This window comes from Onychostruthus taczanowskii, unplaced genomic scaffold (genome assembly GCF_017590055.1).
Source record: "Onychostruthus taczanowskii isolate IOZ18803 unplaced genomic scaffold, ASM1759005v1 scaffold38, whole genome shotgun sequence".
Taxonomy (NCBI): Eukaryota; Metazoa; Chordata; class Aves; order Passeriformes; family Passeridae; genus Onychostruthus; species Onychostruthus taczanowskii.
This window is the reverse complement of record NW_024501237.1, coordinates 11,888,350-12,025,370: the sequence shown is the minus strand read 5'-3', so window position 1 is coordinate 12,025,370 and position 137,021 is coordinate 11,888,350. Positions and strand designations below refer to the sequence as shown.

The following is a 137,021-nucleotide window of genomic DNA, read 5'->3' as shown; positions in this document are numbered from 1 at the left end:
CATCTGTATCTGTTTGGAATTTCCTTCTGTAACTGCCCATCTTTCTGTCTTCCCTTGCTCAATTCTTATCCCTCTTTGTTTCCATTTTGTATAATGCTTTCCCTGATTTGTTCACCACCTTCTGCCTATGGACTATATAGTCTCCAAGTCTATAGTTGCCTGTTTTACCTCATGAAATTCAGAAACCTGCAGCTTTGGGGCCCCCAAAGAACAGACAGTCTTTGAACTGTGTAACAATTGGGATTTTAGTGCCATCAAATATATCTGCTGTTGACCTGGAAGTCATTAATTTCATAATGGCTGTTGAAAGAGGACACTGGCAAGCAATGAGGAATTCAACCAGCTAAAAATTGAAGGTAGAGCCCTCAAAGAGCTCCAGAACAACATCTGATAGTGGTACCATGTAGAAGAGTCCAGAGAGTTGCTATTCTGGAGTTTGCTCCAGGATCCCAGTTCCACATAGAAGGCTTCTGCAAGGACAGGCCATGAAATACCTCCTTCCATGTTTCCAGACAGTCCTGGAGTCAGTGACCCTTAGTGCCAGGGCCCTGGCTCCCAGCCCCACAAAGTGAGCTGCTTTATGTTGCTCTGGGAACAACAGGAAGCCAGTGCCTGACCTTTCTGAGAGGCTCAGAGCCATGAAAAAGCTGTGCACTGCTGGTCTGATACCTTTTAAAACATCTCCTTCAGGGCTATCAGCTGTGGAAAAATTCCTGCATGGAACAGCTGTCTAAGAAATTCCTTCTCCAGTCCTTACTCTGAGTGAGTACCTAGCTCAGCCCCAGTGTTGGGGAGCTGTATTTAATGCATGCTGCAAAAGCACAGCCCTCCAAGGTTTCTGTGCTGAGATGCAGTCCCTTTCTCGCACTCACTGCCTGCTCACAGGGCAGTAACTTTGTGGAGCTTGTCCCTGACCCACAAACACAAGATTAAGTACCACTTTTCTGGCATACAAAGCAGTTATTGCCTGAGGTGCTGGTGGATGGCAGTAACCCTTCCCTCCTCTGCATGTCTCAGCATCAGGAGTTGCTGTGTCACCCATCCTGAAGGAGAGCCACAAGGACGTGACCATCTGTAGTTGTGACAGTCCTGCAGAAATGCTGTGCAGGACAGAGTCATCCCCCTTGTTTCAGGAGGCTGGGAGCTGTGTTGGTTCCCAGTTTCATCCAAGAGCTCACAGACAGGATAAATTATAAGTCTCTTGGGGTAGGAAAGAGAGAAACGTGTGCTGTCAGGCCATTACTCCAAACGAGGTTTTGGGTTCATGCAGGAGCATAGCATTACCAATTTGGGATGCAGATGTGTGCATGAGAAGGACTGCCAGAGTGGGCAGCCCATATCTTTCGCTGGATCTCTCTAGTCTGCAGGGATTGAGCAGATTCCCAGCAAAGAGGCTGCTGCTGTGCTGAGATCACTTATCAATTATTATTGGGAAGTAGGGACATCACTTATCAAATATTCTTGGGAAATGTTTTCTACCTCCTTCCTCTACAGCACAGGCTACACCAAGTTTGTGTGTGAGTGTTTGTGCGTAGAGGGGCTGATGTTAAGGAGCACAGAAGTTCATGTCTCAATAAAAGGGGTAAACAGAAGGGATTTTTTGCTGGGAGGGTATTATCCTTCCCACCCAAGATGGCTGCTGCATGATTCCCTGTTGCTGATTTTCCCTCTGCTGTGCTAAGGCTGCTGCTTTAACAGCTCTTGTCAAGCTTTCCTTCACCTCTCCTTTCGTGTAGCTTGATGATAAAAGGGTATATGGTTTTATGACTGCTGTGGGTTGACTTCAGCCAGCAGCTGAGCAACCACAGAGCAGCTCACTTGCTTCCTCCCTCAGTAGGATGAGGGAGAGATTAGGAAGACCAATAGCAAACAAAAAAAAAAAAATGGAACAAGCTAAAGACAGTCTCATAAGTTAACTCCATCCCAGACAGGCCCAGCACAAGAGTCCAGTGTCACAGGGGGTCTGTAGCATATCCTGTGGTACCCATGGGCACCCAAATGCTGCAAATGATCCTCTCTTCCTTGTGTCTCACTGCATTCATAAGTGAGGTTAATGTGTGCTGAAGTACTTGTAAGAAGAGAGAAGACAGGGTTCTTGGAGAGAGCCTTATTTAAGGTTGAGAAGCCCTGAAGGATGGCTGCCCTTCAGAAAGTTTTGAGCAGTTTCGTGAAGATGCTTTGGCCTAAGGTCAGGCTGTGATCCAATGTGACTCTCCTCGACCAAGGAGATGTAAGGTATTTCAGCATCAACCCCACAAAGCTGCTGAACAGCTCATTTTAGGCTGAGAAATTATGAGAAATAACTTAAAAGCCAAGGCTTTGGCCATTTTTTGTTGTTGTTGTTGGTGTTTTTTTTTTGTTGTTTGTTTATTTTGCAAAGAGCATCACCCAGTTTCTGTATCTAATGGATCTGTTATGACTTGTGAAAATTACTCCAGTTTTAATTTAAAATCTCCATCCTGCATCATGATTGTTCTGTTAATGAAGCAGCTGCACAGATGTTGGGATCCCATTTATGGTGACAGACTTTACTGAGGGGTGGGGGCCTCTCAGTTTCCATTCTCAGGTTTGATGTGGCAAGTGCTGCTGTAGTGTGTGAATTCCCTGATTCAGTGCTGGCCATCAGATGTGCTTCTCAAGCTTGTAATCTTGTCAATGTTTTTAAGGTAACAGGATTTGAGCAGAGTCACTATTTGCATGGAAAATGCCCTTGGAAAAACCAAAAGTGCTGAAGGGAGGTGATCTGAATTGCTAGACAGTGGTTTCTCCTTGCCACTCAGTGCTGCATCCGTGGTGGAGCTGGGAGGAGGTTTCCAAGCTCGTATCTTTTAAATGTCAGACTTTTTTAAACTAGATGTGGTAATGTGATACCATGGTGACATTTACCATCAGCAAGGAGTGTCACTCTGGCCATCCTAGCCTTCTCCAGCAGGCAGGAGGTGAACTTTGAAAGCTTGCCTCTTCAGGAGGTGCAAGTGACAACGTGCTGACACTCCCCTTGCAGCACTGATCCGTGCTAGGATAACATGAGCAAGCTTTTATAGCTATCGTTTGTTCTGTAGTCACATAAGCAAATTTAAACCCCAAATCCAGAGCTGACAAAATATTTAAAGTTAGAAATAATGCCAGTAAATCCAACTGTCTTTCCATGTGGCACTGTAGCTTCTTAGACAGCTCTGTGGGAGTGTGTCTGTCTCTCCCTGCTGCGTTTGGAGGTGTGTGTGGGACAGAGGGAGGATGTTTGCAGCTAGAAAAAAAAAAAGGGTAAGGCTGGCTATGTTGTCAGCCTTCAGAAATAAAACTGTGGGCATGGCAGAGGATCCAGACCTGTGCAGAGAAATCTAGGTGGAACTAGTAACTCTCCAAAACCTGAAGGAAGGAAGTACATCTCCATGGGCTGAAACTGAGCTGTCTTGAGAAATGCATAAGAGGAACTTAACCTGATTTAAAGAGAACTGACTTCCAAGAAAACCAAATTAATTTGAGTCCTATGCAAGTACCCAGAATTCCTGGATATAATGCAATAGCAAGACTGTTCCATATTTCTCCTCTGTCTAAATATCAAGGATCAGTTATTAACAAATGACCTCTGCATCTGTGATTTTTGCACACACTTGCTGAACCTTGAAAAGCAAGATTTTGCACACCTAATATGCTTTTTCTTCAACATTTTGCTCCAGGAAGCACAGCAGAAGTGGACCAGCTCCATACCAAATAATACAACCTATAACCTACATACCAAAGCTTCACATGGCTCTTTGGCCAATATGTAAACATCCATAGGAATTGATGCCTCTTAATATACCCAGTTATTGATTGATATTGTTGGGTATGAAAGTAAATTGGTATCAGATTCATAGATATTGATACTTATCAGTTGGTATTCATGACTGCCATAACAGTAAGTATCTCTACCAAAAAGTATCATATTGGTAGGTAGCAATTCTTATCTAAATCACTGTATCAATATCAGTAGGTATAAAAAATTATAAATATTACCTACTCTTGCTTCTGAAAGGTGTCAATATCAATAGGTATAGATGCCTACTGATATCAAAATCAGCATCAAAATCATTACATATAGATGACTATTGAAATAAGTAGCTCTTGAAATTGATAGATTTTCATGCCTAGCAATGTCTATTGATGCCTATTGGTTTCAAAATTACTACAGAAATTGCTAGGTATTAATCCCTATCTTTTGATACCTATTGATATCAGTAAATATCAATGCCTAAAGATAAAAAAATTAACATTGAATTGATAGCTATGGGTGCCTACCAATATTGAGATTAGTTTTGACAGGCATTGATATTAAAGGTATTGATTCCTTTAAATAGGTACCTTAATCTTTGAACGCCTATTGGTATCAAAATTCATAGTGAAATAGGTGTTGATGCATTCTAATACTGAAATTTGGTTTCAAAATTAGGAGGTACTGATAACTTTACCTATCAATGCATCAAGACAGATACTGAAATTGGCATTAAAAAATAAAAGTATTGGTGCCTATTGATATAAAAAAGGTAATGATGTGTACAAATATCAATGTCTGTCAATATCACAATTTTGAAATTAATAGGCATCAATGGGTAGCAATGCCAATGGATATTGACATCAAAAAATAGCAATGCCTATTGGTATCAAAATAGGTATCAAAATTTATAGTATTAATATCTTTACTATGGCTAGGTCCGTGGGCAGGAGTTCAGTTTAGAGACAAGATGGCAGTGCTCAGTATGTCAGAATTCCTGTTTAATTGCACTGATTCCTTGTATCCTTTAAGTTTAGGAAGAGAAATGTTGAATGGTCAGACTTACTGGGGGATGTAATGTAGTTAGATGTAACAATGAAAGGATTACAACTTGGAGAACTCCTTGATGCTTTAGTGATGGTGCACTCCTGAAATGGAAAGCAGAATCTGTTTCTCATTCTTCTTGAGACAATCTAGACCCGTATACAGATATGAAGTTCCCTTAGTGCTCAGCATCTGTATTTATTTCTGTATTTGAAAATATGTGTGCTACTGCTACAGACAACTTCTTTTCTTTCAAAGAAAACAATGTCTGAGAAATGTAACATTTTATTCCAACTTTACTTTTTCTACCTCTGTTCCATTTAAATTTCCTTAAAGTGCTTTAATACTGAATGGACATTTTGGCTTTTTTTTTTCTCTTCCTAAATGGTTACTCCACAGTTAGCAGGCTTTGTAATATTCCTGAAAAGCTACTAGGTTATTAAATCAAGGAGAGCTTTTAGGGATAGAACTCTCATGGAAAACATGCTGTTTCTCTATTCTTCCCTAGTACTCTTCTATAGTTTTCTTAAATGGTTTCTCCCTCAAGTATTTCTGGTGATCATCACCGGGTGCATATGTGTTAATGTGCTAATTCTGAGAGGGGATGCCCTGTGACAGGAGTCTTTTTTATCCACCTTCCCTGTCTTTTGTTGGTTTGTGTTCTCAAACTGTCTTGGAGAGCACAAACTGAGCTCCTCTTAGATTAAACTAAAACAAAAGGCAGGCTACAGGACCATATATTTATAGTGCTTTAACTGCTAATGGTCATTCAGGGCAGGGCAGAGCCAGCATAAGGCATTTCTCCTTCCCTCCAGTAACACCTGTGAACATGAGGTTTTAATTTACAGCTACACCTGTTTTGCTATTCTGACTTGCTCTGAGTATGCTGCACAACTTGCTAATGAAACTACAGCCTCAATTATGCTGTATTCCCATCCGCCTAAAAGAAAAATATTAGAAGTGTGGTGTGAGTCCTAAAAATAGGCTTAAATATCTGCATTTTGGTGCTGTTTTCAACAGAATAACACTTCCTACTGAAAAATGCAGGTCATCAGTACAGTAGTTTGGTGTTTTAGTCTTTAAAGCATCTGTTTAATTCTGGTGTTTTCAGATGTATGAGACAGAATTTAAGTAGGAAATTCTGTTGATAGTTACCAACGTGAAATAGAATTCAGTTCTTTCACAGATATTCTTTGGTGAATTAGAAAAGCAGTAGATCTTATTTTCCCCACTAAAATAACCTCAAGGGGCTCTTATCTGTATAGAAGGAACACATTTGTGAAGTGCAGGAGGACTATCTCTTAATGCTGATGACTTTAAGGGAACTGTACTTGCAGACCTGAATTTCACTCACTGGCACCATAGAACTCCAGAGAGTTTTTCCAGAGAAAATCCTTCCTGTTTATTTGGGCTGTTTGTTTATACATAGTGTTTTGGGTTTTTTTTTCTTTGAAACAGCAAGAATGTGGACAGCATGACACTGCCACAGCTCAGACCATGGCATGGATGCTTTCAAAAATGTACTATTATGGTTTTCCTCTGAATGTTTTGTTACTAACCAAAAAACCCAAAATGGATTCTTGCTGCTTTCTGTTTCTGCAGATGGCTTTTACAAGGAGGTAGTCCCAAGGTATAAATAAGCATCAGTATTTACAGATAAATTAGCAAACTTGATTTACTTTGTGAATTCTCTTTAATTCTCACCAAGTGTACAATAACTGAGAAAACGCACTCTGAGAAATGCCAGCTTTGGGATGCAAAGGATAAATTTGCTTCAGTGTTACTTCTACGAAGAGTTCCACAAGTCTAATGTGATTTACGGCAGAAGTAGTGGTCAAACCAAAACCCTAACCATTCTGCCAGGTAAACAGCTAATGGCTCAGCTGGTGGGTGAAGGAACTAAAAGTCTTTGATAAGTAATACCATGAGAAGAAATCTAGATTTTCAGGTCTTTTGCCAGTTGCATTTGGGATGGTGAAAACGAGCACACTGAGAAGTGAGGAAAAGATAATGCTTGGTGTGCCTCCTGTGTCAGCAAGCCCTGTGTGGAATAGGGATAATTGTGTACTCAGAGGACTTTAATCTTAGTCCTTCAGACTCTTTAGAGAATCCGGTTGGTGCACACATGAATGTATTTAGAATTTAAGAGACTTTTAAAAGCTAAATCTGCAAACTGCATGTGGTTGCTAAAATGGAGATTTACAAGTGATATGTTGCACACAGAGTTAAGAATCAGTTTGCTTCAGTAACCATGTGCTCCCTGAAAAAAATGAGCTGCAAATTGGAGTGTCCTGAGGCTCAGATGTAGAAGACAGCCTATTTTGGGGAAAGTTAGTTGGTTTGGAACAGCGATTGGGCTATGGTAAATTGCATGAAAGAGTGACTGATAGGGAACTAGTGAGTGCTCTGGACATGTATCAAAGATGCCAGAGAGAGAGAGGATTCTTAAGCCTGTTCCATCTAAGCAAGCCCAGACTGCCTAGATTATGATGCTTTTGAGTGGCCAACAGAGTCTAAGTGCCAGGGCAGTTGCTGGGAGGAGCAACTGCAAGGAATGGAAAAAAAAAAAAAAAGATATCCAAGAACAGGAGAAGAGGAAATAAGTATTAAAATGGAAGAAAAGGCTCAAGACAGGTTCTCCTCAATTCATAGAATTTTGAAGGGGAAACTTTGTATTGACTGCAGCAGAGTCATCTTTAAGGGAATATAAAGGCTGTTCTGGCAGACAGAACTGGCCTGTGATTTCTGGGGAAAAGATAGTTTGAAAAGTGCTATCTGCTTTGACCATGTAGATAATAAATATTTTGGTGAAATTCTGTTTCTGATTTAATTACCTATTCCTGGGAAGGGATGGCTCATCAGATATCGGGTTTAAAGAAAAATTTTATAGCCATCTCCTGCTTTGAAGTAAGAAAACAAATTGCAGATTGTTTTCTTCTATGGTTGGAGCTATATCTTACAAGCAATTTTCTCCTGAAAATGTTATTGCTATGGTCTCTATCAATGGAATTATTTAGTTTACTGCCTTTGCTGTTTATCAGAGGACTTTCTGTTCATTCAACAAAGGTTTACCGTAATTATGGCATAGACTTGGACCTTGAAGTAAAACCAGTATAAGGGTCTGGAGGATATGGAGTGAAAGAGTTCTTTTAGTTGTGTAGGATTTGTTTGATTTATTTGACCTTTAATTCAAAGTACAAATGCTGGTATCAATAACTGGAGAAGAGCTTTGACCTTGTGTCACGGGGCACATTTAAGATTTCACAGAGTATTCCAAGAAGATTCTAAAAATTATGTCTCAAAATTGGCATAAAAAAAGATGGGTAGAGACATTTTATTTCTGCTTTCTTTCAGAACTGCTGCTGTAATACTAGAACAGAAGAATTAGTCATTCCTAAGTCTGGTACTTAAAACATCAAAGAATAAGTTTGCTTCTCCCTATCAAATGTGGCAGTCAGCAGTTCTTCCACAGATAAAAAAAGGAAAAAATATCAGGGAATGAGGACATTCCAAACTCTGGATCATACATTCTGCACACCCACTAAGGGACACATTGTGGTTTATCATTTACCACCAAACAGCTGTGGAATTGCCCTTGTGTATGTTTCCTTCTGATTTGGGTATGTTTTAGGTTGGTTTGTTGAGGTTTTTTTTCCCCGGTATATGAAGATAGAAGGCATGGCCTGTGCTCCTCAATTGTCCTGTGCTCTTGCAGCACAGGAAAAGAGAATGCCAACAATGTTTTTTTAAAAATCGAAATAGAGCTCCAGAAGTATCACAAATTATTTTTGGAAGATGATTTTGAATCACCGTGCAAATTCAGTATCTTTTAAAATTAACGAAAATGTGTGTACATTTAAAATAAATGACTGTGGTGATATTTCACTCATTGCTTCTGTTGTCTGTGTGACACAAAATATGCAAACTGGTTCAAGGAGTGAACATGTGTACGTACATTCCTGCACATGTTTACAAACTTCTTCTCTTGGAGTTATTTCACTAATAATAGAAATCTCTCTTGATTTCTGTTGTACTAGTAAGAGTCCTGCTTTCATCCTTTTGTGATTGTCTTTGACACTGAAAGAAAATTGTGTATGAATGTAAAAGCAGCAAATTGCTGGTGACACAGCCACCGGTTGCCCTGGGAGTACTTGCTGCATCCTTCAGTTTAATTTGCTTAATATATGTAATTAATTAGGCAACTGCAAAATGATAGAAATGTATTTGTGGATTCAGCCTCTGTAAATTAGTGGTAAACAATTTGATACTGCAGGACGTTAGGGCTTTCTCTGTGGGACTAATGATGTCTAATGCCTCAGCAATCATTTGTGGAGCTCATCATGTTTACCTATTAAAATGAAGTCATTACATTTTTGCTGTAGAAATCTTAGAATGCTTTTGGTACTACCTGCTGAGAATTTGGCTGTGAATTTCGGATCATGAATAGCACCTGAATCCAGGTGGGCAGGCATCTGTCCACTAAAATAAGTATTTTCCACAAAGGCAAAAAGAGGTCTCCTGAAGGGTGGAGATCATTTAAAATGCTTGGACTGAATAGCTGGAATGTGTCTACTTGTCTGCAGAGAGCTTTAGTGCAGCAGGTGCTGTGCCCACATTTTGCAGCTGGGCAGCTACACTTGCAGCTCCTGAGCCTGCCTGCACAAATGATAAATCTTTCATACGTGAAAAGCCATAGGAAAAAAAATGTGGAGGCTCACCTGAAAGAATTTTCAAAATTAAGCTCAAAACCAAGCCTTCCTAATTTTCTGTACAGAATTCTTGTTGTTTTGCTTCCCTCAAACTATTTAGGGGAAAGAGATAATTTAGCTGGGGTCCAGGCACATGGTTATGAATGTCATCTGTACCCAAGAGATAAGTGACGTAACCTTAGTGCAAAGAAAAACAAAAAATGCAACTTCACTTGCTTGCAAAAGTGTTTGGTTTTTTTTACCTTGATGAAATTCTTGTGGTTTTTTTTAGAACTGTCAAGCAGCTTAAGAAACTTTAGAAACTTAACCATAGAATCAGAAGGGTTGGAAAAGACCTTTAAGATTATCGAGTCCAGTCAGGATGGCAAATAGATGGGGATCTGCTGGGATGAGCCTTTTGGAGCTTAGAGCCTTGAGTGTCTCTGTCCCTTGTTTCAACTTGCTCCACCTGCCAAATCTGTTAGAAAACGTATTATTTGTTTATTTTTGTGAGTAGAGGCCTAAATATACAGGAGATTTCCCTGTATATGAAACAAAATGCTTTCTCAATAGGAACTGTAAGATGAATGTAGTGGAATTATTAATAGAGTACAAAAAAAGTTAAGATATTTAGCTGGTGTCCTAGGTATGTGGTATGTGAACAAAAGTGTTACTTTTCACAGGGTTGAAAGTGTCTATTTTTCTGCTGTGGAGTGTGAACAGGGTTAGGATCAGCAAACACCTTGTTAGGCAGGATTTCATTTGGTGCTTGTGTTGGAAATGAGATGCAGCTTTTAAACCCTTTGTCAACTAATTCCTCACTGGATTTTGAGGTTGAGATGGTGGTTTTCAAACAGGGCACAAAGTGTTGTGTGTGATACATCAGTTTATTGAGAAGCATCCTACAGTTTGAATGGCAATGGCTATATAGAATTCTCTGTAATTATAAAACATGGGCCTGGGGAAAAGCCTAACTCCACAAATGTTAGTGGCATAAACACCCATTCACAAAGAAAAGAGACTTTCAACTCATGCTTTTGGTTTCAACGGTTGCTTACAAACTCTAAGTGCATGGAAATAATTTTTAAAGTAAGAAAAGTATCAGTGTCTTCTTTCCTTAGCTGGGCTTGGAGACCTGCAGGCTTTGAGATACTTGTGAAAACTAAGCATGTGTGTACGGAGTAGCAAAGGATTTTGTGTGGATGTTGTAGCTTGACTCTCTGGACTGATATTTTTTTTCATGGGAAAAAATAGAGAATTCAGGATATTAGAGGATCTTTGGCAATTTTAAGGGGGTTTAAAACATTTAACCAGGTGATGTTAATTGCATTCTGAAGGACAAGCAGCTTAGTTGGTCAATGAGGCTCCCTCATTTTCAGTATTTTCAGTACTTATTCATTTGCTTCACCTGAATTGCCAGGGCTCACACAATCAGTGATCTTGGGTTCTCTTTACTTTGTCCAAGGTGGGGGACCTTTTTGCTATCCCTGATTTCCTTCACTGAAGTCAAACTCCTGCCAACAAGTGATCTAGGATCTCTAAACCTTGTGTCAGGCGCTACTGAGTGCACCATACTCACAACATTTTATTAAGGAAGGTGTTAAGGATGCTTAATTTCTTTAAAATAGAGAGACTCCCAAGAACCCAGAGGAGCAGCTCTCACAGAAGATAAACATGCAAAGAAAAGTAAAGACAAATTGAGGCTCTAGGCTCCATTGTCAACATGCTGGGAGAGCAAAAATCCCTTTGCTGTCTCTGTCCTGTCCAGCCTGTCAGTCAACATGTGCTTTGTTACACGTTATTGATCCAAAGCACCACACCAGAATGCCAGTACACTTTGTACCCTGCAGTGGCACCGAGGCTGGCACTCTTTCAGGCTTTCCTGAACTTATCTTCTGTAAACTCTTGTGTGCTGTGGCCTGAGGCTCTACCTTAAGTAGCCCTTTCCCAGAAGAGATCTGAGGCACTGTGGGCTCACCTTTAGCAGAGATGCTCCTGTGGATGAGCCCTTGAGGAGCTGAGCAGGCTGAAATGGGGTTTTGGCCGCTACATAAGGATTTGTGTGCCCACTATAGGATGTCCCTTTAGGAACACCAGATTACAGGCAGTCGGCACATTTACATTGTCCCAGTTCTTACTCTTCCGTGTGAAGAAAGTAACCTGCCTCAGATTGTGAGAGACACAAATGTGCAACGGTTTAAAAGCGTGTCCTGGATGAGAGACAGAGAGAGAATCTTTTCTGACTTGTGCAATTTGAGGAGCAAACACGGGTGTTTACCCTGTGCCAAAATCTGCCCACATAAGCAGATCAGACATTTTTTTTTTTTTTTAGTGTTGTTCTGGAAGGTCAGAGACTATTTTCTGCTTTTTTTTTTTTTTGCTTAGCAAAGCAAAGTTCACAGAAACCGGAGTAATGATCTGATTTCCAATTTTTCTTCCCAGTGTACTTAGTTAAAAATAACTGTGGCAGTCTCACCTTTGAGCAAAGATGCTATAACTTCTAAATAAGCAATAAAGTCCTTTGTCCATTAATAAAAAAAGTAATCTCAGAATTACTGGTACAAATGGTACAAAATGACCCAAGGGCTGTTTACATCCTGAGCCCTGAAAATTTACCGTGCAACTGTTTGGGGTTCTTCCTCTGGACATCCCTCATGCTCAAAAACTTGCCACCTCCTGTACCCTCACAGCTCTCATGGAGTCTGGAGCAGAAATTTAGGATTAGACACACTCAGTGTGCAGATGCAGTGTTAAGGGTAGCTTCCCCCTCGTGCTGTGTGTGTTTCAAACAGCACTGAAGGATTAGTCTGCTGTAACATGTCAGGGCTGAATCATGAATTCGAGTCTCTGCTTTGCCAGGGGCAGTTTTTATTTGGTTCTCTTTACAATTATGTCTCAGTATCTTATTTGCAAAAGAGATAATCATTGTCTCCCTGATAAGGGTACTGTGGCTTTTCTTATGTTGGGGGATTTTTTATTGGGTGTGTTATTTCTGATAAGCTCTTAGCAAAGTGGAAGTGTAACAGTGAGAACTGGGCGCTTAATGACATGGTCAGCTCAGGCCAGTTTCTGCAAGGTTATGGGGTCTGCAGGGTTGTTTCTGCCCATGGATATATGGCATAAACTGCCCTCTTTATCCCAATAGCTCCCCACCTCTTTGGGGGGGGTGTGAGAGATGGAGGAGGGTTAGATAAGGGCTCAGCTTTCCCTTATTCTGTAAACATTCTTTTGTGCTGAATATTCCAAACCTCTTGTTCTGAGGCTTGTTGGATACTGTCGAACCTCTGAGCATAAACAGTAGTGAAATGTAAGTCCATGAGGTAGCTCTGATAACATTGATGTTGATTAAAACATCCCAAACTGGTTTTTGTGCTTATTTACACAGTAGAAAAACTCAGCAATCAGTATTACCACAAGAAAAAGATGTTTGGTTTGGTTTTCTCAATGTTTTTTTTTTTCCTATTTGTTAAACACTGAATAAATTAATTTCTAAAACATCTAATTGGTAAAGTAAAATAGCTGAAATAAACTAAAGTTGTCTATTTGACTAGATTTCCTTTATCTAGTAGTGATCACTCCTATACACCCTTTTACTTTGTGTACTACTGAGCTAAATTACTAACAGTTGAAGTAGGTTTCAGCACAACTGCATCTGAAATAAGTGGACCTCTGACTATTTAAGGAGAAAATTTGCCATTTGTTGAAATCATGATTGCCACACCCCATAAAGAGGGATTTCAAGCATGGAAACTGAGGAGAGGGGCTTATTTATATCTACTGAGGACAAACAGAATACTTTCTATGCTGTAACTTATGGCTAATTGTGCTAGGTTTGCTTTTTGCCATGGAGTTTGTAGGATTTCTTGGCCCCTGTGGCAGACCTCAGTTTCATGGCCTGCAAACAGCTTTAAATTCAATGAACTGTGAGTCATTGTATTTGGAAGAAGTTGTCCCAGGAGACACCACAAATAGAAGCTGCTCTGTGGTGATTCCATCAAGTACCCAAGGCAACCCAAAAGGGAAGTTACTTCCTGGATTTCTGCCCTTTGTAGACATGTTATCACAAACTGCTCATAGCAATTGGAACACCTGATCTTTCTTTTTTGAGTTAATATTTCTCTGATTCCTAAAGATCCAGAGTTGCACTTTTTTTTTTTTCAAAGTAATTTTGGCACTAAGTTGTTACTGAAAAAAAATGATATTTTTTCTGTACTTCCATGATGAATTGGTACCACTGCTCCACTTCTAGCAACCAGTTATCAGGTTGTACTCTGCAATCAGAAAATCTGTAATCAGATTCTTTTGAACTCTTCCACAAGTCTTGTCACAGCACCTTTCTTTCACTACGTGATTTCTGCCTGCACAAACACAATTTAATGTTGAAGTTCATTTAGATTAACTGTTGTAATGTTGCCTGATGAGCTGCCAGATAGGCACGTGTAGATACTTCAGCTGAGATTTGATCTGTTGCTGCTAAATTCTGATTTGCCTGAGGTTTTCATAATCCTCAGGGCATTACCTCGGCTGCTAATTACTTCTCTCATCATGTACAAAATTGTGTTATTTCCCTTAAAGGTGATGCATCATCTTCATCCAGCTTAATTTGCAGACCTGCAAGTCTGTTTCCAGTGTTCCATTGAACTTCTTGTTCTACTGGTTTCCTGTCAGCTTCCACTTTTCAATTACAACAATCTGGAAACACGTGATTTCAGTACCTATACTTTTAGATTTTTGATGTAGTTAATTTTACCTATTGGGCATACTTGTCCCTGCTTCCTTTTCAGATGAATGCACAGTGTCAGCAGTTGCCTATCCATGCAATGATTGTGTCTGGCAGAAACATTTTGAGATATCTATGTGCAAAATGCCATGGAGGTATACTTTGTACTGTGCTCTGTGCTGGACCAGGCCAAAGGGGAGGATATGGTTTAATCATTAGAAACCTTTGACTGAGAGGCATTACTTTAGGTTTCTATTCTTGATTTAAGTGCTGACTTTGCATGTGACTTGTGTGAGTGATATAATCTTTGCAGGCCCCTGTCTACCCACGGATAAAATTAGTGTTATAATCGCTACTTCTCAAGTTCTGTCATTAAAAAGAGTACACAGGTCTGCCTGTGCAATCCCACTAAATAAAAAGTTCAGCTCTGAGGATTCATTTTCATCCCTTTCCATCCTCATCCTTCACTGGCACAGCTTCCCCTTCCTGGGATACTGTCCCATACACCCAGGTAGAGATCTCTCATAACTCCATCTCATTAAACCAAAGGAGCTATAAACCAGAAGAATGAGGGTTGTGAGCACAGGAGAAATCACATCTTTGGTCTATGGCCTATGAATAAACAAATCACTCTCACAAGCAATCCTGGTAGCTGTAAACCTCAACTTCAGAGTCAAAGGCAATAATTTACTACCTGAGCTCAGCCTTTTTGACTGCCTAATCCAGACATAGAAAATTTTGGTAGTTGTAGATAATGAGAAGGATGAAAAAGCCAGAGCACCAATTAGTGGGGGCTCTGTACATCATTTTGTGAAGCAGTCAGGTGCCACCTTGCCATAAATGATGTATTTGGGTTGGACAAAACTGTGACAACTGTATTCCTCTATGGCCCATACAGGAGCTGTGTTGAGCAAGTTTTATTTCTGCAGGAGTTAAAAATATTGCACTTATGCAACTTGTAAGTGGTATAGATTTACATATGCATGAGTCAAAATCTTTTTTTTCCCCCTTGCTTGTGCGATTAGACCAGCTAGAGACAAAATGGACCTCGAAAGGAATTGGCCCAACTGTGCATTTGTCTTATGGCTCTGCTCTATGAAATACCTCTCACAGGAGAGGATATGAAAGCTCTCTGGAAAATCCCACTCTTTAAGTACAATTTAATGTTGACAATGCTGATTTGGATCCGTACTGTTCTTCTCCTCAAGTTTCTAATCTTCAAAATAAAAAACAGAAAATGGAAGTTCCTGAAAGCTGGAGCCAAAAGAGCAAAAGAACTGTTTTGAATTTTAAGTGATACTCTTGGACTAAATTTAACAGTGAGGAGAAACTCAGCTGTGTTAACTCCACCTTCATGTGTGAGGACTGTATTAATTAGTGGAAAATATTTCAATTGTAAAAGTAGTATAATCAAAATAGAAAATAAAAAAGGGAAGAAGAAAGAGGGAGGGAAGGAGGGAAGGAAGGAAGGAAGGAAGGAAGGAAGGAAGGAAGGAAGGAAGGAAGGAAGGAAATTAATTTTATTAGCCACTGCTACAGCAACAGATTTCCATAAAAGGGTGCTGAAAAGCCACATAGTCTTTCCTTGGATTTGTGCATCTGCTAAAAACTTACCAATCCAAAGGGGAAACATTAAGAAACTATTCAAACAATAAAAAATTAAAATAAAGTTTAATATACAAGTGAGTGTATCTGATAAAACAACTTGGAGAAGGAACCAGAAGTTCTGTGTGCTAGCACAAAGCCTAACTCTAAGCTGGATACATATTCTCAGAGTGTTCCTGGAATAAATGATAGCACTGATAGATAAGTGAGAGAGGCACAGAGCCTTATGACATTATTTATTATAACAAAGTGCCTGCCTTGCTGAGAGGGTAAATACCTATTAGAGACAAAGGCTGATGTCAGAACTTCTACTGACTCTACTTACAGCAGAATTTTCCTCATCACCTTGGTGTTCAGTCAGTGCAGGTAGCAGAAGACTACTCTCTCTTGTTTGACCATAGCTATACTGGTATACAACTTCATACCTGTAGTGCTGAAGCAGTAGCCTTTCCTTTTTGTTTTCCATTCACTTCCAAAATTATTCTTCCATCTTCTAGCCCTTTGATTTTTTTTTTTTTTTAGTATTTCCTTTTAAAACACAGAAGTGTATTATTCCAGAGGAGTTTCTGTGGATTCACTGTACTCAGAGACAAAATAGCATCTTTGTTCCAGTTGTGTAACCTTCTTGTAAAGACTGGGCTAGCTGCTTGTGGAGCATGGAGGACTCACATTTGGGGAGATTTCTACAGTAATGGAGATAGTTGGTACTTTTTAAAAACACAGCCCATCATTCATGGTACCATGAAAACATTCATGTTATCTTAAATGTGAAAACAATCATGTTATCTTAAATGTATGTAGCCTCATGTGACTTCCAAGAGAAATGCTTCCTAAAATACAATGTGTAATATAAACTTGGCTATATATGCAAAGGAAAACTAATTACAGGGAAACAAATATACTGCCTCATATCCAAAGAGCTTGAGACGGGAAAGTTTCTGTCATTCCTCTTGAGAAATTAGAGCCCATTCACATTTAAGCTCTTCTCAGAAACTTGTTCTGAACTTCTTGGAAAGAATTCAGGAAAGTGGAACAAATAGCATTTATTGTGGTTCTTTGGTCTTTTACAATGGACAATATTATTTAAAATTATTTAGAAGAAACATCATCATATTAGCTCAGTGGAAGTGCATGCCTTTGTATAATAAATGCCAATTGACAGTAGCTTTGCTAACTGTGATTACTTTTTTATCAACTTAGGGAAGTAGTCCCTGAGCTCCTGAGGGGCCTGCAGATCACTCAGCGGAAAAACTCTGACCTATTCTGTTCTGGGGTTTATACCACGGCACACCAACAGGTTTAGGAAATATAGAGCAACTAAGTTTCCAGTCAGTATCGAAAATTAACAGCCCTAGAAGTTCAGGGGTAAGGTGACAGGGGTGTGTCAGTAAGTTTATTATAATTATCAGGTACTATGATGGGGTGTGTTGCATGGATCATCATGGATGTTCCTAATTAAGCTGCTGATGTACAGAAAGCTATGCCAACAGGTATCTTTACAGATCTGGATGCCAAGGCAAGTGCAGGAAAAAAATATGGAACGCATGCCTTTTTGTATTTTCATGTAGTAGAAAACAAGGGAATCAAAGTCTTAGACTCTAAAATCTGAAGATGCTTCAGGGTGTTCTGTGAATAAAACCACGACTGTCTGATTTTCACAGCAAAAGAATATCTCCAGGGGGTAGGATGTTTTTGTAGTAAAGTACAACTTTTTAGGATGTGCAGATTCAATATAAGTGCTGTTCCATTATTGGGTGGGTGGGTGGGTGACACAGCAGAATAAATGACTCGGTTTTCATGGATGAGTAACGACCCAATTCCTCTGCTGAACTAAGGTGTGATTCCTTGGCAGACTGATGTTGCTGTGGAGGCTGCATTAATTTGTATTTGCATACTATGGGGATTACTTTACACAGATTGCCTTAATTCTGTGTCTGAGCTTATGCTGAATCTTCTCTGTGGTGTTTATTACCTCAGACTGTATCTGCTTAGGAGTTCTGCTCAAAAGGGGGAGTTTTTCACTCAGGGAGCACAGGTGTATGGCGTGAGGTAAAGCGATTTATGTGGAAAAAATAAGGAAATCTGCATTCAAACACGCTTTTTAGGTAATGGGAAGTTTAGTATGTCATTCAGTGCCAATTTAAGATAATTTCCTCTCCTGCTAGAAAGATGTGAACTGAACCGCAGATTGTGTTGGCTCTTTCTAGTCTTTGAGAAGTATCAAAGTTAACGAGCCGGAGGGATAACGCTGGGAGCTGAGAATAGGGAGCGTGCAGTTTTATTCTTGCCCCGGCAATTATGCGCTACGCATGTGGCCACAGCGTTTAACTCATGGTACCCTCAGTTTCTCTGCTTGACAAATAGTGACTCACGCGTTCTGCGCGGGGAGCCAGTGCAGCGCTAGAATTCCTGCTTGCGAAATCGCCTTAAATCTTTTGGAGAGAAGCGTTAATGGTTGCAGGGTAAGGCCAGCAGTGCCGCGGGCGGGATGCGGGTGCGGACACGTATCATTACCCAGCTGCCCGGCCGCACGGCGTTGCCTCCCATCTGCATTTTCCAGCCCGCTGGACCACGAGCGGGAGGCGGCGGGAGCCGGGCGGCCGCGCTCCCCCGGGGCTCCGGCGGCGAGGGGCGGCGGGAGCCCCGCGCGGTGCGGCCGGGCCCGCCAAGAGTTAACGGCGGCTCCCCCGGGGCCGCGCCGCCGCCTCCCCACCCCGGCGCTGCATTATTATTATTATTTCTCCCCCCTTCCCTCGCCTTCCAGTTTTGGCAGGGGATTAAAGCAGCTCCCCCCTGTGGCAGCAGTGACCCAGAAACGAGTTTGATTCACGGAGTCCTTCCTCCATAACAAGTACAAACGTCAGTCAGAGGGAATCTGTGTGTGAGAGAGAGTGTGTGTGCGTGTGTGTGTGGCGCAGCGAGCCGCTCTCCGTGCCCGCTGCCCGGCGCCGCGCCGAACTCATGCGGCGGCCCCGAGCCCTCCGCGCAGGGGGAGCCCGGCCGCGCCGCCCGCCCTCGCCGCCGCCGCGCCGCCGCCAGCAGGTAACCGTGCCCGCCGCAGCGCCAGCCGCGGAGCCGCCAGCACAGCCATATTTGATGGGGTTTTTTTGTCGCTCCGGAGGCGGCGGGAGAGCAGTTTCGTGCCGAAGGTCGCTGCCTAGTGGAAATAAGATAGTACGTCATTAACATGGCGCCAAGAGCCGCGCCGCTCGGTACGGGGCGAGGGGAGGCGGCCGAGTTGCGGCTCCGCTATCCCACAAGCAACTTGTGCGGGGCTGTGGCGGGCGGAGGCGGGAGGGGAGGCAGCGCTGCCGCCCGGCGCGACCGGCCGGTGCCGGCTCCCTTTTTGTTCCGCTGCGGGCGAGCGGGCACCGCGCAGCTGCCCAGGTGCGGCGGCCAAGTGAGCCCCGGTGTGCCGTGCCGTTCTGCGCCGTGCCTCGCCGTGCCGCCGGCCCTGCGCCCCAGGCGTCGCTGCAGGCTGCGCCGCGGGGGCAGCGCCGGGTGTCGCCCGCCGCGGAAAGTAGGAAGCGTTGGAGCAACTTGGTAGCCAGATGGCAATGGCAGAGCGCAAGTCTTGCTCGGATACTGATGTGTAGGAAGGGGGTGGGGGAGAGTCATGGCCACTGTGTGTCACCGTGTTACCCAGATGCCCACGAGACCCGTCGCCTCTCGCCGCGGGCGGGGAGCGGTGTGCGTGGGAGAGGAGATGTTCGGTGCGGGGGAGCAGCTTTGTTTCCCCCCTTTGCCCCCCCCAGTCGCACTTGGATTTGGCTTGTGGGGGGGAAAAATGTTTGGAAAGCATAAAAACTGCTCATCGGTGAAATTAAACAGAAGTTGCCTTTCGGAGCAGGAGAGCCGTAGCCGGTCTGCCTCCCGCTTGATGGGCGCCGGTGGGCGCTCCGCTGGAGGCGCGGAGCGCCGGGCTGTCAGAGCTGGCCCTGTCCCCCCAGACGGGTGCGCGGTGTCTCCTGCTGGAGAGAACTTGCCCGAGCCCCGAAGTGCACGTGTTCGAGAGTGGGAAAAGGCGGGGAAATGCGTGCGGCGCTGCCGGCCCCAGCGGGGCGCGGGGCGGCATCGGGGCAGCGGCCGGCAGGTGCACGGAGACCCCGCCGCGCCCGGCCCCCGCCCCGGCTGCGGGAGGTGGAGCGGGAGCGGCCCGGGGGGCGCGCAGAGAACTTGGGCAGGACGCGGGGGAACCCGGCCCCCTCCCGCCGCTGGCTCCCGGCGCAGGCCGAGGGGCGAATCCGCGTGGCCGGGCCGGAGTTTGTGGGCGAGGGAGCGGAAAGGCGGCCGGCGGTGTTGGGGCGCGAACGCAACATCGCGGGGGGAGCGCGGGGAGCGGCGGCGAACGCCCCAACTTGCTCGGGCGGCGGTCAGGGCAGCACCGCGGTTTGGCTCTTGCCCCGGTGCCTGGCGAGCGGGACGGAGCGGGGCTGCGGCATTTCTGTGTAACGGGCCGCTCTCCCTGGGGAGGTGAGTGCGGCTCCAGCCATCATTCCACTTGTTCCTCTTAGACAAAGCCACCCTGCCCGGCCCTGGGCTCGCGTAGTCGCCAGCTCCCAGGAGAATTTTGGTGGTGTTCGGTTTTTTTTTTTTGTTTTTTTTTGGGGGGGGGGGGTGTGGGCGCGGGGAAGGCGGGGGGATGTTTTGTTGTTTTGGTTTTATTTGTGGAAATTTTTTTATTATTTGCTTTTCCCTTCCCGTTCGCGCCCGCCCGTTGGTTCCCGATAGGATGATTTTGGGAAGGGTGGAGGCAAAGGGTGTTTGTTTGTTTGCACCGCCTGCTGGTTGGTTTCCTGTGACAAGAGGTGATAACACAGTTTCCAGAACTGTCTGGGAGTGGGAGGAGAGACGGACAGAGAAAATGAGCTCGTCTCCGAGCTGCCGCTCGATCCGCCGTCCCGTCCACCCCCTCCGTGGCAGCGTGGCCACGGGGGCGGGCGGGGAAGGTGCCCTGGCCGTTTTCGGCAGTGACAGCGCTTTGAGCGAGAGGCGGCGGAGCCGGGGGCACCAAGTTTGATTTGCAGCCGTGGCCGAGCGGATTGGTGCGGCCGGCGGCGGGGAGGAGCGGGAGCCGGCAGGGAGGAGAAGGAGGGGGCGAGCCGGGCTGCTTCTCATGGAAGCCGGCGGCCGTGCAGCTGGCCGGGAAGGTGCCACCCCCGCGGGGGAGGTGTAGCCCGGCGGCGCCCGGCCAGGAGGCTGCTCCGTGACCTCAGCCGGCCGTGCCCCGGCGGCTCCGGGGTCGGCGCCGCTGCCGCCAGCTTCCATCTCGGAGCCGAGAATGGGATCGCTGCAGGAGGAGGATGGGGACGAGGAGAGCCGCCCTGAGCGGCACCCGGCCGGGCTGGAGCCGGCGGTCGGCGTGAGTGCCGCTTTGGAAGCGACTCCCGAAGCCTCGGCTCCTCTCAGGCTGCGGGAGGCGGCTCCGAGCCCGCAGCCGTGGGCGCGGCGCGGCGGCCGGGGCTCAGCGCACCTGCGAGCAGCGCCTGCCGCCGGCCAACTTCTCCTGCCGGCTGCTCAGCTGATCGCCTTATTCTGAGAAAGTTTATTAGGGTCACCGGCAGGTGAGAGCCGGGGCATCCTGAGATCTGTCAGCCTCCACCCCTTCCCAGTGAAACAGGCCGTGGAAGTATTAAAAATTCCAGCAGGATTTAGCGACACATCTTAGTTGACGTTTTAATGTCAAAGGCTGAAGATGCTTTTATGCCAGCCCCATTTTTTAGAGAAAGATTTAGCTGTTATTTGGAATAATTTCCTTTTTAAGCAGGTGCTGTCTTTTAAGTAAGTCAGAAGCTGCCCACACTTGCAAACCTAAAACCCTCATTAAAGTTATGCCAAAATATGCTTGTTATGATTCTATTTCTAGAGGTTTCTCACACTCAGTGGGATATTGTTGAAACAGCAAGGATTGTATGTTTTAGTGGCAAGATTTTCCCTCTGGCTTCAGATACCACTTGCTCCCTGGTTTTGAGCTGTGTTTAATACATATGTTTAAAATAAAATAATAATAATAAACTCCCCTTTCCTCTCACAGCTGCATATTTCCCTTCCAGCTTCTCTGGTTTCGTTCCCAATTCACAGAACCTAGTAAAAAAAAAAAAAAAAAAAAAAAAAAAAAAAAAAAAAAAAAACAAAAAACCAAAACAAGCTTCCAGTGTTTTCTCAAATGATTTCTCCATGTGTTTAGTTCTGCTGCTTCATGCTCCTTTTTTCAGCTGGAGATGACCAAGCTGATATCATTTCCTAGGTTGAAGAGATGAGCTGCAGTGGGTGCAGATTGGGTTGCATTAATTCTTGGCACCCAGTTTGTGCATTGCTTGAGATTTTGGATGGTCAGTTTCACTCACTCCCAGAGTTTGGGAATAATTTGCTGCCACTGCTCAGGTAGTAAGTTAATACTATGAGCTGGCTTGCACAGGTGCATAAATGAACATGTGGATTCCTGAGAAGTGTTGGGTTGATATGGCCAAATTGTGCTTTTCTCATGTATTGGTAAATTTTGAATAGGTGTGCTGAATTCGGTAGAAATATTCCCTGTGGAGAACACTGTTGGCCTTGTTTGCCAAGTATTTCTTTGTTTCATGAGACTTGGAGGATGTTTTTCCTCTTGATTTAAGGTCTGTGACTCTTTGCACTGTGGACAGTGCTCCATAATTGAATTTAAAAGTTTTAGCTGGATTTTAATAATACAGCTTATTTCTGATGTGCTTCCTTTTTATTTTTTTAATTTTTTTAAATTTTTTTTTGTTTTTTATTTTTTGTTTATTTTAGGTCGGGAGTAGAAGTGAAAAAGCTTCTTGTGATGTCAGGTGTCAGTGCAGAAGGGGTGGTGTTATAAATAAGCTATTTAAAAAGAGCCAAATAATAGAAGCCAAATGTCTCCATTTTCTATCCGTTTTATTAAGCTGTGTCACATTTCACTTCCATTTGTACAACAGGTGTTCTGAAGCAATTTCTTGTGTACTAGAGATAATTAGGTCTTCGTTTCATTGCATTAGTGGGTTACTTTCAGGAAAAGCCAGTTTTTCAGTTTGTCTTCAGGGTGTACATCTGTCATAACTCTGCTTTCTTCCCATTCTGTCTCTGCAGCTGTTCAGTGCAGTTTGTTACAGTGACACCCGTTAACATGGTTACAGTTAATTGTCTGCCAGAGTTTGAATTATACACTCTTTTACCCAGGGGTTTATGCAGCCCTTGAAAATACTTCAGTAAGAATTGTGCTGTGGAAAACCTTTGACCTGAGGATGTAGATTTTCCCATGTATAATTTTTTTTCACAATCTGGTTCTGTTTAGCTATTTGCATAACAAGGACTGACACACTTTACATATTTCTCTTTGATTGCTTCTTTACTTGAGGTCAAACTGAGTGAAGAACTCTGTGGGGTTCTTAACTGTGCACGTGGTATGTGGCACATGGGTGTATGTGTGTGCATGCTGTTGTCCCAGTTTCTTGGGGTAGTGTCTGGATTTCTGCTCTTTGCGGTTTTTACACTCTTATCAGTGCAACTCCTGGGATTCTGGTGTGGGAGAAAAAAGGAGAGGTCTTGACATCACTGTCCAGTGGGGTCTTTGGGTTTTGTTAGTAATTTATCTCTTGGAGAGGTAAGGATGGAGTAGCACGGTAACAAATACTGCTAAAAATAGTGAATTTGCTGTGCTGTGTCAGGTTGCTGAGTCTAACCCATTGCACTGCATCTGTCATTAAATACTGGGTAGTGGACAGCAATGTCTGTATGCCTACCTGCATCTAGTTATTTGTATAGACTGAGATGTTTGTTGCTCAGCTCCACAAGGATATGTAAATTCAAATGCCATTGTGTGGCCTGACATTGATTATATTGGATTATTGTGTAGTCATTTCATTTGCACAGCATTTACAAGTATTTTGAAAACGGCTTCCCATGCTCTCCAAAGTGCAGAAGTCAGTTTCAGGTGGTGTAATTTTGCCTTCAAAAACAATTTGAGCAAAGGCACCATGGAAGTCCAGAGTTGCATTCTTATCTTTAAAGTTTGTATCTAATCATTGAGCAAAACCCAGAGCTTAACTTCCAGAGCAAGCACGATTAAAAAGGCTGGAAAAGCGCCTGGTGATGTGTTTCTGTAAAACAGAGCAGCACCTTCAACCTCTGGAGCAGCACAACAGGGCGTGTTGTAAGCTGGGCTTGGCCTCACCGGTGTGGCCAGCTCCTGTGAGGGTGACTGGGCACCAAAAACGCATGGTCTGTGTCCTGTTGGTGCCGTTCATCGTGGTGGTGTGATTGCACGGAGTGCTCTTGGATGCTTTGCTGCCCGTGGAATTGGAGTAACATTGCCAGCAGAATGGTGGCTGTTTCCAAAAGCTTTGTTTGGCTGAAGGCTGGCATTAGCCTGAGCCCAGTTTGGTTCCTCCCCAATACATTAGTGAATGTTATACTGGAGCACTCAGGAGAAAACATGATCAGCATGCTGTGTGTAGGTCTGACTGATTTCTGAAAGGGTTGTTTTAACAAAAAGAAACAAATCGTCTTTCGAGGAAATGAAACTGAAAGTTTACATACAAAAGTTGCTGAGTTATTAAGAATTCCCAGGAGTCGCTGGAAACTGACAGAGTGTGGCTTGGTGAGGCAGCCTTTGTCAGCTTAGGGTTGTTGGACTGCAGCAGCTTTTGATGTGCTGGGCTTTCCCTTTAGGTGAACAGTGTTTTGGACAATGCCCTTTTGGGGTAGTGCAAGAATTTGGGAAAAACAGGTGTAGAAACGTTTGATGGAAGATGCAGGGTTCACCCACAAGCACTGCTTGGCTGTCCTCTCTTCAGAGCGTCATTCGTTGTGCAAGGGGGTTTGGGAGCTCATTCTGTGGCCTGGATGGGTGCAGTGGATTTTTGTGGGTACTTCAGGGCTGGACAGCAATTATGGGATTGCAGGCACTTAGGAACTGAGCTCAGTCATCTGGGTGTCTCTTCCTGCCCTGCAAGTGTTGCAGGCTGGGGTGCATAGCTTTTACTCCTGGTATTAAAGCTGGCCTCAAATGTTTTGCTGGTTTTGTGCTTACATGGGAATTCTCTTTGCTTACAGGCATAGTGATTGTAGTGTCTGCCTGCTGGAACAGGGCAAAAACTTGCAGTATCAGTCTGCATCTAACCCTCACCATCCCTAACCCTGTTTTTAATGTGCCCTTTGTAGCACGTTTCTTGTGTGACTTTGAGTCACCCACCACCTGACAGAAAGCAGTAGCATTTCAGTCTGCATGGTTGTAAGTCTCACTAGCTGTTCCAGTGTTATCTCTAGAACATGTGTTCTGATCTATGGATATGAACATCTGGTGGCAGCAGTTTAAAATTATTTTAGAGGTTGAAAAAAGCTGTTCTTCTCATGACTAAAGTTACAGGGGGTTAATCTTATGAGGTTTGGGTCTTTCTCTAAGAATCCAAATGCTGTTTTTTTCATCTGTGATTTAGCTCCCTGTTAACTCAGGCTAGGTTCAAAGATGGGAAAATGAGATCTCTGAGTTTTAACTTTTTTTTTCCCTCCACATGGACCTATAAAACAATCTCCCAGGAGCTTCATCAAATGGGATATTTCTTTTAATGTTACAATTGAGAACACAGGCTTTTCAGTGTGGCCAACTTCAGATGCCTGACTAGAGTGGACAAGGAAATTAGCTGCCTTATCTAATACTCTGTGCTCAGGAAAGTGGCTTCTGCTGTGGCTTATTTCCTGAAAAACTCTGGAGAGTGCTTAAACTGGGAGGTGTGATTACCACTCTTTCCTTTAAACAGCAACCAAAAAGAGATGTTGGGTTCATTTTTTAAAGACACATGGTAGGAGCAAGAAGGTTCCATCTCTTTCCTTATTTTTTTTTGAATTTGTAAAAGTGTGTTAGGAGAAGATCAAAATGCACGTCCAGAAAGATGTGAAGGAGCAGAATTACAAATTTTCTTGTTTGTTGCAAGTTCACAGGTGTGTCTTAGTGTACCATACACTCTGTTGTTTTGCTTAACAGTGTATTATGGTTTTCAGACCGTGTGGGAAGTAAAACAAGAAGTGAACCAGAAATATATAAATTACACTTCTGAGATAGGACAATTTTCCTGTATTTTCTTCCAAGTTTTCTTTATTGTGTTTATGGGAGATTTTTGCTAAGTGAATATCTTCCTTTACATTGCTGTTATTAATATGTGATCTAATAGAAAAAGTACCTTACAGATAGATATTCATCCCCCTAGTTTTGGCCTTGTAAGAACTAATTGATTTTTCAGTTCTGTCTTAGCCTGTTTTGGATCTGAATATTGGCTTTCTGTCTTTCTAAGTGACTGTGTAGGAACTTGGCTCTGGAACTCTTAAATTTATACCAAATCTGTATTCAGTGGGTTTTGATGGTCCTGCCTGGTCTGGGTATTTATCCACTGGCAGCATTGCCATCTCTCATAGACACAAAGTTCTGGCCTGCTTCAAAGCAACTTTTGGAGAGAATTCTTCTAGCCCTGTAAGAGGCTGCCATTGATGATTCTTTATTCTCTGGCATCAGACGCTGTATGTGAACTTTTACTCTATGAAGTGGTGACAGAAGGTCTTGGTGATGTGAACCATTCAGCTTCTCTTTAGTGAGCAAAGTTTGCAGTTCAAAACTATTACATGTTTCAATGACAGGTGTATTAAATCCCACTCTGAAAAGTCAGTCTGTGGGAGGGAGGCTTCCCCCCAACTCTGTTTGCAGGTGTAATATGAAAAAGGAGACAGTCCTGCAATGCTCATGCGCTTAGAACTGTATTAAGTTCTCTGAAAGCAGAGATTTTTGTGCTCTAATGTAAATAGTGTCAGGCTTTGTTAGGTTTTTTGGGTTTTCTTATTTTGGGAATCAGGGTTATAAAAGTTGAAGGCATTACTGAAGTTCTTAAAATGAGCTGTGTTCTCAGTGAACGAAGTTTGAAGCAGTTAATTCTTACACTGAAGGACCAATGCAAAGAGGGTTAGTTGAGAGGGTTTGAGGAACTCTGAACTCAGATGGAAATAAGGTTAGATTTTCTGCACTTAGCTAGAAGCAAAGGAATATTTTGGCATCTGATCTCCAAATCTGTGTGCAGAGGTAGGTATGAGGGATTTGCTGCCATCAGAGTGCCCAGACCTTGTTGATACCACGATTGATATGTGGTAAGCAAAGACTCAGGGGTTTTGATGTGCATCTAGAGTCCTTGTCAGTTTAATTTATGATGGATATGCCTTTCTGGACTTGCCTTGTCATGTTTTTGCTTGCTCTTCAACTTGCACTTTTTAATAGCTTTTTACATGTAAATACTGACTAGCTATTTACAGCTTCCTTGTTTTTACTGAATCTGGCTTCATTCCACAGGGAATACACATGAAGATGTCAGAGCCCTGAGACAGCACTTTAAAAGATTTGGAACTTTTGGCCTTTTTATCTCAGCCCCACGTGCCCATGAATTTGTATTGGTAGAAATCTGGCAGTTTGGAGGAACCTCTGAATAATCATCTGAATAATCTTACTCCCAAAGAACAGTTAGTGTTAGGCATGGCTCTAGAAATGTGCCTGCAGGAGGAAGTAACTCTCTCATCTTAGAGGGTGGTGCTTTCCAGGGCATAGATGATGCATGTTTAGTTAATCTGGGAAAACTGGGCTTGCTACTGCTGATGTTTTGCTTTTTATGTGTAAGTGGATGACTTTAATCTGCGATTTCGTAAATCTGGCGCTTTAAACAGGAACAAAATTGCTCCAAAATATATTAGCCAAAGTAAATATTTACACAAGCAGTAAAAACGTTATTGTATTGCGAATCTAGTGGCAGAATAGGCAGGGGAAGTTAAGCACATTGGCTGCGGATATTTAGTGATTTTAACAGGACAAAACACAGCTTTTTGGTGGGGGGAAAGCATTGGTGGGACTGTCATCACCACTCTCCAGTGCTGTTCACCTGCTCATAGGATAACAGCCTAATTAAGCACCCTTGAGAGGTTCACTGTTCATCTTTCAGCTGCTGTTGGAGTTGTTTGTTTTCCTTTGTGTGCTGTAAATGCTCGCATGCCATCAGAAGCACAAGCTGCCGAGTGTGTGTGTCATTACCTGGGGTTAAGTGCTGTCTCATTGCTTCCCAGGCTGCCTGCTGTTTCCCGGGGAGATCATGAAACGACATCGGCTTCCTAGCAGCAGTGAGGACTCTGACGACAATGGCAGTAAGTGCTCCTTTGGTGTAGAGTGCAGGAGGTTATGAGTTGGAAAACGTGTTCTAATGCAGTGCTTCACGTGCCAGAGGCATTCTGCATGTTGGTTCAACTGGTAGCAATGTGTGTTGTGAGGATCTGGTTTTGAGCTCAGTCATTCTGAGCACAGGTGGACGCTAGGTCCAGGATCCCCCCATGGAACTGACATGTGGTTTTATGGAACTGACATGTGGTTTTAGAGAATGAGATAAAACAAGAGCTAAACTCAAACATGTCGTTTTGGAGAATAAGATAAAACAAGATATTTTAATTTTACCAATTAAAATATGAAGCAGTTAATCTTTGAATTGAAGCTCTGAAATAGATACAATTGATTGATTGACCTGTTGCCGATTACAGCACTTGTTTGTAATGTCATTTGCTATAGAAATACATACTATATAAACCTTCTATCAAACTTTAAAAATTCTCTACAAATTCATGTCCCACAAAAAGTCAGTGGTCATCTTTGAAATCTGGGCAAGCAGCATAATTTAATCATGATAAAGACAGAGTGAGCATGGAGACATCTGCTGATATTGCCCACAGAAGTTTGCATAAGGATTTTAAATTTGCTTCAGTCTTCTCACACCCTCTTACACAGTGGGGAAATATAATGCTTAAGCTTAAGTAGAAAAGAATAACAGAGCATCAAAGTTGTTCCTCACTGCATTTGAAGATTTTCTTTGAGGAATTGCTTACAAGAATTTGAATTCAGCAAATCACTAGTTTGGATACATAACTTATTTATGGTTTTTAACTGTCCCTGTACTGCTGTAACTAGCACACACTGTGGTATATCTCTTTGTCTTGTGTTTGGATTCCAGTGACTGATAATCTTTCATTTAAGCAGAATCCTAATCTTTCATTTAAGCAGAAAAAACAAGGGGTGGCGGGGAGAGACAAAATACCAGCTTGGGGAATGTGCCAAGGTGTCTCATTTCCCAAATGAGCAAGTAGATTGCACTTGACAATACTGCAGCTTAGCCAGTTGTCAGGGAGGTTTTTGTGGTTTTGGTTTGATCTATCTGGATGCACATCTTCAAACCTGGGGTTTTTCTGTAAAATTTCAGTCTGAAAATGATTGGGGTGGTTTCCTAGGTGCTTTTGAAAGCTTCACTCTGAGAACTTATCCCTGTGGTAAGCTGTGGTCCCACTTGGGTGACTGCTTCACCTGCATGCATTTCTTAGGCCTGTCTGTGCTGCCTGGGACCTGCTCAGGTATGGCCAAAGCTGCCATACCTGAGCTGTTTTCTGTTTAAAGATTGGGTGACTGCTTCACCTGCATGCATTTCTTAGGCCTGTCTGTGCTGCCTGGGACCTGCTCAGGTATGGCCAAAGCTGCCTCTTTAAACAACCCTAGACAAACTGTTGCTGAAATGAAGTAGTAAAGGTGAAAGGATTAGAGATGGTAAGAACTAGCAGGCTGATTAGGAGTTAATCCAAATAAGGATTGTGCAAAATCTGTTAGAGGTGAGGAATTTGGCTTGGTTTTGGAGAGCTACCTGTAGTTGGGGGATTTTGGAAGAAGAAACCCCAAACAAATCAGACATGTTTTTCTTACTTAGGAGTTTAGTTGAGATTATTAAAATTGAAGTGTGTGTACTTCCTTAAAGGTGATGTGTACTTCCCGAAACAAAGCTGTGTTTTTATTTGTAAGATAAACAAGTAGAGGCAAGCATGTCTTCCATTAGAATTTAGCTTCAGCCTTTTTTCATTCCCTAGCAACTTTATAAAATAGTGTTTTGTATTATTAATCTTTATTTTCACTATCTTAGCTCTTTTTTTAAGCCTTTGATCTCTTCATGTGCCTTGTGTAACAGCTTGTACCAAATAAAATATAAAGCAGTTAATCTTGGAATTGAAGTTCTGAAATAGATACAATTGACTGACCTGTTGCTGATTACAGTGCTTGTTTGTAATGTCTTTTGATGTATGGCTATTTGGAGTAGAGTTATCAATTTAGTGGATTATATTTTCCACAGTATCTGTTATATAGATCATGATATAAGAAAATGAGTTTGGAAAAGAAAAGGAAACCTCTTGCCCTTTTATGATCTGTCTATTTTAAAGCCTGGTTGTTGCGAATAACTTTGCTGAATAAATTGCATAGCAAAGGTAGTGAGATTTTAAAAGTGTTTTCAAGTATTATTTGAAATGCATCCCATTTCCTTTGCATTACACTTTTTTTTTAATTTTTTTTTTTTTTTTTTGCCTCTTGTTACTGGATGAATTCAGATATAGGTTCCTGCATATCATTCTATTACTATATACATGTTCAGAAAGATCAAGGGTTATTAATCAGAAGCCCAGATAATGTTTAATGTGGGGTCAGTACTTCCAAGGCTTTTTGTCATTCAGACTTCCCTGAAAAGAATGACTGACTTAGCTTAGGTCCTTTCCTCTTTTCCTGTTACAGGAGATACCAGTGGTTCCTTGCAACTATGTTTGAATGTCAAGGGTGTCCCCTTACAGGTTTCACCTTCACAGGATCTCTCTTGCCTTCGGTAGAATTACTGATTACTCTTCACTATGTTTGTTTCTGTATTCTTACTTTGCCAGTAGTATCCCTGATCCACTGTACTTACAATAGTCTTAGAAGGGTAAGCAAGCTTCCCCCCCAACAAAATATAAAAATTTTTGTGGTCTGTATTGAAGGCTTCAAGCTTTTCACTAGCTGTTTTTCTTTCTCACAGTTTCCAGAGGCTGACAACAATTACATTTGACTGTTCTGAGTGTTTCAAACAGACATCATCTAATTGAAAAATTGCAATTTTAATCAATTCCTGGTTGGAATCCTATTGGCAAACACCTGCTTCCCTTTCACTCAGTGGTGCCTCTTGAACCTCCAGTGGGCTTGTTGCTTCATTATGAGCTCTGTGGTCTTCGAGCTTAGGGCTCAGCCTTGCTCTCCCTCATCCTAAGTGAGGACTGTGCCTCCAGCTGCTGCAGTTCTGCAGCTGATTTTGCATACCATGCTTCACTAGGCTGTGATCAGGCATCTCAGGTTCGCCATGAGGGTCACTGAGGAAATGTGTTTGGGCTAAGCTGAATGATGGTGGTTTATTGGGCTAGGCTCCAGCATGTAGGCTTGTGCAACCTGGAAAATATTTTGGCATGAAAAAAATTTACATTTTATTCTCTTGAGGTCAGGATCCTGAATAATCCTTTACGTTATTGGAATGTAATAGTAATGATGTCACTAATAATGGAATTTATTAAAAAAAAAAAAAGCTGTTTTTCATTGGATCACTGAACTGAATCAGTTTCCTTGGTAGTCACAAGGAAACAAAGCTCATACCCAAATGCTAAAAATACATTATTCTGGAGATACAGTAGTTCTTCAGAGGGAGAAAAACGGTGCTCTCATTTTGTGAGATGAAAGAAGGGAGAATGGCTTTCATTTAGGGGTGAAATATAGCAGAGAAGAAAGCTTAACAACATGGCTGCAGTCCTGGAGTATATCCAGGTATTTACTGACTCATGTAAGATATTTTAGTGTGGGTGTTTGTGTTTTTTGCAGAATTTTAAAGACTTGCAGCTTAAAGTCAGCACCCTTGCTTTCCTCATCGCTTCCTCTTTGCCCTCAGACTTTATTCTTTTCATAAAGCTGAGCTCCCAAAAGTATTTATTTCATGTACTTCAAGCTAACTACTAGAACTTTAAGCTGTGTCCCCTTAGAATCAAAATTCTAAATCCTCATTTCAACACAAAGCCAAAATAGCATATCTGAAGCACTGGGCAGGAGGTGTCAGTGCCAGTTTTGCCTGGCAGTTCTGAAGTGAGTCCCTGGATATCTGAGTGTGTTCTCAGGGATTTCATTTTCTGAAATTAGAGGTCACTTTTGAACATCTTACCCGTGAAATATAATTGAATGAAAAATGACTGCAGGCATTGCTCTGGATTTTGAACTTTTGTCTAAATACAGAGCAATGGTGGTGAGAGAGGAGGCTTGGGGAAGTGCCTTAGAGTTTTTGCTCCTGAAAGCTTTTCTTCTTTGGTCACCTGGCAGAGCTTGTTTGTTTCTGTGGCCTTCCAGATAGTGTAGCAGAGCAACTATAATGGGCAGTCATATTAGCCAGGCCCATCGTAAAAGCCTTGTGATGTACATGCTGCATTCTTCAAAGCCTGCAGAAAAGGAAATCGGTAATGTTCACCTCAAATCCATTACGCTCCTGTTTTCTGGTGGCTGGCTTTGATAGTTTTTAAGCAAATTTTGTTACACTGTATCCCAGCTTGCTCCTCTGTTGCTAAACCTTCTCTTTATGGTTTGGGGTCTCACTCTAATTAAATGTAAGATAGTGAAGCTGTTTTAGCTTTTCTGCTCAGTGTTTGACACCTGGCTTTTTAGCCTTGTTGGTCTGTAAATCTGCAAAGGTGGTTTGTGCTGAATATTCCATATGCTGTTTCCTGGTGAGATCAGGTTGTGCAGTGGAGGAGTTCCCATTTATAGCTTCAAGGCATTCCTTTTTGCATGAATTGGTTTGACATGTGGACAGCTTGTTTTTGAGAAAGGTCTGAAACTCATGGACATTTGTATAAGGGATATTGTGTGAAATCCAGGCACTCCTTGGTGTCCAAGAGAGTTTGTGTGCTGTTTTCCATGAGCAAGGAATTCAAAGCATGATTTTATTCAGACTTTGCTTGCTTTTTCATTTATTCTTGGAGGGGTTATCAATTTATCATACTCCTACGTGCAGAGTGTCCGAGAGAAGAACTGAAGACGCTTGCAGATGAAAAATACTTCCAAGATTTACAGAGTTTCACGTGAGTTCTGAGAAATGAAAGATTTAATACCTATGGATTATGGAATAGAGTTCTGTAATTTAGGCAGACCCTTATTCTATCATTGCTAAACAAATGTTATTTTAAAGTTAAACGAATTTTGCCAATATCCATTGCACTGACTGAATGACGAGGATCTTAGATTTAGAAAGGGCTTTGAATCCCAGTGGATTCCTGTAGTGTTTGAGATGGATCCCAGGGTGCCTTCACAAAGGTTACTGACTACATAACCTTGGGGGTGTGTGTCATTTACTGTAGAATTGCAGCCGCTGCTGGCCTGAAATGTGGTGATTGCATGTGCAGAGCTTTGTGAAAAGGAAACGAGGAAGGTTTTTGTGTTTTTCGTTTGAACCTACCAGGAGGTAAAGGATGGTGACTGAACAACAGAATGTAATGTAGTTACAGTGCTCAGAATTTGGGCAAAGCAGCAAGAGTAGTGGTCACTATGTGCCTTTGAAAAAGGGTTGGTGAGTGATGGCAGATAGTAAGAACAAGCATCTTACCTGAGGGTTAATCTGAGAGTGGGGCAGAGTGGCTTGTGGTGAAGTTGCTGGAGCAGTCTGGAAGAGTGATTTGAAAGGCTTATCTTGCCTGATTGGGTATCACATCTGAGGAAGGGACTTCCCGTAATGATCACCATCATTTGACAGCAAAAAAGAATTGACAGGAGGAAAAGTACCAGGAAAACCACAGCTCTGGACACGAGGAGAGCAGGTCACAAAGCTGCTCAAGGAATTAAAGTCTCCTGGGAAAATGTTTTTGCAGGTGCTGGGGTCCATCAGTGCTTGTCAATTTTTAAACACTGCCTCCTGAGGGCATGGGAGCAGGCAATTCTGAAATGTTGCCAGTCAAGCAGGAAAGGCAGAAGGCTGGCTGGACTGAGCAGGGATGTCCTCTTGGATGTAAGCCAAAAAAGGAAGGTGCATTCCCAGTACAACAAGGTCAGGTGACATGGGAAGAACACAGAGGTGCTGCTTGCCACTATGGGGAGAAATTCATGTGGCCAAAGCTCACGTGGAGTTGAAGGTGGCCAGAAATGTTGGAAGACAGTAAGGAGTTTTGTTAAATACATTAATGACAAAAGGCACTATTGAAATAGCATCAGCCTGTTACAGGATGAGGATGGTCACCTCACAAACAGGGACATGGACATGGACAAGGCAGAGGTGTTTAATGCATTCTTTGCCCCTGTCTTCAATGCTGATGATGGACCAAGGGGCTCTCAGTGCCCTGAGCTGGAGGATCATGATGGTGAGAATCGTCAACTCCCAGTCGACCCGGAACTTGTGCAGGATCTGTTGCTGCAGCTGGATCCCTACAAATCCATAGGGCCTGATGGGATTCATCACAGAATCTTCAAGGAGCTGGCTGATGTCACTGAAAAACATTTATTGATGACTTTTGAACGGTTTCAGGATTCCTGAGACATCCCAGCTGACTGGAAGCTGGTAAATGTCGTCACAACTTTCAAGAAGTGCGTTTGTTTTGTGCTGGAATTTGGTCCAAGCATGGAGATACTTCTAAGTGGCACGGAGATCCTGCTGTAAGGAGTTGTGAGAGAAGGAAGATCCCAGAAACTACAGTTCTGTCAGTGTCACTTCAGTGCCTAATCATGGAAAAGATTAATTTAATCATGGTAAAATCATGGAAAAGATTATTTGGGGAGGTATTGAAAAACAGCTGTAGGATAACACAACCAGCATTGGTCACAGCCAGCACAGCTTTGTGAGGGGAAAATCCTGCTCGCTGAATCCTTCTGCAACAGGGTGACCTACTTGGTTGATCTAGGAAAGCCAGTAAATACAATCTTTTTGGACCTGAGTAATGCTTTGGATACTGTCTCTCATAAGATCCTTCTGGACAAGATGTCCAACACCCAGAGGGTGGCTGGGCACTGGAACAGGCTCACCTGGGAAGTGGTCACAGCACCAAGCTGACAGAGTTCATGAAGCATTTGAACAATGCTCTCAGGCTCATGGTGTGACTCCTGGGACTGGTCCTGTGCAGGGCCAGGAGTTGGACTCCATGATCCTGATGAGTCCCTTCCAGCTCAGCACATTCTGTGATACCATGATTCATTTTTGGAGAGGCACATTAATTTTTCTCTGCAAGACTGCTAGACTGGGTACACCTAAGTACACTGGACTTTCAAGGCCTTGACAACATCATGTTATCAGCCTATGAATGGGAGGTGCTCAAATTGACTTTGATAACTGGTAATAAACTTGAGTTAAAAGTGTTGTGGTAAAACATGGCTACCATGGGAATTGGTCTGGGGCTCGAGTGGCACTTGGGTCTTGTGCTGAAAAACAAAATGATGTCTAGGAATTCCTGACTGTTATGAGAATGACATGTGCCTGTGCGTGGTTATGTGTGTGTTCTGTGAGATGATAAAACTCAAATGCTACTGAGGAAAGGGATGACAGGTGGCAACTTGTGTTAAAGTGCTGTGGCAGGGAGCTGCAGGGGTGGTTCATTATGTGTGTCAGAGACTGAGCACTTGTGCTGTGGTGTTGTAAAGCACTGCAGAGATCGTATGGATCCATGCATTGTTCAGCAGCTGCAACTGGGGAGTTGTCAACTGATAGTAAATTTCAAGGAGCATTGCTGTTGACAAGAGATAAAAGGCTATTGCTTCTTGTGTTTTGATCTTGGATGAGATTATTGTATTATACTATGCTGTAAAGATAAGGAAGATAGATGGGTAAGCCCTCCAGCAACAGGAAAGTGAGAAAGGAAATTTGGCTTTGTGAAATGGTGTCTTAGGTGGTGTTTGCTTGCATGCTGCTTTCTCTGTGAAAAGGCCTGAAGACTTCTGCCCAGCCAGCTCTTTCTGTACCTGACGTAGTGGAAGCTGGCCACAGAATAGTTAGCTTCTGTTTGTTTTGTGCTGGAATTTGGTCCAAGCATGGAGATACTTCTAAGTGGCACGGAGATCCTGCTGTAAGGAGTTGTGAGCCAGGCACTAAATGGAGAGATTGAGCACCTCTGGTTTCTCCTCGGGCTGTAGATCTTTGTGACAGCGTTGGCAGCGGCACCTCGTTGGTCTCAGAGTGAGCTGCGGAGCAGCGCAGGCATCTGGAAAAGCTGGTGCTAAGCAGAAGTGACAGGCAGACATGGATCTGTGTCAGGGCTGCTTTGCTGTGTTGTGCTGCCTGCTGCAGCAGGGTAGCAGCAGTGTATTTACTGTGGGAGAAGTGCTCGCAGCGATTCGAGGCTTTGAAGTGTTCAGAGGCTGGAGCAGCAGGTAGTTCTCCAGGGACACAGCTGGGTGCCTTACAGGTGGCTTTACAGCAGCCTTGTGCATGATACCTAATAGCTGAGACTTCTTTGCTCATGCTGAGCAGTGTATTAGTTGTGGGGTAGAATTCCCTGAGGGTTTGAATTGTTTTATTGGTTCCAAGCAATTTTCTGTTTTGATTGGATTTTTTTTTCTTGGGTTGAAAACATATTCTTGACAGATCATTTAATAAAATGATGCAGTTAAAATTGATTAAGTTTTTCCTTTTGGGAAGTCTGTGTTCTTCACAAATGGGGAAAAAGAATGCACACTCCTTGATTGCTTTCTTTTATTATCAGGAGGCGTGTGTGTTACATACACCCTGTGGCAGTATTATAAGAACACTGTATTTACAGTGTGAAGTGTTCATAGCAGCCTTGGGGAACAGAAAAAAAATCCTATTTGAGTCTGAGAAGTCCTTTGCAACACCAGTGGTGTATTAGAGCTCTGCCTCCCTTGCTGAGGATTACACCTTTTTCGTGGTTTGGGATTCCTTTTTGCTTTTTGTCTTTAAGTAGATAAATGCAAAAGGAAGACTAAGACTACTCCTAATAGGAGTAGGATCTCTCTCTTGTTGTCCTCAGTGATGAAATCCTTTTAAAACACACAAACACCTTGGTCATCTGAAAGATCTGAATTGTAAAAGAATCCAAGTGATCTTGGTCTCTCTCCCAGAGTGATGATGCTTGGTGGGCTACTGTGTTCATCCTAGACTTGCTGTGATCATGTAACTCTGAATAAGATACCTTTATCTCTGATGTCTTAACAATGATGGAAATGCATGTTTTGGATGTCTGTATTTGGCTTCATGCCTTGGAGTTGTGTTTTTTCTTATTTACTGTTTCTCACATGGCTTGTGGTAGCATGGGCTCTCTTAACATCTCACTGTTTTTCCATCTGCTGTGAAACTCATTCTTCCCATGAGGTATATAATGGTATGTTACAGAACTTTTATATCTTCCAAATCCCAGTGATTCAGACTTGCCTTATGATTTTTGAGAAAAAAAAAATTAATTCTATTTTACTGTAATAAGAGTTTAACTCTTGTCTTGATCTTTAGTTGTTTTTCTAGTCTTGGTGATCCTAATCTAGTTTGGGACTAGGGCTAGTAGTCATAAAACTTGATGAACACAGTGATTTTGGATACTTAATGAAAGAGAAAGGTTCCAGACACTACACCAAAATCATTCGGAAATAACTGAACTAAGTTAATGTGCTTATTATAGTACAGAAGAGCTGCTTTGGATCCTGTGTTTCGTTTTGACCAGAGTAGATTCTGCCTTCTATGTAATCCTGGGATGGTTCTTCACACACTCAGATGTACAAATCAGATCATTAACCACCGAAGTAGGTGTAATGGGCTGTGAATTTCTGCTTTCATTGAGGTCCCTTTTCTGGATTAAGTGTGAAAATATGGAAAGGATGCTTAATAGACAAATAACATCCTTAATTTTCCTCCTGCACTTCTCTTGGTGTAGGCAGAGTGGGTGGGTGGCTTATTAATGAGGGCTTTGGGAAATTCACTGGCTTGGACTTGGCACTGGTGAAGACAGTGACATTTTCCCGTTGGCTTTGATGGAAGCAGAATGAAAACTCTGGAATTTCAAAAGTAAGTAAATTCAATACTGTTATGGGCTGGATATTTTGCTGTCATTTGGCTGGCTCTTTCAATTTCTTCCTTTCTTGTCTAAGCAGTGGTGCTGGTTTGAATCTGAATTCAAGGCTTAGAGTCTGGCTTTGTTTATTCAGTGAGTAAATGTTTTCCCTATTGACGTGAAGCCCTTGCCAAAGGTCATCTGCTAGCTGCAGCGTGTAGTAAAACCTCAGTCCCATGAGGAATTCTTCCACTGTTTTCTCCTAGTATTATGTAGTTTACGCTGCTCAGAAAAATCCAGCAGCTCCTTCATTAACAGTGTTTCCACTGTGAGTTCACCAGTGTTGTGTGCAAGGAAGAGGCTGTTACAAAACTACCTGAGAAACTTTCTTTCCTTATTCAGTGGAAAAAAAACCCCCAAACCTCATTGTAACTCATTGTAATAGATCCCGAGGTAGGCTGGCTGCGTTTGACTTGTCTCTTATGCATGGAATTTTTACGTAGTGTGCTTTCATACAGCACTTAAAAATCATTTACAGTGAAGCTCCTGTGGTTTTGATGATAAGAGTTAATTGCCCTTTTGTGAAACGTGGAACAGTTAATTAATCCAGTGACCAAACCCTTGTGTACATGGACATAGAAGTGTGCATTTAAGACACTTGTTCTAATGTGTAAGATGACACAGTGAGGAAATGGAGATGGGTGATATGGCAAGGATTGTCTTACTCCTCACCTTTGTAGCTTCCTTGTGGCATGAGAGGCACCTGGAAAAAGCTGCCCATACTTTTTTTTAAATTCAATTTATGATAAGTTGTCATCAGAGCTGAAGGACACTGGTAAAGACCCAGAGGTACATCACATTGCCACTACACTAACTTTGCCAGATGCTTTCCTTACGTGGGAAAAGCTGTGTTAAAGCCTCCAGACTCACGAGCTCATCTCTCACAGAAGCTTGAATCACACACACCTCGCTGATACAGCTCGTTGTTCCTAATTCTTTCTCTTGCGAGCAGGCTCTCTCTCCCAGGTCCAACAGTGTACAAAACCACTCAGATCTACAAAAGAATTGGAAATTTCCAGGTACTGACTTGCTGACTTGGTGCAGTGTTTTACCTCACTGAACACCTCAGTGGCAGCTAGTTGGTCAGATATTAATGTCTTGCCAATGGAAAATATCAGAACCCATGAGAACTGAATAGCAATCTGTGTGGGTGTGTATGTGGTCTGTGTCTTCTAGGGAGGCTGTTGATTAAAGAAATCACATCTGTCTGAGTGTTAAAATGTTAATATTTGCATTGCTGTATTACAGGAAATAAATCTGGATTTTTGTCATGCATTTTAGCTGTACATCTCACAGTTTTTGTAAGGGATTTTACTTATTCCCTTCTGACCTTAAATAAGGCTTGAGGATGGTCTGGTAGGATCCTCACAAGAAGTTTGTACTCCTGCTTGTGTTTCTTCTTCAGTTTTCAAGGGAACAATTAAATGGAATGGTAGTTAAATGATCTTGGAAGTCTGGCTTTTCTTACAGATTAATAAATGACAGTCAGTTACTATTTTTCTCTCTTTTCTTTTATTTCCCTTCATCAAAAGAAGGAAGAGTGCCAATAACTTCACCATCTCTTATATTAAAACACTGATATTTGCTTAAAAGGACCCTCTCTGTATTCTTACCTCAGGAGATAAGATTTTTAGCTATTTCCTGGGAACATTGCTTCAATTTTGACCATTATGCATCTTCTGTGTAATGTCTGTTACTCATTGCTGTGTTCCAGAGATGTTTTATTGGGGCAGATTTCTTAATGTATCACTAACTGAAAAGAGAAGACAAACAGATAACTAAAACATAATGTATTCAGTCATATCTTTCCAATGAAAATGTTGAACAGCTACTTCACTTCTAAAATGATTTTTTAATATTTTTAATAGAGAACTTACACCATGCTGTGCTTTTGGACAGGGCTCTCTGATCCTCGAGAGGTGTCTGTGGGCTGGTGTGAGGTGGTGCTGCTCTTACAGACTGTAGCTTTACCCTTTTTACTCCTACCATGTTTGTGCACAGACAGTGAAGGAATGAGCAGTATGGGAAGGCTTTTGCATCAGTTTGCTTCAATTTGTCTACAATTAACGTCCAGATTTGCAAATTCTGACTTAGTGACATAGGTCTTAGCTTCCCTATCAGGTAGACCCAGTACAAGTCCTTCATCTCTGCAACCCATAAAGATTTATTGGCTTTTTTTTTCCATTGCTGCTGTGTAGTTTGCAGTGGAAAATACCTGCTGTACCTGTAAATCTCACTGTGTTGAAATTAGTTGATTTGCACAGGTATAATACATTCTGGTGTCAAAGCACTATCTTGTCAAAGGAGTGCAGATTCTTTCTCTTTTTCCTTTCCTCCTGTTACAATATTTCTGAAAGCTGACAGAGACTCTGTCAAACAGTTTCAAGACAAAAAGGTATAATTTGTTTGGAATGTAGTGAATAATTATGCAGGCAAAAATCATACAGCCACACTGGGAGATTTGCTTGGGAGAAGAAACAACAGCTTGTTCTGTGGGCTCTGCTCTGTGTGTGTGGCAGTGTGCTTCTTTTTGCAGAGGCTTGTGCCAGCAGAAATCAGGTAACCAGTGTAGGTATCTAGGACATTAGCTTCAAAGAGTACATCCCAGGCTGCTGGCAGAGCTCCTGGTCAGTTATTAATCTGCAGGAAGTCATTTATTGATGCTCAGGGGAAAGGATGGTATGAAGTGGTTTTTTTGGAATGCTGGGTGGAAGGCAGGTAAGTGCAGTGCAGCCAGTACAGGCACACCTCAGCTGGGAAATGAGAAACAAAACACAGCCAGGAGAGTGGTCACAGAAATTTAGGATTGAGTGGCTTTTGTTTTCTGGTTCATTTTGAAAGAGTTTCCTGGGGGTTGGTCACAGAAGCCTGCAAATTGTCATTTCTGTATCCTAGGTCTGTCTACCTGGTCCCAGCATTCCAGATCTCAACGTGGCAGGACTTCGTGTTCCAGAGATGAAGACCGGAAGCCGTCCGAGGTATTTCTGGAATTTGACTTGCATTTTGTTACATCTCTCAAAGTACCTGCACACACAAAATATCCATGCGTGTTTTCTGCTAATGGATCCGTTTTTTCTGATTTACTTGCAAAGTACCTGCACACACAAAATATCCATGCGTGTTCTGCTAATGGATCCATTTTTTCTGATTTACTTTTTTTTTTTAATTTTTTTTTTTTTTTTTTTTTATTTCCCCTACATTTTGGCTGGCACATACCTCCCCTCCCTCATCCCTTCTTCCCCTCTCCCCCCTCCCCTGAAGATTAGAGAGTTCAGCTGTTGGCACAGCTACTGCCAGCACCAGTTTCTATCTGTGAATTTTGTTGTAGTCTGACACGCATTCAGCATAGCTTCAGAGTCTTTCTTGTGCTATTTTAGGCATCGGGGTTTATTTGCAGCTTGATTTGTGAACAGTGGAAATTTACATTAGGTGCATTTATTTCGTAGTTTGTATTGGGGCTCGGTGTGCGTGATCTTCGCTAAAGTGCTTGTCAAACTAGAAATCTGCTTCCTGACAGTTCTGTCTTGTCTAGTGCTTTAAAGAAATGCTATCATGGGAGATAAAAATCTTTGAACTTTCCAGGTTGGATCAGCTGTTAGTAACACACAAAATGTGATCCATTTCTTTGGAAATGTTCTTGCTGAATCTTCCTGTCTTCAGGCAAAATACTATACCGCAGACTTTGTAGAAGCTGCAAAGAAAGGATTAGCTCTGGGAGATGGAATTTCTCATTTATTGTACTTGCCCAGGACATGTATTCCTTACACATTAGTGAGTGGTGTGGAGGAAAAACTGCTGTATTAATCTCCCTAATGACAATGTACCTAAGTCTCGGAGAAGAGTTTTCACAAGGAGAATCCCATTCGTTGTTCAGTGTGAACTATGCCTAACACTGGTGGTTTCCAACCTCCTTTGATTGTTGGCTGTTAAAGACCTTTTTTTTTTGCCAGTGTGGAGATCCCTGGTAAATTTATTCTTGTTAGCAATAGGCTTTTGTGCATCCCTTAGAAGTAGCCCCTAAACCTGCTTTTGAGAACCACCTCGTGAAAGGCTATCAAGAAATCATCTGAGATAATTAGGAGTCTTGCTGTTGGTTTCTCGTGTGCTTCTGTTTTCTTCTCTCCTTTACCTTGCTTTTGCTGTCAGAATCTTTGCAGTTTTTTGCTGTTCTCTCCTGTTTTCTCAGTCTGGATGAGCTTCTCTTGTGCCTCCCTTTAGCTCTGCTCCCCAGCCTTTCCCCCCTGTGTTGTCCCTGCTTGCTGCTGGCAGGAGAGTGACACTCAGGAACTCCCCTGGGTGAAATCCTGGGCTCATTGAGCTTGGTGGCAAAATTCCCACTGACTTCAGCGTGGCCAGGGTTTCACCCTTTAGCTTTGAAGTGTTCAGTGGTTCTGAGAGCCAGCACTTCTGTAAGCTCTGCTTTCCTCCAGGCACTCTGATTGCATCAGCAGCTAGAGCAGAAAGAATGGTGTCATGGGGCCACTGGCCTGGGAAGGAGTTTCTTGGCTCTCAGGTGCTGCATTAGCTTTGCTTCTGAGGGAGTTTTGTGACAAATTTATCCAAGAGCCTGAGTTATTTTGGCTCTGAGATTGAGCAAGGTTAGCGTCCCATTTTATATTTTTAGTCTTCTTTTAATTTGACTTTTGATTGCTCTAAGACAAATCACTTAAAAGTGCAGAATCCCCTGGCCAGCTGTGCTTGTTTGTTTTGTGAGCCCATTTACTTTGTGGCTTACTTTTCATTTCTTGACTGAAGCCTCACAGGACTTGTAATTTAATTGTTTTAAACATTTCATTATATTTCATTACCAGCATTCACCCCATTCTTCATATGGCAATCTTTTTCTTTACTTTTTAATATTGGCAGTTTTTTCTGAACATGTCAAGACAAGTGTTAAGAAAACTGTCATGATTTTATGCTATTTTAATGACAAAACCAGAGTAGAAACAGAAACATACGTAGACAGAAGCAGGACAGTATGTGTGTGTTGGGAGGGAGGAGAGGTTTCAAGATGCACAGTGTGGCAAGGGAAATCACACTTGAAAATATTGTCAGAAGTGTAATTAGCCATCAGATACACTAAAATACTTCCCAAAAATCCTGGGGTTTTCAGGTGTGTGTATAGTTTATGATGGAAGTGGCTGCCTGGGGAGCTTCTGTGCACATCTGGTTCTGCCTCAGCTACACTCAGCAGTGGGCTGGGGCTGAGGTGACAGCATGGCCATTGCTTTGGGACTGGGAGGATGGGTCACTTTGCCCCCTTAGCAGCCTCATAAGGGAATCTAGGAGAACTGCCCTGAAAATCCAGAGTTTTTTCTGCTGCAGCTGCAATGTGGGGCTCTGTGGATGTTGGTTCTGACCATCACTGACTGAGAAGTCTGCAGAGAGCTCTACCTGTCATCTTCTTGTCCTGGTGGTGCTAATCTTCTGTCACCTGGTTGCTTTTTAACCCTTTCCTTTGAATGAGGCATGGAGTAGTTAGTGTTGTGGAGGTGAGGAGGGCCTTGCCTTTTGCAGGGAGCAGGGGGTGGGAAGGGCTGGAACTCTGCCAGCAAGTGCAGCCTTGTAGTTGGGATGCCTGTGATAGCAGCACTTGTCTTACTGCAATGCCAACAGGCTGAAGCTGCCACAGCAGGCCTGCCACAGTAGTGAATCCCTTTTTTATTTCATTCTGTGACTTGTTGAAGACAGCATGGCTGCTTGTTTGTGGCTGCTAGCCCACAGGTTGCCAGACATCCTGCTGGCTTTAGAGCTGGATGCCTTTGCAAAGGCAAAGGAAAATTACAACTGTGACACAGAGGTGTCTGTAGCTGATTGAATAAATACCTGTGCTGAATGGGGAGCTGCCACCAGAATTCCAGTTTGGGCCTTATTTTTTCTTTTTCGGGTTATTTTTATAAGTACTTGCACAAAGAGTCACCTTCTTAGAATTTCCTCTTGTGGCTGGTCATGGTGGAGTCACGCCTTGATTTCTACCACAGGGAATTTCTAGAATGTCTTGGTATGAGTCAGAACTCCAATAATTAAAAAAAAAATTCCAAAAAGCCTGGGAGCAAAAATGAATCTTCCTTGTGCTGCTGTTTTACAACTCTAAGTTCCTGCAGCCTTTATTGCATCCAGTATGGAGGTGAAAATGGGTAACATCTTCTAGAGCAAGTTTCCAGTGCAGGAGGAGCTCCAGGAGCTGTAGTGCAGTTAGGTGGAAGTCATCCTGTCAGTATTTGTGCCTTCAGCCACCCCTTTCCCTGCCATGGAGCCAATCCCTGTTCTGCAGTGGGCTGGGCTGGTGCACTGGTGGTACAGTGACCTTGTTCCCCAGCGTGCTCCGTGCTTACCCTGAAGCTGTGAATGGTGGAGTGTGGATATCAAATGTCAGTGTCTCTGTTTTTCTCTCTTGGTCACTCTCTTTGCAGGTGTTCAGAACGGACCTGATCACTGCCATGAAGTTACATGACTCCTTCCAGCTGAACCCTGAGGAATACTATGTGCTGGCAGATCCCTGGAGGCAGGAGTGGGAAAAGGGAGTTCAGGTGCCAGTTAGCCCAGGGACCATCCCAGAGCCAGTAGCCAGGTATCATTTGGAGGAGTGGGAACAAATACACACATGTTTGTGCTGGCAGCTTATGTCTACATTGCCTTGGCTTCCTGAGTTTGTTGCACAGTGCCCAGCTGGGAAGGTGTGCTGTTCTCAGGATGAAGAGCAGCCTGGAATCACCTTTTGGAATGGTCAGAGAGGTCAAGAGTTAGGCCTGTTCTGCCCATGTGGAACACAAATGTCAGAGAACTGTTTTTGGCAATGGGCTGTGATGACAGAACCTTAAAAATAGCTTCTGTTTTTAAGCCAGACTTGAGCTCACTTATCATTGCTGGAAGAGCCCTTGTCTGGTGCTTCCTCTGCTTATCTCCAAGCCATAGGTTGTTTTCAAGGAACAGTTGGACAAACCAGGCTTAAGGGCTAGAGAAAACACAGCACTTATTTTATTTTCATGGGGCTTTTTTGGTGCTTTCTTTTATTAACCTAAGAAATTGATTGTACCACATTTCAACTGTTTTAAGAACCCTCCAGATGTTCATGTAACTAAATAATGTGAGATTTTCTAGCTCTTATCCAAAAGCCCCCTATTTTCCTTGCCATGTTTGTTACACATAGATACTATTTCCTGTTTCAAATTAAACATTGCAATTCTAAGGGCAGGAGTGTGCTGCAGCCCATTTTATGCTTAGTAGGGGTTGGAGAAAATAAGAGCAAGGATTTTTGCCATTTAATCATTCTGGATCTCTTTTAAGTCAGTCTAGGCTGGCCCATATGGCATTACCAAATGACCCACCAGTGCTAGTGGGACCACAGCAGCTCAATCCTTGATACACAGCCAAAAATTTGTGATGGTGGAACACTGACTGCTTCTTATAAGGCCTTTATCTGCAGCTTTAGCCTTGGATTGAGGGGGCCTCAGGAAAGTTTGTTAGTGTTGTTTTTGTTCTGTGCAGTCACCTGCAGAGTGCCCCACTAGGAGGGGCTAACCTGCACATCAGGGAAACCCTGTCCATCCTTCTTCTGAAGGATTGGACCTGGAGCTCCAAGGACAAGCTGGCATTTTGCCCTCTGCTCTGCAGTGTTGGAGATGGGAACACCCCCTTTCCCTGTTCCACACTGACCTCTCCCAGTCCCTGCAGAGGCACACACACACACGCAGAGTACCTGTGCACTCACACTGCCTGCTCCTCTCTGATTCCTCTGTTCAGCATCTCCCAAGGCTGTGGTGGGGCCACACACCTGGGGACTTGGGCAGAAAAAAAACCTCCCAGTGGATCACTGCCCTGTGTCTGTCAGGGATGGGCTTTGGTGGCTATAGCAGGTCCAGGTACTGACTCAGGAGAGAGCTGTTCTCTGCCAAAGGCCAACAGAGATGTTGCTCCAAATTTAAGATGGTAAGAGACGGGGAAAGAAGGCATCACAGTTGTAGGTATTTGCACAGCAGGCACCACTCCTTTTCTGCTGAGCTATCTTGTGTAGTCCTAGTGCTGAGCACCTGCTGGTCAGAGGGGCCCACTGGTGCCTGCTAATTGTCCTCTTTGCTTCCTCACAAAACACTCAGAGAGCCCTACCCTGGTGCTGCTGGAGTGCAGGAACTGCTCTGAGCCTGACTTTAGGAGGGAGGGGGTAGTTCTGTACATGGAATAAGCAATAGACAGATCCTAGCTGGTGTAGGATGGGAGCCAAGGCTGTTCAGGGAGCTGGTGCTGGTGAGGAACATAGCAGTGAATAAAAGGTAATGACTGGTGAGGGCAGAGGAGCAGGAGCCAGGAGCCAGGCTGTGTGGAGATTCACTGTAAAGGTACTGTAAAGGTGTGCTCAGAATGACAATTCAGTGTGTAGTAAGGGTTGGTGTTGTTTTGTTTTTTTTTTTTTTTTTTTTAACTTCTTCCTAGCCTAGAAATAAAGCCAGGAAAGGGAGTGGTTTTGAGGTCAGAGTCACTGTGCTTGTTCCTTCTGTGCCACTACTGTGGCAGGGTGCTGCCCAGAGGTTATGGTTTCCACAGAGAGGTACTCTGGAAGGAATTTATGATAAAGACGATTTGGAGAGAAGTGCCCAGTTTAAATTACATTCTCTGTGAAGACATAGTAGTCTGTAACATTTGAACACTGTGCAATATGACCAGAAACAGTTAAGGCAGTGCAGCTAGGCTGGCAAGGTCATTCACATTTGTATTTTTGACAGCACCTCAGAAGCTCCAAATTCAGCATTTGGCTCTTGCTCACCATTTTTCGTTGTCTGAAATAAGCTAGATGGAGGGGAAGCTTGAGGGATGTGCAAGACTGAAAGAGGTAGAGGATTTACAGAGATCTGTTTGTACAAATACAGCAGCAGCAGATCAGGGTTTCTGCTAGGAGTTAACATGTTGGACCTCAGGTGAGGGCAGAATAGAGTGGGGTGTGGAGGCTGTCCTGCTCCTTGTGGGGCTTAGGCTGTTCCCAGCAGAGAGCTGTGGCAACACAGGGTGGTGCAGTCTCCTCCCTGGTGGCACCAGCACCCCAAAAAATCATCTCCAGTGGTAGTGCAGGAGGCAGGCATTTGGCAGTGTGGCTTGTTCCTCCTGGGGGGACCGGGGCTATGTTGTGAAGCCGGTTTCATTCAAGCTCAATTTCAGTGTGTGCTGTTGACTAAGAGAAAGGGCAATGTCCTCTACTGAGATAGCCAGGAATGCTTCTTTTTTCCATGAATGTTCTTGTGGTCAGTATTTTAGTTAAACAGATTGATTTAAAAAAAAAGTAAACCAGAGTTTAACGTGTGTATATATGGCAGCCACTGTGTAAAAATACAGCGTCCCTGCTTTGGCTTTAAACAAGTGTAAATTTCAGGTAAGAGAAAGCAAAGCTCTGTCCTCCAATATTTAATTTTATTTAGAATTCTGGCAAGGAATTGGATTTCTAGACAACTCCAGTTAAATTCTGAACTCCAGTTAAGTTCTTACAATACCCCCAGTCAGTTCTGGAAGTGCATGGAACTGTTTTCCCACCTCAGCGGCGCCAGGTGATTGCTGGGACGGTTAGGTGGCTGCTGCTGCTGCTTGTTAGTCACTTAGAGCAAAGCATTTTGAATTCTCCAGAGCTGAGCCTCTCAGCACTCCTCATGCCTGCCTGCGTTGTCTGTTTCAGAGTGGTGTCTGAGACGAAAGCCGTCACCTTCACGCGGCCCAGGAAATTCATCGTGTCGTCGGGCGCGGAGCCGCCGGAGCTGGGCTACGTGGACATCCGAACCCTGGCAGACAGCGTGTGCCGCTACGACCTCAACGACGTGGACGTGGCGTGGCTGCAACTGGCCAATGAAGAATTCAAAGAAATGGGTGAGCAGTGAGGGATTTGGTGCCTTTTTGTTTCTTTTTAAAGCTGGCAGTCTTAAGAATAATTTCAGGAAGGGCAGCAGTGGGAAGAAACAGTAGAGTATGAGGAGATAGTAATCATGTGAGCAGAGCTGATGTGATTAAGCCCTGAGATAGATGCCTTCATAACTCCTGTGTTGTATCTGCTTAGACCTGGTCAGAATCTGGCCACATGTTTTGTTTTTTTCTCTGCTGCTTTCCATCTCACAAAGTTCCCAGTTTGCCATCTTGGATGTCAAAGGGAATGTCAGAGAGACCACTCCGGTAGTTTTTCCAGGTAGTCCTATTTCATCATTTTAGTTGGTGGTGTTCAGTGCAGAGAAGGTAGGACAAGTTGTTTGGCAGGTTTAGATAATCTGTGCCAGCTGAGTGGCACAGGGAATGGGACAGGAAGGAATTCCTGCACTGATTTATTGGGAGGGAGCTCCCAAGCCTCACTGTGACTGTGTGCTGTAGCTCCAAAGCAGGAGGAAGAGCTGTTACAAGGGGAGCTTTTCTGCAGAATGAGTTGTGTGAGGGAAAGGACAGGGGAGAGGGGCAAACTGGAATGTTACCTTGGTAAGGTGAGTGCTTCAGGAGAGCGTTTCAGTGGAACTGAACAGGATGTAAGTCAGCACAGAACTTCTGCCGCATTGTTTGGCCGAGGGAAAATGCTGTGCCAGATGGAAGAGGTTTGGACATGTTGGTGAACACCTTAGGTTTTGTTTTGGCACTGTGGCAGTTCCCTGCTTTGGGCTGCAGTTTAGTCAAACATGTTTTACCTGGCTGTAGCCCATAGGTGGCATGGCTGAAGAACTGGTAAACCACAAAATTACCATTTATAACTGTTTCTCCTTTTTAAACCAATACATGAAAGAAACAGATGATGTCTTGGCCTGGTCTCTTATCCAGGCCTTTTTTCCAGATCTCACATCAGCCCTGCTCAGGTTTAGTGTTGGGCTTAGAGGATTTCAGTTTATGGTTCCAGAGTTTAGGTTACCTTTCCAGTTACCTTCAGGAGAACAGCAGCAGCAAGTTCCCTTGGCTTTCCTCCGGGGAAAAATGTACTTTTTATTGTTTGTTTGGTATCCTTCTATCCAGTCTGTCTGTTTTTTGCCAAAACCAGACAAGGGCTCCTATAGTGGGGTGTGAGCAGCACAAGAGGGGCAGATTTGTGCCTCTGCAGGGAGCCCCATTCTGCTACACCAGCATAACCTTTAAAAGTACATGCTGCACATAGCACAGTGAGCAGCTAGAATTTGTTGGATCTTATGTTTTGGTGTAGCTTCTTGGAGTTTGTTTGCTTTAAATTGTTATTCACTCAGTTTTGCTGTATGCAGAGGGAAGGAAATGCTCCTGTCAGTTCCAGACAGCGTTGGGGGTCTTGAAACATGTACATGCATGCTTGGTCAGACACTGCACACTGCAGGTACTACAAATGGGCATTTGAGAAGTGAGCTACTTCCTGATCTGCACCTGGAGCACTTCCTTATAGTGTCCCTGGGGCCATGGATTCCCTGTGTTTTCTTTGATCCCTGTAGGAGTGCTTCAGGTACTGAGAACATGCAGTGGTTCTGTAAAAGAATGACTGTGAACACCTCAACAGGAGCTGCAGCCCCTGCTGCCTTTTCTGTGACCCTTGCAAATGCACAGGCAGTCAGTCACATCTCCAAGGGTCACTTACCAAGTGAGAGCAGACAGAATTCAGTTGCAGGCTGGTGTAAAACCTGCCATCATCTGCTTTGCTGGTGCAGCAGTTCGGGGTTGCAGGGCAAAATCCTTTCATCAGTAGGATTTTGGATGTTCCCTCTTGCTACTTTTCAGCTGCTCAGTTTGGGTAACATGGGATGAATTGATCCCTGCTGCAAGGATTTACCTGTCAGCAAGGGAAGCTGGAAGTACTTTTGTGGAGTGTTTGTCTTCTGATCTGGAGGAGCTAGAGAAGTTTTTTATTCTTTGTTTTGTGGAATTCTTGGCTCAATTGTTCACAGGGAGAGCTCAGAGTTTTCTTGTTAAAACACCCATCCTGAGGTTGCCATCTCCTCTCTGCCTGTCCTGGTTTCAGCTAGGAGAGAGTAATTTCTTCTTAGTAGCAGTTACAAGTGCTGTGGTTTGGATTTTTAATGAGAATGGTGTTGATAACACACTGATATATTGGGGTCTGTTGTTATCCTAAGTCAGGGGCTTTTTTTTTCCTTATTCTTTCCTTTTTTCTTTCATGCTCTGTCAGGGAGGAGGTGAGCAAAAGAAACTGGGAGGGAGCATAGCCAGGACAGGTTACTCAGACTGACCAAAGGGATATTCTGTATGACAGAAGGTCATGCCCACGATATAAACTGCAATAGTTACCTGTAAAGGGAGGCCTTTAAATTTCTAAACAAATATTAATTACAAAATACCACAACATAATGGGTCTGTAGCTGTGTGTCATGAATAATGTTCTGATGGATGCTGTTGGAAAAGAGCGAATTTCAGATTAGATATGGCATTTATTGTCCCAGATTTGATGTTGCATTTATTACAGTTTTTCACTTTTTAAAACAATTTATTGTTGTAAGGTCTGATAAAGACCTCAGATGGGATTGCATCCTGTTGGGCTGGAACTTGTGATAAACCAGCAAATGTTGTTAGAAACTGCAGATTCCCTCCAAGTATCATAGCAGATTTTGTCATTGATTTTTCTCTCCTTGCTCCATCACTTTTGGTTCAAAATACTTCCCAATCTTTCATCAAAGAGTCAACATCTGCATGGCAAAATTGGAGCAAAAGCCATAGATGGTGCTGTCCCAGAAGAAAAAATGAGAACAAGACCAGGAAGCCAGATTCAGTCTTGGAAAGTTTTGCTTAGAATTTGAAATATTTGGACACTCCATTTTGGTTAGTTTAATACAGTTATAAGACAACTTTGCCATTTTTTTACAGTTTTCCTGGTTTATGCTGGAACAGGCATGTTTGTCTAGGAATGAAATGTGTCTACATGGGGATTGGCTGTGTCTACTCAGCTGTTCAGAAAGAAGGTGGAGGTGGTTGTGGTGATGGTTCTCACTCTTTTCTTGAACTATGTGAACAACTGCTGTTTTGCAGGGATGCTGGAGCTGGATGAGTACACCATGGAAAGGGTGATGGAGGAGTTTGAGCAGCGCTGCTACGATAACATGAACCACGCCATCGAGACGGAGGAGGGGCTGGGCATTGAATACGACGAGGATGTCGTCTGTGACGTCTGTCAGTCTCCAGATGGGGAGGATGGCAATGAAATGGTGTTCTGTGACAAATGCAATATTTGTGTGCACCAGGTATGGCAGCAGCACGGTGTCAGGTGGTAACAAACTTTTCTAAAAGGGCAATCAGTAGGGACACAGGTGGGGTTTATTCCAGAGAGCTGTGCTAAGGAAGCACTGCTGTGTGTCACCTTTCTGTGGTAGTTCAGAAGCTTTCTTAATGTAAAAGAAGAGATACAGTTTTAGCCTATCTGTTTCCATGGATGCTTCTTACTCTGGCAGGTGCCTTCCCATCAGCCTGTCCTTCCTTCCCAGCTTTAACAAGTTTCTATTGTCATTCACTATTTGGAAAAACTTGTTTGGTGAGCAGGAAACACATTTTCTGGCATGTGTTACTTACCTGCTTTTGTACTAATGATAAAGGACTAGGCCTGTGACAGCTCTAAGTACAAGTGACTATCCCACAACACACACAGAGCAAATTGGTATTTCCAAATTGGTATTTTCAGACCTGTAGGGTTTCTCTAACCACATCAAACCTGCAACTGAAATGTGTTAAAGCCAATGGTAATTGGGACAGAGGGCTCCGTAAGGATGCAATTTTCTGAAAAACGTGCTCTTAATTATTTGCCATCCTCCACTTTTCCCTCTGAGTAAAAATAACCGCGAGATTTGCGCGAGGCCGTGCGTAACCAACGAAACACCGTGCCGTTTGCTCTGCTCTCTTTGCCCCGCTGCCTGTGGGGACAGGCGTGCTACGGGATCCTGAAGGTGCCCGAGGGCAGCTGGCTGTGCCGGACCTGCGCGCTCGGCGTCCGGCCCAAGTGCCTGCTGTGCCCCAAGAAGGGCGGTGCCATGAAGCCCACCCGCAGCGGCACCAAGTGGGTGCACGTCAGCTGTGCTCTCTGGATTCCAGAGGTGGGTGCTGCTTTGCTTGTTGGAAGCCTGGCTGCTGGGAATCGTAGGCTTTCTGTGCTGGCAGGCGCTGACCCCCAGGAGAACGCTGCGTTTGACCTGAGGCCGTGGAGAAGGCTTGCAAAATTGAATTGTAAAAATTGTAGGACTGGGATTATGGGGGTGTAGTTTGACTAGAAGTGTGTAATATCACAGGGTGGAAAACTTAGAGTTTGAGGTTTTAGATTATAGTAATATATGTAAAGCAAGATTGAAGTCTCAGGGTGGAGGCTGGTCCTTCTTCTTCACCTTCTTCATGGGTTTGGGTGGTTTTGTGTAATTGGATAGAAAAATCCGCATTGCAGGACACAAGTGATTAGTTATTGGGTTAAAAGTAATTAGTTATTGGGTTAAAAATAATTTAGATGTCATTTCTTAATTGGACAGTTTATCCTTAAAGGCCTTGTAGAGAGAGAGATAGGGCTTAATTTTTAGTTTGTTAGAATGAAGTGCTGTAAGACGTACAGTTTGTGAAACAGCAATATAGATAAAAACTAATAAATATATGTAAAATAATAAACAAATATAGGTAAAATATCTATATTTTAGATAGATAAATATATATTTATATAAAATATAGATAAAATAATACAGATAAAAACTAATATGAGTCCGAACAAGAAATACCTTCTTGCACATTTAATCCTGACCCTGGCAAAAAAAGAAGCAAAGGTGCTTCACAGGTGCTGGTCCTGGGATTCTGGGAGAGAAAAAGCCTCCTTAAAGCATTGTTCAGCTTCAAAATGAAGTATAAAAGCTTCTTGGTTAGGTAAAAAACTCTGGCAGGGGATGACTCTTCACCTGTAAAGAAACTAATTAAATCCCCTTTGCCAATCATAATTAGGCCTTGGAAAATGAGGCCTTTGCTGCTGGCAAAACTCATTTAACAAGGACACCAGATACCATTTCACTTTGTAAACAGGACATTAAAGGTGAATCAGGAAAGTTTGACAGAATTCCTGTGGATTCTCATAGTCAAAGTATTCATCCCGTATGATAATCTTAAATTGGTGAGCTTCACCTTAAAACTGGTTGGTTTGTTCACAAAGTGAGAAACTGATTTTTTTTTTTTAAAAAGAATTTTAGATCCTGATAAACTGAGGAATTTTGGACAAACTAAGTTGTGTATACACACAAGGAATTTGACGTCTGTAATAAGATTGTTTCTCTTTTCAGTTAACAGTGTCATAGTCACTCCAATTTTTTTGACCATTTTTCTCTTAGGTGAGCATTGGCAGCCCTGAAAAAATGGAACCCATCACAAAAGTTTCCCACATTCCCAGCAGTAGGTGGGCACTGGTGTGCAGCCTTTGTAATGAGAAAGTTGGAGCTTCTATACAGGTAATTTAACCACACAAATATCTACATGTGTTTTGTTTTGTCACTTTTTAGTAGATAGGAAAATGTGTTGCTGGTTGTTACTATGGATTTAACTGACCTGATCTTCACCAGGGCATTTTACAGTGGGCAGTGTTGTTTCATGTGCGTATTTATTTTGGGTTGTTAGCTGTAAGGCACCTGTAGATCCTTTACAGTGGAAAACCACTCAGAAATGTTAAATAATCCTTTAAAGAAAAATTTAAAAATCTACAAAGACTGCGAAAACATATTACCAAACCTCAGATTTTTGAAGGAGGAGACAGTGGGACAGCACATAAGATGTTGATGTCCTTTACTTGAGAATAAATGATGAGGGAGTATTGTATTTACAGGGTTCCCAGACGAAGAAAGGAATGATGAATCTGACTCCATGTTCTTAGAAGGCTAATTTATTATTTTATGATACTATATTATATTAATACTAAATTAAAGAATTAAAAAAGAATACTAAATTAAAGAATACTATTATGTTAAAGAATACTATACTAAAGAATACTAAACTATACTGTACTAAAGAATACAGAAAGGATACAGACAGAAGGCTGGAAAGATACTAATGAAAACTCATTACTCTTGCCAGAGCCTCGACACATTTTGACCCTGATTGGCCATTGAGTCAAAACAATTCACATGAAACCAATGAAACAATCACCTGTTGGATAAACAATCTCCAACCACATTCCAAAGCAGCAAAACACAGGAGAAGCAAATGAGATAATATTGTTTTCCTTTTTCTCTGAGGCTTCTCAGCTTCCCAGGAGAGAAATCCTGGGCAAAGGGATTTTTCCAGAAAATATGACTGCAACAAGGGAGTGTAAGGACCCATTTGGGGCAGTGTTGTGCTTGTGTAGAAAAAGACAGTAAGACATAGCTTAGCATTGTGGTGATGCTCCTCATCCTCAGAGCACTTCCAGCAGCAAAACAATCCTCAGGCAGCTCCCTGAGACAGAGAGGGATGGCACTACAGTCTCATAAGGAGGCTGAGGTAGAGCTCTTTCTTCTGGGGCTAGCCTGGCATTACAGGATCCACAGTGGTCAAGCCAGCATTAGGACACAAACATAGCTCAAGTCCTACACTGCTTTGAAATGAGTTTATATCCATTTCCCTTTTCTCCTCTGCCCCAAATTGTTTGATTGAGGCTGCCAGGAAGAGCTGTAAATCAGCAACACAGCAGTAGTTCCAGTGAAATCTATCACAGGCCACTTCCATGTGAGGAATGTATGAAATAGTAAGTGTTAACTAGAGAAAATAAATCTGTCCACAGCATATAGATTTGCAACAAAAATCCCTCCTTGCAGAGCCATCCCCTTCCTCTTGGCTGCTGTTACGTAGCTGAAGCTGTTTTCGTGTGTTCTCCAGGCTACCTTCTGCTATGTGCACAACAATTAGGAAAAGTGGCAGCTGGAAGTGTGTGCCAGGCTGGTCAGGGAGCAGCTGCAATAAGCTAGGAAAAGCAAGATTGCTTATTCCCCCAGGTTCAGCAGATTTCCTCCTGATGAGACAGGCTTTCCCCTGTTCTCCCAATAAAACATGAGCTGCAGTAAGAGCTAATTATGGCTAAAGCACTTCTCTGTACTGCCCAGTGTTCCAGTTGGGATGCTCCTGGCTTGTTTGTCAGTAGGAGAGGAAAGGGCAAAAGATGCTTTGGTATTTTTTAATTCCTTTTATAGGTTGCTTTTATTAAATACTGCTCATTTGAAACCTTTGCAGTTTAAACCCTGCCATACCTTTATAAGCCATCTGGCTGCTGAGTCAACCTGAGCAGGAAAACCCAGAGGAGAGAGAGATTTGGCTTCTTTACAAAGCACTGTATAAACATCCCAGTGCACTTTGTTGCTCTGTCAGGGTCAGTGGCTTGGGTTAAACATAGTTTTGTTTCCTACTTAGGAACACCAATGCTCATTTCCACTTTAAATCCTGTTCACCAGAGGTGTGAGTGGGTCCAGACACATATGTATGTGTGTTTGTGTATCTATACATATTTATATGTATTTAAACCTTTCAGCTGGTGGCTGGTGGTATGTATGATAGCATTTTGCAAAAGGAAATTAGATGTAATGGAAATGAAGTGCTAAATCAGCTGAACTAGTGCCCATCACTCTGTGATGGCTGAGTTCACTGAGTAGGAAGAAGAATAACAACATTTGAATTTCCTGTTCTCCTCCTCTCCAAGGTGAAGTGAAGGCTGTGAAATGAAGTAATGGTTGACAGTGATTTAATATTTGACATAATAAAATTGGGATAACAGGGAAAAAAATTCCCTTTGGTTGAGGCCTTTTGGATAGCATGGGTCCAGGTGCTGGGAAAGACTTTTAATTAAAAGTCTCAGACTGGCCTGGAGCCACCACAATGTTTTTCCTTCCCCCTGGTGCTGGCACATTCCAATGGGGAACACTTCACTTCGGTAACGGTGCTGTACACAAGCGGCCCTGGTGTCAGTGGGAGTGTTCCTCTTGTGGCTTTTTCTGCATGGAATGGTGTGGTGGGGCTGGAGGGGGGTTAAACACTCCTGTAAATCTGGGTCACTTGATCCTGGCCTGGCCTGAAAGCACTAAGTCATAACCCTAATTAAAGGGAGCAAGGAAGTGCACGCAGCTTGGAAGCAGAGCGCGGTGACAGAGTTCTTCTTCCAAAGCAGCCCTGACTTCTCCAACAGTTTTAGGCAGTGTGGATTCTTAACTTTTATATTTATTTGGTTAATTGTAATTTATTTTCTCTAGTGTTCAGTGAAGAACTGCAGAACAGCCTTTCACGTCACCTGTGCATTTGACCGCGGCTTGGAGATGAAGACTATCTTGGCTGAGAACGACGAGGTGAAGTTCAAATCCTACTGTCCCAAGCACAGCTCTACCAAGAAAGCGGATGCTGAGACTTTGAGTGAAAGCCCAGCTCAGGAGAACAGGAATGGGATTCAGGACACCTCCCTTCCTGCCCACATGGACCCTTTCCACAGCATGGATCAAAACCAGGAGGAGGCCCACAGGGTCAGCCTCCGCAAGCAGAAGCTCCAGCAGCTGGAGGACGAGTTCTACACCTTTGTTGAGTCTTTGGAAGTGGCCAAAGTGCTGCGGCTGCCTGAGGAGCCAGTGGAATTCCTTTACCAGTATTGGAAACTCAAGAGAAAATCCAATTTCAATAAGCCTTTGATTACCCCAAAGAAGGACGAGGAGGACAATCTGGCTAAACGGGAGCAGGATGTTCTGTTCAGGAGGCTGCAGCTCTTCACGCACCTCCGGCAGGACCTGGAGCGGGTAAGTCCCGGCACTGCCTGTGCTGGCCACAGTTAGCTGAGCTCCCAAAATGTGCTCACCCCGAGCTGCAGCTCAGCTCACAGCTGTGCTGTCAGGCAAGGCCATTAACACTAAATTTCTCCAGAGCACAGCAATTGCCCTTTGCACACAGAGGTCAGTCACGGGGCCAGCAGGTCTTGGCGTGTAGCATTCAATCACCTGCAACTGGACTGTCATGTTTTTGCTCGTGCCTTTTTACTGATTAACTCTGATGGCTGTGGACTGTACTGCAGCCCCCAGCTGAAGCCTTTTCAGCTTTTAAGGGCTTTCCATGCTTTCACCCAGTGAAAAGGGTGATGAAACTTACCTTGATTTGCAGCAGATCTGTTTTTCATTGGCATACCAGAGTAGGATGATCAGGGTAGGTTTGGGAGGTAAATGATGTTTGATTTATTTAGGTTTTGAATGTTTGAAGAACAGTTCAATAAGATCAGTTTGGTGTTTCAATAAGTACATCTGATCCTGAATTCCTTTCTTTTTGGGTTAATTTAAGAGCTCTTAGAACCCAAAAGAACACTGAAATTAGTTTTTCACGTCCCTACAGCACGTGGTTCATGTAGGCCATGGATAAAAGCCGGCTCAGGAGGTCCTACCTCAGTAACCTGTAGGTGAACCAGAGCCTCTCTTTCATAATACTGTCTAATCCTTAAATCAGGACAGCAGGTGCTCATGGATGTACTGCATCCTTTGTAAAGGATCCTGATGCCTAATTACTCTTACAATGAATTGCTGTAGTTTTTCTTTTGAATTTTCTCCTGGTTTCAACTCCAGCCCATGGCCCTTCTGTAGCTGTTCAGAAGCTACAGATCCTAGCTGTTACCTGGGATCTTTTGTTCCTGCTCCATGTGCTCAAGCTTTCTTGTCATCTTCTCTTTGATCAGCTAAATAATTAGAGTTTGTAACTATGTTCTTTGGATCTTAAATTATGCTGTGTGTATCCTTTCCACTTCTAAATGTGGTATCAAAACAGGATATGTGATTTCAGCAATATTTTAATGTTTTACTACTCTGTTCCCACTGATTGTACATTCATGATAATTTGGATTTTAAAAAAGGGACCTTTGCAAAAACATACACACTTGTTACATTTCTCCAGATCAGGCCAGAAGGTTGTAATTCACAGGGCACCACCTTGCACCACTGAGAGAGGAGCCTTAGAATCATCCACCTGTACTCTTCAGTCATTCCCTCATCTGGGAAGTATTAAATACTGAGTACATTCAAGATTTCCAACAGTTCCCTAGATTTCGTGTGTCTGTGACTCAGGTGTTTGTAGAAGTTACTTCTGTGCTGTGCTTCTCCAAATCTGATGGAATAATCTGTCAATTGAATTGCCTGTCAATTCAACAGATAATTTGTCAGTTAAACAGACTGTTCTCTAAGAATTGTGTTGAAGGTGGTTAAATTTAAATTGTTTAAATTTAAATGCTTTAAATTTTAATTGTACACCATTTGTTTAAAAGGTGTGCAGTACTCCAGTTTGAATGAGTTCAAAGCACAGGTAGGGCAATATCCTGGGAATACAATTCCTGTAAAACCCACGCCCTTGCTGTCTTCCAGGTGCGTAACCTCACTTACATGGTGACACGGAGAGAAAAAATCAAGAGATCTGTTTGCAAAGTTCAGGAACAGATATTCAACAGCTACACAAAGCAGTTGGAACAAGAAAGAGTTTCAGGTATGCCTCAGTGTTCCCTTGCTCATGTTAGAGCACAGGGACAAGGTTTGCTTACAGGCTGTGAAGGACAAACAGGGCCTCATTTGTTCTCATTTCATTCCTCAGAAAGATGAATACCTTCAAAATTACTGCAGTGGCCAGATTATCCTTGAACTATTGAGTAACTAATAAACCATATTTTAGATGGCATCAGGGAGATCCACTTGCTGTTGCTTTTTGCCTGTGTCTCTGAGGAGTGGAGTGTTAGGACTTGTGTTTGCTACAAGTATAATTAAGTGCAGGTACAGGAATATCAAACCACACCAGCAGGATGCTGTGAAACCCTGACACAGCCACAGAGCTGTGACCTAAAAGTGCAGGATAGGCAGCCAGATAGCCATTTGTTATGGGAACACGTCAGGCATGAGGAGCAGAGTTAAAACAGGTACATTGCAAACTGGTATTTATCTACAGAGCTATGGGATTGCTTGACTTGAACTCTTTTGCTTCCATGCAGGTGTGCCTTCCTCATTCTCCGTGGAAAACACGGTGCTGTTCAACAGCCCGTCGCTGGGCCCCAACGCCCCCAAGATCGAGGACCTGAAGTGGCATTCTGCGTTCTTCAGGAAGCAGATGGGCACATCTCTGGCCCACTCCTTGAAGAAACCACACAAGAGAGACAGGGTAAGAGACAGGTCTGGGAATGACAGCAAATCCCTGCTGAGGCAGCCCAGCCCGAGGGAAGGAGGCGCAGCTCCAGGCAGCTTTTTAAATTTGGACAAGCCCTTTGCCGAGACACAGATTGTGGCGACGCAGCAGAAGAACGGCGTCGTTCTACCAGAGCACAGGAAGAGAAGGGACAATCGCCCTCAGTGCGAGGTGACGAAGGCAGAGCTGAAGGAAAAGACTTCCAAACACAACCACAAACCGCTGAGACCCACAGAACTCTCTCAGAGGCAACTGGAAAACAAAAGGGCTGTGAACCACTCCGGTGGGAGGTCAGCAGCACCTGGCACTCGGAGGGATATAGTGCCTAAATGTAACGGGGGTCTGGTCAAAGTAAACTCTAATCAGACAGTAGTTAAAGTGCCTACCACGCCCACGAGCCCGGGGAAAAACTGGGGCGGATTCCGAATTCCAAAGAAGGGGGAGAGGCAGCAGCAGGGGGAGAGCCTGGAGGAGGCCTGCCGCCAGAACTCCAGCTACCCCTACCTGGGCGTGGGCAGAGTTACAGCGAAGGAGAGGACAAAAAGCAAGTTAAAGCCTGACAGTGAGAACGATGGCTACGTCCCCGACGCCGAAATGAGCGACTCGGAGCCCGAAGTGGCTGAGAAGAAGTGCAGGCAGCAGAGGCTCAGCCCCAGCAGCAGCATCGGCAGGAGGACGGACATTATTCGCAGGAGCATCCTGGCCACCTGACTGGACACAGGGACGGGGTCACTAGAGTCACACTGCCTACAAGCCAACTCCACCTTACCCATCGGTGTGGGAGAGGAGCATTCTTAGAGCTACAGACTGACAAAATGAAAGCCCATTTTTTCTGAGTTGTATAAGTATGTTTACATGCACTTAAAGCTGTTTTAAGCTCTTTGGTTTTGTTTTTTTTTTTCTTTTCCTCTGCCCCATCCACACCCTCTTACCCTCCCCATTTCTGTGAGAAGTTTGAATCTCCCTTATTTGCAACTTTCGTGAATAAGCAGAAAAGTGACATCGCTACTAAAACAGGAGTTGGGATGCACACAACTCGCAAAAATTGTTTAAAAGGGGCTGGGAGGGTAGGAGGAATCAGGCTGTGTTCATCCCTTCCAGCTAAAAGGCACTGAAAATTTTACTCCCTTCCCCTGGCTTCTGGAAAAGCACAAGCTCTTAATTTAACTCGTGTGTATTGAATGGAAGATGGTTGTTAGACCATACTGCACTGCACTGGTAAGTCCCATTACAAATGCTCCCCGTCCCTGGGCAGGGGCTGCTCTTTCTCCTCTCTTTGCAGAATGCATTCTGTTGTGTTCAGTTTGAGCACAGGTGGCAGCTCAAACCCCTCCCTATGCTCCAGAGTTTACATGTAAATGATGGCCAGGCACAGCCACGATGTTGCACTGGAGGAGGAGGAAGGGACAGGGCAGGGCTTGAAAGATTGGGACTGACATAAAGGATGTTCCCAAATGGCTCAATTCTGAGCAAGGGGCAGGTTTGGAGGTTCCAGCACTCCAGGAATAACCTGTCACCCATGGTCAGGCACCTGCCTTTGGGAGTGTGATGACAATTCCAGACAGAAAGTTTTCTATGGCACTAGGCAGGAGGATTTCCCAAAGGCCACCACAGATGCACTAATGATATGTACTGGGAGAGTCAGGCTTATGACACTAAAAGGTTGCTTTAAATGGACACAAATATATATTTTTAAATAGGATAAAACACAAAGGCAATACATTGTGATTAGCTCTTTACAGTCAAGCAAAGAAAAAACTATTTGGTTCTATTATGGATTAGATTTGATGGAAAAGGGAACTTGTATTCTGACTGTACTTTTTTAATAATTGCAAGTGGCAATAATGAGTAAGCTGTGAGCAATAATATGAACGGGTTGTGAGGATACTGTTTTGTACTGAGTGCACACACTGCAGTGGAGCATTAGGAGCCTGTCCATTTTGGAATTTTTCATAGATGTAGGAGAGGTATGTACTGGTGAAAAGCAGCAGCAGCAATGTGTTAACAGAGAGACGGGCAAGAAGAATCTTCTTCTCCTCTCCTTTCCCTCTCCCAGCCTGCTGTTGTGGCATCCACTCACCTTGGAATGCCTGATCCTTGCCTCTGGAGGAGGCAACACTTGACAACACAGAATTCCTCTGCCATAGGACTGAGGATTCAATCAGAAAAATAAAAAAGACTTAACACCCTATCTTGCTATGCAAGTTAACATTATCAATTAAATATTTTACCAGAATGCATCCCTGTTTTAAAACTTGGAAGTCTTAATCTTTTGAGGAAGGGGAATTTTGTGTAAGATAATATACTTTCACAATTCTGTTGCTGGTCCCAAGAATAAATAAATGATTTACAGAGGTGAAAGTAAAGCAGGGCACTGGTGACTGAGGTTACACAGCCACTCTTGGGATGTCTTCAAAGTATAAACAGCAAACAGAGAAAAGGTAAAAGCCAGTAAGTTCTACTCAAAATCCAGCAACATTCTCCAGACAGGCACTGGTATTTTGTGTAAGAAAGAAGCTCAGAAAGACCACACAGGAATTGTCAAGCCATAGATGGAATACCCTAAATTTGGATTCTGAGTAAACCTTTAACCTCACACCCCTTGGACAGAGGTACCTTGTTAATTTGCACTATATTATGAAGACTTATGTTGTGCAGAGTGAATGCCTTAGCTGCTCTGTCCCCTGGCACTGAGGGCAGAAAGCTTTGTGAGGTTTCCAGTGGAGCTGACCCCAAACCAAAAAGGCTGTGGTACGACCAGCTCTGTAGGTTAGTTTTGTCCCTGTGCTTAGCCTCAGCAGGAGGTGCTGCAGGTACTGCAGTGACAAACCCACCCCTGTGTTTCACTGGGATTTGCTGGAGTTCTGTTTCCAAGCGTGACCTTTCCTTTTGCTGACTGACCAAGAGATCTTTGATATGATCCGTGTGTTCTGTCCAACTGTAGGCTAGTTGAACGTCTGTAGGGTTGCCTGGAATGTCATTTGTTAGGTTATAAACTCACACAGATCTAAATGAAGGGTTCATGTTGTGTACAAATCTTGATTTCAGAAGTTTGAGACAATTGTGATGACATTTGTAAAACTTGTACAGATTTTTCACTATGTGCCTAGCTTTGGTGTCCATTCAGCTGAAATTAATTAAAAAAAGGTGCATGAAGAGAAACAGAAATAAAAAAAGTATATGTAGAGATGACTATTTTATATTACATGGCCCAATCCTGTATTTATTTTCTCCCTTTTTTGAAGTATTTCTAAAGACCTAGTTGAAACAGCTGTATTTTTTGTTAAAATATTCCGTAGAATTGTGCCTTTTGTCTGTATGTGAATAAATGCTGTACATTTTTGCAGTATCCTTGCCAGCAGTGGTTTAGACCTCCTCCTATTTGTATTTGGGTTCTTACAAATACACTTCACTGCAATGATCTGGACAGCTTTCAGGGATTAGTGCAGGTATCACCATGCACACTGCAGCTGCAAGATTTTGTAAAATTTAAGTTTTTTTTTTTTTAGGACTGCTTGTTACTGACAGCTGTGCCCATCCCAGCAACAGCACACTGTGGTTTTCCCCTTGGCATCCTCACAGAGATGTTGCTTACCTCAAAACATTTACATTTGTAGACAGAGGATATCCTTGTTAAGTCCACGATCTCGGTACATGTTCCACTGGAAAAGGAACCTGAGGTTTGAACCCTTGGATCTTTGGGATAATCAGGCTGAACGTTCATTGACACACTGAACTGGCTGGGGTCATGCATTACTGAGGGAACATTTTCCTGTATAGCAGGATTTCCAGGAGATGAGGATTCCTCTAAACTCCAGCTGCAGAAATATGGAATGGACATGGTGCTGAGAAGGAAAAGGCAAGGCAAGGCTGTGAAAGGACACACTGAGCAATCCATCTTGAAAAAAACACATCTCCCAGTGTGGGAGCAACATGGGAGCAGCCTCCTCTAGCCACCTCAGGGAAATGAAAGGAGGTGGTGGGTGTATGATGAGTTCCATGTCACCACATTCCTCCTTGTGATGAGGACAGAAACCTTTTCCTTTTCTGTGTCATCTGCTGGAATTGCTCTCCTGCCCCTTCCTTTGTGTCATCCCTGCAGTTCCTGTTCTGGCAAACAGCCACCAGGTAGGAGCTGCACCCCAAGGTGAAATGAATATAGCCATAATTAACAGGGAAGCATGCAGGTGCCCTTCTGTGCCTCCAGAAACAAATATCCAAATCCTGAGAAGTGCCTGCCCCTTCCAGCCAGGTTTCACTTCACAGCCAGAGCCTGCCTTTGAGGAGTGAAGGGGATTAATGGCTCACACAAAATCTTCCAGGTGGCTTGTCATCATCTCAGCTGTGCATTATGCAAATGGAAACAAGGTGCCTGGTACTTGCCTGCCTCTGTATCACTCTGCTGATTGATGAAAATCTCACCCAAACAGACACTTGGAGCTTCTGAAAAATGTATCCATGTTGTTTTGGAGAACCTTTGACATCTTTTAACTACAAGTGAGATTTAGAGATTGCAGTGGATCCAGGCATCTATCAAGAAGAAAAAGCATCTACTGTAGGAACTAGTGGCTTTCCCTGCAGCAAGTAGGAATTGTTTCTGAGGGTGTATCCATCTTGCAGGCTCTACCTGAACAGCCAAGATTTCAGGAGGCAGCACAAAGTCTTGTTTCCACAGGGAGATCAGCCCAGCTCTGTCCTCTAAAATGCAAATATGGTGAAGATCCACTGCCATGGACACACAGGTTTATTAACCCAAATGAGACATTTCCATCAAGCACTGGGCAACACTACCCAGCAGCTGCATGAGAGGTTAGAAACCAGAATTGCACTCTTCACATTTAAGTGGAAGGACAAGCAATTATGTCAGTTAAGGCCAAGATGTGAGCACTTCAAAATCACTCAAACACCTATCAAATGCTTGTAATATATGCTAAAAGAGAAAATGGAGTTTGGCTGTAATTGTACAGTGATAGCTATGACTTGTCTCAACTATCAAAAAACTCCATGTACATGAGGATTCCCACATCTTGGCATCTGTACAACTGAAACCCACTATTTCAGAAGGCATGATGGCTGGATGACTTCAGCTGTGTGCAAACTGAAGTAACAGAATGGAAGCTCCCAGATACGTCCAAACCAAGGCAGCAGACCAAGAGGAAAGTATGGAATTGCAAAATAATTATGAAATTGATAGTATAAAGCACAACTGCAGGAAGATTAGAGAGCTTAGAAACGAGCTGAGTAGTCATAGCAGCATTTTCATTATTAGCTGCTCTTTAGGGTCATCAAACCAAACCAAACTGAATTCTTCACACTGGAAGGCAATGGCAGCATCCTGCAGCTCAAACACTGACCACCAAAAGAGCAAATTGGCACTCATGCTGTACTAAGTCTAATTATAATTCACAAAGGATCTTCAAATTATTCCCAAGTTACCTGCACTATAAGGAAAAATTAAACATACTGACTGCACATGAGCAAAGCCAAGATGAATTTCAACAGAAGTATTATCTACTGCCTGTACACAATCTCATCACAGCTGGAGCTAGTGGATTTTAGACCAAAAAACCCTGAATGTGCCACAGCACTGTGTCAGATTTTTTCATTTGCTACATTGAAGGATTTGAATGACAACTTTTTGCAGTCTTCCTCCAATCTTTATTGTGCATACAGAGACAGGATCTTCATCCACTCCCTTTCTTACCAGACTCTGTCTTACAAGCCTTGCTGTGCTTTTGGCTGTAGTGCTCCAACATGAAGTTTCTCCAGCAACCTTCCTAACTCCCAACACGCTGAATGATAAAAACGCGTGCTTAAATATTTTCCAGATCCTTCAGGGAAGCAGCTTTTTTATTCTGTGTAGTTATCAGGCTGAGCTGTAATGAAACACAAGCAGATGATAGCTTCTTAATAATTGCTGTAGGATCAAAGTAACAGTAACAGTAGAACTTCCACACTGTGTCATGAAGGAGGGGGAACAAGCACAGGCAGTGTGAACAGCAGAATTTACAATATACTTTGTAGATGACTACTGCTTTTGTCTTAATTCAGATCCCAGAGAATACAAAATGATAGGTAGCAGGAATACACTTCAAAAAACATCTACAGGATAGATGTTTCAAATTTGTGCAAACATTATCTTGTATTTTTTATGTTTCTTACTGAATCATAATTTTTTCAGAATAAGCTAAGATTTACAGTCATTGAACTGACCACAATAGAAGTGTAATTTCTAGGCTCCCTACTAGTCCAGCTCTAGTCTATATTTGATACAATTTTACAGTGAAGGTGGATAAAGTAGTGAGAACACACAAGTCAGAAAGCAGCCCTCAGCCTACAGGTTAGGAATAGAGAAAATCAGCACTCTGAATCTGATGGAATTCACATGTGAACATTCGGCCTTCTGGGGCCTAGGAGAGAATAAATACCCAGATTCAGAAGAGGGGACATTCTTGCCGCAGTACTGGAGACTTTTAGCAGGGATAGTGCCAGTATGTATTTTTTTGGGGTGGAGAGAAAAAGGAAGGGGCTTGGCACAGCAGTTCTGAAATCAGTAGAGAGCAGCCAGGCCTCTGCAGTAACCTCTGCCATGAGGGCAAGGCAGTTCTGAAGTCTGGTAACAGCATTTGGGCTGCATAACATCAAATCTCTTTGTTATCTTTCGGAGAAAGCCTGGTGAGGAACAGCTAATTACCAATGTTTTCAGGAACAGCAAGACCTCTTCCTCTATGGGCACCAAGGCCATGAGTTTATTCCCTTGAAATGTGACATAAAGATGTTTGGGTTTTTATGGGAAGACAGCATCTTAGAAGCATTAGAGCTAAACAGATCCACATAACAAACACGAGGTTAAAAAAAAATAATAATTCCTCTTTCAGAGCAAATCTTCAGCAGCTGAATAGACCTTGTCATGACAGAGAGCATTTAGAGCCAGGAACCACAGCTTTTGTTATGACAGCTTGGCAGCTATGCCCATTTATTCACTGCTGTTGGGAAAAAAATTGCCATTTGTCCTAACTGAGCAACTTAGGTCAGCCAAACATCTCTCCTCTCTGCAGCTCACATGGGGTCACCCACATTAACAAGCTGTAATTTGCAAATGGTTTTCCTAAATCACTGTAAAAAAAAAAAAAAAAAAAAGGAAAAAAAAAAAAAAGGAAAAAAAAAAAAAAGGCAAAAAAAAAAAAAAGGCACGAGACAGAAAGACCATCTTTACTTAATAGGAGGCCAACTTGAGTAATGAAGTTCCTTGGCAAAAAAATGAACTCAGTGTATAAACCCCCAATGGGATTTGCTTCAAGTTGTACAGCTGAAACACTATGGAAAAACTGAATACCAGGAGGGATACACTCTCTCTCCTTTACCTCTCCAATGGCCTGGAAAGAAACAAGCATTTCCTACTCTTCACAATTTTTACCACTGCAGGAGCTGCTGCAGCTGTTACACAGAGCCAATGGTAACTGCAGTGGGTGCACTCCAGCAGACCAGCAAACAGGAGCTACAATTATTTAAGGGATTTTTGTCTTTGCTAATTTGCCTTTTCTAAAGCTGGAAAGGCCTGTACGCCTTCATTCACACATTTTGAACTGTGCAGGTTTCATTCATATGAAACTGTTTCCACAAACAAACCTAAGCTGTCAAATAAACATCCTGTCAGAAGGTGACATGTCCAAAATCCAAGCTTGTTAAAATCGTGTTGGTAATAATGCTCACCAATGATCACCTCTGCCTCAGGAATGATGTAAAGTGAGCACTTTTGCATATTCCATGTGCTTGGATAACACTTTTTGTGAGCTGGGTACCTGTTGGGATGCTGTGGCTGCTCTCTGTTCTGCCTGGCTCAGCCTCTTCTGAAGCCTGTCGATGTATTCCTGATATTCCATCATCAACGTCTCATCCTGTGGAAAGAGAATCTCTCATCACAATGCCAAGTTCTTTTTCACTGAACCAACTCATTCAGTGGATAAAGTAGCAAAAAAAAAGCTTAGCACAAGAGGAATGTCAGAAGTGGAACTGTTTTCCCCTTACAATAAAAAGCCTGAGGACAAACTGCTGGCACATCATAGAGAATTTCCAGCTCAAATGTGACATGATCTGACTTTTCCAATCAATCAATCTGCAGGGGAAGTTTTACTCATTTCACCACCTTGAAGCAAGATGGATTAAGGCTAACATTTTAATTCAGGTTATTTAACCCATGCAACCTTACAACATAAATGGTTTAGCTATTTAGCTCAGAAGAAAGAGGAATACAGTAGGTAATACAAATGGGAATATATAAAAATGTAAATCTGCTACAGATCTCCTCTGTTCCCTTCAAAGGGTCTGTAAAAAGCCTTTCTTAAACAGCCTTTACTCACTTCTCATATAATTTTTGTCCTCTAAATAACACAGCACTACAAAAAAAAAAAAAAAGACAGAAGGACTTATCCTGGATAGAACTAGATGTTATTCCAGATTTATAAGGCTGACAGGAAAGCCCTTTCCTAAAGTGGCCATTAATTATTGAACAATGCACATTCCAAAACAACCCTGCCCTTCATCTTTAATGGATAATGCTTTTAGCTATACTCATATATGGACACAGAATGTAAATTCTGCATACACACAGCACGTGGAGAACTTGGTGTCTGTATGTGCCACATTATGCATAATCCCAGTGTGCCTGCTCCTGCTTAGGGGCTTGCAGGGTTTCACAGGCAGAAGTAAGTTCAGAAACAATTCCTGAAACTTGTCCAGAATTGCTAGATTAGTCACTTAGAAAGACAGAAAGATGATTTCCCCTTTCACTTTTGCAATTTGAGAGTAAAGTTCATTTGTCTTCCTGCCATTGAAACACGTCAGTCAGCAAGAAACAGTGAGGCTTCCCAACAGTTACTGACTATCCCTGTCAAAAAATCCTTAATTTTCTCTAAGCCAGCAACATAACTCACCTAAATAGGTTTCTGCTAAGATCTTAAGTGTATGCACATCAGGTTGTAACTGAAAGTAGCTGTCACATCAGTCATTATCTTACCTCAGTTACCTTCTCATTTGCTATTTCCAGCTGGGAAATGAGCTCCTGGCCACGGAGTTTTTGTTGACGCAGCTCACTTCTGGGAATCAGAAGAAAAGATGCCGATTGGCAAACAGCAGTAGTACTTCAGTTATTGGAATGTAATTTCATAGATAGTTCCCTGAATTGTGGAGGCTTTTGGTGGGTTTTAATTACAGGGTTACTCTTAAAACACCCATTTCAAAAGCACCACACAGCACTTCTTCATGCTGTGCATTCAAAACTGTAATGGCAGAGGAACAAGATGTATTTGTTGGAATCAGCAAGACTTTGTCAAGAGCACTTGATGTTTCACAGGGTTTTTTTCCCTGTTTATTGAATCTTTTTTTGGAGACATGCTATCTAGTATGCAATAAATATAAGCTGCATTTTGCACAGTAAATTCAGTATTGAGATTAACATTCTAATTAGTGTTCCATAACCAGACCTCAATGTAGTCATTTTTAAAGGTGCTTTGAAGTACCTAAAAATAAATCATTCTATACTTGTGAGACAGACAACAATGTGACACTTTGTGAGGAATAGGAAAACACCACCTACTTCAAAGCAGTCTTTTTACTTTTATACTGAATGAGTTTTACTGATCCTCAATTTACACAGTATTGAAGACAAAAAACATCTGGGTTATGACAGACAATTTCTGAGCTAGAGCCTAAAGGAAACAGTTCTTGCCTTCTGTCAGCACAAGAAGAGGGATGACTAAAGACACAACTCCAGTAATTTTGGCCAGGGAAAGATGCAAACCTTAGTGAGCTGCTCTAACCTCTCACCAGTCTCTACCACCTCACCTTAAATGCTCTACCTGTTGCTGAAACTGCATGGGAAGCTAAAGCCTTTATTCTTTTTGAGGGAATGGAGGTAAGGTAGCAGATACTTTAACCTCAGATTTTCACCTATTTTAATGATGACAATTAGTTCTCAACAATCATCTGCTTTTGTAAACTTTTAAACTTAGTACTTGGTAAAAGTCTGAAAACTGATACATGGCACTTGAAATACAAGGTTGCAATGCATGTGTAACATCAGGCCGCCACTACATCTGGTGAGGAGTTTCCACTCACCTGTTCTCAACCCACCTTCTCAACCTCTTTCACCAGTCCCAGTAGATATCACAAAAACTTCAACAGCTTTAAACTTTTATAGAAATTAAAGTACATGGGCAGATATTTAAATGTTGTTAAACAGTTAAAATCACATTTAGGTTATACTTGTTATCACACGTGAACAATTCTATATAAAGTAAGAATTAAGATTGCAGGATCAAGACAGTATGTTAGTATGTAATACTATTTTTGTAATTTGTTCTCTGTAATTAGTACTAAGCATCAAATGAAGCATTTTCAATATAGGAGACCAATTTTTAGGTGCCCTAAAAATTCTGAGTTACTGAAAGGAGCCTGTCTCCTGTGCTTTTGCTGAGGTGTGGAATTAGCATGCTTAGCAGCACAGACCATAAACAGAGTTTACAGGCTCATACACAGCTGTGATCAAGAAATTATTTTTATAATGAGATCACACCGCACACATATTTAGAAAGAAACAGTTTAACCTTGTAAGCATCAGGAAATGTGATGGCTATTGAGCTAGACAGTTGATTCATTCTGAGTGTTAACCCTCCCCCAAACACAACTTATGAGATCTCAGAACTGAGCAATAACCCCAACTGCTGGATAATTACACCAGCCCCCACTGCACATTGTCTTTGCTAAGTGAGTAGGAAACAAAAGGTGAGCTTCCAGCATTTCAGCAGACGGGTGATAAATCCACCAGCTGCAGCAAGTACTTTCTGCAAAGCTCTCATGACAAATATAGCATGTGCCAGCTGTTTTTTTTTGTTGAATTATACTATATTATGCTTCAGTTACTCTTAGTAATTATGAATTTTGTATACTGCCAGTACCTGCAGCTGTCTCTCATCCTGGTAATTTTTTTTTCTTTAATGAACATCTTAAAATAAGCAGCTATGGCTGCCAAACATTGCACAAGTGCAGCCAAGAATAATGTTTCAGAAAAAGAGGCAATTTCTTCATCTCAAGATGCCACGCAATTCACTCTATGTACTCTACAGGATACAGAGAAAAGCATTCACGGCCAACACTTCATATATTGCCACCAAAAAAGGTCATTCCTCAGAGGCAGACTCTTTTCAACCACAGGAAAGATAAAAACAGAGAACTCCAAACCCCACACATGCCTACTAATGAGTCAGGGACTCTAACTATGACAAAGAAATGTGTCAGAGGCAAAAACTGGAACAAAGACACCCAAAATAGCTGCAGTCAGATGGCTTAAGCTAAGCAAAGTCTTTAAATATAAAAACAATATAGCAAGGATTCCCTTTTGTTAAGTACTGACAATTATAATGCAAGTGACTATTAAGGAAATGAAGCCATTCTGCATAGTTAATCAAATAAATGGGTTTATGCTATAAGTGTCTTTTATTTTTTTCCCCACAAAAGGTTATATCTTGCTACTAGACCATAATGGCAGATGAATAGGATTATTACCTTAGTTTGTTCACACTGTGTATATTTACTGCATTTTATTACTTCTGTAATTAAAGAGTTCACACTTTAAAGCTCCTCAAATGCAATGTTTCATAGAAACAAACATACCCCCCCTTTATTGTTTAAGCCAATGTTTATAAATTGTTTCATGCACTGTTTTGTAGAACAGACCTGTGTACACCTATTTCTATCCCTATTCAAGCTAAACTCTACCTAAACTGAGCAATCATCCAGGGGTCTGACAGGCCAAAGCAATATCCATGGCAAAGTCGAGAGAACTGTCAATTTCCTGTCAGGTTTTCAAGTTAGAGGATTGACCTTTTTCCCTGTCTGCAGCTGTCCAGATCTAGTCCACTGAAGGGCATTCTGATTCAGTCATTTGATTCAATATAAAACTTTGTTTATCCATGTGAATCTTAGAATTGCTCCAACCAGAATCATGTTCAACAAAAATAAGCTCTCTGTGTTGGCCACTGGTGAAGAGTCTGGCAATGGTTTATCTGCTTACCTGCAAAATTCTCTATTTACCCCAACTTTTCATTCTCAGGGTGAGAACATAAAAAGCTACAAAAAATACAGATACTACAAAAAATACTGATACTACAAAAAATATATGCCAATGAGATGGCATATATGTTTAACCATCTTTTGTATTTGTGCATTTATCTACAGACCTGTAAAGGTGGGCTTTACAGAACAAATCAATCATCTGCCCTTTATTTTTAAAACTTGCATACAGTCTGTCACTTCATTTTATTTGAGCAGAGGCTGGCAGACTGAATTACCCTGGTTTTGCCTGAATTCTGCTGTCAGAACTGTCTCTTTCAACCCTTCCCACTCTACCCTCTGTTCTGTTTTTACTGAAGTTTATTTCCTTCCAATTTACAAATTTCTAAACATCCCTTTGGTATTGCTGATTCCACTTCCTATGTGCTGTCATTTATTCTCCTCAGCTGAAGTCTGAAGAGCTACAGAGCTGTGCAGTGATGCTGTAAGGTAACAAGAGCAGTCTCAGCCAATCTCTTTCCCCAAATGTGGCCAGAGTAACCATTCTTCTGGATTATAGTGCTTCAGTCAAAGCAAGAGCCTTTAAAAACTTGTGTATGATTTCCTCACTTCTTTCAAAAGTAAATTCGTTCAAATGAAGACAAGAAAAGTAAAAATCACTTAACTGATGTTTTTTAACCATGGCAGATCACCTTAAATTTTTGGGACATTCAAACTGAGAGCCTAAAGCTTTACAATTGGAAGCTCTACACCCTGTAAATCAGCAACAACAGCCACAGGGATTGCTTCTAGTTCTTATCAATTCAACACCCCTTTGTGGAGAAGAGACACTGGAGATCAAAAAAGCTTTTCAACATTAAGTCTGATTTGGTTATTTAGATTACTTGGACAACATTCCACATATACGGGAGAAGAAGGAAAGAATAAATTATTAACTCAAGAATCAGTTAAACTAATGAACATAAAATATGTCAATTATTCACCAAGACTTAGAAGCTCTTTTCATGTTATGAAAGAAGTTTGACAGTTTTATAACATTTCTATACTTGTTTTCCAATTAAACCCCTATAAAGAATATGAAAGATGACTTTTTTTACAACTTTTTACAGTGATCACTCACTTTATACTATTTTACTACTATTTTATAATTGTAAACATTTGCTGTCTAAGTTGACTTCAGTACATATCATGAGAACTCAAAGTACATTTAACATGGATGCAATGAGAGGCCAGAGCAGTTTGGTTTCTGACTCTGTGTAGTAGACACTGTGGGAATAAAGGGAATAAACTTGGCAGTGAGTAGTTGGCCATGCTGCCAAGAGCAAAGTTTGTATTTGGAATGATGACCTGTGTCACCAGGAGCAGTGACCTCCCTAGTTACCTTCAGGGTTGACTGGCACAAGGAGTGAAGCAAAACTGGCTCCTTGCCCTTCTGCAAGGTGAGGACGAGGTCTGTTACCAATAAATTCTCCTTAAGAGGCATGCAGCATCTTAAGAGGCTCAGAGGGAAGAAATCTTTTCTCATAAATGAAGACTAAAACATTTGTATGAAGAAAATGTAAATGTAATTTAGTCTACAAGTATTCAGTGCACTGCCTCCTGCTTCAGCACTGGTTCTGAATTCCAAGTTCAGTTTTATCAGCAACAGTTACATGTTTAACTTGAATGAGATCTAAAGGTCCAGAAAAGCACAGAATAATTTTCAGTGAAGCCTGGAAGTATCAGTTTTCTTATCAACACTTCTATCTACAGTTTTTTCATTGATCTACTAGATTCTTATGGTTTTTTACATTACATGCTCTACCATTACTGTTTGCAAAATTTACTTTTACTTCTTCAATTTTTTTCAGATCAAAAACCCCCTAACATTCACTGCTGCTTCATTTCTTAGAATTATTTAATGCTTCCTTCACCAACAAAACCCTGCAGACTTAGAACATGACAAATGAGCAGCACAGAAAGTGGAAAAGTTAGCAGCTGCTGCTGGTAAGTTTAATAAAGAAGCCAAAATGCTTCAGACACCTTCACAAGGAAAATGAAAGCAATGAGGACAGAACTGGAAAACCACCATGATTTTCAGGCAAAGGAAAGGGAAACACCTACACTAACAAATGGGACACTGAGTCAGTGTTTATGGGAGCTGCACTAACAGCAGCCTCCTGGTGGAATGCAATCTAAAATGCTTCCCCCACACACATGGATAGGACTTAGTTAGGAAGTTTCTAACTTCCTAAAAAACCACTCAGCTATAAAACACATTAGCATGCTGCAAGAGTAATGAGTCTTGTTAAAAACTGTATTTTTGTTAAAAAAATTAATTCTGCTGCATGTCACCAACACATCCTCTGCATTTGCTCAGGTATTTACATTTACACCACCACAAGGCTTGGTGAGAACATTTCCTGCATTACCCTCAAGAGACCTTTCAAGCACAGCATTTAATTAACAATAGATTAATTAATCCATTACCAGTATCAGTCGTATTTTGTGTTCTTAATGAAATTTACCTGATAAATGCATTTGCTGCAAAATTATTCTGCTTTTTAAATAATCAGCAACTCGATTTTAGTTCCCAACACAGTAAGAAGCTATTTGCTGCTCTATACTTGCACTCAAAATATTATTGTGATAGATGAAAATAAATATGATAATTATACACTTATAGTATAAGCAAGGACTTTTGTGCTGAATAACTACTACAATGTAAATTCTGGAGCCAATTTTCATACCAACATTCTGCACTACATTGCTGAGTGTCTGGCAATGCATACAAGGTGAAAACTAAACTGGCTTTAAAATTTCCAGATAATACTGATAAGGTTCAGTTAGACTACTTGTCACCATGATATCAGAGCATCACTGCACAGATTTAACACCGGATTCCTGATGCCAGTCTAAATGACAACCTTCCTGTTTCTATTGCCAGCTTCCTTGCCAGGTAGAGCAAATGCCTGATAAAGACTTCTATTTCTAGCTTATACAGTTTGAAAAGGCATAACACACAAAACCATATCATAAAGTAACTGATTAGCTTTTAGACTTGCACCAAAATATCTACTGAAGTCACATAAATGGGAACATTTTCAAGATTTATTACCCACTTTTCATCCAGGTTCACAAAGCAGACTTCCTTGTATTTTCTATGTCAGCATTTTGCTGCAGATAAATAAGGTCTAAATCTTTTGGTCTGCTGTAACAACATTTTAGCACAGAACAGTAAAGGTTTTAGAGGGAAAACAGCTATGTCACAGGTAACTTTAATTATTTTGGAAGTCTGCAATTTTCACCTTTTAACTGGAACTCGCTGAACCACATCCAGGATCTAGTGATGAACACAGATGCTCAGCTGTGAAGTTTTGTATTTTGATTTACAGAAAATAAGCTACAAGTTTAAGAGCTAAAATTTACCTTAGCATGAAAGATTGCAAAATAATTTTCTTCTCCAGTTACTGCATTTACAAAAGATGCTAAAAAAGTAAGAGCCAGCTAATTACATAGAGTGAAGCTACACCACTTAAACTGTCAGTGAATCAGCACAGCTCCCAGTGTCTCACAAACAGGCTCAATGCTCTTGTCTTCTGAAAGAGACTTTTTCCTTTCCTAAAGAACTGTTTAATAATAACCTTTGCAAAATGCAGGATGTTTTAAAGGAAAATAAAGCCAGCCTGTATTTGAACAGATAAGGTAAAAAGCCCCCTGTAACTGTTTGCTTAGGGAAGGTAAAGATGAGCACACACTTCACTGCAAAGACGTATTTCCAGGTTAACAGTAGTGGCAAGGTAGATTTTCCTGGCTTGTGTTTAGAGAGCTGGGTTCTAATTCCACTCACACCACTGGAATTTTGACAGCCAAGAAATGCCAAACTATGCTTCAGAAACTGGAACTACAGAAACTGCATGGGATAATAGAAATATGAGTGAAGCTGAGAATATGTAAAGCATTACATTAACAATAAAACATGAAAAAATCCCAAGACTACCCCAAAGGAAAGGAAAGGTAGAATTCACAGGTTCCCAATTTTAAGAGGGAAAAGCTTTGCTTCCATGTTAATGTGATAGTAAAGCAATTTCTAAAATCTAAAATTTTCCAAAATACTCTGAGCACAGAACCACATGAGTGCATCACTTTAAATGACTAAAGGGCTACATAACCTGAATTTTTGTTCTCAAACCCACTGAAAAGTAATGCAATGTTATATTCCTAACTACTTTAATTTTAAAGAAATTGGGAAGCCTTATTTCATAAGTCTATTTTAGCAGTTGTAAACCAGTGTGTCAACCTCCACCAATTTTTAACCAGTTTTGAAGAAGAGATCTTGAGGACATACTTCTCTACAGTTCTATAAAAATACCAGTCTAATCTCAAATTAATAGCATACTTGAGCTAACTGACAGCATTTCCTGAGACTAGAAATGAAATGAAGTATAGGGGAAACTTGCAAAACTGAAAATATTCTTGTATTCTACACTGCAAAATACAAGCATCAGCTTAGAAATGTGGATGAATTAAAAGAAAAGTGAAGTTTATACTGTATTTTTTCCTTAGGAGAATCACACAACACATTTATATCTTCATTTATAACAGCAACTGCTCAGAACAGGACATTTGATGTACATTCCAAGAAGCTTTTGTCCAGTTTATTTTAGAAGTCTGGAGATTCACTCCACAACTGATGTTATGGCTTTTCTGATTCACTCCACAACTGATGCTATGGCTTTTCTGAAGAGGTACAGAACTTCTCATAATCCAAAATAAAAATTGTCTAAATGGAGTGTATCTTGAAAGAGAAAACCCAAAAGTAATAAATTCCATTTGCTTTTTGTCATTACAAAACCTCACACGTTATCAACAAGATAACGAAACAGTGGAAGTTTTCCTTCAGTGCTAACTTCCCAGAGAGCATTACAGGTTCTGTTTAGATCACTCTTTGTTTTCCTGCAAGCACATCTTTGAGTCTGGATGGTTTGCTTTTCATGGTTTTTCACTACAGGCCTACTGCCATACCCCAAACAGTATCTGAACCACACTTTACAGAAGGAGAACAAAACTGCACTTACTTCAGCTTACTGATCCTGGCTTCTGCAGTTTCAGTGAGGTTTTTTGTTTCTTCTTTCCACCTGTTTGTTGCTTTTTGCTGAGCGACTAAGAGACGTCTGAGCTCAGTAGTGGACTTGTGACTGGTGTCCTCCATCTCCCTGAGTCGAGCTTCATACCCATGCTCTTTCACTGCATGCTCATGCTCCATTGTGCTTATCTAAAAAACCCCACAAATTCAGTGCAGTCAAATCTGTCACTCTTTACCTTTTTTTTTTAATTTGTTTTGCAACGCACTAGTTAAATTTATAAACATTTGTTGAAAGTGTGTAACATACAATAATTAAACTTCTAATTATATGCTCAGAGATATGTGTTCCCAAAGCCAATTTAAGCAAATAGGACAACTGACAATAAAGGATAATGAGCTGTGTATGCTTATTTTTGTAAGTAATCTTTATTCTTCTCCCTTGTGTTTCCACCACAGAAACAAGTTGGTTCTTTTTCATCTAGCTAAATCTGTTAGGAGTTTCATAACTGCATCTGCAGTCCTTTGTACATCAGAGGGAAATGAAATCAAGCAGTGAATCTTATCTGTGACTGTAATGGAAGCCTGCCTGATTAAAAATGAGACACACAGAGATTTAGTATATGCTTTCTGTGCTTCATATCCACCACCTCTGTTACAAGATTCTCATCCTTTGTTTAAGCAAAGGGTTCTGGACTTGTACAAGAGTCCCTGTTCAATTTCACAGTTTTCTTTATCTTGTAGTGCAAAGTGGAAGCCAGACCTGAGCTGGCCCCCACTCACACCTTGTAAAACTGCTTACTGAGGTTGTCTTCATTGCTCCACATCCTCAGATCCCTTTCTTTGGTACCTTTACACTGCAGAGGCGAAAGGATCAGCTTTGCATGCTCAGAAAGCACATCAAGGATGAAAGCTGTTCCTCCCTCCAGAAGCCACAGGTACCCTGAATCTGTTGAGGTTACTTCGGATTCCTTATTCCACCTGCAGCCTGCTCAGGGGCATTTAATGGAACATGTTCAAAAAGAACAAACCAGCTTGCAGCTAATAATCCTGTTTGCAGCTAAGCATAGAGAACAATTTCCTCTGTCCAGAGAATAAAAGCCAGTGCCTGACAGCCACACTATTTAACTATTTATTATTTATTTGTTAATATTATTAAATGTATTTATTTACACACTGCCCTGACAACATGGTGGACACACAAGTAGAGGAACACTCTGGGCAGAAAGTCAGACAGACAAAGATTTCTGACACATTAGAGACAATAAATAAACAAAGATCGGGAATTGCATTATTTAATCTATTCATCCTATTTAAAGCAAAGAACATTGGGGGTCTTCTGATCAAGGAGAATTTAATACACATTAAAATACAATTTAATTAGCAGAGATTGAGTTCCCCCCATGGATTCTGAAGGCATACAATACAACAACAAAACTACTTTTAAGCAGCAACCAGGAAGCATCACTGAAACTCTCAATCTTAGTTTAAACATTTTATGCTTTTTTTCTTAAAGCTGCTGCCTTACTAAGCAAATATTAGTCTTACATTACAAAAAAATATAATAAATAAAACATACCTTTATTTTAGCTTTTTGTTGGGCCTCTACTGCCAGTTTTCTCAAACCCTCCATTTCATTTTGCAATTGCTCATTCTCCTGCTGAAGTTTCAGTCTTTGTTCACTGACAAAGGCACTCTTTTCTCTTTCTGAATCCAGAGTGCTTTGCAATTTACAGATAACTTCCTGGCAACGAGACTTCTCTTCCTCAGAGCTAAAAGAGAAGGAAAGCCTGGCTGCAATGAACAACTCCTGAACCAGAGAATGAAAGAAATAAACTGGGAGCTACACACAAATCAGCAAAGAACTTTATCATGATGATAACATCAATCTTCGTCTCACAATTATGGTATCTTGATACTACGTCTGCTACTGAATAAAAAGATTTGACAAAGCCCTAACAACACACATTGAAAAGTTTAAATAGCCCAAGTAATTTCCACTGCTTTCTCTTCTTACTTCTGTAAACATCTGTAACATCACTTACTTCATTTCCAGTTGTTTCAGTTTATTTTGTGTCGTCTGTAGACTCCTCTGCAGGTCATCCTTGGCAGCTTCTGCAACTAAATACTTCTGATGCAGCTGCTCGAGCTTCCTGCTGTCAGATTCATGCTCTCTGTGCTCCCTGTAGATCTGAAAAATAAATTTAGATGTCAGTTTACTCCTCATTGCATCCTATTTTTCCATGATTTAAAATAAAACTGTGTTTCTAACATTGTTGCTGCCACTTGAAATAGAGAAAAGTTTCCAATGATCTGATCAGATATTTACTTTGTTTTCTGTCTATTGATCTTAACTGGAATATGTACCAGCATTCTTTTGGTTATGTTAAACATCTCTTTTTTACTTTTTTCACTTTTCAAAGAACTTTCATTTTCAGTTTGGTGTTACAGCTTTAAAAACCTTCTGGATTTAAAAAAAAAAAGAATGCAAACAACATTAAAATAAACATATGAAAATTTACAATTGAGAAAATCTACTCAAAAATAAGAAATTAAGGGAGAAATACATGAAAAATGGAAAACAATCTATGTATTTTTCCTTCTGTAAAAAGATCTTAAATGTGATGTAAAATACATACAATTGCCTTACCTTTTCAAGTTCTTCTTCCACTGCTCTCTTCTCTCTAATGGCTCGTTCAATTTGGCTTTGTTTCTCTCCACATTCCTTTTCATAAAAGTAGTTTTTAAATAAGATTTAATAAATGAAAATAAAAATTCAGGAAGTGCTAAAGCCAAACCTCACCCAGTGTAAATGCAGCTCTTGCTGCTGCCATGAATGCATTTGATTTTGTTTACCTGCTCATTATTTCCTCTATAGGATCATTCAATATACAAACCAAGACACATCAAATGAAATATTTTAAAAATAAATTTAATGCATAAATAGATGCACAAACATTGAATTCTTATGATCATCTGCATAATTTGTTACAAGTTTCTGGTTCATTCAGAAATAGGATGTCTGTGATACAAAGACTTTCTCTTAGGATACTTTCTCAGCTTTCATATCAGCTTTCCTTTCTACACACACAGCTACAGATAAGCAAGGTAGGCTGAGTTTAGTGTATCTCTGAAAGAAACAGGGATACTTAAGTGTCATCACATGGGAAATATTTTCTAGAGCACAGATCTCACTGTCAAAATGCCTGTGAATTCATCTCTGGAGACATGCAGGATGTGCTACACAGCAACAGAGGACTGTCCTACACAATTACTCATTAATCACACATTGATTGACCTAAACTTCTAGTCGAAGTATTTGATCAGTCAGGATGTGCTACACAGCAACAGAGGACTGTCCTACACAATTACTCATTAATCACACATTGATTGACCTTCTAGTCGAAGTATTTGATCAGCAAAAGTCTTAGTTAAAGTCTTAGAAGTCTTGAATGTTTTGCTACTGAAAATATTTTTATCAATGAACTCCATACCATCTGAAGAGCGGAAACTTCTTCTGTCAGCCGAGAAAGCTGCATGTTACATTGCTTCTTTGCAGTGTCTACCTGTGACCACAACAAAACTACAGAATTAGTCCCACAAACTACTTTTCCATCTTGCTTTTTAACATAGAAATGTAATATGCAGGTGGTGCCTGTATATAAAGCATGAAAATAGCTGGGACTGCAATAACCGACAGCTCTTATGACATAAATGTTACAAGAATGATTATTACCAATCCATACTGCTTTAACTGAGGGTGTTTAGGAGAAAAAAAGCACAAATGAAGACAAGTGCCATTCACATCTTCACAGAGCAGCCTTCTCCATGCCAGTGTCTGCAGAGACACCAACAGTTCTGCTTCTTGTTTAGAACACATGTCTAAACAACAAATGCTGAAGAGGATGGTGCTATCAGCATGCTGCCTTGTCACTTGTCCAAACTCTTGTGAGAAAACTGCTCGTGATGACCATGCACCAGCAGTAGCTTTTCACTCTGAGGAAAACCAAAAAACCTTCCCATTCTTCCTGAATGTCATAACTTACTTCTTTTCTAATTCTTGCAGCAGTATTTTCTGCAAGTTGAGACATTTCATCCTGCAGTTTTTTGATCTCTTCTTCCTTTTGTTTCTCCCCAAAGAGTGCCTAGAAGAAAAACAACAAAACTAAATATGACTGATATTTCAGTGTGATACTAAGAGTACCAAAAGAAAAACCCACACTGCTCAAAAGACACCTTCTTTTCCCTTTTACTTTGGAGCAGCTGACACTGAAAACATGTGGCACTTAATGCACATTCTTGTAAATCAGAACCACATAAAACGTTAGTGTCAGTAGATGCCTATTTCTACTGGGACTTGGAGATTTTGGCTGAGCATGGAATTATAAAGAAGAAAGGACAGCAACCCAGAGCAAAATTTCCACCTCAATCTTCTGCAGAGCAGGGAGAAAACAATTTAAAAACAAAGTATTAACAAATATGTATATTAATGTGGGTATTTTTTATTCTGTTCATTAACTGAATTTCTTTTTTCCTTATGTTCATTGAATTTTCTTCCCAATTTGAAAAAATCAGGATGTTTAAGCCAGAGCAGTAAATTAAGAATTGTCTGCTTTGTTTTGGCTCCATGAGCCATGTTTTCATATCAATATTTTTGGCATAAATGTTATTCTATGACAGTTTAATCACACACTGTATATAAAAATTTCTTTTAAGAAATTAACTCCACATGTCTAGGTTCCTTTGTTGATGACTCTGCACCTTGCTTGTTTCCTATGTCTTGTACTTATATATTCATAACAGAACCTTTTTATCCCTGACACCAGTATTTGGTAAGAAACTCTGAACTCCTGTCAAAAACTTTGGAAGATTAGTGCTTAGGTACAGTGTTATCACTTAGATGACCTTGATCCAGGCACTCAACATGTGCTTTGAAGTTTATACTGTATGACAAATCTGATTGATGACTGGTCACATCCCAGTTTGCTCTCTGTGCATGACTAATTTTAGCACAACAGACACAAAAGAAGTTAGCTTGTGTATCCTAAATATCCTAATTTCTAGGAAATACCTTCATCCAATGACTTACCTGACTTTTTTGCAGGTTAGCTTCTTCCAAGAGCTGTATGCAATCTTGGACTTTTGCAACAGCATCATATGTCTCACTTTCTAGATTGGCAGACTTAGCCTGAAGCTCTCTGATCTGTTCCTCCAGGGCTACTTTTTCTGTTCTCAGCCGTTCAGCATCTTGAACAGTCACACACAATCTACAAGGCAGTAGAAATTTGACAATGTGATGGTCAATTAGGACACTGATCCATTCAAACTGAGATATTAGTAAGTACTATTCATAAATTGCCCAAATTGCATTGTTTTCTGCTTGTTTTTGGACAGAGTGTTTTGAGTTTGATGATCAATCAAGTCCTAGAAAGAAATAGAATTATAGATGTTAACTCAGATCTCTAATCTCAGAAGATCCTTAGAAGAATCCCAGTGATATCCTGGGATACATCACTGAAAATGTTCTATATTAAACCAGAATAGAACAGCCCCAGAAAAAATAAAGTTTTCCTCTGTGGAGGAAACTGAATAATTGGATGTGGGCAATGAAGTTGCAGCTATAGTTTTCAAGAAAGAAAACCACTGGTAATTTCACAACAGCGCAGGAATTCATGTTGTTTAATTATGATTGTCAGTATTGGCAGGCATGAGAAATGACAAGAGAGCCTCAGAAGGATCATCAAAAAACATCTCTTTGTTACTTCCTTACCACAAAACATGCAAGGACAGAAAACCCCTCTATTTTTGTAGAGCCAGGGTATAAATTTTTGCATGTATCCTATTAGTAACACACAGGGAGCTCTCTTTACCTTATTTCTAACTCTTTTATGTTAGACTGCATTTGCTGCAAGCGTTTGTCAGATGCTGTTTCTCTCTCCTGGGCAGACATCCTGTCTTCTTCCTGGAAAGAATGAAAGTATTATTCAGCCTGATCTGAGCTGAGCGAAATAAAGATATAGTCACATAAAACAAGCTAGACAACAACTTGCAGTTCATTTAATGCCAGCATTCAGAAAATGACTGCCCACTCAGTTGCAACAGAAATTATTCCTTTCTCTAAAATACCTTTCTCTCCAATTGGCTCTGAAGCTTCTCTTTCAATGCCTTCATTTCTTCAAGCTTAACATTTGCTGCCTGCCCATCTATTTTGGCTTGCCTGTATATTAAAAAAAAAAAAAAAAAAAAAAAAGTGGGGAAAAAATGGCTCAATTGAAACCTTCTCACAATAGCTGGGAAGAGCAGAAAAATTTCACAATACTGTTCTCACAGGGCAGAAGAGGTTTCCCCCTTCTCCCTATGTGGCACAGAGAGAGAGGAATACCACATTCCAAAAGTCCTGTGGAAATTACTTCAGAGATTATAAGGAAGGCGTATGCATTGATTAAAGAAGGACTAGGAAATCAAAAACTTCAAGTGATTCAATAACTTAGGTATAATTAGTCACAGATATGTAATGGAGAAATCTATTGCAGAATTACATTTCACTTTTTAAAGCAACAGAACTAGGAATTGAAACAATCATTATACACTTTTAAAGAATTCAGCTGATGTGCTTTGTAATCTGAATAGTTTTTGTGGGCTGAAGGAGAAGAGGGGAAAAAAAAGGAATAGTTAGTGAATCATGTTAATGACTAGTGGTTCTTCAGCCTCAGTAGAAAAATCTGTTGAAAATAGCAACCTTCCCACTCCTCTGACTTGGGAACAGAAAGACACAGAGAGTCTTCACCTGGGGTGTAACCCACTTTTTCAGGCTGCATATTAGGCTAAATTTAACAACCAATGACTGACTCTATCATAAAGGTAAAAGAGAGCAAACACGTAATAGATTAGCTCATGCAAACTGCAGCACCAATAGTCATGAAAGAAGCTATAAAATATTTCATACTTCTAACAATCAACTTTAAGCAAATATTTCTTCTAGAAATACTGATTTTGAATTAAGGGCATAAAAGTCAAGCATACTGTATCCACATGAAAATCTTAAGCAAAATATACATAATCCAAGGAATTTTACAGCAAATACTTCATTTCAGCCGAATTAATTGGAAAAGTTAATTTGGTTACAATTTCTTTAAAATGCAAAAACTACAACAAACACATTATTACTAAACACATGGTCTTTAGTGTGGGCCCAAAACTTTGACCTTAGTCCATCTGAAACATTGCATGTTTCTCCTACAAGAAGTACTGTAAATTCAGGAGGACATTAAATTGCCTCCTGCAAAATATTAAGTGTTGTAAAACAAAATATAATCTCAAAAGGCAGCATAAAAAGGGAAAAAGAAAAATGGTCATAAAAATCAGAGCACCGTAAGTATTAACAACATATTTTAACAAACAGGTTCAGATTCAGATCAAATTCAGAGGTCTGCATTTTACAGGCAACAAACTGCTTCTAAAGATACAGCTTTTATTCTTTACTGTACAACATATCTTTAAGTTAATCTTGGCAATTTATCTCTGTGTAAGAGCTTTAAGATTCCGAAATGCAGATCCATGCCCTAGCTACACCAAGTTTCTTAATTTGCGTGTTTTATCCAGGCCATACAAACCTAATTTAAACCTCAAGTTGTTTTTTTTTCAAATCTACTTCTGCATTCCTGACTTAGTACTCTATTACCATAAATCATGTAAAACTATGGAAAACATCCCAAAGGATTAGAATTGTCTGCACCATATGCTTTATAATCCATGCAGACTACATCTTCATGTTATAGAAGCAACTGGTGAAAATAGTCCAGACTTCTTGGAGAAACACTGCAGCACCTTTTAGGGCCAGACAGAGCTGCTGCCATTAACCTTGGGAGTAAAACACTGTTTTTAGGGGTGCAAGGACTTTAGGCTGATCTGAGAGGAAGGTGAGCATAATCAGTGCCTGTAACTAGAGATGGATAATGAATGAATTTCTTATTTTACTCTCAGTTCATAAAGCCACTGTTGAATGAAATAGAATTTTAATTTGACATCGACCATCACTAGTTAAAAGAGAGAACAGACAGAATAAACTGGCATTGAATAGACTTGAGCTATAAACACAAATAATCATGAAATTTTGCCAGAGATACTATTTCTCCTTTCCCTTGATATACTTCAGGAATGTAATTAACACTTCTTTTACCTTTAACTTCCACAGAACCTACGGTTTAGAGCTCTTTATGGATAAGGGGTGAAAGCAAATTTTATTAAAAAATTAGAACTTGGAAGCTTGTTTGAACATTCACATTTCAGAACTCTAATGAGTAACCATGTAACTGGCTTTTGAGCAAACTGTATTCTAATGAAAGCCTATCTGCAGAATCATTTGTGATGTGTTACTGATAATTTTTTTCCTTTTAAATCAAAGATCAAATGTTCACTATTTCAGGGAAAAGCTCAACCAAACAACACTGACTGGAAATATGTTACCATAACACTAAAGATGTCTAACAAACTTCAGAGACAGTTATTGAAACCATTTTAACTCTGAGGATGAAATTAGCTTGCAGTACAAACAAGGGCCATGACACAGCAGCAGGTTAGGAAAAACTATAGAAAATATGTTAATTATTTTTTTAAATCTGCCTGGTATATACCTCAGTTGTTTTCGTAGCTGCTCTAGTTCCACATCTTGTTCTGTCACAGTTTTCAGAAACTGCTGATTGGTCTGCAAAATAAAGAGATATTTGTACCATGTTCATTATAGTATTGAAAATGTTACACATGCCTTACACTGAGATAGTAAAGATGACCACAATGGCAGGCAGCACTCAAAATGCACAATATTCTCCTTTTCTCCCCTCTCTCCTATTAATTGCTAATGTTCTTCTTGCTTTTTGGACTGTTACTAAGAATTGTTTTCAGGCACTTCCTACTTCTAAAATATCTATTCTGAGTGCTAACAGTTCATTTCAAGACCACCACAGAGTGCCCAAAGGAAAAACCCCATCTTGCCCAGATCTATTATTATGGTCTCATTAATAACAACAAAATATCAGATTAAATGAACTCAGATAATCAATGAGATCCTTCTGCAAATTTCTGCAGTTTACTTCAGTTTTTACTACTGTAAGTATTTTAACATTAGCAGTGAACACTCTTGCCTCAACATCGAATCTCATTTCCAGAGCATGCATAAATATGCTGAACAATTCCAACCTGAGCACATCTAGGAAGCACAGCTGTTTTACCATAATAAAAAATATGACTAATTAACATGTCTCCTCACTTCCTATTTTTCAGTTTATTAGTTCAAAAAAAGGGCTTCGTGCTTTATCCCATGACATCTTTATGCCTTTGGTAACAGATGGTACCAAATGTTTTATGGATAATGCAAATAAATGGATTATCTTTATCTTAAATATTGTCTTAATTCTTTTCTCTGATGTGAGTAAAAAAGATTTCAGTCACAAAAACAATTGTAGGCTGTTAGAGTAGGTTGTCTTTTTGCACTGCCAGTATTCAAAACAAACACTCAAAAAATTCATACAGGAATCAAAACCAAGCTGCTCAGCCAAAAACCTCACCCCCTCTTTCACCTCAATTTTTCAACAAAAAACTTGAGAGATTCTATTAAAACTGCTTGTCAATTTTGGAAGGCCTAGGCCAAAGCTTATTAACTAAGAAGTCTCACAGTCTAAGGATGTGGATAAAGCACTGGAAGGTTATCAGAGCTCTGCAAAATGTGCATAAAGGTGACAAAGACACTGAAGACAGCAGTACCAAAACAGGAATGGATAAAAGTGTGCCAGAGCTAGCATATGAAAGAGGGCATAATTTAAAGAAATGTTTCCTTTGTGAAGACATGTGTGAAGTACACTAGCTACTGTACAGGATTACTACTGTAATTCTGAGTGTAAACTTACCCCTGAAGTGTAAAAGAAAGAGCTCACATAAAATTAAAAGCTGACCTCTCAACCACCTTGACCTGGCGTTTGGAGTTCAGGAATAAAGCCATCACTGCTTCCTGATTGCTGGAGAAGTTTTAAAATTTGAGTGGCACCAGGTATGTGTGAAGGCCTTTTTGCTTTGGTTTTGAACTTTGAGGGTCTAGTAGGAAAATAAAGAAATTACTAAGTCACTGTTCAGTTTTACTCACCATGTGCAGTTGGCGAGTCAGCTGCTGAATGCTACTCAGTTGATCCTAAAAAGAGAATTCAGAGTTTCTTATAATCATTACAGTCAGAAAGAGTGAATAATTAGAAATCTTCATAGTCAACTGAAAACATTTTAAAAAACCAACTATACATGTAGTAGAAAATTCAGTGCGTCTTCATAGATTTCAGCCAGATTGTTTTTAGCCGTTGACCTCATAGCCCATAAGATTAGATTTATTACTGAACAATTTATCTCATTTTTCCTGGGTCACAAACTGCCTCCTTGCAAAACTCACATGCACTTACTATGAAAACATGAAAAGACACATGAACAGTGCTTTTAAAGGGTCACACAGACTGTGGTGCTACTACAAGCATTTTTGATAAGCAAAGTAACAGACATGCATCCGTTAATTTAAAAATGCCTAAAATGTTATGGACATTTTAGTTTGTTTTTTGCCATACAGGATGTCTTGTGTTCCCAAAAAAACCAAATCAGTTAAGTTCTTGAGTCTCTGAATGTGAACTCCATCATTCTAGGAGAACTAGCATAACTCAGAAAAACCATGTGCAGCACGCCAGGTGCCTTCAGAGCAGAGAGAGGACTGAAGTCCCTGGGCTGAAGTGTCTTCTAATTGTGTTATCTAACAGTCTCAAGGCCATGGATATGCTAGGAACCAGCTCCTGCCACTCCCTTACCTTCTAAATCCAGTCCTTATGATGTCCCCTCTCCTCCTTGCCTTCTGTCAATTCTAATTCTACTTGATCTGACCTATTTTTATTTACCTCTGACAGCTGTTTGCCCGTCCTTCATTGAAAGCTAAACCTGAAATAAAATTTTATTTAACTGCAGAGCTGTTTTCTATGGGAGACAAGTAGCATTTAAGAATAAAAGGCTGTTTAGCCTTGTTCTTGTCACAGTGGCATTAAAATGCACCAAAAATTGAGTTACTAATAAGAAATGGAATCTAGAAGCTCTACAACAGCTACCAATGACTCTCTATGCTCTATTGTGTGAGTATGTTATTAGTAACTGACAATACAACACAAGAAATAATCTAACAGAAGAAACAGGAGCAGAAAGTTGGATCTACACAAAGTTAAGAGTCCTCTTAACTATTCCTTGAAATAATTATGAAACTTGAGAGTACAACAGTTGCACAGACACTTCTCCTGTTTCTCAGAAAAGATCACATTGCTAAGGTGAACTTAATACTACAAAACCCTAAAAACCAGTAAAAAAATATTTCTGAGGTGAGCTGTAGCTGCGCCCACAAGTCAAGTGTGTCTGAAAATAGAGAGGAAATATTAAAACAATTTGTAGGTTGTTTCCTAGAAATACATGTAGCAAAGTCCATAGAAGTTTCTATTACACACTGAGCATCTTTATGTAGCTCATCAGAGCAGAACAGCTCTTCTAAGAATTTCCTGAAAGGCCTTCCCCAGACTCAGCAGAAGAGAAACAGGCTGCTAAACACAAGCTAGCATTAGACAAAGACTAGTGAACTTGATTTTTCACCTGTTTACTTCTTTACTGAATAACAGCAAGAAATGGTGAGTACTTTTCCAGCTATTCAAACACAGGAGATCAGATAAAGAAAGACTTTCACCTCAGAAATCAGAAATCTTAAGCGACTTTTCCAGATGTTTTACTGTCCTGAAGATTTCCGACCGTGCAATTCAAACACAGGATTTTATATATATATATGCGCACATACATATTTTGTGTGTGTGTCTATGTGTATATATATATCTATAAGAAAACAAAAAAGAACAAAAATAAATGAAAATTACATTCTGCTTTTTCCTTTCAGCTATGAGAACGTGTGTTCTAGTCAGGCGCTCCTGGTACTGCTGCTGAAGTCGGTCGTGCTCCTGTGACAACGTCTGCCAGCGCTCAACTGCTTGGTCTTTCTCCTAATTTACAGAACAATATTCTGTTACAGCACATTTGTCTTCATCTATCACTGTCTAAAAAGACAGGTCTTAACTTCTATTCTGAAGAAATGCCATTAGCTATACTTTTCTTTGCATATATTTTTTAAAAATTTTAATTAGAGTGCAGAAAAACAGATGCCTGGCCACTTCCAGTTATTTGCCTTTTTTTTTTTTTTTTAAGAGCTCACACTTTCACAGGTCTTTAAGGTAGGCCTACAGTATAGATACCATTCAAATACCAAAATTCAGTTGATATATTGTTAGAAACTGAACAAAATTCACTTGTATTTTCAGATTTAGATACTACTGTCTATATCCCACACCTCCCTCATCATTTCACATTACAATAGTTTTAATTAAAATGACAAGTTACTGCAAAAAGCTCAAATTGAACAAAATATTTCACAGAGTTACTGATCATGAATTCGACATACAGATCAAGTCAACTAGGTATAATTACTGACACGAACTATTATTAAAAAATTATTTTATGAATCTTGGAAAGAAGTTTCTTCAATCTTTGAGTTCAAGAGGGGCTCAAAACAGCCTCAAGGAATTCTGACCAAATAATTTCTGAATCAAGAAATAAAACAGCCTCCCCCAATCTGCCAAGGCACAACAAGAGAAATAAAACAACATAAATGTTTCATCTCACACACTTGCTTTGCCAGCTGTAGTTCTTCTTGAAGGGCTCTCACTGTGCCTTCATCTGCAGGAATATCAGTTTCAGGATGCACAAAAGGAAGAGCCTCCAGTTGCTTCTCAAGAGGCTCTTTCAACTCTGCATGCAGCCTGAAATTCAAAGAACTAAGTTCAGCAAGGTATTTCTTTAAAAGGCATTTTTTAAACAATTGAAATATACCGTGCCTTTCACCTGTACATACTACTTCCTTCCAAGTCAAATTTTAATCTATTCAGTTATGTTCCATAAACAAAATTGACAGTTTGAGATAGTGTCACATCCAGTTCTTTAGTGACATGGTAAAATCTCCTCTACCTGGTGTGGTAATCTGTATTAAGCACTTCAAGACTCTAACATTAGGATCCTGAGTTTACTTAGTAGAAGATTTCAAGGTCCTAGGAAAAAAAAGCTTTTTAATGTTTAAGAAATCATGAGAAACAGTAGTAGCAACATGGCAGTGCAATTATTTACCTTTCATTTTCCTTGGTGACTTCTTCCAATTTTAGCTTCATCTCACCCATTTGTGCCTGACAGAAAGACATGCAGGAGTTAGCACTCATTTAAGTTACATAAACTCTGGTAACACTGTCAATCCTGTATTTCTGACTGACACTGTAAAAGATGGACAATTGAATCCAGCATAATATGGTAAATGAAAGTCAATTGCTTTTTTTAAGGCAAGTCACAGGATGCCACTTGAATTTAATGGCTGCCAAGTCCTGTTACACCTCAGCATTCGGAAGTTATTACGGACATTAAACTTAACCTTTTGAAATTCCTATGGCTCTTACAGATTGATTTTCAATTAACTCACATTTTTAGGGATAGAGTGGATAACTCATCTTTTATGCTGCAAGTATTTGATGAAAGTTCAGCAATTAACTGAGGAGAAACTCTAGTTATATGAACCAAACTGGCTGTTTTGTTTACTAGTGCAAGGAAGCCATAGTGCTTCTGTTGCCTCTTGAAACTGATCAAGCTGCAAGACTATTTGCAAAATCTTTATGATGGACAGATCAAACCAATTTAAGTGCATTAAACCAAAAGCACTGTATAACTTCTGCATGAAGATCACAAGCAAAAATTGCTTTCTGCATTCCATAAGTTTTAACATCATTTATGTTTCCAGTCATGCGAAAGGAAGTGGAACCCTTCCACCTCAACCCCCAGGATTACAATGTTGCAATTTGGACAATCTCCCAACCTTTTCACAGAAGCTCTCCATTCATCCCCTTGAGGCAGCCTGCAGTCCAGCAGCTTTGTGAAGCATGACAAAAACTAGTGCCCTACATATTCACACCCCTAAAAGAAAATCCAGTCTGAAATGTAGGGAATGCCCATACCTGATAAAGCTGCAGCTGTTCTCTCATTTCCTCCACCTGTTTTCCATAATCTGTGATTAGAGCTGACAAGCTAAGAAGATGAAAAACACTCTAAGAATGAGTTTCATAAATGCTGAAATGCTCTGATAATTAAGTAGTTTTAAAGAATTCTTAATCTAGAGGCCAGAACAGAGCAGACATTTTTCTTGAGTTCCAAGCTCAACATTCCCCAGAATCAAATGAACAAATTTAATCACTGCTTTTAAATAATGATCATTAACAGCAAGGGTGCTACATAACAGAAATAGAACATATAATGGAAAATAATAAATGACCGTAAATATAATATTACTATTTCATTGATTCACACAGAATCCCAAATATTAAAAGACTATACTTCATTGCTGCTTTCACATACAACAGTAAAGTGGCCTAAAAGACAATGCAGAACACTGTAGTTCTACTTCTATGCATTCTTCCTCCTAAGATTTTCACAACTGCTAGCAATTCCCTGAAAATTCTATATTAAAAGCTAACAAGAAAAGCTAGGTTATTTTTGTAAGAGGAAATTACAGTGATCATGAAACCATTTACTGACAGACAACTGTTAGCTGAAGAGTGTCAAAAAACATTTTTAAAAACATCCCCCAATCTCAACAGACAGCAGTTACCAGTGTTACCTAGATCAGTGCAATCTTACCAGAACTTTTGTTTATTCTCTCAGAACTTAGACTAGACAATTCCTTCATTCATCTCTCATCCTTTATTTTACAGCTTGTGGCAGCAAAGTCAGTAATTTAATTTACTGAATAAACACAGTACCACCTATCACCAACTTTTACAGTAACACCTACACAGACACGCATATACAAGCCCCAGTTCACCTCGATATTTACATTCCTGTGAGCACATGACAATTTCCTTCAAATACACTGCAGTATTCCCACTTATCACTTGGAATCAGTTACCTTTGGTCCATCATCCTGGATCCTGATGTGCCATCACCACCAAGGGCATATTCCTGTAATGGAATAATAATTTAATCATTTGTAATTGCACATAAATGTATGTAGTTTTAAACTTTTATATGAGACCCAAAACTGCCTGTACTGTAATCTGTACACAACATGCCACAGAATCACTTTCAGATTCATGTTCAAAAACCCTTGAGTGCTGGCCCAATATGAAAAAATAATGATTTTTCTTTCCTGGACATGCTCTGATCTAAAGCATAAATACATCTGAGGGAAAATCACCTCAATCTTAAAAGAATAATCACAGGTTTGTGTAAGTGCTTGGTTCATTTCCATGCATCTCAGCATCTGGAAAACACTGAAGCCCTAGCTTCTGCACAAGCTTTCAGACAGGCTTATGGTACCCAGTACAAAAAGCTACCTCAACATGAGACCAATCTCTTAGACAAGTGAAAAAGTGTACTGAATTACAAATCAAGTGCTCTTTCAGGGATAAAACTTTCAGAAATTAACTAAAAATACCATAATTCACTGTTAGGGCAGTTTTTTTCTGCTGTTGCTGCATTGTATGATGGACTCAAAAAAGGGCCAGACAACACTGAAGTGAGCTGTGCTCCATATTTAGAAAGTTATTTATCACAAAACAAACAAACAAAAAAAATTACTACTCCCATGCCTGAGTTCACATACCTGCTCAGCAGTAATTCTCAGACCCTCCCTGGTTTCAGAGTGTCCAAGTGCCATTTTTAGCCTCTGATCTGAAAAAAAAACCACGTTTGAGAATCATGGCTATAACACAGGCCACTATCTACATCTATGGGACTGGCAGTCAGAAATATGTTTAACAATATAATGCTTCAAGGGCAAAAAAAAAAAAAAAAGCTTCTAAAATTCTTCTATTTAGCAAAACAGTTTAAAAAACCCCCAGGACTTGAAAAAACCTACAGGAACTGTAATAATAATAAAGAATTCCATTCCTGTCACATCCTCTTTTCTTTAAGAATTATTTTTGCTCTGTTTTGTAAGACTCTGAGTAACATTTTTGTAACTGGAATGAGTAACAAAGAAGAAAAAAGAAGTTGGGAATGTCTGTATTTTGATTTAAACAACTTCTTGCCTATTTTTCTTGATACACATACCATGGTGCTTTTACTAGTTCTAAACTTCTAAAGGAGGATATAGGAAAAAGACAGTGGGGAAAGAAAGGAGGTAACAGCAAAGGAATGTCAGGAAACAGGAAAGGGAAAGTCTCATGAGATGCCATTAGCGCAAAAAGGGACAGATTTTAAACATCACTTATAGAAGCTCCCTTTCAACAGGAAAGCATTAAATATGTTCTGAAAAAAGTTCAGCATGTACCACAAAAGTATGGAATGGAGGATTATTGTTTGTAGGTCTGGGTAGTAATATTTCAAAAAGAATTCAGGTAAAACTCAACCTTCTTTACAGCTATATATTTAACATGACAAATACTTTACAACATTAAATATAATACTGCTTAGAGAATCTCTTGTCAGATGTATTACACACACTTCATTGTTTTAGAGCTTTGATTTCACATTAGTGAAGGAAGAGAAACATTAATTCATTTATCGGGCCCAGAGGCCTAAAACAACTTAGGGCTCAGCTGGCATAGAAGTCAATTTCAAACCTTGTCCTGTGAAAATGTATAAATATTTTTTTAAAAAAAGGATTAAACTCTTTGATAGGAAAGGGAAATCACCATTTCACAGTGAATTTAGTCTGAGTTCTACTTAGATTCTAAAGACTCACAAAATAAGCTACTGCTAAAAGAAATACATATGAAAATGCAACATTCCAATATCTGAGAAAACATAATATTTTCAAGTCACAGAATAATAAATACTCTTGCAAAGTGCAAGAAAGATACAGGTTTTTAAACCAGGATGACTGTGTTATCTGAGACAGCAGCTTTTCTGCTACTGAAATCCTTGGAATCAAAAGTGGTTTTTTTTCATTTTTGCCACCACAGGGAACTTGGCACCCAGTGAAATTCGGAGGTCTGAGCGATGGAGCTGCAAACGCTGCATTCACCGTGACCTGCTCCTGCTGCCAAGTTTTCCTGCAGCGCTAATTGGGAACAGAGACATTCCCTAGACAAAGCGCCTGCCCCATCTCCAACTCCCAGGAATATAAACTCAGCAGAAGCAAATTTGTTTGGCCAGTTATTTTGTTGGTGAGCAGCTCAGATGCACTCTGATTAAGTAATGATAAGTTATATTAAATCCATCAAGTGACACATAATTAAAAACACCGATTTTGGTCCATAAAGCCAATTTCACGAACAACTGGAGAAAGCTTTCTAAAGTGTAGGAAACGCCGTGGTTTCATAACTAAAAAGCAGTTCATACATAAACGCATGTGTTTTTGGCCATCACCCTCATTAGCAGCTTTTAATTCCTGGTGTTTAGCTAACTAAAAGCACTACCCACGCTGCTCCTCACCGGGAAACCTACGGAACACAAACCTTCACCGCTACCGAATTTAAACCCTCACCGCCAACACTCACCTGGCCTCGTTCCCAGCCTTCCCCACGCAAACTCCACGAAGCCCCGGGGGGAAAAGCAGCTTGTCCGGCCGGAGGAGAGGAGAGGACAGCCAGGGCTCTACCGGAGCAGGGAAGGCGGCAGGAGCCCGCCAGGGCGGGACGCGCTCCCCTCAGCCGCCGGTGCCCCGGGGCGGGGGCAGCGGGGAGAGCCGCCCCTCCGCTCCTCCCCAGAGCCCGCTGCCAGCCCCGCCGCCAGCCCCGCCGCTTAGGCAAGGAGGCAGCCCCGGTGCCCGCGGAGCCACGGCCGCTGCAGGGCCCCGCGGAGGAGCCGCACAACCGCCGAGGGCCGGGGCGGGCCTGGCCTGGCCGCTCCCTCCGGCCCGCCCGCAGCGCCGGGCCCGGCCCGGCCGCCAGCGCCGCCCCCGTCACGTGGGGAGCGGCCATGGCGCGGGGCTGAGGCGGCAGTGGGAGAAATGCCTCGCTAAACTTTGCTGGGGGGTTGTGGGTTAGGGATAGGCGCTTAAACTTCCCCTCGGGAAAACAACCGGGTTGTGGCCGGAGCAGCGGAGCGAGGAACAGGGTGCGGAGCGCTCTGGGAGGGGCTGCCCGTCGGAGGCTGTGGGCAGGCGGGGACCGGCCACTTGTCCCGGGAAACCGGCGACAGCAGGAGAGGACACAGCCCGGAACTGCATCTGGGGAGGGACAGGTTGGACTTTAGGAGTAATTTCTTTATGCAAAGGGTGATTCGACTTTGGAACGAGCAGCCCACCGTCTCTGGAGGTGTTTAAGGAAAGGCCGATTTGCAGTGATGCAAATGAAAGCACTAGCTAGTTGCTTCATTTTCTTAAGTCTCAAACTTTAAAAGGTTTCTCCTCAGTCTGTTTTTCTGATGTTACCAAATCCTCTAAATTCATGTAGTGGAGACTATTTTGTTCATCTGTCCTCTTGATAAATATTTCTGGTGGTTTTGGAAGTTTTTTTTTTTTAGATGTACGTGTGAAAAGCCTTAAGCTAATTCAGACTTCAGAGACATTCGTAACCCTGCGGTATAAAAGCTATGAGAAACAGCATTTATGTAACTGTTTAGTTAGGTTTTTGTTAGAAAGCTAATTTGTTTCAGTTCTGATGCCTGTAAACCTGATTTGGTAATTGACTTTGTACCAAAGTGTATGTTTATTTTTTTTCCCCTGCGCAACCAAACGGCAATTCACGAGGAATCTGAGATCTTTGACAGAACTTTCCTTTTTCACTTGTGTAGTACCTGAAGATGGAATTTCGAATTAAACACACCTGGGATGGTTTGCCCGTGAGCCACGAGCCGGTTACAATTGGGCTGAGGCCGGATAATGCAGGACTGCTGATGGAAGTTCGAGCTCCTTTCTTTAATGACCCTCCAGCACCTCCCGGAGAGCCAGGGAAACCTTTTGGTGGGCTGTGGGACTATGAGGGTAAGTGTAACTCCTCTGCAAATATATCTGATTTCTGTAGGCACTGATGTTCCTCTGTGTTTGATATGCCTGGTCTTTTTTTTTAAGAAACTTTTAAATCTGTGATAGTTGTGGTTTTTTTTCAAACAAATCCCAAACCTGAAGTTCAGTGATCTGGGTTGATTTTGATAATTTTGAAGCTGACTTCCTGATCCTGTCAATAGTATATGCATTCAAACTTAGGTTTTGGGTTACTGGTGCAACTTGTGAACTATCAGAAGCTTGACATATTTGAGTATCAAAGCAGTTTTGTGGCTTATATATATTTAAATGCCCTTGTGGAAGGAGAAGTGAAATCCTAAAGACCAATTCCACTTTTGCTTTAAGAAATTGTGTGTTTTAGTCATTTTTCCAAAGTTCCTTTGTGGAAGAGGAAGGTGTGAAACACAGAAATTACACTCATGAAGTGCAATTCAAAACTGTGGCCAAATGAAATGGGGAAAACTCTCATAGTAGTGCTGGGTATTTTCTCCTTTCCTGTGCATGCTGTCACTTTTACCCATTGCTTTGAGTAATACAAGAATTGAATGTTTCTAGCAGTTCCTTACTTCCTGATTATTGAGCTATTCTGATCCAAGCTCTACTAAAATGGTATTAGCCCCTCTTTGGTGTTATTATAATAAATATGTTTAAGTAAAAATAACTAAAGGTATCAGTCACATCTTAATTCTAGCTGAAGTTTTCTAATAATGTCATTGCTGTGAGAAGCACTGTTGTAATTTTACATGAGAAACACCATTGTAGTTCTACTTTCTGTTCCTGAAATGTGATTCAAATGTCACATGCAGCTTTCAAGTACACCTGGAACAGTAATCCCCTGTCCAAAATATTGCTCTGCAGGGAAAAATCATTTAAGGATTAAATGCTTTCTTATGATTTCTGAGATTTAACAGTTTTAGTTACATGGTTTGTGCCCTGCTTTGAATGTGTGATCTTCTTTCCCTTATTTTCCTGCTGCATCAGGGTGAGTGTTTTCAAAACTGGAATTGGTAAAGGTAATAAAGTTATTACAGTACTTTATAAAGCTTTTTGTGATCACAGCAATTAAAATAAGAGCTCCTAAAGTTGGAATTGTGGCACAGCATTTTAAATATTTGGGTTGTTGTTACTGTGTACATGTCAGTAGCAAGTCAGGCTCTGGCATGACACAGGTCAAAATACATGAAAATTGAGTTGTATTAATGGGATATGAAGATCTCAGGGTATTACAGAATAGTTAATATAAAATACTGACAGCTTGTTTTTTTTCTTTTAATTTTTTTTGTTTGATTTGGGTTTTTTTCAGTTGTAGAAGCATTCTTTCTGAGTGACAGAACTGAGCAGTATTTGGAAGTTGAGCTTTGTCCGTAAGTACAGCACTGAAAAAGACCCAAAAGTTAATTTCCTCTTGCAGTTGCAATGCTGCATATGAGACACATGTATGAGGGGGACTAGATACAGAGACTGGGTCAGTATGGGGAATGTACATATTTGTGGTGGTATAATGCACTAATAACTTGACATAATTTTAGGAAAACTGTGCTCTGATTCTTTGACAGCCATGGGCAGTACTTACTGCTGCTGCTTTCTGGCAGAAGAAAAGCGTGGAAAGTAAGTGCTCAAGTACATTAATAATGATTTTTATGTACCTACTTTCTGATCAAAATATGGCCAGTACCTCTTATTTAAATCTTTTTTCCCCTCTTTTAACAGGAAGAGCTTCCTTTGGAGTTTGAGGTGACCAGAATGAAAACCAAATGGGAGGGTAAAGCTCTTCTTCCTTGGAGCTATTTTCCACCATGCACTGACAAGTTCAATGCCTTTGCAATTCATGGCTCGGGAGAAGAGAGAAATTATGAAGCACTTTATCCTGTGCCTCCACACCAGCTGCAGGAAGGGCAGGAACCAGATTTGTAAGCATAAAATGAGCTCTTCTATAAAATGGTTGCTCTATTGTTGGAATACTTTAAAAAGCTGATCTGGTTTTTGGATTGAGTGCCCCTAGTATTTTTGTTATAGGACTTAGCTCTGGGTCCACTGGTGCTGTACTTGTATAAAGCACTGTGGCACGGTAATTAATGCTTGGTTTGCATGCTAGGTACATAGAAAATTACACATTCAGTACCATTGGTATCTGCTTTTATCACCTTCCTCATCTAAATCATGGGTAGGTTGTTCTCCTTTTCCTTCTTGACTTCAGCTCCTCCTGAAGTGCCATTTTAGTGATAATTTCACCAGGTATGTTTCCAGTAAATCTCTTCTGCTCCTTTTCCTTCTTGACTTCAGCTCCTCCTGAAGTGCCATTTTAGTGATAATTTCACATTTCCAGTAAGTCTCTTCTGCTCCTCCCATACTGTTCTAAAAGCTTTCACCTCTACAGATGGTTCCATGCTAGGGAAAAAATTGAAAAGACAGCCTAAATTAAAAAAAAAATTAAAGGATACCCCGTATCAATAGAACCATACTGTTCTAAAAGCTTTCACCTCTACAGATGGTTCCATGCTATAGAAAAAATTGAAAAGGCAGACTAAATTAAAAAAAATGAAAGGATACCCTGTATCAATAGAAAAAACAGCAAATTTGGATTTTTAAATTGTGCTTTGGGCCCGTTTATTTTCTTTGCCTGTGAGGCTGAGATGATCTGGTAAAACCTGTTACTCTTGGGCATTTTCTATAAATGATCCAGCTCTAGAAGCCATACTATAGCTCTTAAAAAACTTGTCACACAACATACAGTGATGGTGAGGTAGGGTAAATTTTAGTTAAATTACCCGTTATTTAAGAAAAAATAACCCAGCTCTAGAAGCCATACTATAGCTCTTAAAAAACTTGTCACACAACATACAGTGATGGTGAGGTGGGTAAATTTTAGGTAAATTACCCATTATTTAAGAAAAATTTAGCTTTTGCAACTGTATATTAAAAAAATCAGAGCTATTGCTAATAAAACACATCAGTATTCTGTGACAAATGGAAATTTTTATTTTATTTTTATTTGTTGTATTGCACTGGAGAATGGCTGTAATACCTTTCAAGAAGGTGTTTAGAATTTTTTCTCTAGTACACCTTTCAAAAAAAATCCCTTGTCTTTTTCAGATGTTGGTAGCAGATGAAATTATATGAAGAGACTGTTCCTTGCTGATTTCATTACTCTGTTTGTCTTTGCTCTTACACATTACTGCAAAAGTTAGGACTTTGTTTATTTCTCTTTTGTTTGCAGTCATCGTTTGGAATTTTTCGAAGACTTGAACCTGAAAGAACTAACAGGAGAAGACTGGAAGCAGCCTGAATCAGATCTGTGGAAATCTCTCACCAAGTGAATGGATTGAGGCATAAATTTTTGAAATGTTGAAGTTGGCTGGAGCTGTGTGGAAACAACTTCCTCATTCTGAGCAGAGGTTGTAGATACCAGATGAGCAAGGCTTTCCTTGGCACCAAAATCATGGATCAGTCTGAAAATCAACTGCAAAGCACATGGATCCGTTGATTCTAAATGTATGAATGGCTTGGAGTTTTTCACCTGTGCAGGAGATGAATCTTCTGCTACCAGTGAAGGAAGAATGTGCTGAAATTGCAGCTGTGCTTTTGTGAGAGCTCTGAAGTGTGACAAGGCCAATACCTGGATTCAATCTTTTGTTTTCCTATAGTTGCTGCATTTCTGCTGTATTTTCACTGCTGCTCATTTGTTTGTTGACTGCTGAAGGAGATCTTTATGTGCCTAGATTTTTTGCTTACAATCGGGAGGAAGAATGTAGCTATCATGGATTTTGGAGGCAGAATGTAGCTATCATGGATTTTGGAGGCAGAATGTAGCTATCATGGATTTTGGAGGCTCAGTACTTGCCCTGCAAAAAGCATAACGCTGCCCTTTCCTGTATGTTCCTGTGCCTGAAGTTTTCCCTTGCTTAGTGCCAAAGGGGGAACTTCTTCTGTCTCACAGACCTCTCTGTGGAGTTGCTAATGGTGTTTAGGTGCGGAGGATAGATTTACAAAAGGTTTTCTGTATTTCAGGTGAAGTTTCTGGGACAAATCATGCTTAGTAAAATCTTTTGGTATAGTTATGTGTGTGCAAAAGCGGGTTTTTATCCTAAGACTTGTCACATCAAGTGACATTTAAGAATTCATCTCAGATGTCTGAGGATTGGTTTTTTTTTGCATGCCACTGAGGGCTGGAGATACTCCAGGAGTATATTTTCTGTGTGTGGGCATGAGTCATTTTAACAATAGTAAATATTCTTAGGTGGCAACATCTAATCTGTAAACCCTCACAAGATTTACAAATCATATGTTCCTTTTTTTTGTCTAGCATAGCAATTGCTGCTTGATAGTGGCTGCTGATTTAATCTTATATAAATTACCTTAAAAAATGTGAAACTTGCTCACTAACTAGATCCTTGCCAGTATGCAGTAATAAACACATTCTGATGGTCCTATTTTCGTTGCTGTCTTCCAGCTTCACTCTAGCTGTAAGTTCTGCCTGAGAAGCAAAGAAGGTGGGAATATTCCACCTTTGTGAAGAGCATCTCAGTCTGGTTAATGTCTGATATAGCATGTTAGTTCACAGTTTTTGTTAAGCTTTAGATTCCCTCTGTGTACTTCCAGTTTTATAGAACTGTGCTTTCAAATTTGAACATATTATTTGTTTTTATCCTGTAGCAGATTTTGGCATGTCAGTGCACTCAGCCATCCAATTGCTTTTGCTCTGTTTCAATTAGACTATATAGGTTCCTTGCTGTAAAGTGCCATCTGTTGAAAATTGTAAGTATTGTACCTCCAGTTGTTTGGCTTCTTTTCTACCTTCTATCCATGTACAGTTTTCTAAAGAATGACATCAGTCTGAAATATTGAATAATTCAATAAATGTTGATTAAAGTATCATCTAGATAGTGACATCTCAAAGCTGCTTAAAAATTTTTAGTCAAAACCAAAAGGCCATTGTGCAAAACTTTTAGACTTTATTTTTAAAAGTTTGTCAAAAAACTATGTGCAAAGATTCAAAATGGGTGTACTGCTTTTCTCACAAAGGTTGTTTTCATCTGAGGAGTAATACTTTGTATGTAAAGACAGTAAATAAAATTTTTTATTTATTCCTACTTCAAACTGACTGATTTGGATTTGACTTTGGATGTAAATGATGAACTTAGAGGGAAATAGGTTATTTTTCCCAAATAAGTAATTTAAAGCAAAACCATTGTGTAGGTGCTCCAGGAAATAGAAATTATTTTTGCACTCCCAGAGACCTTGTTCTTTTTGCTTCTTGCCACTAGGTGGGAGAAGAAGGTTGTCTAAACTGTGCCTTGGTGCTGCCAGCCTGTTATCCTTAACCAGATCCATTCCTTCTTGCTGTATCCTTGATTTTAGAAAAAGGATATTCCAGTCAAGCTGATGGTGGCTTATTTTGGTTTATTTGAGACATCTTTGTCGCAAGAAACAGCTGTCATGCTGTGCAGTTACAGTTATAATGTTTGCTTTCCTGCGAGGCTATTTTCAAAAATAATTTTTGAAATAAAACCAACAGAAGACAAATTCCGTGAGGTGTCACTCAATCTGTAGTGTGAAAGTAGTTTTGTGGTGTTCAAATTACTTAAGTGTTATTCTGGATTAAATTTTTTACAAATGTCTTGGGTAGTCTCTGGCAGACTTTCCAAAAAGGCTGTTTTGAATTCTGAAGGAATTTATTTCTTTTAATACAGGCTGATTTGTGAGAGGTGGTTCAAACAACCTGCAGTGAAACAACGTGAAAACTGTGGCTTAAGAGGGACATTCTTTGTCTTCAATGCAAAAATGAAAAAGACAATTATGTAAAGAAAACTTGAATGGTAACGTGTGCTACTGGTAGAAGTGATTTGTACCTTAAATACAAAGCTGCAGCAACTTAGGTTTTCAGGTAACATCTAATATTTCTTGTAGTGATCCTGCACATTGGGGCTTTTATTGGATGCAAAAGCTCTTAACAGGAGTAAAATTTTGCACATGTCTTTGTATGCTTTTAAATATTTTTTTCCTGGTATGCCAGGTCAGATATTAGAGCTAGGAAGCTCAAGTTTAATTCAGGACTATATACATTTTGACTGCTATGGCTGATACAGCTACTGCCTTATCTGTTCTAGTTATTAGATACATGAGTGAGTTAATATTTGTACTGCCCAGCACCATTGATGGTAAGTAACTTACTGATGGCAGTAACTTACTGCTGAATGTGATGTTAAGTACTATGCTGCTTGCAGTTCCTTTTTTCAAGGCTGTTTTGTGCCTCTGAAAGGCACAGCACAAAATGTTTTGTTGTGTTTTAAATTCTGACCATGTAAAAATCCTTTCGAAATGTGAATGGCACAGTGCATAATTTGCTGCATGTAAAATTTAAAAGTATTCTTCCCTGGTACCAGGGCAATCTCTAAAGTGGAATTCACTGCATTTAATTATGGTACATTTAGAATAATGGTGCTGAAATTTGATAGTTAACCTGCATTTATTTAGTTGGTAATTCCCTTCTTTTTTCTTTTGTTGAGTGCTTTAGTTTGTTGCAGTGTCTCTGAGCAGTGCTTCAGCAAAAGTACAGGGAAGTGTGTTAAGCCTGATTTATTTGCACAGGTTGTATAAACAGCTGTGTATAAACATATAAACAGCCTCAGTGAGATCAATACAACACTTATCATAAACTGTATTGCAGTTAGGCCTTTTTCCATCTCCTTGTCTGTCTGCTGAAATTAGTATTGTCAGGAGAATTCTGTTCTGTCCAAGCTTGTTTTCGTAATTCTGTTTCTAAACAGGTAAAAGCCTTGGCTGCAGGGGGTCTGTGGGAGGCTTTCCAATGATGGATCAGGAGGCACTGTTTGTATCTGCACTGGCTATGAACATACCAAAATATTTTCCTGTTTCATTTTCAGAAATTATTCTGTAGACTCTCATGAAGTATGTGTGTAAATACTGTCTGCCAGTTATGCAGTGTATTTGCAAATACAAATGTATTTTAAAATGTGGTAGACCAGAACTGACTAAATAGTGTTAAAATACTGAAGTAAACATTACTGAAGTAAAATTAAATTACTATGTCTTCACTGTTGTTTTAAAACCAGCCCAGACTAGTCCAGTAGCTTTCTTGGACTATGGAACAGATTCTTGTGGGGGGAAAAAAAAGTAGTTTTCAGATGTTACCTTTTTAAAATACAGAAATTCCCTCTGTAGAGCACATTTGTTGCCAATTTAATCTTGCCTTTCATTTCATGAGTTATTTCTCTTGAACTCGGTCTCTGCAGGCAATGAAATTTATATCTTGGTGCCACTAGTAGCTGTCATAAAATTATTCATCTCTAATTCTAGGCAATGTAATTGGTTCACTTCTTACTGCTGAGTTTGCTTCCTTCAGCAAATGAAACTGTTTGGAAACTGGTACTTTCTCAGTGCTTTATACCTTATACAAGCCTGGCATTTATATTTAATCATGTCTGGCACTTTAAAGAACTGGTTCTTGTTTTAAAATTGCATATTAGTTTCCTAAATGTTAACAGGGTGGGCTGTATGTAACCTCTTATGCCAAGTATCTGCTTTAAACCTTTTTAATTTCAGCAAAATATTTAGTGATTTCAGAGGAAGGGTAGTTCATGATGTCAGAAGACAGAACTGTGGTCTTGTACCTCCTTAAATTCCTGTGACTTCTAGAATGAAATGTTGAGACTTGGTGAGAAGTCCATATTGTCAGGAGTCTTTTTGTAATTTCTGTGAAACAGCTTTATAGAAGCTTCAGAAGAGTGCAGCTTGAGAGTGAATTCTCTGCAGAATCTGCCGGGAGCAGGAATCCACCCCTGGCATGTAGAATTGCCGGGGTTTGACTTTGTCAGTGGGAAGTGTTCTTTCTGCCTTGCAGGGCAGGTTATGTGATGGGGAATGCCTTTGATTGTGGGCACCTGCTGTTCAGGCTGGGGCTGTCTTCAGCCATGCTGGGAGCAGAGGAAGGTGATATTTCCCTTTACATTCTGCTGCCACTGTGTGCTTGAGAAGGTTCTGTGGACTCAGTGGGAGGCTGACTGGAAAAGGTACATGGCAGAAAGATGAAGTGATGGGTTTAAAGTATATAAAATCAGATTAAAGAAATCCTCTCAGCATAAAATAATTTGAGTTTGGGAGTGTGATAGGATAAGCATGTGCTCTCTTTCTTACTTATTTTTAGGCATCTACCTATGTAGAAAGGTCACTGTGCTGGATGGATTGTTGGCTGGAAAGACTGCAGCTATTCTTGTAGCTGGAAACCCAACTGAAGGAATTGTTTTGTGATTCCCTGCAGTGTTTTCTCATTACTTACAAGCTATACTAGAACTGTGTGCTAATAGCTGGGGGCAAAGCAGAGCTCCTTGCCGATGTTCTCAAAACTCTCTTGCTGAGCAAAGGTAGTGAGAAGTGGAAGAAGAAAGCTGCCAGAATTCAGGGAATTGGGAAGCTCAGACTTTGCTGTTGTGGGCTAAGTGCAAACCATACATGGAGAGGGAATGGGAAATCTCCATGTCTTGCTGGTAACAGTTCCATTCTCTTCATGCCCTCTATAGGGTGAAATGAGAGTACAGCATAAATCAGAATTGTTGAGGTTGGAAAAGACCTCTGAGATTGAGCCCAGCTGTTAATCTAACACTGCCGTGTTCACCACTGTCCCATGTCCTCAGGTGCCACAATCACACGTTTTTTGAACAGTTCCAGGGACTGTGGTGATTTCACCACTTTCCTGGACAGCCTGTTCCAGTTTCTTGAACTGGGCAGACAGTTCTGGTTCCTGTCTGATCACCCTTTCCGTGGAGTTCACATGATAAGTGTTGTTCAGTGGAGTGTAGGATCATACAGTCGTAGGCTAGAAATCAAATATAAGATGGATAAGGTTGCAGAGCACTTGATCACCTCTGAATTCTTGTAGTAGTTGATGCAACCGTGCCTTTCTGTGCTCCTTTATATTCTTGGATGGATCCCTTCAATCACCTCTTTTGTGCTGAAGACAATAGGTTAAGTGCTACAAGGCTGTATATCACAAATCACTGTTCAAACTAACATCAATTGTATTTCCTTACATTCTTAAACAGGTCTGACTATCTTATTTGTATTTTTAAATTGTTGATAAAATCTGAGTACAAACCAACAGTCAAGTTTTCCTTGGAGGGATCTCATACATCAAGCTCTGTCAGATTATTGTTAATATTGTTCTTTGAGTAGGAAGTAGGGACTATATTTTATCTGTTCAGTTATTATTGATGAGAAGGTCATTAGAGAAGTCTTTGGCATGAAAAATGGTTTTGGATTTTAAGTGCAGACTGCTGCCTAAAAGGAGACGTCTTTATCTTGCCAGTGCCTTTGGCTTGACATGTCCTTTTGTGCTCACAGCAGAATTTTTCAAGTCACAATGTGAGTCGTTACAGGCAAGAGGAATTTTTTTTATATACTGGAATATCCTTCAGACTTGAGTCCATTTTCACATGCTGCACCTTTGAAGTGTCAAGACTTATTGAGATTTAACATTTAGGATTGGAAAAGAATGTCTGAACTGATGAGAAGTGGATTTTTTTTTTCTTTTTATTTTTGCACCTGTTTAGGTATAATAGAGAAGTAAATGGACTGCTTTCCATATCAGTTAGTCTGTGTATTTGATGCTCGTGTGAGGCCCTCCAGATTAATTAGCAGGTTTAGTAAATGATACAGGAAAGACTAATCACATTCTGCATGTGTTAGCTTCAGAGTGCCAAGTCTTTGCTTTCATCCTCTTGAGTCTACAATGCCTGAAGTGCTTCAAATCCTGATAGCCTTGCTTATAAGATGTGCAATTTATCTGTTAAAAAGAGGGCTATTGCACAGATTCTGTATCACCTGCACTGACTGCTTTGTGCTCACTGTAATGTGATATGCTGAGTAAATAACCTCTTTGCTTATTAACACCTTCTCCCTCTATGATTCATAGATGTATTCTGAAAGTCCTCAGTAGTTTTCAACAATGTCTAGGACTTTTTTTTTCTAATGAAATGTATTTTTTCCTGATTAGCAAGAGCACAAAAAACTCCTTAGAGAAGACCTCTGTCTGAAGATCCGTGCAACTTCTCTCCTTTCTCTCTTTAGCTTGTGTATCAACATTTACACCTCAAAATGTTGGTTTAGCCAATACAGCCCTTAAAAATTGAATTTTAGTCAGAAGAATTCTCTACTCCATATCAACTTAATGAAACATCTGGGTTGGTTTTTTTTTTTTCCCCTCCACTTGTGGAAAGATCATTTAATTAAAAATTGATGGTGCTAATTGACAAATGTGATGATTCCTTTAAACTGTTAAATATACTGCTATTAAAATCAGTCATTTCTCAGTACAAGTTAATGGCTAGTTTATTAGAACTACTAATTGCCTAGTTTTTCAGCAGATGGAAAGAATGTAATTATGGTCATAAGGACTGGATTGTTTAAAGATAAATTGCAGGTATTATGCAAAATGAGTTTTTTGGTTTTCAGTAGGACACACAGTGGGAGACAGTTTAGAGAACAAGTAAAAAGTAAGGAATGTTTTCCCATTGCCTCTTGAAAGATTCGGATTTGAAAGTTAAAGTGTTAAACTGCCTGTGTCTTTTCTGACTTAGCTGTGATGTTCCCTAAGCCATATCAAGAGTAGAATTAATTGTGGGTGATTGTGTGTCTCTTCAGCATCTAATTAGAACATCCTAATTAAAAGCTGTTTTGTGAAGCCTGCTTTCCATTGGATTTGTGTTCCATGTTCCCTGAGCCCTTCTACTGCATTAGAAATTACCTAAGAATCTCAAGTCTTGTTAGAAGAGTTTGTAATTGCTGTCAGACTCCGATTTTGCGGAGTGTCCATCACCAGCTTCACACAAATGGAGACAATAGGAGTACACTGAGATTTTTTTTTTTAAGGATAACTTTGCTTGTGTGCCTATTGTCACTTGTTAGTATGCTCTACGTGCTTGCATTTGATATCTTAGCAGGTTTTCTGAAGCAGTCTGGAGCTTTTCACATTTGCTTAAGCTCCATTAGCACTGGTATTGAAGGCTGTTTCCATATCTCCTGGTGATAGTTTGGCAGAGTCTCAAGTGATGGGTGGATCTGAAAGGCTGGGTGTTAAAAGCCATTGCACACTGGAAGAGCTCTAATTTTGAGGAAACAAATGATGCCACCTGTTACCCAGTCTGGAATGCTGCTACTTGTGATTGGCTATGTCAGGTCCTAAGTTGCAAGGAGCCCCCCTGTACATCAGGGCCCTTTGGAATCAAGTTTGTATTCGAAAACTGGAATCAGAAAAGTCACACCAAATTCTGCAAGGGGCAGTGGAGGGAATCTGTGGTAGATTGTAATTTCAAATGTCCACTCTGGCTTTGTTAAATCAGCTCTATTGTTCCCAGAAAACTCTGTTGGAATTACCTTGCTATAATGTTTTGCATATTGGTTGGATTTAAATCTACAAACATTTAGACTGAATCAAGTTTGGGCCAAATTCTGAGACTTGCTGGGCACCATCTGGATCATTTTGTGATCAGTAAGAGTGCAATCTAGTATTCTAATAATTGTGCATTTTTAAATTTTGTAAAAATAGGTGAGAACCATAGTGGTAAAATTAATTTCTCTAGTACCTCTCCTTTTAATGTTTTTCCTAGTTTTTCATGTACAGAGAGATTTTCCAATTGACCATTGTTGTTATTTTCACCATCTTCTCCTCTGTGATCTTTATTTCCTTCTGGTTTCTAAAACCTGTCAATTTCATTGAATTTGTTCTACTGTGCTAAAATTAAGCACTGAAATGATGCCATTTGAGTAATAACAGGATACATCTGTACCCCTTGTAAATTGGCTCAGGTTATCCAGTAAACCAGAAAACTGTTCTGTGAGTACTCTTTATATTCAAGTTTACACTTAAGCTCCATGAAATACAGAGCTGATTTTCCCTTATTAATTGTCAGAAAGTCCAACCCCACTGTGGCACGCTGTGCAGAATGCAAACATGGTTTTTTTCAGTAGCTCAGACTTTCACTTAACTGCACATTAGCTTAATGTTTTTAGAGTAACAGGATGTCTTTTCCAACAAAGTATTTGATCTCATCTAAAGTTTTTTTTTTTTTTTTTTTTTAATTTAATATCCTTTAACCCTTGATTTATGTGGAGGTACGTTTATGCATGTCTGCAGCATTTTATGTCTGTGCAAGCACATGAAGTGAGTAAAAGTGAAGCCCACTGCTCTTGTAAGCACATAAATATTCTTTGTCATCTACCACTTTCTGTCCTAATGGGTAGCACTTAGATTGTTGCAGGTATAGTAACACCTAACCATGAAGTAACCAAGGCTAAAGGAGAGTAATTTTCATGACTTATCTTAATGTTTTATATTTGTCTGTGGTTAGAGAACACGGCTGGACAACTTCATGATTGTTCTTTGTTTTTAATGAGATTTTAAGAGAGCTGGAGAAGAAAGAAGGTATTACCTTTATGAGCACTGTCCACAGTAAGAGTAAATTAAACATTTAAAAGCAGTTATCTTTCAGGGTGATAGTGGTTTAGACATGGCTGTCTTGACCCAAAATGTCCACACACACACAATTTTGTAAGTTTAAAACATAGGAACTAATTTGTACCCTTGCATCAGTGTTTGATTGAAAAATCAGTGGTTTTCACTTTGAAAAGTTCAAATGGAAATTTAAAATGGAAAAACTGATGGTACCACTTAGTGCTTTGACAGAAGGCTTGCACTTCTCAGTTTATGTACAGACAGGGCAAATTTGAATTAAATGGAAGGAAGAAATTCTTCACTGAGAAGTGGTGAGGCACTGGAATAGGTTGCCCAGAGAAGTTCTGGGTGCCCCAGCCCTAGAAGTGTTCAAGGCCATGTGGGATTGGGCTTTGAGCAACCTGTCTGTGCCAGAGGTGTTGGAAAGAGATGGTCTTTAAGATCCCTCACAACCCAGATTATTCTGTGATTCTCTTTTCATTTATTCATTGCAAGCTTTTGCCACCTAAGAAGAATGAATTCTACACAATTTAATGTGAGTGGAAGAATATATAACTGTTTCATCCAATACCTAAAGAAGAGATGAAACTGATTCAGGGACCTGATTTTGGAGTAGGAACAGTTGCTTTTTGTCAAAAAAGCAAGATTGGGCTTTAAGGCAAATGTAAGGTTTTTTTTTTTTTTTCCTTTTGACTTGAATGTGTTTTGGGTTAAATTCAGAATGGAATGTCATCTGCAATAGGACCTTTCATCTAATGAGAATATACAGCATCCTTTGTAAGTTGGTTATTTGCGTGCAGCTACAATGAATGAATGTTTTAGACAAAATACAGGAGGTATATACAAACAACTGGCAGAGATCATATTTAGCTGTATTCCTTACATGGGGTAACTCATTGACTTTAAAGGTCCAGGGCTGATTTATAGTGTGCAGTGGCCCTGATTTCAGAACTTGAGCAGAATGCTGTTGGATACAAATCTACTGTGGGAGCTTTTCCTTCATTTTAGGCTTGGTGGTTCCATAGAACCTCAGAATTTTCTGGCTCCTGGAAGAAACCCAGGTGGCCTCTGGTTAACTATATTACAACACCATTTGCTGCTCAGTCCCAGTCAAAAAACCGTATTTGTGCTGCTAAAAAAAATAGTATTTTGATGTGTAGCTACTCAATTGGTGGGAATGTAATAGCATTTACATTTGTAATGTTACACTATATTACTATACAATTGTTATTCTACAACTCTGGTTTGGTTAATGCCAATTAACTCCTTATGATTACTTACTACATTAACTTAAAACCGCATTGCATGTGAAGCAAAATTGAATTTTGCTGCCCTGAAATGTGTGTCCAATACACAGCAGTATTTGGCAAGATGTGTATAAGGCCTGGAGTACTGTGGTAGACTTCCAAGTGGCTTCATATGAAAGCCAGAGACTAAATTCTGGTTTCATCACACCTAAGAGAATTTAATTTTTAACTGGAAATTGTTAGTGGAACTCATAGCATTTATTTGCAGAGTGTTTTCCTGTTCCTTGTTTTCACCACTAGTTGCCATTTGGTGTATTTAAAAATGTTAAGTCAAAAATGGAATCTGGGAGAGATCTGGGACCCAACTGCCTTACTGTTGTGGATGCAGATAAATCAGTTCCTACTGTCAAGTAATGACTGAAACTACATGAAAATAAACATCTGATCCAGCTTGTTTAACTGTGTTGTCTCGTGCTGAAAATCACAGTCGGGCAAATGTTCACATTCTAAGAGGCTACACTTGAATGCTTCTGGTGTTTTGCGTTGATTGTTATAAATTCTGGCTGTGGAGGGATAAGCAGGGCTTTAAACTTCTCTTCTTGGGCACAAGAAACTTTCCTGAAACAATCCCTTAATGGAAAGTATTTGAAATTATTTTTCTCAATCTTCTAAGTAGCGATGGTATTTCTGTTAAAAAGCTGTAGCTTAATCTCTCAAATTCAGAGAGATGGTTGTTCATGTTCTGTTACTACCATTTCTATAACCATGATTTGTGTCTATTTTGAACATTTCTTTACGTATAAAATAACTGCTACCAGCTTACTCTTTCTTTAACTGGAGTAAAATAATTTTATGGAGTAAAATAATTTTCCAGAACGTCAGATCATTTTGCCAAACACGATTTTTGTTTTTCACTAGTCAAAAAAGCTGCTCCAACTTCTCCCCTTGTAGGAAAGGACTCAGAGCTTTGTAAGAGCCACAGTTTAATTATAGCCACGATGTACCTGTTCCTTTTTGATACAGATTTTGACTTTGCAGATTTTCATGCAGTGTGTTTCAGGGTGGCTCTTGGGAGTGATCTTGTGATGATGCTAAAGTTGGATTATTTCCAGTGGCCAAAATGGAATTCCCTCAGATATGATTTTCAGAACCATGGAGAGACTGCACTGTTTGTAACATGCAGGTAGGAATATAATGGAAAGTAAGATGACAGTGTTTATTCTGGACAGTCCATAGTTATGGTTCATGGTAATGTTAACTTTTCTTAGATCCTTATGGACTTTACAGGATTATATATTCTGGAGTGTTTCAACTTTCTTTGCTCGAAATAGAACCTTTAGATGAAAATCAGTAAAGAATAAACCGAGTCATAAACCATAAGATGCTACTCCCTGTTGTGGTTTAGGAATACTTGTCCACAATTTAATGCTCCCTCTGAGACTCTCCAGACCACAAGCCACTCACTCCTCACTCCTATCATGTTTTTAGTAAATTGGTTTTAGGGAATGATTTTTGTAGGTGGCTGAAAAGAGTGGTTAATAGTCAGGCTTCTTACAATTAGAACCAAAAATCCTGTATAATATTGGACTTATTATTGCTGGATGTTACTCTATCAAAAAATCAGACATTGGTATCATTACAGATAATGACCCAACTGATGGTCATCTCTTTCGCTGTAGTTTAGTTTGCACTGTGTTTTTGATCTTTCTCTGCCTTTGGAAACCCTGTCCTGGTAATGGAGTTCCTGCAATGTTGTAGGTCACTTCCAAGAAAACCCCAAAATGGTAACATTTATCTAAATGTTCCTGCATTGTCTTGTGCACTGTGGTTTGGGCCAAACCTTGGTGTGGGTTCAGCACAGTTTTTTTCAAGTCAGTTGTATGACTGAGGGCATCTTGAAGTCTTTGAAAACATTCTCTGAAATTCTGTGTAGTGCCACTTTAAATGTAAGTTTAGGAACTTTAAATGAAAGTGTGTTAAGTTTTCTTTGCAGAGTGTTATTTAACTAGAGGGATTCTGGATTAATTTAGCAGCCAGGTCTGTTCTTTCAGCCATAAGCCATGCTGTCAGGGAAACTTAATTACACTTTAAGTGGGATGCAAATGAGTTGTGACACTACATCATTTCACATGAAAGGTTCATTACTTACATTAACTGCACAATACTCTCTCCTAAGCATAGGGCTCATTGCAATTTCTCTATTTTTTAACATGGCTACATATGAATATGGCTTTTACTTTTAATGTGTCTTTTCCTACTATGTGTCCTTACTTCAATCGTTTAAGCTTTAAGCTGGTGAATTTATTAAATTACTTCAACCTGAGTGGCATAGAAGACACTACAATAAGACCTTTAAAGTCTTCCAAAACTCTCACTTTGAAATTATTTGTCTTCTTCTGAGTTTTCGTGTGTAGCATATACCTTGATATGATACATGTCCTTTAGTAGAGATGTACATTTCTTCCTTCTTTCCCAGAAAAGTTACAAGAAAATAGATGCCATTATTCTTAGCAGTTCACCATATTTGTCAAGTCACAGTAAATAATGATGATGGAATGCAATGTCTTTCTAATGACTCAAAATTATCGAGCTTTGATTCGTGGCTGGTCATTCTCAAGAGAGAAAATAAGATATGGTGCTATGTCTTAAACTCCTAGACCAGCTCCATAGTTCCTTGGCAGGTTTCTGCCATCTACCAGTTGTTCCTATACTGGTGCAAAAGTTCAACAGGACAGCAGGTGGAAGGAGTCTTGAGTGCTCTTGGGGCTTATTCTATTATGAATGAATTTATTTTGATTGCAAGCTCACACTAAGCTAGGTTCCAGTTAAACCCTTTGTTGCTGCTTAGAGAGGGTCTTGAAGGCAAGACTCCCAGATACTATCAACAGTGCTAATTTCATAATTGCCAATTCTTTTCCATTTCAGGGCATTGAGTGCTTGTGAAAAATGCTAACATAATATCCTTGGAAATACCTGCCAAGCATGTTTATTGCTAATTCCTGTGGGTTTCTGAGGAGCATTCTGTATCCCTGGCTGGGAGGGTGAACCAAAGATTGTGTATCAGGTTCAGCCTGTATGTTGTCAAAAGCAGAGCTTTAACTAAGCCTTTGGTAGCATCTCTCAAGCAGTAGGGTCACTGTGGAATGGTGTGGTATTCTTCCTTGGAATCAATGGCTTCCCACAGTCGTAGTTTCATTATGACATTGGGGAAAGTGATACCTGAACAAGTTCTAATGAAAGATTTATTAGGTCTGCAGTCTACCTCAGTCCTAATTTTATGCACCTCTGAAGTATGGCTCATTAAGTGCACTGCTGCAATTTTAAGAAGGGTATCCAAGTTCACAAATGCTGTTTGGCATGCTGCTGTGGCTCCAGCAACAAAATAACTTGCTTTTCCTTAGGGAGACTTTGGGTATCATCATGCATCTCTTAATTTCATCTCTTTCCCTTCTGTTAAACTAGAACAGAAGGGAGATCTTATTACCTTCCCACTGAGTTTGAAACAATGTGGTTTTGTGAAGCTTGTGAGAATGATTACCCAAAACTCATTGTTTTAAAGTATGAACGCACCCATGACTGATTTCTGGCCTGAAAACTGGTTCATATATAACTGACCATACCATTAACAAATTTTGGTCTTGCTGCTTTTTTGAAAATTTGTCATTCCATGAATATCCCTTTAGTTTTAAAAGGCAGAACACATTAGAAAATGAAAACAGAACTTTTCTGAGGTATTTACTCTCTCTGACTGTGGGATTTCAGCACATCACTGTGGATGTGCAGAGACACTAGGGGAGCCCCTGGGGGGCTCGGAAACTCTGGAATGATGCCAAAAGAGTTTGGTGGTTGGATTTCGATCCATCAAAAGGAGAAGAACCTGTGACGGAGGAAATGAGAACTTCTTAAGTGTGAATAATACCTTTATGAAGAGAAATATAAATTTTAGAAAAATAGGTACAGGAGGGTCATGAAGGCAAGAATCTGACTAGGTTTATTTTTTTGAATGTACATATTTCCACACCCAGCAGGAGGACAGATTTAGCAGTTTCCTTTAATAACAGCCCTTAAGAGCTGAAATATTTTGAAATATCAAAACTTGCATTTAGAAGCTTTCGAGAGATTACCTGTTTTTTTGGGTTGGTTTTTTTTTTTTTTTTTTTTTTTTTCCCCCAGTAAAAAGAGAATTGTGCGTGATGGTTACTTAACTTTTTGGTGTTACCTTGCATCTTCTTATTTTTAAATAATAATCAACAAGCTTGAAACCAGAATGCTGTTTGTTGTTCATTCTCATTTCTGGGAGCAACTTGCCTTGACTGGAAAAGGGGCTGTCCAAAGTCTGTCGTTTTCCCCTGAAGTTGGAAGGAAAAGAGCAGAAAAGAATTAGAAGACAGAGGCATAAGGAGCAACTATGCAACCTGGGACTTTTGGGGAACATTTTTACTTTTCCTTCCTCTCCCTTCCCATTAAAGCATTTCAGTTCTTGCATTCTATTTTGTAATTAATTTAGAGTTGTTTTTTTTTTTTTTAAATTACACATCAGATTATTATTTAATTGTGGTTAAGGCAGTAAAAGTGCCTTTCCAGTATCTGTGAGAACAGAGCTATTCCAGTCAGTGCAACTTGCCTAGTGCATTAACAATATTTGGATGTAAAACATTTGCCACATTATCAATTATTTCTGTGCAAATCATTAGAATTTCTGGACTACCATGGGATGATAATTGCTAAGAAGTTTTGAAAAAAATGTTGATAGTTTCAAAAATGACTGGGAAATATGTTGGAGTAATCTTGAATCTGTAAACTTGTTTACTTATATTCAGCTAGGTAGTGTCCTAGAGGCCATCTGAAACAATTTGGCCTGTTATATATGCTAATCTGCAAATATTGATAGAGAAGTGTTCCAGTCTCATTTGATTGGGTGTCATCTTGAAGGGGGAACAAGACACAAGTAGAACATCCGCTATGAAAAATGAAATTCAAGACTTGGAGAGCAGCTGTAAAAATATCCCTAAGGAAACACATATTGGGGAGGAAATGGACTGTTCTAATATAACATTAACAAAAAAGGATATCTAGCACTACTGTTCAAACACGGAATTGCACAGAATTAGAAACTCAGTACAGTTGTGGAGAAGTGTAACACTGAAACAAGTTCTGGGGAATAAAAAGCATGCCAATAAATCACTTGCCATTGTAAATAACAGAATACTGCATCATTTTCTCTCAGCTGTAGCACAGGTTCCACAAAAACTGGTTTCTCAAACATCGTGATCTTATTGGAATAGTCAGCATTGACTTCCATGGGTGCTGAGGGCCAGAATTCCAGGGAGTAAGGGATCTTCAGGGCATTCTCCTGTGTGATTCTTTTTCTTCAGCTGCCTGTTCCTGCTGTCTCTTGTGTCTGTTGCTTTTGCTGGGTGAGGTGAGTTGGGAGAAATGGGAAATAACAGTTAAAATTTATCTTTTGTTGTACTGGCCTTTCTAACTCATACTTGGTAGGGTGGGCATCAGTAAGGGATGGCAAATGGGAAGAACATATCACTGATAAAGGTCCTGAGGCAAAAATATAGCAAGGAAATTCTTCCAGTTGTTTCAGGCACAGCAGCTCCGAATTGGATAATTTGTTGTTTACAATGTGCTTTTGATGTTGAAATATTTTCCCTTTTCCTGCAGTTGTTATAATTTCTGGAAAAGATGCCGTAGTATTTAGTAGCAATAATGATAAGAACATTTGAAAGACAATGAATTTGGAACTAATGGGAAAAAAATTACTTTCCTTGAAAAAAATAAAATGTTGACTGTAAATATTATTCGAAGAGTTCTACTGCAAATATTATTCAAAGCGTTCTGAATAAAGGAAGTGTGGTAAATGAGTAGCTTGTCTTGCTTTGAATAGTAAGCTGTTAAATTCACAAATATTTACATTTCAATAGAAGCACTAGGGTACCTCAATGTCTTCACAACTAATTGTCTGTAACTGGAAATGCTATTTTAAAGTAGCCTTTATAACTATTATTTTTTCTGCCATGAAATTGCACAGAAGGTGGGGAACATTACAAAAGTAAATTGCAGGAGACAGTTGAGACTAGATATTGCCACCATTGTATTGAGTGCTGTTTTATGCTAAATTAGTTTAAATAGGACTGTCTTGGGACTCTCATCTCAATGAGATTTAGCCTGAAATAGGAGTTGCACTATGCCCACAGTGGTCACTAATTTAATTTTTTCCTTTGTGGCTTATCTTGATGAGGATTTTTTCCCCATGTTCTTTGACATAATGTATTTTATGCCTGTGTTCAGAGAATTTAGAGACTCTGACCACCTTTTGCTGCAGTAGTGTGAAATTATAAATTCTACCTCCTTGGGCTTTTTGGAGTTGCTGTACTTCCATGAATATTATTTATAAAGCAAAGCAAAGGAAGGATTAACTTCTCCTTTTAGCACCAAGCAATACTGCTTCCACTCAACTTCATGTGATGAGGACAAAGTTTAAATGTGTCAGAAACTGGGATTAATTCTCCACACAGGAGACTGGAACTCTTATCTACATTAGCAGTGTAATTAGCAGTCCTGTCACAACAGCAGTGTAAACCATAAAATAATAAAAAAAAAAATTGCATTTTTGTATTTTGACAAATGAGACAAAGCTTACCTGAAAAAGATTAAATTGATGATACTACGTGGTAATGGAGTGTATAAATTCTGTTAGGGCTATATGTTGCAGAAAGCCTTTAGCCTTTAATCAGGTTGGCAAAAGCATCTTGATATCCTTATCTGTTCTATACAGGAAAAAGAAGCTGATGTCAATAACAAAAAATTGTCTTTTCTTGGGAAGTCTCAGTTTATTTACTATTTTCATTTTAATTGCTACCTTTTCTCGATTTACAGGGTTTTTTGGGGAGTAAATTCTAATATTTACAGAGCATGTAAAGGGCAAACAAAATTAAAAAAGCCAGCCAAAAGGAAAATGATCCCAAAAATCCTTGTTACTTCATGGTTTGAATTTATTTTAGCAGACACACCCTTTTCCCAATGTGCCATGTTGATGAGGTGTTGATATGCTGTGAATTAGCACAGGTTTTTTCTTTTGAGTAAAAGAAATAAATTTTAGTGTCTTCAAAGTGTTAAGTCTTTTTAAGGGGACTTTCAGGAAATGATCATGCTAGTCCAAGCTCCCAGAGGAGTATTTCCATATGGATTGATTTTGCAGTCCTTATTCTGAGTCCAGTTCTTTTATTTTGTTATAATTTCTGTAGTAGTTCTGAAATATTCTGAAATACTGACATATAATGGACTGTTTTCTGGATTGGAGATCAAATTTCATCAGGTTATATACATATATTCCCCTGAATTTTTAATCTTTTTTTTTCCTCTCATGCTGCTCTCCTCAGCTATAAAGGAATATTACATTTACTGTGTACAAATTAATAGCTACTTCAAATTCTGGTCACATTGGAAAGCAAGTGAATTCTATCTAAAATAGAGGAAAAGTAATTGAGCCTTTTGATTTCCAAAAGGTAAGTGTAGTTCAGCATTGCTGTGAAGTCAGTGAGAGCCTATTCTATGCATTTTTATGGCTCTGATAAATTTGTAATGATTGGTACAGGAAATCGATGGAAATCATATTAAATACTTTTTTTTTCTGGCAGGATTATTGCAATGCAATTTTAGAAGAACCCAGTGAACACACACCTCATTTTAAGCAACAGAAGTCTTTATTTAATAAGTGTAAGAATAAAGTAAAAATGGAGACAGCTTACCCTAAATACATAATTTTTAATGATGCTTGGCGAAGTGCTAGAGCTACACCATAGAAAGATGTTTGTGTTTGTTTTACAGCTTCCATCTCCACAGGTTTTGGCAAAAGTCAGGCAAAACATGGTTTGTGCTGGAAAGGTAAATTCTGCAGAAGTCTAATGAATTACGGACCCTGCTTAAATGTCACTAAATTTGTTTAATAACTTCTATGATGTGCAGTACCTGTGCTGATCTTCTCTGCAGAGAAAGAATCCAGTGAGTGGCACAGCCCTTTTCTGCCAAGGTGTGTGATATGTTCATTTCCCCCTTGTATCTTTAATCAGGCACAAAAAACCCTGGAATATAGGTGTTAGACAGTGGAATTCATCCTGTAGTTTTGAGATAGAAAAGGTCTTAATAACAATGAAAGCCCTAGTAGGGTATGACCTAGCTTTCACTGAATCTTATTTTTATATAGAAATTAATTAATCACTTTGAGCTTTTCTTCAGGATTGTAAATGATTACTTCAAAATATTATGCTTTTGAAGAGACCAAAAGATAAAGTAATAAAATAATAACGATACTGTTTCTGGAACCAGTCCATACCATTGGCCTTAGCAACTTCTGAATACTTTTTTATTGTTTATATTAAGCAGATATTACTAATTGTATGGCATCTTACAAGGATTTCCTCTAGTCTAACATTAGTCTTAATTTTAGGACAAATTTTCCATAGTCCATATTGTACAGCCCTGCTCTGTGACACCTCATTATGGCTTTTGGAAGAATGAATTTCGTAATGATGCCTGATACTCCATCCACTTGAACCTGATCCTCTCATTAATAAAGGAGGAGAAAGATATAGCTACTTCCTTCTCATTGTAGAGAATTTGGAACTTTTAAAAATTGCAATTATTGCCTACTTCTGAGGGTGTAGAAATGTGTCTTGAATGAACTAACACAGCTTCAAAAAAGAAAAAAAATCCTAACTTTATAAAATACTTCCAGCTAAGAACTGTCTGTTTACTTTTTCTTCTCCTGGAACTGGGGGCAATAATAATGACAAAAGACTCTGCAATGATTGTATGCCATAAATTTCTTTCTTATAGGGTTTGCTCTGTAATTTAGCATGATGCTCAACAGGCTATTATTTTAAAGCACCATCTTACTTTTCTAAGGAAGAAGCATCTGTAAGCTCTCCTGATCACCCGTGCTTGTGAATGGTGTCTGCAAACAGAGTTTTGGGGGTTTCCATTTTAAATGAAACCAAAACCATGCTTACAATTTGAAATACTGCACCGCAGAGCAAAATAACTTTTGGTTGGTGAGGTTTTTTAAACTTCGAGGCTAAAATCCGGTATATCCTGGAGGTGGCAGCAAAGTACACACAAGGGGAGGAAGGAGGCCACTAATGCAGAAACAAGTGCGAGATTAATGCTGCTCTGCAGTGCTGCTGATGCCTTTGACTGACTGCAGCAGCCTCTGCTAGCTCCAGTGACAGTGCAGGTAAATAGGGGGTTGATGTATTTATCTATTATTGTCTGAAATTATCTTGGGTTTACTCCAAGTGCACTGAATTCCCACTTCAGCACATCCATTTTTAGCAGAAGATGGAAGTTTGCATATTTTCCCCCTTTCTTTTCCAGTATAATTTCAAGCAACTAAGACAAAAAGCCTTTTTGATTAAAATTTTTCACTTTTGTGTGCCAATCTGGCACCGTTCAAAAACCGATATTCACTAGTCTGCCTGCATATTTTTTTAAAGAGCTTTCCTTAATCTGGAAATATAGGTATTTCAATCCCTCTTGTTTTTTTTATGCCTTCAGCATTCATAAAGGTGTGATTAACTGGCAAGGTGATTCATACTCTAATAATGGATTGCAAAGGACATCATATTAGACGTCCTGAGAGGCCTCTTTACTCCGAAGCATACACACAAAAACGCCCCAGAGACATGAGTTATGGCTGCTGCAGCTGGAATAACAAGAGCTGGGAGTGCTGGGCAGAAACATTATTAAAATGAAAGGCAGAAAACCCGTGGCTGCAAAATTGCAGCTGTTGGTTTCAATGTCCAGCTTGTTTGTCAAAATACTGGTTTCTGGAATTGATAAAAGCCGTGGACAGAATGTTCTACAGGGTAGCAGCCCAAAGCAGGAAAGTTCATTTTAGATCTGTCTAAATGTTTAGGGGTTTTTTAATGAAAGAAAATAGTGTAACTTTTTGCAAATGCACAGCTGGCTATTTTTTTTTTTGTTCTTTTTTTTTTTTTTTTTTTTTTTTTTTTTTTTTTTTTTTTTTTTTTTTTTTTTTTTTTTTTTTTGGGGGGGTGGGGGGCGTTTAAGAAAAGGTCTGGCAGTATGGAGCCATTTATTAATTTTATTCATAGACACAATATAGGCAGAGGTGGAGCAATATCTCAGTTCCCACTTGGCCTGTGTGTCTAAATTCCAGCTTGTGTGAAAGGCGTCAGGGGATCAGAAGATGTCATGTTGTCACGTTCAGGAGAAATTTGATGTTTCATCTCTGTGAAACAGTAAGCATACTAAAATTTCATATAAAGTGCTTGCTGGGAGAGGGAAAGAGGGATCTGCCTAACAAGAAAAAAAAAAGGCTTTGAGGTCTTGCTTCCCTCCTTTCATTTCAGTGATGGGAATGCTGGAATAACAACTTCACGGGAGCAGAGCCAGCACAGGTGTATGTGGCATGGAAAGGGAGTGTGCCCTACTGTGACCTCTGTGCTGGAGCTTCCATGAAAATCAGTAAGCAGAGTCTATTCCCTGCAATATAGGTGTTCGGTGGCCTTTCCCAATGTCCATTTTAGGACATTGAAAAATGTCCTAAAGGAATACCTTTAGATATTCCTGGGTATTCAAAGGTATTCCTGACACTTGTTTGAAGAGTAAGGAAGCAGGAAGCCTGGCAGCTTTTTTTTTTTTTTTGGTTAGTAGGAATGTGTAATGGAAAAGCTGAACAGTTCTGGAGGTTTTTGCCAGGCAGTGTTTCTTTCCTGCTGAGTCAAAGATAAAGTTCAACTGTGCTGCACTGTCTCTACTCTGTCTTCTTGCCCAGCGTGTGTGGCAGCTGCAGTGACAGTGGGATTCTAAACTGTCCCTTTTGTGGCAGGTGTGACTGAAGTGGCATCTCTCTGCTACTCTTTCCCCATAAACAGCTTCTTGCACTACTTCCTATTTTATCCACCCACTGTTTCATGTAAAAAAGGCTTTTTGTGAAATAGAGGAATCACAAACGTTATTAATACTGTTTTTACATAGAATGGAATAATAATAATAATAATAGAATAACTACCATAATGTAACAGGTAAAAACATTGTAGCTAGTGTGCATGAGCAGAAAGAAATGCCTGTATTTTAAAATAACAAAGGAAAGCCATTAGAAAAGTATTCTAGACTCTTTTGAAGATTCTAATTTTTATTGTTTAGGTGATGCCATGTGTGGAGTGGTAGGTTCAGACAAGGTTTATTAAAGAAGCCTTCCTGCTGCTGAGTCATGAGGTGCTGAGAAGTCCCCCTTGCTTAAGGGGTTTAAGGTTGCCTAAGGTTTAAGTTTTCAGCTTTATCCCTCAAGTTTTAGTGGTGGCAAGTCAGATGTATTTATAAAAGATGAATTACTTCTCATGATAAGTGAGCAGACAGAAGATCTTAGTCAGACTTACTGCACAGCATAAAAGCTAAAGCCACTATAACATAAAATGGCAGAGGGCACTTTATTAAAGCAATAACCTTAAAGCAAGAACATATTAAAGTTAGCAAAAGAAACACTGAGTAGAGGTTTTGATGTATCTCACCACACTCTCTTTCATGGAATACATCTTGATTATGCTATTTTCTTCATAATAAACTGTTAATCTGTGTTTTAAAAAACCAAACCAACACTACAGTTTTCCCTGAAATACGTACTTCAACTAAATTGTTGATCTCAGGGAGATCTGTCCTGAAGTCCTTAAAAATGTTACTTATAATTACCATTTAGTTTAGCTTATGTGATGTTTAAGGTCACCTAGAGCTTTTCTATTAAGTGGTTCACATCACTTTTGCACTTCCCACTTGGAAGTTAGATTTAAATTAATGCCAAGCAATATTTTACTGAAGATGAAGAGGTATTTCCTGTCCAGCCTTGAAAAGAGGGAAGGACAAAATTACCAAATTTTTCTCAGATGGAAAGTCGTGCTGTTTAAAATTATTAATAAACAGATCTGAGAAATATGTTCAACAAAGTAGACATTTTTTGTGCAGGACTTCTCTTTTTTACTAGAGACTAATCTTGTATTCAGGATTTTTTTTTTTTTTTCCCATTTGTTTAAAAAGGTGGACTCAACGGTAGATTTAAACTTCAAATGCTTTCAAATCCACTGAGTTAACTCACACCTCTTAATATTTGAGGAAGACAGCTTTCATGTTTTCTCCCTTTTGAAACTTTTGCTGGCACCAGTTGTGTCAGAATTATCTTAACAATTTCCATGCTGGGATTTGAGATGCAGTCCATGATTTTTTTCTGTTTCACATACATCTGCATCCTGTGAAGATCCTGTGACACTGTTCCTTGCTGACACATTTCATCATTATCTTGAATTCCATCAGATTCAGTTCCTCTCTTAATTTCTCACAATGCAAGTTGCTTCACTGTAGTTTTATTGCTCATTCTGTTGATATGTCATGCCACTAACGAGGGTCAAGGAATATTGAGGAGATTATATATTCCAGAGTAAATGAGATGCATAAGGAATTCAGATGGCTGCAGCAAACATCTTTCATTGTGCCAATCACTGGTGTTTGTACCATCTTTCTAAGCAACGTGGCATGTGGCAAAAATATGTCTCAGTGATAGTTTGGAACATATTATCTACCCAGCTTTCCTTCAAGGAAACTCAGAAAATTTCATCCTCCAGTTTCCATGACAGTGACTATCAATCAAAGTCACTGCCTCTTGATTATCTGTGTAGAGGAATATCTGAACAGAGGAATTTTTAATTACTGTTAAATGCTTACTAAGCGTGGACAGAGGGGGAAAAGTCAGTCGAGTTCTGGTGTCGACACTGAACTGTAATAAAAGGACATTTGAGAAAAGTAAATGAAATAAAATAAAATAAAATGATTTAGTTAGAAAAGCAGAGGTGGGAAAGAGGATTTGAGAGGAGAGCAGAGACTACGTTTTGGTCCTGTGTGCAAGCAAGCTCCTTTCCACCTTCTGGTCTAATATCCATGCCTGTAATTAAAGTGTTGGTGTGTCAGGAAGGAGACCTACTAGAAAAAAAAGTATTTTAGGTTACTTTTTTTTGGATCCTTATGGTTACAAATGAACACAGTTCTCAGACTCTGCTTTTCATTGGTGTTCTTTGCCCTCTTGTCTTTTCAGGTTGGAGTACCTTGGGTTGCCTAAGTAGGACCACACTGAGGCAAAAGCTGGGTTTCAACCAAAATATATATTTTTTTGTGTTGCAGTTTTGTTTTGCTTTGTGTTGTTTTTATTTTTCAGCCCCTTTATTTATTTAATAAGAAATTACAGAAGTAGTTGGAAATGAGGACAACAGGTCAAGTTTTTAAGTTTCTTACATCTAAAATACCTTTGCTACAGCTTTTACCCCTTCAATTGGGTCCTGCAAGACATCCCTACTCTGTAACAGAGTTGGATTTTAATCTCCTGTTTGGGAGAAGTTGATTTCCATCATCTACCTCCTTTGCTGCCTTGAGGAAAACCTATGGGAATACATAGATATGGATTCTGGGGATGTGTGGCATTTCAGCCACAGTTGTGTTTCACATGCAGGATTTTTTAGGATTTTTGTTTTCTGTGTAACTTTTGGGTGTCTAAACATTTAACTTAAATGGGATGGTTAGATGCTCAACTGAATTGGAAAAACAAATACTAAATGAAATTATAGGAAAGCAGCAAATATGGACAACAAGGTGTTTACTGAAAGCAAAAATATATTATTTCCCCATTCAGGGAGTGCTGCTGAGGTAGCTGTGGACTGCTGCAATTCACTAAGTTATACTTCTTGTTGAGAAAGAGATATTAAATATAATTGAAAAATAACTGAGAGGCATTTGAGACTTTGCTCTTTTGCAGTTTGAAGTGAAATCAGGTTTTGAGTTGTAAAAGAAGTCCATAAGCATAATTCACTGATCTGAGAGAGTGATAAAAGATCTTCTGCTTTCTTTTTACTAGGATAAATTGCACTCAAATATACAGGAATGTCCTTTTCTAGTTTGAGAGTAAATGGATTTGTATAATAAACATTTCTGTAACATTCAGCTACTTTAGCCCAGACAGCTCAATTAGGGCTGTGCAGTAAAATACAGCTTCTGTGCACTTGGTGAGCACTTAATGTGACTGAAAGCCTGTTAGCAAATAAATCTCTTACAAAATAGGTCCTGTCAAGTGTTTAAGGAAATTGAATTGCCATATATTTAACTCATAGATCTGGAAAGAAAGAGATTTCTGGATGTCTAGTAATTTAATTATTTTGTCATATTTGACTTCTCCCATTAGAGCCTCCTTTATTCATTATTTTTAATATATTGAAAGCTGTGCAAAAGGGGATGGGAGGTACTCACACAAGCTGACAAAGGTAGAAAATATAAAATTAATCTTGACAAAATTTTTTTCCTTTATAGTCATCCATAAAACTCAGTCTCTCAGGTAAATGATGGGCTAATGCTTTTCAGCCAAGCTTTTGAAAAAGAACACATTTTCCTTCATAAAGCTTTTGAAAGAGTATTCTGATCATAGAGAAAAAAATATTGTTACATTTGTATAGCATTTTGTCTTTAGCAGGAGGTAAATATCTCTAGCATACTTATGCTTAATCATAATATATTCTTTTTCTCTAAAGCACTCTAACTGTTGATATACAATTAGGCCTGGAATTACTGTTTTGCTGTAGCCACCATTCCACAAATGCAGGTTGAGGTTTGCTTTTATTGATGTATTGCATGGTTTGCTTTGGTCAGAGGCACTCTCTGAGATGATTTCCTCATCTTTAGTGATCTAACAAAAAGCATCTGTTTCATTTATTCAGTGGTGCGCAGACAGGTGACTGCAATTCTGTATCATGACATTTGTTGTGGAATGGGACGGAGTGCTCTCTGGAGATGGATGTTTTTCTCAATACTGGCTCCAAGGACACCCTAGAAGTCTTGTTTAGCCACTTGGTCTGACTTCTGGCACTCAAAGTGAGAAAAAATCAGCCCTCTCTTTTCACTTTTCACCATGAAAAACTCAAGGTTTGATCTGGGAAAATACAGATAATGCAGAATAGATCCTTTCAGGCAATACCAAGGATTTGCCCCCTTGTTTATAGAGTAAGTATTTCAAAATAAGAGTCAGATTGAACCTTTAAAAGAAAATAAAATATAACATACTACCAATCATAGTGCATTGCCTAGTTCAGTTATTTCCCTGGTTGAGATGAAGATGAGATTCATGATTTGGTCCCAGCTGCATGCCTGACAGGTGGGGGGCAGGAAATGAGGTGAATTTTTGTGTCACCTGGTTGAACTAAATAGATATTTAATTCTGAAGAAAGGTTTGGGTAGGTGGGCTATCATTACTATTTTAGATGAGATGTCTTCCAGATATTTTGAATGATAAAAATGGAGTGATATTTTACAGTATCCTTATCACTGTGTATGGTGATGGGTTGCTATCAAGATGATGCCTCAGGTTTTAGCTTTTATATTTTTCAGATTCTGTGCTGCTTTAGTGTGCACTTCTGAGCTTCATATGAATGCTGACCTAGCACAGAGACTAGACAGAGCTAATTTATTAGAAATAAATACCTACTTTATTCTTTATTTCTAATAAATTAGCTCTGTCTAGTCTCTGTGCTAGGTCAGCCTTCACAAGGCACCAAAGAGACCACATAGTAAAAGAGATAAGATACCTATTGTCTGTCTTCCATGGATTTTACCCCAGTAAAAGTAAGAAATAAGAGGACTCATTTTTGTTACAAATCCAAGAGCCATCTGCAGGCAGCCCCTGTTACTCTTACGATTCCACTGCAGCATAAACGTGCTAGGAACTGTGTCTAACATGAGATGGATGCTCAGCAAGTGCTGATGATAGTTCATGCTGCTACAGTTTGAGTACTCCAGATCTGTCTTGTCACAGTGAGAAATTGCTGTTGGCTCTAGGGCAGAAGGCAGATAGCAAAATCAAAGTTTGAGACGCTGTTTCAAACCAGTAGCTCTTCCAAATGTGTTTGCAATTTACATTTTCTATTTCCCAAACAATTGGAATACAGAGAATATTTTGGCAAATATAATGTTTTAGAAGGAAGGTCAAGTGATTATGAATGCACTTATAATTTTTCTCTTTTACTGCACAGCAGGGAAACCATCAGCAGTTCTGAGTGCAAGTAAATATTGAAATGCTGCAATTTGCTTTTGAAGAACCAGTCAAATATTTACTGTTGTATATAGTGCCCGGTTTTCCATTACTTGCCTCATTTATTGAATGCTTCAATTATACATTGAGGAAGGTGATTTTGTGTTACAGTAAGCAGTTTAAATAGTTGGAAATAGTAGTTGAAGTTTTAAAGGAAGGGAATTTAAAACAGGATCAAATAAGCTAGTGTGCTGCTCTGAGCCACTAATGCTGCTGTTTTGCTAACGAAGCTAGGTGGGTTTACAATAATCACTCTGTTTCCTTACAAGGGTGTGGACACACCACCAATTTTTCTTCTTGATGAGTCCACTTCACTATGAACACCAAGTGGCATTAATGATTGTAATGGTATAATTACAATTAACTGCATTTCATCTTTTTCAGCATGTTCCTGAATAAACACCTGGGCAAAGTCATTCCTCCTTTTACATGCAAGTGCCATGGGCAAAGGTTTTAAGGGAAACCTATAGGGCCTTTTTACTGCTGGGCCTTTATATCCAGATGCAGGTATTTAAATGAAGTTAGGAACAATTGCATAATATAACAATTTTATAACTGTTATGATCAGGTGTGCAAAGGGAATGGGAGCTCAAAATGTGGTTAAACAGTACAGTTGTTGGCTGTTGTACAGGTCATAGCTCTTTTACATGCAAATGGTGTCAATTAGCTGGGTAAGGTTCTTATATTTGATCCCCTGATATGTTTGATGCTGAGAGAGGAATGTTGTTTTTATCTAGTGGAGCAGTATTTGGTAGCTAGGAAGAGCTTGGACCTTCCCGCTACTGAAGTTTCAGCGCTATGCTGATATGCCCAACAGGAGAAGGTTGTTTTATCAGCATCTCTCTGTAGTCACTCAGAGGAAGTGAGCACAGTCCAAATTCATTCCTTCCTTTGAAAGCGTGAATTGCCTTCTGACAGTGATCTCTAAGGATTAGGGAGGGAGCTTATGGTTACTGCACAACTGCCTTTGCTACCTTGGTTGAGTGTGATCAATCTCAACCTCAACACTGTAGGATTTGCACAGAATGATAGTCTTCTCCCTAAATGTAACATGAGAATCCCTGGAAATGCATAGTATTTCCCAGAGCTTGATGAAGATGCTAGCAGAATTTTCAAGGTAGCTTAAATTTGAGACTTAATTTTGCAGTTAATCTAGTAAAGACTCTCTACCCTGAAGCATTTCCAGGAAGCCATTATGGATCTTGCAGTTGAGACAGTTACATTCCTTGAAGATGCTGTTGAAGGAATTGGCTTCTTCCTTCAGTCAGAATGTAATAGAGGCATTGCTTCTTTTATTTAGACATTTATGAATGTAAACTGCTGTACAGGTCACTGAAAAGGAAAGAATCCCTAATTTCTCTAGCTGGACTCAGCTTGTGGAGAGCTGGTACCAGAATGAGAGCAATGAAGAAATAAAATTTCACAATTGAAGCAGATGGTAATGTGGAAATAGAAAGATAGGGAATTTCTCAACGAGGAAAGTCAAGTTACACAGACACAGATTTGGTCCATTATTAAAGGAGTGAGAGGAATATTCAGTGCAGATATCCCTTTTCTGTGCTTACATGGTATTTCTTAAGGTATTCTACATGTTTAACAAAGTTCACACTGCAATAAAGCTTAAACACCAAGCACCAAGCATTGTGCCTTCCTAACAACATTCCCTGTTGACCCTGCAGATTTCTTGGCAGGAAGCTAGTGGAGAACTAAAGCTGCTTTTGGAAGAACACTGACTGCCCTCACTTGCCCTCCTTTCCTGGAAAACCATGCCAGTAGGGGCTGAGGGGTGAGGGAGAGCATTGGGAGAGTGACATGCTTCTGTGCCAACTCCTTTGTGCCACTAGGGCAGAGTTCCTGTTCATAATTCAAGCCCTGCTAAGGTGGCTGCTGGAGCATAAACCCCTCTGTAGCTTTCACAGAGCCTAGTCACAGTGATTTTGCATAGAACTGATTTCTCTGATGTTTTTCAAAAGGCAGTGTTCAAGTAAACATACTCATTCCCTGGAAACAAGGAGAACATCCAAGGAGTGAGAGTTTTCTGTAAATATGTATGAAGATGGTGCTGCCTGATAATAATACCAGATAACTGATAATTTTGTACATAATCAGTGCTGGCACTGAGCTAAACAAAGCCCTTCAGAAATTAGATAAGCAACTGCTTCATCATATCAGGAAATATGGCTGAAATATGAGTGGCAAAGGAGGCTGTGATTTGAAAGAGAATGTTCTATTAGGCCACGTTTGTAGATGCATTCAAAACTGAACCATCTGAATTTAGCTGTGTCACTCACAATTGTGAGTGTGTTAAAAACCTTGATTTTGAAAGCAAACTGCTCTGTTTAAATTAACAATCTTTCCTTAAATATAATTGTTGGCAAGGAGTGCTTGAGATTGCTTAAAGAATGACTGGCAAGGGTCTCAGTAAAAGAAGGGATTTAATATTAAGCGACAGCACAAAAAGGCTCGTTGGAAATGTTCTCTCTGCTACTTACTAGAGGGTTAAGGCACACAGAGGGGAAAAAGCAAGAAATAAAGTCCAGTCAGTCAATCCAAGCAGCAATAAACAGAAAACTATCTGTGTGTGTGTGTTTAGGTGCATGTGACAAAGGGAGAGAAAGGCAAGGATAAAAAGGAATATGGCCTGACAGCAGGCTTAACAGCACTCAACAGAACTTCAGTTGTAACTTAACAATTGAATAAAGGAACAACACTTAACAGCACTTAACTCAGTTTATGACTTAAATTAAACTTACTTACAGGCCTAACTTCCTCAGATATCTAAAGAACTTAAACATTTGAGAGAGCAGCACTTCTCCCTTGTATGCCACAGCAAATGCACACGTGTGTGCACACAAAGAGTCACTGCATGGTACCTGGGATGCACCCCCACAATTATAGACATATGTAAAACAATATATTTAAAAATAGATATGTTTTACAAACCTTTGGAATTCATAGTGTTTTAAAGTGCTTTAAGTGTGTTTGTGAAATTATATTAAGGAAAATAAATCTCTTTAGATTTCAGGCATAAAAATATCTCCTGTGGCAGTCACCTCCAGGATTTTTTTGCATTTTTCTTTAGGAGGGCTACTGGCATAGTGTAAGTGTATGTGTTTCCAAGGCTTTAGCACCTCAGATGGGATTGGAAAGGACCTCAAAGCAGATCTGTCTCAAGCATGTTCCTCCCTTCCTAAGTGAGAGCTGGATTCAAGGTAATGTTTTTCTGCCTTATATAATTATGCAGATTATTTATGGCAATATGTAAATTATAGTTCTTATGTTATATGAAATGTGAATTTAATTTTTTTTTAGTTACTGAGGAACACTTAAATTCATATAGAAGCAAAGGATTTTTTTTTCCAAAAGCATTTATTTCTTTTCTGAACTGGATGAGCCAGTTCTCTTGACATCACTCAAGTTGACTTGAAATAGAATACTGAAAACAAAACCTCCAGGATTCCATGTGCCAGGATTAAAGGCAAAGCAAATAATGCATAGTGCAATCAATATTAGAAAGAACTGTTTCTCTTGAGACTAGACCAACAGCAGACAGATAGAGTTCAATGCACAGAAATGTAAGCTTATTAAAAGGAGAAGAAACTAAATAATCTGGGGAATACCTGCTAAGTGAAACAATCATCCAGTACACTGATCAAGAAAAAGGCTTAGGGATTATTCTGGAAAAAAAAAAGTTGAAAACATGATCTTATTGAACTCACTTCACTAAAACAGGCAAATTGTATATTAGGTTGTATTAGAAAAATGAGAAGGCAGAAGATCAAGGAAGGTTGCTGTGACCACTTAATATAAGCTACCAATCTTGCTGCACACTTTTATTATAAAACTTCCTTGTGATAGTGAAATATATTCAAGAAGTGGCCGAGCAGGTTGCTGAAATCTCCTTTGGTTAGTCTGTCAGTTTAATTTGTTTTCTCATCCAAGCTGGGGATTTGTGCTTCCAGTGATTTGTGCTGCAGGGAAGTACATTAGGCTTGTTGCTTTTTTCCACCCATAGCTGTATGAATAAGGATTTCAATGATGTTGTTGATTTTTATTTTTCATTATTAAATTATTCTGCATTTTAATCTGGATGCCAAATTAGGTGTACCCTGAAAGTGTAATTTCAGTGTTTTATCATGAATGGGTCTGATTAATTGGTCCTACCTGGTCACTTGTGCTTAGTTTCCCTTCTGGAAAATCTCTGCAGGATAATAGCTGCAGAGGAGATGAATGTTCCAAACTGCATTCCTCCTCTATAACTGTACAGTAGATAAGAGACACAGAAAAACACCTAATTCTAATTCTCTCTTATGCAGTTACATTAGATATTTGAAAAATACATGCATGGTACATTTCTTCACTTCTTTCAGGCTGGTAGCGCTTACTGTATTAGATGTCAAGCACCCCTGTTTTGTCCTTGTCTCTATTACAACATTATTTGAAATTCTGGGATATGGCTCTAGAAGCATTCAGAAATGAATAAATGAATATAGTATTATTACTATTTTGATACTGATAGCGTCAGTCCTAAAGAAACGGGAAGCAAGTCAACAGAACGATTTACAAATTGGCAAGGAAAAGAAGAAGAAAAAAACCAATACAAAAGCTCCATGAAGTTCCCAAATACACTGGCTGGGCTGCCCCCCAGCAGAGGATGCTCAGCAAGACCTTGCATTCCATCTTCATTTAATTGCTGTTGCCAGTGTCATTCTGCAGAGCAAAACTGGCTTTTGAACCAATTGCAAAACATCACAAATGGTTCTCTGACTCAGGGAGGTTTGTGCAGGTGTCGCCAGAGGATGTTCTGTGAAGGAAATTAATTACAGGTGTTTAATTTCCCATCTTCCCCTCTTATGAACAGCTTTGCATTATGGCCTTTGCATTACTGTCATATGGCACACTCAGTGCTTTCCTGTGGCTTTGGAACAGCACCTGCTTCTGTATCAGTCATTAGCAAATGGGAAACTCAGCAGACAGGAGAGGTGAGGTATTTTAGCTCTGTAGCATGTTATTGCATCTTTGATAGAGATGACAATAATCTCTCTCTTTCTTTCACCTATCCAGGCAAGATATGGTCTTAGTGAGGGAAAAAAAGCAAATTGGAAAAATAGATGTTGAGGGAGCAGTGATTGCTGTAGTATTTATGCAGGGAAGAAACTTTTTATCTGTAAATCTTATACCCAGGAAATTCTGAATTATGCAAGAGAAACTTCAACTGTGGGAGCATTGCCTTAGCCCAGATTGAATCCAGAGCTTTCTGAAATGATGTTATGTGCAATGCAGGCCAATATCAAATATGCTTAAAACTCACTCTGTTCCTTCCATCCTCAAAAGATAACATTTTTTCAAGGGGCTGATTCTATTCTAGGCAAATAGTGGCAAAATAATGCAGTCAGGACATTACTGTTGTTTTTGTAACACCAGGAATTGTATTGTCCCTTATCGACAAAGGAGGAAAAATGGTATTATTCTTTCCTTGAGGGTTTGATTATTGATAAATATGAAGTAGAATACAAGTTACTGAAGGAAGCTAAAATGTTGAGGATTTATGTGCAGAGGCCAGTGGGCAGCCTGGGATGAAGAGATGGAAAGAAAGATGTTTTCCCTAAGGGCTCAGAGGGATGACTGGAATCAGAGTCATCCAGAGATTTCTTGCTTTTTTTGGCCTGACCTTGGGGCTGAGGGCAGAGCTAAGGATGGGAAAGGATTTGCCAGCCCACCCTGTGTCTGTCCATCCTAATACAGGGGTAGCCTTCTGCTACTTTGAAAGCCTTGTGTAATTTTTTTTTTTTTTAATAAAATCTGCGCTCCTTTTTCAGAGCTCCTGGCACTTCTATTCTCAGGAAGAGTAACCCACACCTGCCCCAGCTCCCTGACCCTGACCACATCTGCCTCTTGCCGCTGTGCAGGGCATCCTGCTGCCTCCTTTCCATGGCACAGTCCTCAATTCCTCAATATTGCGTTCTGCAGAACTTGGAGCCCTGCAAGGACAGTGCCACAAGCAGCAGCAGGGAACAGCAGGCATGCTAAGAAATAATGTTTAAATTCCAAACAACAAGGCGGGGAATTCCTAAGTAGGAATAGGGAATGGAAATGTAAGGAATAGGGAATGCAAAAGGGATGGTGCAGAGAAATGTTTTATCCTGGGGTGGAGATTAAGTATATACTTTTAATAGACACAGCCTCTGACTGCACCCTTATTTACTTGTGATGTTTTATTCAAAGCCATGTTTTCAGGACTTGTCCTGTTGAATCACATTGACCATGCTTGTGGTGAATAAAAAGCTTCTGTGTTTTCCATATTTCACAAGGGAAATTTCACTGTCTTTTTAGATGTTGCTTGTAAGACTTGAAAAACTGAAGAGGCTAGGGAAGCATGGAAATAAAGAAGATGGGCTTGCACTTTCAAAGTGTATCCAATGCCATTTTCTTATATTGAATCTCACAGAAAAAATGGAAATCTCATACTCCATATACCTCCCACTGCTACTAGAATCTGTTTTTTACTGGGCTACATGAGAATGGGGTCATGCCATACTGTGTTTAACAAACTAGGATGCTATTTTGAGAAAATTCTTCCTGACTCCCTCCTAGGATTTGTTTTACGTGGTGATAGATTGAATTGACACATTCCTATAAATACTATCTCTAACTGAGACACAAAAAAAGCTGGTCATACTCAAAATTTATTTTCCTTTAGCTCTGAGTTCCACTGGTTATTCCTGAAACTTCACCGTTTTACTTCCAATGTCCAGTGTGGATTCACTTAAGTTTATGATTTTTTTCCCCTGGATGGTTTCCATTCATACATCTTAACCAACACTCCTAATGTCTGCAGTGAATGGCAAGTATGTGCTTCTTGCAGCAGAATTAGAAGTTATACTTTAGCATAAAATATCCATTAATCCAAAGAAATTATATATAATGCTCTTTTGGTACCAAGTTATAGCAGGCCTTTTGACACTTATTAGTTGTTAATGTGATTTAGAAGAGTAGTACCATAGACTTTCAAAATAATTCCATATTTTTTTATGTTTTACTATGGTAATTCAGTTTTTGAAAAAAATCATTGAGTGCCTGATTGCATATGTTTTGAGCTCCTTTTGCTCGTGGAAAAAGTTTTAGTTTCTATGGCAGAGCATGGAATGAATAAAAAAGGCAGTGACTTGTTATGTATGATGATATGATATTATATTATATATACAGAGGCTTAGAAACTATCCTCAACATTTTTTAAAACCTTATAATAATGTCATTGTAATGTTTGGTGCTATCAAAAGAACTTAGTGCAGGAGCAGATTTCCCCTGGGTTTTGTTGGCAGAGGAAAATGGAGAAAGAGAAACTTCAGTAAGATTTGGGTCTTAAAATTCTGATTCTCCTCTAGGCCAACCTGAAAATGATGAGGTGATGAACTTTTCATTGAATTATAAGGTGCCATTTGCTGTTGGCATGTTTGTGTGATTTTTTGCTGGAGATAACCCACAAGCTATTTACAACTCATTGACAGAAGCCAAGGTATGTGCCCTTGTTTAGTTGAAAAAAAATTGCGAGTAGAGCCTGGGACTGAATTAAATATAAATTATTACTTTTACTGCTTCTGATTGTATGTTCACATATTGTGTTTCTTCTAGCATGTATTTTTTTGTCCCTTGTAGGCTCAGCTTGTAGTGGAAATGATGTCCCTTCCTATAGGTGCTTGGTTCTAGGTTTGATTTTCTGTAGGATTTCTGCAAGATGTGATATGTTGGTATTGCAGCCAATAACACGTGAGCACTGCATGTTATAATAATCACATTCTTGTACTGTATTTGTGGGGTGCCCCAACAAAGGAAGGAATGATGCATCTGACTCCATGTTCTCAGAAGGCTAATTTAATATTTTATGATACTATATTATATTAAAGAATACTACACTATACTATACTAAAGAATACAGAAAGGATACTTACAGAAGGCTAAAAAGCTAATAATGAAACTCATGACTCTCTCCAGAGCCCTGACACATTTTGACCCTGATTGCCAATGAGTCAAAAAAATTCACATGAAACCAGTGAAACAATCACATGTTGGATAAACAATCTCCAACCACATTCCAAAGCAGCAAAACACAAGAGAAGCAAAAGAGATAATATTGTTTTCCTTTTTCTCTGAGGCTTCTCAGCTTCCCAGGAGAGAAATCCTGGGCAAAGGGATTTTTCAGAAAATGTGAATGCCACATTCTTGTCCGTGAACTTTCTATTTTTCAGGAAACTGGAGCTTCTGCTATTAATTTGTAATCACCTTTGTGAACAGTTGTAATTAGACTTTTGGAAAATGCAGCATTTTGCTTTTCCTCGAAAGAACAGGTGACTGTAGAAACAAACTTGTAACAGCTCTGAATTACATTTAAGGGTTATTTCCTGTTTAATTCTTCTTTATCTGGTCTTACTACTTTTATTATATTTTAAGCATTTTTATGTGCTTATTTGGGTTCAGCTGAATGGATTGTATTGTGTTGGTGTGTCTGATTCTTCTGGCTTCAAGTCACAGTTAGTTTACAAACCCCTACATTTTCAGTGCTGTCATGTAAACATAGATGCCATGTAAGCCCATATCTGTTTCCATTCCATGCATGTGGAGCTGAAATGGATTTGGAATCTTTATCTTGTGCCCCTGACTGCTTCACTTGCCTTTTAATCTCTCTCTCCAGCATTTACAGTGGCTTTTCAGTTTCATGAAGCATTGTGAATAACTGCCATTAAAAAAAAAAAAAAAAAAAAGAGCTCAAAAGAAACTGTCTTTTATGGTCCTTGTTTTCTCCATGTGGAGCTCCACTTCAGCCCTTACGGAGAGCTTCTTATTTTGCCAGACATAATCCATGGCTGGAGGAGTCTGTGCTGCAGTCACTGAATACCTACATTAGGTTAGGGAATGTGTAATGGCTGAGTTTCAGCAGTGCCCAATGGAGAACTTCAGTTCTGTAGTACAAAAGTATAGAATCCAGGATACCAGCCATAATATCTGGCATTAAGACATGCTTTTCTGAAGTTTACAAAAGTTATCTGTTCCTTTTTATAAAGCTTTCTCCATAAATCCAGCCTTTGTAGTGCAAAAGTAGTGCACATTTATTGTGTGTAGTGCACTTTTATTGTGTGTAGTGCACATTTAGTACATGACAATAAATCTCTTCTCTCAAAAGAAATGATTTACAGGAAGAGCTGAGAAAATGAAGGTATTCACATACTGATGGTATGATAATTTCAGCCCACATCACTGCAGTAGTCTGGGAGACTTTATTTAGAAAATCCACATTTTTAGATTTTTTGAGCAAACTCTTAATATTTAAAAGGCATAGGTTAAAGTCCAGAATATGAAGACCACTTCAGCTGCAGAGTAGATGTGACTAAGATTAAAATAATAGCATTTCTGTTTGGATGCAGCAGCACAAGACCTTAACACTATGCTGCCTGCTTCCAGTAACATAACTGGACCATGAGAATTTTGGTGGGAAGAAATTTTTGTTAGAAAATCTAAGATAAATCCGTGTGTTTAAAATACTGAAAGTATTTTACCCTTTTCTTCTCTAAAACTTTCACTTAAGGACTTCAGTTGTGGTTCTGGACTTAACTTTCCTCCATGCACTAGAAGAAATTTGGGGTTATTTAATCCCAAGTCATTTTGGCATTTGTTGCAAAGGTAAATGATGAGTTTGCATTGTAGCATGCTCTCTGCATAGTGTGCAACTGGAAAATGATAGTGCCTATTAAAGATAAGTTAAAAATGTCAAAACTAAACAAATTAATGTTGTCTCTTACATTTTAAAAGTGGATTTGCTATATATTAAACATATAAAACAAAAAACATAATTGAATTAGTTTTAAAATTAAAAAATATATAAAAATATATTGGGAAAAGTCATTTTACTCTTATATTGAAAATATATTAACGGAATTACATCCTGTTTTCTTGCTTCTGGGAGAATATTAACTTTTAAAATAATGCTACCAAAGGATCATTGATAAACTTTCATCTACTGATAGTATTGTTAAAGGCAGTCACTGAGATAGGGATTTGGATAATTTTAGAGATGAATGACATGCAGTTCTAAAATTGAAAATTCTTCCCATGTTAACAGCTTTAATAATAACTCAAGAGTAGGATAAAAGCCTTCAGTCTTCTGTACTGCATGTCTGTAACAAAATTATAATTTGGCTTTTTTTTTTTTTTTTTTGTCGTACAAAACTAAATTTACACTTATGAGTCCAAAACCACAGAAGCTGTCCTTGTAACTTCAGAAGACAGTGCACATGTTGCAGCTGTCCTCAGACTGGATATAGGCCTGTAATTCATTTCAGGGCCTTTTCTTATATCTCATATAAGAAAGAGCTTTTATTGACTTCTGAGGAGCAGCAAATTGCAAAGGGTTAATCCAGTTTAAGGGACTCTCCAGGGCTGCTTCTAAAAATGAAGATATTGAAGCTGAAATGAAACAATGTCAAAATTTGTAAATCAAAAAAGTTTTGACTCTTTTTGTAGTGGAGCAGGATTATTTATATGCAATAGTTCTCATTTTGTGATAGTGGTAGTTTAAATAGCTATGCCTTTTTATTTAACTTACATGTATTTAATGACTGGTTTGCAAAAAAAATGAGCCATCTGTCTGAATAGACTGAAAAGTAAAAGTTGGTGTGACCAGGCTACAGACAACCTTACTGACTCAAAATTCAAGTATCGGAAATGTAGCATCTACTTTTTGGCCAGATATTTCATGTATAGCTTTCAAAAGGGTGTTTTTTCTTTTGGTTGGCTTTTTTTTTTTTTTTTTTTTTTTTTTTTTTTTTTTTTTTGTTTTTTTTTTTTTGTTTTTGTTTTGTTTTGTTTTTGGCCTCGGTGTTGTTCTTACTAAGGCAATTAATTGTTTTTGTCAAGATATGCTGTATGAATTACTGGATGAAATCTTCTGTGGAACTCAGTTCTCTCCTTATAGTTGAACTCTGTCTTACACAATGCATGCAATAAATACTTTCCTTTTCACCTCCTGCTGGACTGGCTGTAAAAAGCTGTTCTCAAAAGCAATGATTTAAGAGCAGAACGTGCTCTGGTGAGAGTACAGGGAGGAGCATCACTCTGAGGCACAGCTGGGGCTGCAATCACTCCTAAAGTCTCATTTCAGTCCCCAAAGTGGCTCCTAGGAAAGTTGCTAGAAACAGATTTGCTTAGGGGCAGTTTTTCACAGCCTGAGAAGGGAAGAGCTGTTCTGTTTTCTTTACTTGTCTGTTTTCATGCATAACTGTTGCAAAAAAAAAAAAAAAATCTGTCAGTCAGCTGTGATTCACCCCCAAGGATGCTGTGTGTACAAACAATGTGTGCAGTGGGATCCCAGGGAGCTGCAGAAAGTTGATTCCTGCAAGGAGCTGAATCCACAGAAATTACACAGCTGCCTCCTGCCCTCAAATCAGTTTAGAGTGGTTAAAAAAGTTTCTCAGTTAAAAAAGTAATAAGATTTAATAGAAGAAAATCAGCTGAATATGAGGAGTTGATATTCTTTTTTTATTCCTATGTAATATCAGATAATAGTGAGAAAGTGATTACATTTTAACTAAAGGAATTAAACAAAGCTCCAAAAACATAAATTAGAATTTAACTATGCTATTAAACCCCAATTTAATTAGCAAGCCATCATTACTAGATAATAAAGACCTAATACAAAATGCACAACAATTTCTTGTATACACAGGGAAAAAAAAAGGCAAGCAGTAAATTTCATTGAGCGGATGGCTTTGTTACATTAGTAGAGGAAAAAAATGCTGAATGGATGTTTTAGTATGTAATGAGGATGAGGAATTAATAAAACAGTTGGACAGCCCAATTTTAAACATAAATGATTTTATAGTTAAGGAAGATCTACGGAACACCAGAAGAATAATAACAGAAGAAAATATATGCACTTGATTTTATTGGCATGCATTTTTTTGGGGCCTAAATAGCCAGTTAATTTATAGTATTTATTAAGCTAACATGCCTTAGAATTTATTCATAATTTCAGAAGAAAACAGTGAGTTGAAGGCTTCACCAGCTTATGTGGAGATGCATGTCATAAGAATGCACAGCATGAGTGTATATTAAAAGGTGCTGGTTTTCCTGAGAGAAAAAATACTCTTCAGGCTGATTAATACATTTTTGTTCTGCTGGATTTGTGTGCTAGCTGGGTAGAACCTGTCTCAAGTTT

At 40.1% G+C, this 137,021-nt stretch overlaps 3 protein-coding genes across 11 annotated transcripts; 2 read left to right on the top strand and 1 right to left on the bottom strand.

Moving 5' to 3' along the window:
• The first annotated feature begins 18,678 nt into the window (after positions 1-18,678).
• On the top strand, positions 18,679-63,987 carry JADE1 (jade family PHD finger 1). Of its 7 annotated transcripts, none has more exons than XM_041412081.1 (11): positions 18,679-18,853; positions 27,902-27,979; positions 40,622-40,704; positions 44,140-44,297; positions 47,385-47,572; positions 50,672-50,883; positions 51,559-51,726; positions 52,987-53,103; positions 55,864-56,394; positions 57,994-58,111; positions 58,608-63,987. In XM_041412081.1, the coding sequence occupies exons 2-11, from the start codon at positions 27,928-27,930 to the stop codon at positions 59,507-59,509; spliced, it is 2,529 nt and encodes an 842-aa protein (XP_041268015.1). In that variant the 5' UTR covers positions 18,679-18,853; positions 27,902-27,927; the 3' UTR covers positions 59,510-63,987. The 7 variants fall into 7 exon arrangements, with proteins under 7 accessions (XP_041268015.1, XP_041268016.1, XP_041268013.1 ...); XM_041412082.1 differs by lacking the exon at positions 18,679-18,853 and adding an exon at positions 18,878-18,985; XM_041412079.1 differs by lacking the exon at positions 18,679-18,853 and adding an exon at positions 18,984-19,023.
• A 446-nt stretch (positions 63,988-64,433) lies between these two features.
• Positions 64,434-93,851, bottom strand: SCLT1 (sodium channel and clathrin linker 1). Of its 2 annotated transcripts, XM_041412087.1 has the most exons (21): positions 93,509-93,851; positions 91,669-91,736; positions 90,973-91,025; positions 90,026-90,095; positions 89,154-89,209; positions 88,660-88,792; positions 87,857-87,979; positions 86,065-86,109; positions 84,563-84,633; positions 82,056-82,146; positions 81,800-81,891; positions 81,019-81,196; positions 79,976-80,074; positions 79,424-79,495; positions 78,580-78,654; positions 77,975-78,120; positions 77,509-77,701; positions 75,925-76,121; positions 67,815-67,893; positions 66,601-66,696; positions 64,434-64,674 (listed from the first exon to the last, which is right to left on the bottom strand). In XM_041412087.1, exons 2-21 carry the CDS (start codon positions 91,720-91,722, stop codon positions 64,612-64,614), a joined length of 1,986 nt encoding a protein of 661 aa, XP_041268021.1. In that variant the 5' UTR covers positions 91,723-91,736; positions 93,509-93,851; the 3' UTR covers positions 64,434-64,611. The 2 variants fall into 2 exon arrangements, with proteins under 2 accessions (XP_041268021.1, XP_041268022.1); XM_041412088.1 differs by lacking the exon at positions 64,434-64,674 and having other exon boundaries at positions 65,954-66,696; positions 93,509-93,582.
• A 115-nt stretch (positions 93,852-93,966) lies between these two features.
• On the top strand, positions 93,967-100,024 carry CUNH4orf33 (chromosome unknown C4orf33 homolog). Of its 2 annotated transcripts, none has more exons than XM_041412090.1 (6): positions 93,967-94,067; positions 94,746-94,935; positions 96,260-96,320; positions 96,513-96,564; positions 96,667-96,866; positions 98,174-100,024. In XM_041412090.1, the coding sequence occupies exons 2-6, from the start codon at positions 94,755-94,757 to the stop codon at positions 98,271-98,273; spliced, it is 594 nt and encodes a 197-aa protein (XP_041268024.1). In that variant the 5' UTR covers positions 93,967-94,067; positions 94,746-94,754; the 3' UTR covers positions 98,274-100,024. The 2 variants fall into 2 exon arrangements, with proteins under 2 accessions (XP_041268024.1, XP_041268023.1); XM_041412089.1 differs by having other exon boundaries at positions 94,061-94,193.
• Positions 100,025-137,021: the final 36,997 nt, after the last annotated feature.

Excerpts from the sequence above, each read along its gene's own strand:
- CUNH4orf33 (XM_041412090.1), top strand. The coding sequence starts at position 94,755 with ATGGAATTTCGAATTAAACACACCTGGGATGGTTTGCCCGTGAGCCAC. Across the intron at positions 94,936-96,259 it reads TGGGCTGTGGGACTATGAGG|TTGTAGAAGCATTCTTTCTG; the intron begins GTAAGTGTAACT and ends GGTTTTTTTCAG. Across the intron at positions 96,867-98,173 it reads GAAGGGCAGGAACCAGATTT|TCATCGTTTGGAATTTTTCG; the intron begins GTAAGCATAAAA and ends TTTTGTTTGCAG.
- SCLT1 (XM_041412088.1), bottom strand. The coding sequence starts at position 91,722 with ATGGCACTTGGACACTCTGAAACCAGGGAGGGTCTGAGAATTACTGCT. Across the intron at positions 90,096-90,972 it reads TCCAGGATGATGGACCAAAG|CTTGTCAGCTCTAATCACAG; the intron begins GTAACTGATTCC and ends TCATCTTCTTAG. Across the intron at positions 78,121-78,579 it reads TGGAAGAAGAACTTGAAAAG|ATCTACAGGGAGCACAGAGA; the intron begins GTAAGGCAATTG and ends TTTATTTTTCAG.
- JADE1 (XM_041412079.1), top strand. The coding sequence starts at position 18,999 with ATGGCGCCAAGAGCCGCGCCGCTCG. Across the intron at positions 19,024-27,901 it reads GCCAAGAGCCGCGCCGCTCG|GCTGCCTGCTGTTTCCCGGG; the intron begins GTACGGGGCGAG and ends ATTGCTTCCCAG. Across the intron at positions 58,112-58,607 it reads GGAACAAGAAAGAGTTTCAG|GTGTGCCTTCCTCATTCTCC; the intron begins GTATGCCTCAGT and ends GCTTCCATGCAG.